At 35.3% G+C, this 118733-nt stretch overlaps 12 protein-coding genes and 1 long non-coding RNA gene across 21 annotated transcripts; 7 read left to right on the forward strand and 6 right to left on the reverse strand.

Annotated features, from left to right (window-relative positions):
* The first annotated feature begins 4628 nt into the window (after positions 1–4628).
* LOC104892594 (probable serine/threonine-protein kinase WNK10) lies at positions 4629–8151 on the forward strand. Of its 2 annotated transcripts, XM_010678572.4 has the most exons (8): positions 4629–5221; positions 5583–5620; positions 5823–6050; positions 6155–6375; positions 6453–6610; positions 6705–7098; positions 7185–7581; positions 7669–8151. In XM_010678572.4, exons 1-8 carry the CDS (start codon positions 5120–5122, stop codon positions 7850–7852), a joined length of 1722 nt encoding a protein of 573 aa, XP_010676874.1. In that variant the 5' UTR covers positions 4629–5119; the 3' UTR covers positions 7853–8151. The 2 variants fall into 2 exon arrangements, with proteins under 2 accessions (XP_010676874.1, XP_010676875.1); XM_010678573.4 differs by lacking the exon at positions 5583–5620.
* Positions 8152–19986: 11835 nt separating this feature from the next.
* LOC104885427 (uncharacterized) lies at positions 19987–22964 on the forward strand. Its single transcript, XR_788902.4, has 4 exons — positions 19987–20400; positions 21147–21387; positions 21871–21953; positions 22650–22964. It is a non-coding gene; the product is annotated as an uncharacterized LOC104885427 (long non-coding RNA).
* A 9362-nt stretch (positions 22965–32326) lies between these two features.
* Positions 32327–35115, reverse strand: LOC104892595 (protein yippee-like At4g27745). 4 transcript variants are annotated; one of them, XM_048644981.2, is made up of 4 exons: positions 34914–35115; positions 34405–34464; positions 33310–33418; positions 32327–32861 (listed from the first exon to the last, which is right to left on the reverse strand). In XM_048644981.2, exons 1-4 carry the CDS (start codon positions 35048–35050, stop codon positions 32634–32636), a joined length of 534 nt encoding a protein of 177 aa, XP_048500938.1. In that variant the 5' UTR covers positions 35051–35115; the 3' UTR covers positions 32327–32633. The 4 variants fall into 4 exon arrangements, with proteins under 4 accessions (XP_048500938.1, XP_048500939.1, XP_010676876.1 ...); XM_048644982.2 differs by having other exon boundaries at positions 33310–33407; positions 34914–34966; XM_010678574.4 differs by lacking the exon at positions 34405–34464 and having other exon boundaries at positions 34914–35114.
* A 4060-nt stretch (positions 35116–39175) lies between these two features.
* Positions 39176–45560, forward strand: LOC104892597 (oligopeptide transporter 7). Of its 2 annotated transcripts, XM_019249471.3 has the most exons (8): positions 39176–39444; positions 39518–39688; positions 39764–40026; positions 41362–41459; positions 42091–42660; positions 43804–44059; positions 44387–44569; positions 44695–45560. In XM_019249471.3, exons 1-8 carry the CDS (start codon positions 39408–39410, stop codon positions 45304–45306), a joined length of 2190 nt encoding a protein of 729 aa, XP_019105016.1. In that variant the 5' UTR covers positions 39176–39407; the 3' UTR covers positions 45307–45560. The 2 variants fall into 2 exon arrangements, with proteins under 2 accessions (XP_019105016.1, XP_010676881.1); XM_010678579.4 differs by having other exon boundaries at positions 39518–40026.
* A 3636-nt stretch (positions 45561–49196) lies between these two features.
* Positions 49197–55340, forward strand: LOC104892596 (oligopeptide transporter 7). The gene is made up of 7 exons (XM_010678578.3): positions 49197–49404; positions 49498–50036; positions 50131–50228; positions 52600–53169; positions 53526–53781; positions 53920–54102; positions 54566–55340. The coding sequence occupies exons 1-7, from the start codon at positions 49374–49376 to the stop codon at positions 55178–55180; spliced, it is 2292 nt and encodes a 763-aa protein (XP_010676880.1). The 5' UTR covers positions 49197–49373; the 3' UTR covers positions 55181–55340.
* A 2212-nt stretch (positions 55341–57552) lies between these two features.
* On the forward strand, positions 57553–67589 carry LOC104892598 (N6-adenosine-methyltransferase MT-A70-like). The gene is made up of 7 exons (XM_010678580.4): positions 57553–58770; positions 60344–60442; positions 63102–63185; positions 63298–63653; positions 66112–66328; positions 66417–66496; positions 67123–67589. Exons 1-7 carry the CDS (start codon positions 57625–57627, stop codon positions 67400–67402), a joined length of 2262 nt encoding a protein of 753 aa, XP_010676882.1. The 5' UTR covers positions 57553–57624; the 3' UTR covers positions 67403–67589.
* Positions 67590–70560: 2971 nt separating this feature from the next.
* LOC104892599 (mavicyanin) lies at positions 70561–72233 on the reverse strand. The gene is made up of 2 exons (XM_010678581.4): positions 71912–72233; positions 70561–71068 (listed from the first exon to the last, which is right to left on the reverse strand). The coding sequence occupies exons 1-2, from the start codon at positions 72102–72104 to the stop codon at positions 70686–70688; spliced, it is 576 nt and encodes a 191-aa protein (XP_010676883.1). The 5' UTR covers positions 72105–72233; the 3' UTR covers positions 70561–70685.
* A 5098-nt stretch (positions 72234–77331) lies between these two features.
* Positions 77332–83186, reverse strand: LOC104892600 (uncharacterized). The gene is made up of 8 exons (XM_010678582.4): positions 82844–83186; positions 82349–82493; positions 82087–82255; positions 81532–81802; positions 78641–78903; positions 78295–78510; positions 78034–78142; positions 77332–77874 (listed from the first exon to the last, which is right to left on the reverse strand). Exons 1-8 carry the CDS (start codon positions 82992–82994, stop codon positions 77813–77815), a joined length of 1386 nt encoding a protein of 461 aa, XP_010676884.1. The 5' UTR covers positions 82995–83186; the 3' UTR covers positions 77332–77812.
* A 2509-nt stretch (positions 83187–85695) lies between these two features.
* LOC104892602 (hypothetical protein) lies at positions 85696–88068 on the forward strand. 2 transcript variants are annotated; one of them, XM_010678585.4, is made up of 2 exons: positions 85696–86082; positions 87276–88068. In XM_010678585.4, the coding sequence occupies exon 2, from the start codon at positions 87427–87429 to the stop codon at positions 87769–87771; it is 345 nt and encodes a 114-aa protein (XP_010676887.1). In that variant the 5' UTR covers positions 85696–86082; positions 87276–87426; the 3' UTR covers positions 87772–88068. The 2 variants fall into 2 exon arrangements, with proteins under 2 accessions (XP_010676887.1, XP_010676886.1); XM_010678584.4 differs by having other exon boundaries at positions 85700–86082; positions 87421–88068.
* Positions 88069–88282: 214 nt separating this feature from the next.
* LOC104892601 (uncharacterized) lies at positions 88283–89513 on the reverse strand. Its single transcript, XM_010678583.4, has one exon. It carries the CDS (start codon positions 89339–89341, stop codon positions 88385–88387), a length of 957 nt encoding a protein of 318 aa, XP_010676885.1. The 5' UTR covers positions 89342–89513; the 3' UTR covers positions 88283–88384.
* A 955-nt stretch (positions 89514–90468) lies between these two features.
* On the reverse strand, positions 90469–91942 carry LOC104892604 (hypothetical protein). Its single transcript, XM_010678586.4, has one exon. It carries the CDS (start codon positions 91669–91671, stop codon positions 90571–90573), a length of 1101 nt encoding a protein of 366 aa, XP_010676888.1. The 5' UTR covers positions 91672–91942; the 3' UTR covers positions 90469–90570.
* A 7835-nt stretch (positions 91943–99777) lies between these two features.
* Positions 99778–101800, reverse strand: LOC104892605 (hypothetical protein). 3 transcript variants are annotated; one of them, XM_010678587.4, is made up of 2 exons: positions 101485–101800; positions 99778–100545 (listed from the first exon to the last, which is right to left on the reverse strand). In XM_010678587.4, the coding sequence occupies exons 1-2, from the start codon at positions 101576–101578 to the stop codon at positions 99902–99904; spliced, it is 738 nt and encodes a 245-aa protein (XP_010676889.1). In that variant the 5' UTR covers positions 101579–101800; the 3' UTR covers positions 99778–99901. The 3 variants fall into 3 exon arrangements, with proteins under 3 accessions (XP_010676889.1, XP_019105018.1, XP_019105017.1); XM_019249473.2 differs by lacking the exon at positions 101485–101800 and adding an exon at positions 100646–100794; XM_019249472.2 differs by lacking the exon at positions 101485–101800 and adding an exon at positions 100626–100794.
* Positions 101801–112775: 10975 nt separating this feature from the next.
* Positions 112776–114197, forward strand: LOC125497932 (uncharacterized). Its single transcript, XM_048645650.2, has one exon. It carries the CDS (start codon positions 112776–112778, stop codon positions 114195–114197), a length of 1422 nt encoding a protein of 473 aa, XP_048501607.2.
* The last annotated feature ends 4536 nt before the right edge of the window (positions 114198–118733 follow it).

Raw genomic sequence — 118733 nt, forward strand, 5'->3', positions numbered from 1 at the left:
AGCACAAGTAGGTAGTGGGATTTGAACTTGTGATCTTGAAGTTACAAGGTGAGTTCTCCACCACTTCCACCAAGCAAGCTTGATATCTGTAGATATTAAGGAAAATGGATTAAAATACCCCTAATTTTAGCCCGTCCGCTTTTAGTACCCCTAATTATGAGTTATTCCTGTATAATCCCAACTATTGGGGAGGTCCGTCACAAATGCACTCGAGGTCACTTGTAACCTGTTAGTAAGGTATTTTTCTTTTTCCATCCTCTACTTCTTCCTCCATTACAACCACCACCTAGCCACCAGCCAACCAATACCACGACCTCCCACCAAACCCCCCTTACCCAATCCCCAACCCAGTCACCCATCAGAATTCCTGCCACCCCACCACTAGCATCCCCCAACCCCCACCCCCACCCCTCCAGTCTCCAGTAACTAACCCCCACAACCACTGTCGGTCCCCTTTCCAATCCCACCCAATCGAGCCACCCCTACCCACGCTCAGCCCAACCCTCGCACCCCCCCTCCCCGCGCCAGCCCTTCACATCCCCCTCCTATTCAACCCACAAAACCCAGTGCTCAGTCCCCCTCCCCCTCCCCTTGCAAACCATATCACTTGTAACCAAATAACTACTGAGCGCTCCTTGCAACGAGAATGGAGGAGAGAGAATTTTCGAGGGTAAGGATGGTCAAGGGGGCATAAATAGGGGTGGGAAAGGTGGTCAAAGGGGTGGAGGATGGGGGGTACTCGTGGGGGTTGGGGAAGGCGATTGTCGCTGGTACTGTAGGTGGGGGAGGCGATGGTCGAAATGGGGGTGGTGGTAAAGGGGTGAGGAAGGTGGCAGTGGCTTTTAGTGGGGGTGAGGGAGGTGGCAGTGGGTTGTAGTGGGGTTGAGAAGGGTGGGATTAAAATAATGCTAAAATAAAAAAAATAAGTCTATGAAAACACGTAGCCTATTTACCAGTTAAATAGGTTTCCTTCTGGTCACATCGCAATTATGACGGATCTACTCAATAGTTGGGATTATACAGGAATAACTCATAGTTAGGGGTATTAAAAGCGGACGTTCCAGAATTGGGGTATTTTTATCCATTTTTCCTAAATATTACTCCCTCCGTCCCATAATATAGTGCCTATTTCATTTTTGGTGGGTCAAACTTTAAAATCTTTGACCGAATATTCTCATTTGTATATATGAAAAAACATATTCATGTGGGATCTTGTTAGATTCGTCTCAATGTGTAGTTTTATAATATCAACTTTTTATATTTTTTATTAATACGAAATTGAAGATATTAAAGGTCAAAGTTACATCTTGAAGACCGTGTAAAAAAGAAACAAGCACTATATTATGGGACGGAGGGAGTACATGTTTGACTAGTATTGTTGTCCACATACGATTATGCTACCAGATGTGTTCTATGTGGCAATCTGATTGATGACTGGATTTGACTTTAGAGTTGATCAAATGATGCTGGGAATTGGGATAACATAACACATGGAAAGCACATGCGGATATATTGTAACACTATATATATATGCATATATAATATTTATAAGAGATAACTTGTAACCTTATACTCTTGATTCAAAGAAAAATTGATGTTATTCTAATTACGATATCACTTGCATATGAATTTTGAAAGAATTATTAAGAATCACCAAAACAAAAAAGGTGTTGAATTGAATAACTTATTCATTAGATAAAGATCCAACATAATTAGGAAACTTTCAAACCTAACGTAATTAGTAATTACTATTATTTCTGTATTTTTTTAGTTGCATTATTTGGGTTTTGTGGCACTATTCATAAATCAACTTTGTTAAACTATTTCGCATTGTTATATAAGAAAAAACATAGTCAACTGGAGCCTTGTTGAATTCGTCTCAATGCGAGGATTTCAAATATCAAATTTTATAATTTTATTATACCCAATAAGAGATATTAACGTTCAAATCGTCTCATCAAATGTGAAAAAATAAATATTGCAACTAACAAAAATAGAGAGATAAAATTTTCAAGATAGAAGAAAGATTATTACCTATATTGTGCCAAATGACACATACCATAATCATATGCCCTAATAATTTTTAGATTGAAATTATTATATAAATTTCAACTCTTGTTCTACTTATGACTTTGTTTAGGTTCGAGTTTTATCATTTTTCATCAATGTCGAGGTTTTGTAGCACTATTTATAAATCAACTTTGTTAAACTATTTCGCATTATTATATAAGAAAAAACATAGTCAAGTGGAGCCTTGTTGAATTCGTCTCAATGCGAAGATTTCAAATATCAAATTTTATAATTTTATTATATCCAATAAGAGATATTAACGTTCAAATCGTCTCATCAAATGTGAAAAAACAAATATTGCAACTAAAAAAAAAACAGAAATAGTATTACATTTTTCAAGATAGAAGAAAGATTATTACCTATATTGTGCCAAATGACACATACCATAATCATATGCCCTAATAAATTTTAGATTGAAATTATTATATAAATTTCAACTCTTGTTCTACTTATGACTTTGTTTAGGTTCGAGTTTTATCATTTTTTATCATTTTTCATCAATGTCGAGGTACCTTTTCAAATGGAAATCTACACAAATACTATATCAAATGGAAATCTACACAAATACTCCCTCTGTTTTTTTTTATCATTCTCACTTTCTTTATGCGCGTCTTCCAACGTACTTCTTTGAACTTAAATATTTTTCATTATATATTAGTAAAAATTATAACGATTGAATATTAATAATGTATTAATTGAGACGAATCAAACAAGACCCCACATGACTATATTTTTTCTTATAGATTGAAAACAATTGAGAAGATTCTCTCTAAGTATGAATAGTGCCAAGATTTTAAGTGAGAAAGATAAAAAAAAAACAGAGGGAGTAATATATTGAATTAGAAAAAAAAATAGTAGTAATCTAATAAACCTTTAATTTTTTAGATAGATAAACATAATTTGACCCTACAAAATCTAAAGGAGAATATATGAGGTACATATTAGAGATGAGATAAAAGTCTATTTCAAAAGATACAAGAACAAACAATAACCGCAATACTTTTTAAGTAGCACTTGGCATTTTTCCTCTAGTGAACCTATACCACAAGGCATATGTTAAGCTTTCAAGGTTTTATTTATAAAAAAAGATGATATAACAAGATTTTATTTGGTGGTAATAAATAAGGATAGATACTAAGATAGAGAATATCATGTAAGATTACTTAGTTCGATTGGATCTTGAAATGTAAACTTTTTGTAAAATATAATATCTTCTATAGAAATTTTAATACTATTAACCTATGACTTGTGTTATATAGTATGATTTTCACACGCAAAAAAACATAACCAAAACTGTTTAAAAACAAGATTCTTTTAATCAACGTTATTGTTTTCTTAGAGTGTGTGGTTTGAAAATTTAAAGTTATTTACCCATTTTCAGAACTTTGGGAGATTGTGGGTGTTTTAGCAAAGAAATCAATTTCCATCAAAGCAAATACACTTTGAAGAAAAGAGTCAAACCAAATATATTTAACTTCTTCTCTTCAATTATTTTCGCATTCTTGATTTCATATATTTCCTTTACAAATTCTGAGGTGCTATCGGAAGCAACTAGAATCATGTATTCCCAAGTACATTTTCTCATTGATCACATATTTTTCTCAAATTATTTAAAATATAAAGTTTGCAAATATAAAAAGTGCATAAAATGCGAGTAATATTGATAATTTCCTTTATCACAAATTGAGAAAAACCTTAGGATTTGCAAAAGTTACTTAAATTTCATTGAAAGTGTAACAAGTGAACCAAACAACACATAAGAAGTAGATTCATGGAAGGTGCAAATTTCATAGTATCAACCAAATATGTTAAGGCCCTTTCCTAGTAAGGCCTGTTCTCCCCAACTTATTTTCAGTTCAGTTCAGTTCAGCTCTGGACAATACTTTAGGGTCTATTCTCTTCGGCATAAAACAGTTGAACTGAACTGATCTGATCTGAATTGAACTGAACTGAAATGAATAGTGATATGTGAGAGTAAAAGTATTGTCAAGAGCTGAACTGAACTGAAGTTATCTGAACTGAACTGAAAATAAGCTGGGGAGAACATGCCCTCTCTCACATATCATTATTCATTTCAGTTGAGTTCAATTCAGTTCAGGTCAGTTCAATTCAGTTTAGTTCAGTTCATCTGTTTTATGCTGAAGAGAACAGACTCTAAGTCATAAAGAAAAGTAATTTCCCATGAAATAAAACATCCCATAGGAAGTTTTTTTTTTTTGAATAGTAAAATTAATTAGGATGTTAATTCCCATGTGAATTAACGAAACAATGTCTAAAAGCGTGAAAACTGAAAAGGATGAAAAAAACAAATAAACTTGAAGTATATATTTTTTTTGTTCAGGAAATAATATGGAATATGTTCAAAATAGCAACTTAACATAATTAGAATATTCTTCTCTTAGAAAAAATATTATACCTAAAAATCTGTAAAAGAAAAAATTGTTAATAATTTTGTTATCTCAAAGTGCGTAGGTCCAAGGAATTAAGTGACGTGCTACTCAACAAAAACGACAGAAGCTGAGCGCCTCATCAGACTATAAATTTGGAGTCAAAAACAAACAATACCTCACACCTGCCAGGCAACAATTCTTCTTTTTCTTTACGCTCTTGATTTTTCAATTTCACTTTTGGGAAAAAAAAGCCCTAATCCCCAAATTCTAGGGTTTTCATCTCCAGAATCTCCGAAAACACAAGAGATACCAAATCATCGCTTTAATTCAATTGTGTTTTCTCTTTCTCCTCTCGTAATTCACAACTTGAAACATTCAACGTGATATGGTGGTTTTGGGGTTGGTATGACAGAGTTACGAATCTCAGCGTCGTTAATGGAGGTTGAAGCTCTGAAATTACGAATGGATAATTCAAAGATGGATTTAGTCGCTTGTCGACTCGACTTTAAATCGTCGTTTGACTCGTATTTGATCGCTTGCGAAGCATTCTCAGAAGCAACGTCGCTTGTGATTCCTTTTGAAGTTCTTTGATATATCGAGTTTTGTTTTGTGCTTTTTTCGATCTCTTGATTTCGATTTACTTTTTCTTGTCATAATTGATGGATTCGATTAAGTCTTGTTTGAACGCTGCAATGGCGAAGCCACTTTCTGATGATTTTGACGATATCGCTGAGCAAGATCCTTCCGGCCGTTATATTAGGGTACGATTCCTCTTTTTTTTGTTCTCTGAATTTTTTCCGATTTAATTTGGTACGTTAACGAAATATTAGGGTTGAATTATTAATCTTTTGTTCTTTTATCTCTAATTAATTTCCTTGATCTATGTTTCCGCCAATTCGGTAAGCTGTAATTAATTGTTCTGTTTTTGTTCTTTATCCATCATAATCATCGACATTGCCTAATATCTGATTTTCTTTTTGTTTATTTTTGTAATTAAATACTGTATTAAAGGATTTGCAGGCTATGCTTTCTGAGTTTCTGATATTATATTATTTTTTGCTTGTTTTAATTCTATATTATTTGTGATGATGTTTCTTTTTTTCTTTTTGTCTCTCTCTTCAGTATAATGAAATCCTGGGGAGAGGAGCATTCAAGACTGTGTATGATTCTTTCCCCAGTCTTTAGATTTACGTTTTTTATTGTGGTTGCTTTCGCTTTTTTTTTTTTTTTGGCTTTTTTTGTAAATTTTAATTTTTGGGTTAAAGTTAGCTAATAGTGGATCATCTTCACTGTCTCAGGAGTTCAAATATAATCTATTCTGTTTACTAACTTTTTTTTGTTTTGTTTTACTTTCTTTGATAGTTACAAGGCATTTGATGAGGTCAATGGAATAGAGGTTGCTTGGAATCAAGTCGACATTGATGACGTACTGCAGTCACCACTACAATTGGAGAGGTTGTATTCAGAGGTTCACCTGTTGAAGTCATTGAAACATGTAAACATTATCAGGTTTTACCACTCTTGGGTGGACGATAAAAGTAAAACTATCAACATGATCACTGAGCTATTCACCTCCGGAAACCTGAGGCAGTGAGTGCTTCTCTGTTAATTCGTCATTTGCTGACAAAAAACTCCCATGTATATTCACATTTTCAATCCCTTGTGATGTTGTGTTAACAAGTCGAACTATGTAGGTATCGGAAAAAACACAAGTATGTCGATATGAAAGCTATCAAAAACTGGGCGAGGCAGATCCTCAGAGGTTTACAATATCTTCACAGTCAGAGTCCATGCATCATACACAGAGACTTGAAATGTGACAATATCTTTGTCAATGGGAACACTGGAGAAGTCAAGATTGGGGATCTGGGATTGGCAACTGTTATGCAGCAACCTACGGCTCGAAGTGTTATTGGTACTTTTTTAACTCTATTGTAGGCATTTATGTCTATATGTAGTTACAGAATGTAACTGTCAGGGTTCTTGATGCAGGTACACCTGAATTCATGGCCCCGGAGTTGTATGAGGAGGATTACAATGAACTTGTCGACATTTATTCTTTTGGTATGTGCATGCTGGAGATGGTGACTTGCGATTACCCTTATTCTGAGTGCAAAAATCCGGCTCAAATTTATAAGAAAGTTACCTCGGTAAGTGATAAATTACTTGAAAAGCTTGTGCGGCGTGCTTGATAAAAAATATGTCCTATGATTCCCATTAATTTTCTAATTGGTCTTCTTGTAGGGTATCAAACCAGCTAATCTTAGCAAGGTAACTGATCCAGAGATGAAGCAGTTCATAGAAAAGTGTCTGGTTCCAGCTTCCATGAGACCATCAGCAGAGGAGTTGTTGAAGGACCCATTTCTTGAATCAAAAAATCCAGCTGGGCGAACTCCTCTTCACGTGATGCTGAACATGGGAGAATCAATCTATTTGTCTGGACCTGAACCTCACTCTATGGATATAGACCTTGATGCCAAGAAGAATGGTTCTAGTTTATGCTTGAAAAGCAGCTGTGAAGCTCCTCACCGTTTAATTCTAGAAGTAAGATATAATGATGTCAAAACCTTCAAGTTAATAGGTGATTTGGAAGATGAGAATTCTGTCTCAATGACGCTCCTGTTTACTGGTTTAGATGGTATGCCAAACTATCAATCAAGCTGGCCTTTTCTGAGATGTCTGTCTATCTGCTGATGGAAACTAAGTTTATATTTTGCTCTTCAGGTCATATGAAGAACGTTCACTTTATATTTTACCTTGAAACTGATACCACCGTTTCGATTGCGTGTGAGATGGTTGAAGCAGTCGACGACTTATCCGGAGAAGATTTGGTGCCAATAGTTCAGTTGATGGAGCAGCTGATTGGAGACCTGTTGCTTCACTATAGGCCACCTTCTAATTTTAGTCTTGCTGAATTCATCAGTTCATATGAGAAATCATCTGGTTCAAGCCGTTCCCTGGATTCACTCAGGCATCTTCTAAAATCTGGTATGTTTAATGGCACCACAGATCTAGTTGGGGTTGGAGAAGACCATGGTGCCCGAGAATCTCTTGCTTCAGGGATATCTGTTGAACTTAATCTGATGAATGGCCTTCATGATACTGGTTCAAAGTCAAACAGGTATTGATGGTTGCATCTGAGAGCCTTATTTTTAATGGTGTTTGTGTATTACTGTTTCTCAAAACATATATTCGTTACCTGATGCAGTATCACATTTGATGGTTTGAGCATGTCATGTTTGCCACCGATGGAGAAAGATGTGTACAATGAGGAACTGAAGCAGGAGCTCAACGCAATTGATTCTCAGTACAATGAATGTCTTCGTGAGCTCTCGAGGAAGAGGGAGGAGGCGATAGAGTATGCCAAGAAGAGGTGGGCTTTGAAAGTTTAGTTGCTTGGGAGCTTCTAGGAAGTTTTAGTTGCTTGGCTGAATTAGGCTTTCACCATAGGAGAGAGAGTTCACTTTTTTTCCCTATTATTTTGATTGTAGAGTTTTTTTTTTCACTAGTGATTTCTGCTCCCTGCCAAGCAGTGATTTGTACATTCATTTTAGTTGCAAATGTGATGGTATTTTTCTCTAGTGGTCTATATAATCTTTTTTGAACTTGTCTGCGCCGAAGGTAGTCAGGCAAAGAACTGAGAAGTAGAAAAAATAGCTTCAGTGCAATAAAAAGTTCTGTTTGTGCTTGATTTATTGCTTCGAGTTTTTCTTTTTCTGAAAACCTAGATAACTGGAATATGATGAAAGAAAGTAGTTTTAAAATTTTTAGTTGTCAGTTCTTAAGATCAATATGAATATGAATATATTACATACTACCACACAATATAAATGTTAACTCTTTAAACCAAAAATAAAAAGTATTTTGATAGTGATAACAAATAGTAATGCTAAATAGATCTCAGTGAATGGGCATACATTGTAGAATAACAATTCATGACCATTATATCCTAAAACTTTAGAGCAATGTCAATCATGACTGATGACACAATTGTTAATGATATTGCAATTTTTTTGAGTGAACAAAAAAAACACCTCTACCATCATATATAATATTAAAGCAAGAAAAAATTGTCCTACGTGGCAAGACCTCAACCTTCCTCTGTTCTCCTTCACCCTCAACTTTTCGACCTAATGCTTGCTTATGCCACGTGGCATTGCTAAAAATAATTTTAACAATAATCAATTAATTCCTCCGATTGTGTAACAATGAAGGAAATAATATCAACTACAATAACTAAAGGAATCAATCAACCAATTATCAATTAAGGAAACAAATCAAATATTATCTTTTTTTTATATACGAAAATCATATATTATCTAAGCGGTCATTCTTATTATTTTCACAAAAACCAGTTATGGAATTATTTTCAAGCTAAATACCAATTTAGAGGAGAGAGAAAATATACAATGAAAAAGATGAATTGATATAACAACTTTAAGTTTTTCACTAATACAAGATACTCAAAAAGTCAAAATATGAAATTTCAAATATAAAACAAATATTAGCTAAGTACAAGCCAATGGGTGCGTTAGTATAACAACTTTAAGTTTTTCATCACACCTATCAAACTTATATAATATAATTAATTTAAAAATTACCTAATTTCAAGCCAATGGGTACATTGGTCTAATAAGTTTTTTTTAAAATATTATTCACTTTTGGTAATGAATACCACACCATTATCATGAGATGCTAGCCCCTTCAAGAAAATATGCAAATGTAATAATAATAGTAATGCAATCAGTTTATTTTATTACCAAACAAGAAATAAAAAGATGATTTTGTTGAAAAAAATATAACACACCATGATTATGACTAGAGATTACATATAACAAAAACAATAACAACTCGAATATTCAATTTTTAGATCCAAAGTGGTTTAGGTAAGCTAATATGATAATCATAAAAAAATCATATCCATGACCAATACATACTAAAAGTATTTTTTTTAAAAAAACAAAGTTAAAGTGAGAGAGGTAAAATAAGAGTTCATCTATATATATGTTCAAGAAATTGAATTAGGTAAAAAAAAAAATGAAAACCAATATATAAGCATCTGTCTACTTTAACTAATTTTGACATAACTATGATAATATAAGTTTGGAAAATTTAGATAAGATTAAACAAATTTAGATATAATAATTAAGTGTTTTTCAGACAACTTAAGGGAGAATTAAGAAAATGTCAGACAAGATAAGTTGTTTAAAGATAAAAATGGATATTCTTCTCACTACTAAAAAGTTAAGGTTAAGAGTACATTAAAACATTAATCTATGGCAATTCTCTCTCCAATTTATTGGATATATATTAATATATTATTCTATTATTGCGACTAAGAAGGTTACCTTAGGCTTAGGGACTAGGGTCACTCAAATATTTTCCCACATTCTACATTCAAATGAAACAAACGATATAAGTACACACACTTATGAACTTACGCTTGATACTAATATCATTTTTAAAGAAAATAGCTTCAGTGCAATACCTGTTTGTGCTTGATTTATTGCTTCGAGTTTTTCTTTTTCTGAAAACCTAGATATAAACTGGAATATGAAGATGAAAGAAAGTAGTTTTAAAATTTTTAGTTGTCAGTTCTTAAGATCAATATGAATATGAATATGAATATATTACATACTACCATACAATATAAATGTTAACTCTTTAAACCAAAAATAAAAAATATTATGATAGTGATAACGAATAGTAATGCTAAATTTTTTTTTTTTTTTTTTTTTAAATAGAAAACAACCACTAGGGAGGATCCCAGGAAATGGGCCACCCTAAAGCATCCTTTCGGATGATTACAGAGAAATTGAGATCAGGACACTCAAACCAATAAGTTAAATTAGAACAAACATGACCACGATGAGCCATCCAATCTACTGCAGCATTCCCTTCCCGAACTCCATGGTTGATACTAACCTCCGCAAAATTCTTCAAATCTTCCCCTGCATCCATAATAAGAGAATGAATAGACCAAGGAATTTTCCAAACACGCTTAATAGCTTGAATCACACTAAGATTGTCCCCTTCAACCACCAGCTTATTAATCCCTAGCATTCGAGCACCAATAATGCCTTCTCTGAGAGCCCAAGCTTCAGCCACCAAAATAGAAGAGTCAGCACTTAAAGATCTAGCACCACAAAGCTTGATCACGCCTTCTTCATTTCTAATAACAAAACCTAAGGCCGCTGAGCCATCCTTCAACTTTGACCCATCAAAATTGAGCTTAAAAAACCCTACCGGGGGAGCAACCCAACTAACATTCAGCCTTGAAAGCTTAGCGGGCCTACGAAGCAAACCACTACCAGGGTGCGAAGGATCCACCACTAGAGGATCATCCCCACACCGATCCACATAATTTTTGATCATCCAGCAAACTTTAACAATCGGAAAAGCCTCATCTCTAAAGGAGATACCATTCCTCGCATACCAAACAAACCACCAAGTTGTGGCAATCTTCACTAACTCAGTCAAAGACCTACTCTTAATTAAAGCACAAAACCAATCGATGAAAGCAAGGCCCTCTGGATTACCAGGAAGAGAAGGCCAACCAAACCTGGTCCCTAACATATCAAAAACATCGATACAAAAAGGACACTCCACAACAAGATGAAGAAGATGTTCAGAATGGTGATTACAAAAAACACACTCAAGCGGAAGGAAGACATGACTCACCTCCAGCCTCTTTTTGGTAGGAAGCCCGTTATTACAGATTTTCCAAAGGAAGAACTTAATCTTAGGAGGAACCTGGAGACTCCAAATCCAAAAGAAAGGAACACTAGGCAAAGAACCATGAACCTTAGGCCCTGAACCTTGAAGTAACTGGACACCCGATTTTACGGAATAGCACCCATCAGGCGAAAGAGCCCACACACACTTGTCCTCCAAAGGATGCCTAGGAATGAAGATGCTGCAGATGGCGAGACAAACCTCCTCCGTGACAAACTCCCTAAGCCTCACTGCATCCCATTGACAATCCTGGGTGAAAAAACTCTCAACAACCAAGGACTCAGAACCCCTGAGGACCGGACAAACTGAGCAAATGGGATACTGAAACACCCAATTGTCGAACCAAAAAGAGATCTTATCCCCCCTACCCACAACCCACCGCAGACCAGGCTTAAACTTATTCCTTAAAGACATGAGTTTACGCCACTGCCACGAAACATTAGCTTTAACTCTATAGTCAAACAAGCCATCAGTTTTCATATACTTTTTAGACACCAAATTAACCCATAAGTTGTCAGGACAAACTAAGATTTTCCATAGTAATTTAAACTGTAATGCCATATTCATTACTTTGGCCTTTCTCAAACCAAGACCCCCATTCTTCTTTGGTTTGCAGATTCTATCCCAACCTATAAGATTAGGGGATTTAGATTCTGAAGATTTATTCCAGAAAAAATTACGGTAGCTCTTGTCTAGAGATTCCACTATATGAGATGGCAATAAGAAGCATTGCATCTGATAATTAGCCTTGGTTGCTAAATTAGATTGAATGAGGACCGTGCGGCCGGCTTGGGAAAGGGAGTTAGCTTTCCACTTGGAGAGCTGAACTTGAACCTTTTCCTGAATATCCCCAAAGGTGTTATTAGTAACCTTACTATCAATAATAGGGCAACCCAAATACTTACCCAAAGAACAAGCTTCACCCATTCGCAGAATAGAGGCAAAGGAAGTAGCAAGAATAGGATCAGTGTTAGGAGAACACTGATATGCATACTTATTATAATTAACTAATTGACCAGACATCCTACAATAATTATCCAGAATTCCCCTGATTACAGTACAACTATCGACAGAAGCTTTAGCAAAAATCATAGTGTCATCTGCAAATGTTAGGAACGGAATTTTAACACGAGAGTGACCCAACGATACACCAACTAACTTAGCCCCCTCTCTGCTGGCTGAATGAAGCTGCCTAGCAAGAATTTCAGCACACAAAATAAAGATATAAGGAGAAAGAGGATCTCCCTGCCTGATCCCCCTAGAAGGATAGAACACATCACCAGGGATCCCATTAACTAAAACAGAGAATGAAACTGAGGAGATACATTCCTTCATCCAGCCAACCCATCGCTCACAAAAACCTAATTTCTTAAAAACTGCAAAGATAAAGTTCCACTCTAAACGATCATAAGCTTTTTCCATATCTAGCTTAATAGCTAACCACCCTTGATTCCCTGATTTCTTTTTGAAAGAATGAAAGACTTCGTGCGCTATCAACACATTATCTTGAATGAGCCTTTCAGGGACAAAAGCACCCTGCAAGGGGTGAATAATTTTCCCGAGCACATTTTTTCAATCTAGAAGCCATTATCTTTGCAATAACTTTATAGATAGTAGAACAAAGACTAATAGGCCGAAACTGATTCGGGTTAGAAGGAGATTCCACTTTAGGAATTAAAGTGATAAATGTATGATTGACTTCTTTTAACAGAGTTCCTGAAAAGAAAAAAGCTCTTACTGCATGACAGACCGAATTACCGACTAACGACCAATATTTTTGGAAAAAATAAGGTGGGAAACCATCTGGGCCTGGCGCTTTGTCAGGAGCTAACTCAAAAACAGCATTCTTAATTTCCTCAGCACTAACCTCAGAACACAGATGCATATTATCCTCCTCTGAAATGATATTTTCTAATAGAGAGAAATCTAAGTTTTCATCAAAAAAACACTCTTGATTAGACGTAAACCGTTGAACAAATGAATTTGTAAAACAATTTTCAACGTCCTTTGGATCTGCTAAGACAACGCCAGCATCATCCTCAATGGATGATATAAAATTTCGATTTCTTCTAATGGACGCACAGGCATGGTAATACTTAGTATTGGAATCACTAAGCTTTAGATGATTTGATTTCACTAGTAGAAAAAACCCTACTTGTTGCGGTTAAAAAGTGCCCTATTGCTGCGGAATAGGGCGCGCAGCAATTAAGGGCGCAGCAATAGGTATTAATAATATTGCTGCGGTTTTAAACCGCAGCAATATTACGTAATATTGCTGCGGTTTAATGACCAAACCGCAGCAATATAAGGAATTGTGGTGAAATAAGGTGGCCCAAAAAGGTAATATTGTTGCGGTTCCTGGCCCAGAACCGCAGCAATAGGTACTGGTACAGGTAAAAAAAAAATTTTTTTTTTTTTTGAAATTTTGCAATTAAATTTGAAATATTAAAACCATACCACTAACCCATCCACAATCCATCCAATTCACATACAAAATGAAGATGAAATAACATAAATTTCATTAATATATAAAATTAAAAAAACTAATTACATACATAATACAAAAAATCAAAAAGTAAAAACAAAATAAGCAACTATTACAACTTAGACTAATTTAAAAAACTATAATAAAAACAAAAATAAAAATAAGAAACTGATCTCTAAAATAACAAAAAAAAAATCTAAAACCATATCTAAAAAACGACAAAAATAAAATCCTAAAAATAAAAAAATCACAGATCTGGAAACGAAAAAAAAGAAAAAAAAATCCAAAAAAAAGGTTCAGGCTCGCCAACAACACCGGAACCGGATTCATCAACAACACGAAAAAAATCGAACGAAATCTGGTTGAAATTCGCTCGCCTCTCGTCGATTCATCATCACCGGAACCGGATTCATCATCAACAACCGGATCGTCGCTCGCCAACAACACCGGAACCGGATCTCATTTGAGAACCCCTTGCTCGCCACCATTGATCGTCGCTCGCCTATCCGCCAACGATTCATCACCATTGCTCTTCGCTCGCCTCTCGTTCTCAGTTTCTCGTTTTCAAGAAAGAAAAAGATGAGGAGGAAGCAGTCGAAGGTCGAAGCTTGCCAACAAATGAAAAACCGGATCTGGTTCTCAGTTTCTCGTTTCAAGAAAGAAAAAGATAAGAGAAAGAAAAACACCGGCAAAATCAACGTCGAAGGTCGAAGGTTGAAGGTTGAGAGGATGGTGTAGGGTGAATGACGAGGGATGAGAGTGAAGGGTAGAAGATGAAGGGTGGAAGGTTGAGAGAATCAGTAAGAGGGAGAGGAGGGAGATTGAGAGAATCAGTAAGAGGGAGAGGAGGGAGGTTGAGAGAATTATGACGAAAAATAAACCCTAGCTGCGGTTTGCACGCCTTTTATATATTTTTTTTAATATTATTTAATGATATTGCTGCGGTTGTCTTTAAAAACCGCAGCAATATATTAAAATATTATTTTTTAATATTATTTTAATATATTGCTGCGGTTTTTGCTAAAAACCGCAGCAATATGTCTCGGTCAAGTAGTCAAACTTTTTCGAAATATAATCGTTGAAACCATATTGCTGCGGTTTTCTAATGAAACCGCAGCAATATTGTCAATTTCTATTTTTTCTTTTTACGTGATATATTGCTGCGTATGGGTAAAACCGCAGCAATATCACCGCAGCAAATAGCATTTATTCTACTAGAATTTTGCTTTAGTCTTCCAATATAATTCTTGGAATTCTAACAGCCTAACCTGTTTCAAAAGAAACTTATCTAACTTTGCAGCAAGAAAAGGGCAGCTGGGATTAGCCAGAAGGTTTTCTTGAATACACTTTTGTTGAACCCTAGTTTTGATAATGACAAAGAAACAAAGGAACAAACTAAGTAGTGAACTAATGAATTATTTAAGTGTATGGTGTCTAAGGTATCAATGCAAGGAACTGGGAGAATACGAAGTCAATGAAGAAGTCAAGAGAGGATTTCAAAGGCTAAGTAAAGAAGTTTCTATGTTGATACTGGAGCAAGCATTGGATCAAGAATAATAGAAGCTAGGCGTTTTATTTTCTAGTTCCAATGTAAAGGAACAAAGAAAGAATGGTAAGGAACTGTGGCAGAATATTTGAGAATGAAGCGTTTGTTCCTTTGTAAGGAACAAACTAAGTGGCACTTAGCAAATATGTTAAAGGAACTGAACTAATATAAGGAACTAGACTTAGGCGTGTACTTAGTATAACGATTAAAAGATAATGGAGTAAGTCATGCCTAGATTATAGGAAATTAGTTATTTCTAATTTCAAAAGATAAAATCAGTTTTAAAAAGAAAATCTGTTTTGGAAAATATTTTATTTTTCGGAAAATAAGAAAATAAATATCCGGTTGTTAGAAAGATTTTATTTCAAAGATATTATTTTCTTAAAGATTAGAAATTCAGATTTAAAGATAAAAAGAGTTTATAAAAACTGATTTTCGGATGATGCTCAAGGAACTCCTATTATTTAGGAGTAATGGCTGCATTTTATCCACGTTCATTTATAGTTCATGGGATCATGGGACATGATGTAAAACGTGTTCCTTAGGGGAAGGAACATCATGGGTAAATGGATTAAAACGTGTACTCTAACATTAATCCCACGTTCTTCATGATTAACACTATAAATATAGAAGTCTAGATAAGTTCCAAATTGTGTCTGACTAAGTAATTAAGTGAGTTTAACTTATTAAGTGTCAGTGCCTTCATTCTCTCATAATAGCCATTTGTTCTTTGCCTTCTTACTCTAATTCCACTAAGCTTATTTCGATCAATTGTATTTTGGTTTTTGGGGTAAGGGAACTTTGAGTGAAGTTCTGTAAGAGAAAGGCTTTGAGTGAAGCTTGTATGTGTGAGAAAACTTCGAGTGAAGTTGAGAGGAACTGCTGTTAAGGGAACAGTGGTTCAGGAACTTGAGTTTAGGAACTCAAGGTAGGGCTCGAGTTAGAATTAGGTTGTAACAGAGTTGTTTGGCCTAATTAGTGAAAGTGTTGAGTTTAAATCCCTAGTGGTCGAGGTTGTTTCTTCTTGTTGGGCCCAAGAAGTTTTTCCTCGTAAAAATCCCTTGTGTTCCTTTAGCTTGTTTATTCGTTTAAGTTTTAAATTCCGCAAAAAGTTACGTTTATTTCTACACCTAAATTCACCCCCCTCTTGTAGTGTTCCTAGGGAAATAACAATTGGTATCAGAGCTAGAACTCACGTAAGATAGGAAACCCTATTGAGGAAAAGATCCAAGGAACAATGAATACCACCGAGAAACTTGAAGAAGTTATTCCACTCAAAGGCCTCCTATGTTCAATGGGAAGTACTACAACTATTGGAAGAACCGCATGGAGATATTCATCAAGGCTGAAAACTATCAGGTATAGAGAGTCATTGAAGTTGATGATTTCGAAGTCACAACTACAAATGACAAAAAAGAGGTAACTCTTAAACCCCTCTCTGATTATGACAAATCTGATTTTGAAAAAATGGAAGTAAATGCCATGGCTATTAAATTATTGCATTGTGGACTTGGACCCCATGAACATAATAGGATCATGGGATGCAAATCCGCAAAGCAAATATGGGATTCACTAGAAGTAACCCACGAAGGAACTAATGAAGTTAAAAGATCGAAAATTGATTTACTTATGAATCAATATGAACTGTTCTGCATGAAATCCAAAGAAAGCATCCGAGACATGTTTACTCGTTTTACTAACATTATAAAATCAATTGCTCTCAAAGCAGATGATGAAGATGATTCGGACTCTGAAGAAGAAGAAGCAGCCCTCATGGTTCGAAAATTTCGAAAGATGTACAGGAACATGAAGAATGGAAACTTCAAAGGTAAAACTAAGAAATTTTCTAACAAAGCTGCTTGTCATAAATGTGGAAGTACAGATCACTTCATTAAAGAATGTCCTCTTTGGGAAAACGACAAAACCAAAGAAAGGAACAAGGAACGCTTTGCTGAAAGGAACAAAGAATCAAAAGCACCTTTCTCTAAGGCAAATGTGCGCAAAGCTATGATAGCTGCTTGGGGAGACTTAGAGACGGAAGAAGAAGAGGAACAACCAACTGAAGAAACAACAAACCTTTGCCTCATGGCAAACACTGACGAAAAAGAAGATGAAGAAAAAATTGAGGTAAGTCAACATGGACTTGAGTCAGAACTAGATGGTAAAACTAGGACTGAAATATATGATCTTCTTTATGATGCAATTCTTGAATGTAGAGATGAACGTGAAAAACGTGAACAAACAGAACAAGCCTTAAAGGTTTGCAAGAAACACATAGAATGGCTTAAGAAAATGTGAACTGATGTCGAAACTAGATTTTTTGATTTGTTTGATAAAAACTTAAAAATCAAAGAATGTTATGAGAGTTTGAAAAATGAAAATTATCTAATTAATTTAGAGATTTCACACTTGAAGGAATTTGTCCCTGTTCTGAGTTCCTTTGATATAAGATCAACCCCTTTGAAAGGATACAGATCTGAGATTGAAAAAATAAATAAAGAGAAAAATATTTTAAAGGAACAGATCTGTAATCTTAAAAAGGAACTGGTTGTCGCAAGGAACAGAGGCAAAATCATGAAAGTTCCTAAGTGGATTGAGAAACCACAGACCAAAAGGAAGGAAGGTCTTGGTTTTGAAAACTACAAGAAAAGGAACAAGACAAAGAAATATGTTGATCTACCTAGTGATAAGTTCTGTATGTATTGTGGCAAAGTAGGTCATTACATAAATCAATGTCAACTAAAATCTGAGATGATTGGGAAAAATGTGACAATAAGTAAGAAAAAATGGGTTGTCAAAACTAATCCTAGTCAAGAACAAGAACCCACGAAAGATGGGGTTCCTTCAACTAACAACTAGTTGATTTTTTGCAGGTTGGAGTGAGGGGGAACAACACTTGGTATCTCGATAGTGGTTGTTCCAAGCACATGACAGGAGACAAAACGAAGTTTCTCTCACTCACAACCTATGAAGGTGGCAGTGTAACATTTGGTGATAATAAGAAAGGTAACATTGTTGCTATGGGTAAGGTCGGTAAGTCACCATTACACTCCATTGAAAATGTATTTTTAGTTGAAGGTCTAAAACATAATCTATTAAGCATATCTCAATTCTGTGACAAAGGAAATACTGTAAAATTTGATAAAGAAAGATGCTTAATCATCAACATTAAAACTAAGAAGGTTATTTTGGAAGGAACAAGGAAAGGGAACACATACATTGTGGATCTAGACCTTGTTCCTCAAATCAATTTAACTTGTCTTAGTGTTATTGAAAATGATTCACTTCTATGGCACAAGCGTCTAGGACATGCTAGCTTTTCATTGCTTGAGAAACTTAGATCAAAAGACCTTGTTTTGGGATTACCATCTATAAAATTTCATATTGATCAAGTTTGTGATGCATGTGCACGAGGTAAACAAGTAAGATCCTCTTTCAAATCTAAAACGATTGTAAGTACCACTAAACCATTAGAGTTAATTCATATGGACTTATGTGGACCCATGAGAATTCAAAGCAGAAGTGGAACGAGGTATGTACTTGTCATTGTAGATGACTACTCTAGGTACACTTGGGTTATTTTTCTCTCTAGTAAAGATGAAACTTATGATGAGTTCCTTGTCTTTGCTAAAAGAGTTCAAAACCTAAGTGGACATAAAATAAATCACATTAGATCAGATCATGGCAAGGAATTCGAAAATTATAAATTTGATGACCTAAGCAGAGATAATGGCCTAGATCACAATTTTTCTGCCCCTAGAACACCACAACAAAATGGTGTTGTAGAAAGGAAAAATAGAACTTTGGAGGAAATGTCTAGAACCATGTTAATTGCTAGTGAACTTCCAAGGAACTTTTGGGCTGAAGCTGTTAATACTGCTTGTCACATAATTAATCGTGCCATGATGAGACCTATCATTAATAAAACTCCTTATGAACTTTACTTTGGAAAGAAACCAAACATCACCTATTTTAGAACATTTGGATGCAAATGTTATGTGCATAATAATGGAAAAGATAATCTTGGAAAATTTGATGCAAGGAGTGATGAAGCAACATTTTTAGGATACTCCTCACATAGTAAAGCTTATAGAGTATATAACAAAAGAACTATGTGTGTTGAAGAAAGCATTCATGTAATCTTTGATGAATCTGACAAACATAATCCAAGCATACAGGTTGATGACTATGAGATAGGGTTAACACAACCTAGTACAAGGAACACAGATTCACAAGAAGAAGAAGAAGTGAAAGAGGAAAGGAACGAGGAATTCGAAAATAATGATATCAATGATGTTCCTGTTCCTCAAGGAGGAGAAGATGCTCCTGTTCCTCTAAATGAAGGAACTGAGTCCACCGAGGCTAACAAAGGAACAACAGAGCAGAGCTCCTCATCCACTCAAGGAACTCATGAGGAACAACATGTCCCTATAAGAGAGTTTCAACCAAAACCTTGGAGATTACAAAAGTCACATCCTGTGGAACTCATAATCAGCGACATATCCATTACTACCAAAAAGGCCAAGGAGACCATATATAGGAGACCTGTTATGGTTACTAACACATTTCTTACACTTAGCAACCCATTGATTATAAAAAACCAGTCTCTTAGGTTTAACTATTTGACTTATTGAAAAAGTTTTTGTGAGAATGGAGACTGTTTCTCACAAAACTGGTTTCCTTGGAATATTTTAATTTTTTTTCCATTTAAAAAAAGAAAAGAAAAAGAAACACATTACCACGTAACAGGCTAGTCTATAACGTGCTTTTAGAAGATAATTTTTTTCTCAATCCCACCACTTGTGATGCCGCCACCAACAAAACCTCAAATCTTAATCCAATTCCCAATCGAAAAATGTAAATTCGTCGTTCCCAATTTGTAACAATTCCTGTTAACTGATTCACCATTCGGAATCTCAATCCAGTTTCATCGTCGGTGACCACTAGCTTTCCGTCCTTTTTCTGCTTGCTTTTGGTCTAGATTGGGTTTTTTAAAATATCAAAAGGAGCCCAACACAATTGGTTTCTTCTACCTCTCCTCTCATCAATCTCTTGTAGATTTAGTTCAAAGCATCAGTTTCTGCTCTGCCGTAACTTTTTTAATTATGGCAGGTGCTGAGGTGGGTGGCGACTGGAGGTCAGTGGCGAGGCTAGCGTTCGAGTTCGGCGGCAAGGTTGGTAATTTTTATTATTTGCCCTAACTCACGAATCAAACTCAATTTTTTACCTATGTTTGATTGATTTTTGTGTTCCTATGCATTGGATTGATGTGGTGTGAAAGAATGTGTTCCTAATCTCGAAATATAGTTACATTACTCGTATATTGTGCATGCTTTTGTGGTAAATTATAATCTTTTTCAGTTGCTTTCAATAGCTAGGCTTGCGTTACTGGCTTTAATATATCAAATTCGAATTCTAACATATCCCAATATGTAGTAGCATGAGGCCTTTGGTGCATGAATTTCTCTCTAGATTTTAGTTAGGGTGCCTCTAATGTATAAGATTACGTGGAAAGCGTTGTGTGATTAGGAGTTCCATGCATTGGATTGAGGATGTGGTGTGAAAGTACGCTTTCTTAATGTCACAATATAGTTGCATCACTTGTATATTTGTGCATGTTCTTGAAGCAAATTCCTAAATGAAGTAATAGTATGAAAATGGGAAGGCAAGGGTGAAACGGTGAAAGGATGTTTTGGTCTTATGGATAGAGAGAAAGGAACCCACTTTTATCTATATTGTTATTTTTGAGAAATTTTATATTACTTAAATGTTTGCATATGAAAGGTTAAATTGTCACGGAGTTGCATTTGATAATTTTTGAGAAAGAGATCAGCTTGTCTTGAATCTCAATGTTGTTATTGTTATTATATCTGATAATTGCTAATGTTTGCGGTTCTGTTTGCTGTCATATTTATTGTAGGTCGGGACTAAAGTTTCTGCTGTTTCTCGCAAGACAAATACAACTACACATGAAGTATTAGGGGTGATGACTAAATGAGGCAGCTGAATCCTTTTTTCAGAGTGAGAGATTCACCGTAGGTTGTTTGTTACCGCTGCTTTGCTAGTCATCAGTCGTGTTGGGTATTTCATCATCCCTATGCTTGGGTGTGATTGACGATTGCTACCTCAAGATTACTTGAGTTTTATTTCTGGAGCGGCTGGTATGTGTACTGACTAGCAACACTCTCTTGTATTCCTGACAAATGCATCTTTCATGGTTGTATCATGGCTTTTCTGAACTAATAGCTGAAATATCTGATTAAAGGGGTTAATAGAGATTTGCAGAAGAATCTATGTTTGTCTAATTCTCTTTTGTAGTGACATATTGATTTATTTAAAATCGATCATGTATGTTTTGCTTCACCGCAAGACATTGTGGATATATGGTCTACGAGACTATGCCATAGGTTTAATGTGGATCAAATTTGCTGCTTTTGAGAGAAACTGGTGTCCATCGTTTTTTTTTTCCACATGAATTGACTATTGACTTTGCCCTTTGAGCTTCATGTGGCAGGAAAATGACAATAGTATTGATATTGATGAGTGGCTTAAGTTGCGATGGAGCTATTAATAAATTGTTGGTGCAATGGCCATCCTATTTTTATTTTGAGTTAATTTGTGCTGATTCATGGTGCACTTTTCAGATGAACTTGGTGACTTTGCTCCAGAAATCAAGATGTTTTAGTTAGGGATTAGACCACAGATAGTAGTATCAATTCTTATGCAGGTTAGTTTTCCCTATATCATGCATGAATATGTGTTCGGACTCCTTTCTCTGCATGAGGAATCTTTCGATGGCATAGTTTTTTATTATGCATAAATAGTGATGCATGACGAGAAATATGTAGTGATAGTAGAAATTTGTTGTACATAGTTCAAACAAGAAATTTTTATCATCTGGTGGTGTAGGTAAGATCTTGAATATGTAATGCAAAAGAATGATTGAATGTTCATGTTGTAGCTTAGACTAAAATGAAGATTAGCTAAATATCCCTTGTAGTGAAGTAGTCTGCTTGATTTCCTTGAAATTTGGTACAATATTGAATAACAAAACAAAACCTTTGATTGCATAAATACACGCAAAGAGAAGATATCAAGAATATCTATGGCAATAATTTTTACTTCATATCACTTGTACAATATCATGACTTTCCTCCAAAACTTTATGTTTATTTTAATGTCGTCAAAAAAGCTCAAGAACATTTATTTGTTTACATCAATATTTTGTTGAGATGATCAAGGAGTATGATATTTATTGAGTTGATCAGGAAGTATGATATATGAAAGGAACTCGTTTTGTTCCATGAAAGTTCTAGAAACTATAAGTGAAGTTTTAACTATTGTATTGTAGATAATTGTTGTACACTCTTGCTTTATTAATTGATGAGCACTCTAAGTATAATTATCTTAAATTATTTTGTAGGACTCTTCTGGAAATCCTAACACTATCCGTAAGAGATGATTGACGACCTAAGAGATATGTGGGCGGCGTATTTAAACAACCAAAATGGAGATTGAAGACAACTACGATCATGTTTGAATTGTACATTTTAGATGATTTTTTGTTTTTAATAATTTTAGTTTTAGTAGATAGCATTAGATTATAGAAACCTTATATTTAAGACATTATTGGAAGAAATTGATGCTTTTAGAGAAATTATTTTTGGATATAAATTAAATGTAACTAATAATTTTTGACAAGATGAATAGAGAAAGTAAACAAATCCTGTTTATAGTATTGTTTTAGTTATTTATATATTGTTCTATAGGAAAAGGAAAGTATATATACAAGGAGCCGCAAATACATTAAATGTTACAGGAAAGTTACAGGATAATGTATGTATAAAGTATTTTATTCTAATTTTAAAAAAAACGTGTAGTAAATCTAAGAAACCGGTTGTGATAAATAACTGATTTCAAAAGGTAAGGCAAGGAGACTGGTCTGAAATATTAACTGGTCTCCTAACCTCTTTGTCATATGATATATATGCTTACCTAAGAGACTGATTTTAGCTGTCAACTGGTCTCCCAAATAAACAAGGAGACCACGCATCATAACCGGTCTCCTAACCTAGGACACCTATGAGATGGAGACTGTTGGAGTCTGGTTTCCTAGGTCATTTTCAACCGGTTTCCTAGGCCTTTTTTGTAGTAGTGATCCAAAGGTACGCAAACTAGATCTCAGTTAAGGAACTTTTGTGCATTTCATGCGTTCCTATCAATGATGGAACCAAGAAATCATGAAGAAGCCTTAACTGACTCTGATTGGATTATTGCAATGCAAGCTGAATTAAATGAGTTTGAAAGAAACAAGGTATGGCATCTAGTTCCTTCATCTAAACAACAAAAAGTAATTGGCTTAAAATGGGTGTTTAGAAACAAACTAGATGAATATGGAACCATTGTAAGAAACAAAGCTAGACTTGTAGTAAAAGGTTATAACCAACAAGAAGGAATTGATTATGAAGAAACCTTTGCTCCTGTAGCTAGATTAGAAGCCATTAGAATCTTAATTGCATTTGCTGCTTACATGGGATTCAAATTATATCAAATGGATGTTAAGTGTGCATTTTTAAATGGCTATCTAAACGAAGATGTATATGTTGAACAACCCCCTGGTTTCGAAAATAACAATCTCCCAAATCATGTCTACAAGCTTGATAAAGCTCTTTAGAAAACAAGCATCATATTCGGAGATCATGGTATGAGAGATTATCTAAGTTCCTTTTAGAAAACAACTTTAAAAGAGGAAAGGTTGATAAAACCTTGTTCCTAAAATCTAAAGGAACTGATATTTTGCTTGTTCAAATATATGTTGATGACATCATATTCGGAGCTACTAATGAAACATTGTGCAAAGAATTCTCAATCTCATGAGCAATGAATTTGAAATGAGTATGATGGTGAAGTTAAATTTCTTTCTTGGACTACAAATCAAACAAACTGAAAAAGGTATAATTGTTCACCAACAAAAATACATAAAGGAACTATTAAAGAAATATGGCCTCGAAAATTCAAAGATAAATCACACTCCTATGGGAACTTCAACTAGATTAGATGAAGACTCCATAGGAACAAGTGTTGATCAAACAAAATTAGAGGAATGATTGGTTCACTTTTGTATCTAACTGCTAGTCGTCCAGACATAGCTTTCAGTGTTGGTTTGTGTGCTAGATTTCAAGCAAATCCAAAGGAGTCTCACCTCACTGCTGTGAAGAGAATTCTTAGATACCTTAAAGGAACAGATGATCTTGGACTCTACTATCCAAGAAGTGATACATTCGAACTAAAAGGATATGCAGATGCAGATTATGCTGGAGATCTTGTTAATAGGAAAAGCACCTCAGGTATGGCACAATTCCTTGGTCATAGTTTAGTTTCTTGGAGTACCAAGAAACAAAACACAGTTGCTTTATCCACTGCTGAAGCAGAATATGTAGCTGCTGCTGCATGTTGCTCTCAAATGCTTTGGATAAAACAACAACTTAGTGACTATGGAATAAACTTTGAATGTGTTCCTATTTATTGTGACAATACAAGTGCTATAAGTATATCTAAAGATCCAGTGCATCATTCTAGAGTAAAGCATATACATATTAGACATCACTTTTTAAGAGAAAATTCGAAAAAGGTTTGATCAAACTTGAGTTTTGTCAAACTGATTATCAGATTGCTGATCTTCCTAACTAAGCCTTTGCAAAGAGATAGATATGAAAAATTAAGGCTTGAGTTAGGCTTAATAAAAATTAAGTGATTGTTCCTATGTCAATTCCCCCATGTTTGAATCAATTTGAGTGACTTTGTGTGCTAAAAATAATTGTGTTTAATTGCCTAAGACCATTGCAAATTGGAATGTTGAAAACATAACCATGAAGTCAAAGAAACTAAACAACTCACAAATGTCACATAATACTCCCCTTACTGTTCCTAAGGTCAAGAAACATGCATAGTATGAAGGATATTGATATGTAGCATTAGTTGTTCCTATAGCACAAGTTCCTTAGCATTTATTTTCTTTCAAAAATTAAAATTCATAAAAATCCGAAAAATCCGATAAAATCCCAAAAATTAAGGGGAACCAGTTTAATTAAATCTTGGTTCTTTTTATCTTTTCGTTTTCTTCCTTTTTATTTTTATTTTTATTATTTCTTTTGCTTTATTTCTTTCCCGCGTGTCATAATTACTATTACATGCAAAACTTCCTTCTTCAATTCATCTAAAGAAACCGTGTTCCTCTCAAACGCTTCATCTTCACCAAATCCGAAACCTCATCACACCCTTTGATACTCCATAAAAACCTCCAAACCTTCGAAAATCATGGCAAAAACTTCAAGAAACTCACCTTTTCCAACACCAAAAACAACCGACACTTCAAAAATGGAAATTTCTTCATCTCCAACTAAAACCCTTGAAACCGACATAATTCAAGAAAACCCCATAGAGGAACAGCAATTAGAATCTCCTAGAAGGAGCATGAGAAGAAGAAAATTGATTGGGGAAGACGATGAAGAAGAAACCCCGGAACAATCTCAGGGGGAAGAAGAAGAAACTGCACCTGTTCCTTCCAAAGGAACTGTTTCTTCGTCTTCCAAGAAAAGGGTCGAACGAAGTGAATCTAGGTATGTCTTGGGCTTTTGCGTCGATTTAGAATGGGCAAATAAAATTGAATTTCTAGAATTAACCTCCATTCTAAAGGAACAAGGCATGGAATTCTTGTTTGAATTCGCCTTTAATAATGCTCTTGTTCCTCTAGCTATGGATGATTTTGTGCAAATTTTGTTAATACTAATGGAACTTGCACAACTGAAGTTAGAGGCAAGAAAATAAGGTTTAATCAAGCAACTTTAAGCAAAGTATGGGAAGTTCCTTGCAAAGGAACTGATTTGTATTTTAAAAGGAAAGGAACTGTTTCCTTTCCAATTTTCCTCAAGACAAAATCTTAGAATATTTTGGAGGAACAGCTGGCCAAAACAAACTTAACCATAATCTATCTCTCCCCTTCACAAAGTACTGTTTAACTTGGTTTGGAGAGCACTCATTCCTCGAACTGAAAAGAGGAATGAAGTGGGTCTCTTGGATATGTGTTACATGTTTTGCTTGGACCAACACATACAAATTAATTTCCCTTCCCTCTTCATTCAACACTTAACCCATGCATTGAAAATCATTGTGTTATTGGCTACGGGCCTTGATAACTTCCTTACTTCATCATTTTGAAGTAAGACTTACTGGTTGGACCACCATAGGGTCAAACAAGGGAACATATTGAATGAGAAGACCCTAAATGGACTTGGATTGTCCGTCCAAGAAGGTGTTCTCATTCAAGGAAGAATGGCTTCCAGTTCCTCAGGAAAAAAGAAAATGCCCAAACTGACTTAGAAGAAGATGATGATGTAATTTGGATAACCCTGTTCCTAAGCCGGAGGAACCAAACCTAAGAGGCGCAAACACATTGCCACTAAGCCAAAACCCTCTGTTCCTTTGAGAGTGAGAAAGAGCACTCGTCGAAAAATTGCTCCTGTTCCTGTTCCTTCCAAGAGGACTCTCCTTTAGTCCTTTCGGATAATGAGGAACAGGTACCCTCTACTCTCAAGGAACCAATACCCCACCATCTCCCAAACCCTTCTGTTCCTTCACAAAAATACCCTCCATTTCACCTTCGTCCTTCTCTGTTCCTTCAAGTTTTGAGCAGTTGAAGGATGAAATAAAAGGACCAAATCCTTTTGCTTCCACCTCCACAACTCTTCCACCCACACCACCATTTCTTCCTCCCATTTATCACCCTTCACCTTCTGTTTCCATTCCTGGAACAGATGAGCCTTCCACTCAAACCTCCCCAGTTCCTTCACAACATCCCCCATCTGCCTCTAGTTCCAAGGGTAAGGAACAGGAAAATCCGGATGACACTAACTGGGTTAATGAAGTCTGCCTTCCTGCACAACATATGATAAAATTCTACAATCATCTTCATTGGACTTTGGATGCCAAAACTGATACTATGCTAAGTCTTATGAAGAAATTGAGTGATACCGTGGTTGCGCAGCAACAGAAGATGGAACTATGGCTCGTACCTTGGAGGAGCTGAAGGAACAGGTTGAACTACATCATGGGGTGGTGATGAAAAGTTGGAGGATGTGGTTGAAGAAGAAGTTGGAGGAACACCATTCCCCTTCCCTTTCTTAGTTTCTTTTATTGTTTTGTTGTTCCTGTTTCTTTCAAAGGAACACAACTTTTGTTTCTTCTTTTTCTTTTCTTCTTTGTTTTGTTATGGAACAAGTGCTATATAATCAATGACTTTTGCTATATTGTCTATGTTTCTAAATGCTTTGCATAATTTCTTCCTTGGAATGGCTAGTATTATTGATGTGTTTGAGCAAGTTTACTCTTTGATTTTCTAACTTAACCACTAATGGTGCTTGCATATTGGTCTTAAGGTGTTAAATCAATTCATCAATTCATGCAGAGTCTATTCTTTTTGAGGATGACAAAGGGGGAAAAGGATTTAAGGAACAAACTGTACATAAACTTAAAAAAATGGAAATTGAAAAAAAATTAAAAATTGGATAAGGTAAATGAAAAATCAAAAATAGGTTAAGGTAAATGAAAAATCAAAACTTCAGTTACTCATATAATTGTGTTTTATTTTTCATTTTCTTCTTTATGTTTTTATTTTCATTCACTTATATTATTTGTTATTTTCCTTAGTTTGTACCTTTGTTGTCATCATCAAAAAGGGGGAAATTGTTGAACCCTAGTTTTGATAATGACAAAGAAACAAAGGAACAAACTAAGTAGTGAACTAATGAATTATTTAAGTGTATGGTGTCTAAGGTATCAATGCAAGGAACTGGGAGAATACAAGTCAATGAAGAAGTCAAGAGAGGATTTCAAAGGCTAAGTAAAGAAGTTTCTATGTTGATACTGGAGCAAGCATTGGATCAAGAATAATAGAAGCTAGGCGTTTTATTTTCTAGTTCCAATGTAAAGGAACAAAGAAAGAATGGTAAGGAACTGTGGCAGAATATTTGAGAATGAAGCGTTTGTTCCTCTGTAAGGAACAAACTCAGTGGCACTTAGCAAATATGTTAAAGGAACTGAACTAATATAAGGAACTAGACTTAGGCGTGTACTTAGTATAACGATTAAAAGATAATGGAGTAAGTCATGCCTAGATTATAGGAAATTAGTTATTTCTAATTTCAAATGATAAAATCATTTTAAAAAGAAAATCTGTTTTGGAAAATATTTTATTTTTCGGAAAATAAGAAAATAAATATCCGGTTGTTAGAAAGATTTTATTTCAAAGATATTATTTTCTTAAAGATTAGAAATTCAGATTTAAAGATAAAAAGAGTTTATAAAAACTGATTTTCGGATAATGTAAGGAACTCCTATTATTTAGGAGTAATGGCTGCATTTTATCCACGTTCATTTATAGTTCATGGATCATGGGACATGATGTAAAACGTGTTCCTTAGGGGAAGGAACATCATGGGTAAATGGATTAAAACGTGTACTCTAACATTAATCCCACGTTCTTCATGATTAACACTATAAATATAGAAGTCTAGATAAGTTCCAAATTGTGTCTGACTAAGTAATTAAGTGAGTTTAACTTATTAAGTGTCAGTGCCTTCATTCTCTCATAATAGCCATTTGTTCTTTGCCTTCTTACTCTAATTCCACTAAGCTTATTTCGATCAATTGTATTTTGGTTTTTGGGGTAAGGGAACTTTGAGTGAAGTTCTGTAAGAGAAAGGCTTTGAGTGAAGCTTGTATGTGTGAGAAAACTTCGAGTGAAGTTGAGAGGAACTGCTGTTAAGGGAACAGTGGTTCAGGAACTTGAGTTTAGGAACTCAAGGTAGGGCTCGAGTTAGAATTAGGTTGTAACAGAGTTGTTTGGCCTAATTAGTGAAAGTGTTGAGTTTAAAATCCCTAGTGGTCGAGGTTGTTTCTTCTTGTTGGGCCCAAGAAGTTTTTCCTCGTAAAAATCCCTTGTGTTCCTTTAGCTTGTTTATTCGTTTAAGTTTTAATTTCCGCAAAAAGTTACGTTTATTTCTACACCTACAATTCACCCCCCCTCTTGTAGTGTTCCTAGGGAAATAACAACTTTAGTTTGCTTTCAACCACTTTTAATTGACGGAGATAAAGTGTCCTCGACAATTACAGATAGGACACCTTCCTCAGCATATAAATCATTCTCATCATCCATGAAACCATCAGCATCAGAGATAAAACCACATTCTAACAGCTCAGTAGGGTAAATTACCCTCAAAGGAACTGGGGACTTAATAGAATCATCATGGACTAAGGGAGGGAGGAGGGTCATAGCAGCAGAAGACACCATGGCAACATTCTCATTCTGATTACCAGCATTACTGACTAGACAGCTAGAGAAAGGAGGGATAGCAGAAGGCATCACAGACTCACAGTCATCATCAGAGGAATCCACTTCTATCACAGGGTGGGCAATCATCACCCCCTTACCTTTCCCAACCTGAGAAGGCAATGATAAGGCAGCAACTGTAGGATGGGACTGAACAACAGGTTCTCTAATAGAGATACCAGCCCAGCAGCAACATTTTTCTTTCCTGTAAATGACTTTCCAGGGAACTTTTTCTTTGGAACAAACTTTTTGGGAGGAGTAGCAGTAGAAGAGAGAGGTCTAACAATGTGTCAGGCCTAGCCTCAACCACTAAAGCTTGCTCAGCAGTGGTAAGAGGCTTAGCTAGCCTAGTAGCACCTTGAATAAACTCTGCAAGCCATTGCTTTTTTGGATGTTTCATTAACATCACTTTGACTTGTTTGGGAGGAGGGGACAGAATCAAACAATCATCAATACTGTGACATCACAACCACAAAATGAACAGCCTACAGAAAAGTCCTCATACCATATAACATAACCACATGTCACACCACCAGCTCTAGTAACTTCAGCATATTCCAACAGGGGTTCAGTAATATCTACCCTAACACATGCTCGGGCAAACCTTATCTTATGCTTTAACACTGAACGAGTATCCAATCTAATCAAAGCACCAATATTATTAGCAGCTAACAGGTTAGCTATGGAATCAAAGTCAAAGAATTCAGCAGGAAATCTAGGGATCCTTACCCACAAATCCACATATTTAATTTCTTCCACATAAGGATCAAAATGTGGCTTCCAGGGATAAATGACAAATAACTCACCTTGAACGTGCCAAGGTCTTTCAGACCAAACAAGAAACAAATCACCAGGATTAGCAAACTTAATCATAACCCAATTATTACCCATATCTAGGTACTCAATATCACCCTTACAGAACTGCCAATCAGCTTTTGTTCTAAACATAATAGTCCTCAAATCAACAACAGCACCCAACATTTTACCAACTAAACAAGTTTTTGATAAATCAGCAATGTCTTGCTCAACTTGAGATAAATCATCTAATATAATAGCTTCAGGGAAAGTTGGGGGACCCGGAGGGTCACTTACAGACAGGGAAGCAGGACTAGAAGATGGAACACCAACCATCTCATCAGGATCCACAACACCTTTAGCAGCATTCTGAAACTGGCCATTTCCTTCGGAAAGCAAAGCTTCTTTGAACGAGTTCATCCTCACACAAAACCACAACAGAGAAGTTAAGCTATTACCACACTTTTTTGAAGTTAGATAAAGAAAAAACAACAAGACAAATAACAATTGACAGAGGGAGAAAGAGTGAGTACCACCTAAACCAAAGACTTGGCTTTTATAGACCCAAATTTCTCCGGAAAGCCAAAAAAAAGAGCTATGAATCCATACCTGAGTAGGGACTTTTCCAATCGCATTAAATGCGAGAACTAAATTGATGGATAAAAATCCAACATCACCAAGAAATCTAACTGGAAAGATACAAAAATCACCCCGGAAACCCCAAATAATGATGACAATAGAAACAAGGACATTAAGAATAGCATTCAACACACTAGCAGAGAACTGAACCATCACTTCACTCATCTGACAAAACCAACACCTCAGCCCTAATTTGAACTTAAAACCCCTAAAAATGAGCCACCTCAGCCAGAGAAACTGGCAATTAAGGATGAAGTTAAGCAAACAAGCAAAAAACCCTGCATTTACTGCTTCAATAACACGCCAGTTAGCTAATTTAGGTAATCGCAAACCTAAATCAGCCGCAGACCTATCCCTAAGATGAATAGGGGTAGTCTGAACTTCACCCACTCTCAATTGAATACAGAGGATATTAACTGAGTGAAGAAAAGTAATGATTACTCTGAAGATTAAACCCCAATCAAAGGCTAAGAGATGAAGCGAAAATTTTCGCGGAACTACAATCGGGTTTCTAGGGTTTCTAATGGAACTAAGGGGCTGAGGCTGTTGGTTAGAGCTTATCTCTCTAACTTTCTCTCTCATCTTTTTTTTACTAACTCCTATCTAAAATAGTAATGCTAAATAGATCTCAGTGAATGGGCATACATTGTAGAATAACAATTCATGACCATTATATCCTAAAACTTTAGAGCAATGTCAATCATGACTGATGACACAATTGTTAATGATATTGCAATTTTTTTGAGTGAACAAAAAAAACACCTCTACCATTGGTGATAACAATTTGTTCATGACATAAACAAATTGTTCATTGTTCACCATGTTAACAAATTGTTCATCCTACACTACACAAAACAAGCTAATGACAAGTTGCCACATGTACTGGATAACTTTGGAAAATTTTGTGGAAATTTCCGTGGAATTTCCCGAAAAATCCCTTTATCAAAAAAATATATATTTATATACCAAAATTCGTAATTTATTTCCCTATATAAAATGATACCCATATTAACATATTTCGAAATATTTTTTTTTTAAATGAAATAAGGTATAGTGATGATTTATTTGTTCATGAGTGGAATGGAGGTGATATTTTTGTTCATGAAATGAACAAAACATGAGTAAGGAGGGAAATGTGGTAAACTTTTTGTTCACCATTGACAATGCTCTTATAATTCCTGAATTTCAAATTGCAAATTAAATCACGTCTAAAGGACACAGCCCACAAGCGTCTACCCCATTAGACGGAGAGTGAGAATAATTTATTATACACAAGCAGATCAACGAGATCTCTCCTTGTATAAACCACAAAGAAATCTGATATTTTGACGCATTTAGTACCAACAATGACATATTAAGAATAGAGAACAATCAACAAACTTAATCCACCCCCACCCACCCAAACAAACAAAGGAAAAAAAACACAAGAAAATGCGGACGAGAGTAAAAGGGAAGCTTCACAATAATTTACTTTTGACAAATCCTATATTCCTGTATTTATGCAATTCTTCATAAGGTCATTCATACTTCCAACCGATGACTTCATGCAGGACAGTATAAAGAAGAAGAGGGTGACTTGTACAACAGCTACCAATTATCCTTGACAATCTTGGACTTTTCCAGTATGTATTTGCCTTCTTTGTACTTCTGAGATTCTTCATAAGCTCGTTCATACTTCCAACCAAGCACCTCACGGCAGTCTGAGCAAGAGACATCCGCAACTGTGTGGAGACCCGTCATGAGATTTCTGTCCTCCTTTGGTCCCACATCAATGTTCATGGCATGGGAAAAGAGAAAGGCTCTACTATTTCTTCCCTGATTTATGATACAGAAGAGGAGCAGTCAGTAGAAGAAAATATAGATGCAACTCGTTATGCATTTAAACATATAGAGTCACAGAAGTAATAGGATTCATGACATCTATTCTGAAACACAAACAAAACTCTAACTGATCATGAAATCTTTCAGACCGCATTAAAGAGGCAAATGCTGCAGAAATTGGAACAATTTTTATGTGCTCAACATCGATTATAGTATGTGCCAAAAGCTATGAAGATTGCATTATTTGTTTCTTGAAAGCACAACAAACTTAGAATTGAGAGGGCGAGCTAAGAGGCTCGGAATGGAAACTCAACAAACAGGATAATAAGTACCAATACAACCTTCCAAACATATTGATGCCCGCATCCTACAACTGCACCAAGAAATACTTTTAAACAAGAAAGGTAACTGAGTATACATAACAATGTATAAACTTCTTCACCTGAAAAGCTTTAGAAATGATATCATCATGAAGAGCAACATTAGTTCGACAATTGCTGCAACTGTACACCCTAGGGCCGATCAATCCTGCCATCAAAGCTACAAGAGACCTTCAAATTTTTTACAAGTACGTTAATATACAAAAGAATAACAATGAATCGTCAACTAATTTATTGTATCACATGCCCGTCAAAACATGAAACAAATCAATAGTTACCAAAATTAGACAAAAAAGTTAGTGATTCACAAAAAAAGTAGTAATTCAAAAGACTTAAGCCCTTAAAGTAAAGCAATATACATGAGAAGTTCAAATTAATTAAGTTAAGTAATTGTCAAGTGTGACTACTAATTTGCCGCCTCCCTTCACCTTTTTTTCTCTCTTCTCTCTCCTCTCCCACAAAACCCTAATTTTCAATCTAGGGGCTACCACCACCCTTTTGGGCGGTGGTAAGCCCCCTTCTCTCTTTTTGTTACTAGTTTTTTATGTTTACGTTTCTAATAAATTTTAGTCTCTCTCTAATGGAGAGTTTTTCTACCCATATATTGGGTTATATCTACTCATATATTGGGTTTTATCTCTCTCCATGTGAGAGTTTGGAGACGTTGTTTTTGGGTTTTTGTGTAATTCTAGATGTTAATTTGTTGATCGAAATTTGTGCGGAGTCGCAACAGATGTCAAGACTTCATTTACAATCAATTGAATTCAATCCAGTTCTGCTTCAAAACTACAAAAGATCGACAGACCCCCTTGCAGAAGGGGGAATCAGACAACAATGTAAAAGACGAGGCTGTTCAGAAGTGTTAGATCTACTCAACGATCGTGGTTTTATCATATTAGAATTGTATTTATTTTATTTTGATATGTATTTGTTTAGTTTCTACTTCTATTGTAAATGTCGTATGACTTTAAATCAATGAATTCATGTTATTTTCAAAAAAAAAAAAAGCCCTTAAAGTAAAGCAACATATATATGAAATTTAGTGGTCTGACTGATCAAATAGTATGACTAGGCACCAGATGATCTAAGATAAATTTCGACGCTTTATAGTAGTAATCCTTAAGAAAATGCACATCATTGACATTCTTAGTACTTACTTCTCACTTAGACCTAAAGATGCTTCTGTTCTGATGAATCTTCCTTTGATCAAATGACAACTATTGGAGATAAAAACAAGTTATAAACGTACATCTTTTTGCACAGAAAGGCCTAATTTAGCTTGGAAGCGTCAATATTACACATTTCAAACATCAGCAAACATGTGAAATTGTACTAATTAGACATCAAATTCACAAATTACAGTATACAATATAAAGGAATGCACATGAATTCTTTCAAAGAATCTTTCTTTGATTATACATCAATATCAACACAAAAAGGCCTAATTAACTTAAAATTGTCAAAATTATAGATTTCAGGCATCGATAACCAAAGAAATTGTACTACATAGATATCAAATTGTCAGTTACGATGTACTAATTTCTTGATTTCACTCCTAAGAATTAGCTGATCAACTTGATGTAGAGAATAATAATGAATTAGGTGCTGTAACAAAATAAGGAAATTTGAAGCACATGAACAGATAATTAGTAAATTGGAGACATACCTTATAAAACGAAAATAAATAGGAGAGAAAGGGGAAAAAATTAGGGATTTGAGAATCGTTGAAATGTGAGTTGCGTAGAAGGAAGAACAACTCCGGGGAGAAACGAGCAAGTTGCCGACAGACGCTTCTTCATGCATTAGAATTTAGAATGCTGCGGCCCGACCCAATTAAAATACAACATTACCGGGCCCGTTATTATTGATCTCCAAATAAGTGCTTACTAAAAAGTCTTGTGAATGGACCACTCTTGTTACAAAAAATGCCTAAATCAGAATTGATTTGAATATTTTTTGTTCAGAACAATTTTGATGGTGTTCTTAACAACAATAATTTATATTTATTATAAAAGGTAGTATATTTAGAAAATAATATATATATATATATATATATATATATATATAACATGATTATAGGTATATTATCACAGTGATGTTTTTCGTTTCACTATACTACTTTATTGCTTCAATATACTAACTTTTTTCCCCCAAATATACTATTTTTGTTGATGCACTAAAAAAAATGTATAGAACGCTTATGAATTGGAAAAAGCTCCTCATGTATTATTAATGATTTTCAAGCTCATGTTTGATGACTTCGCAATGTCTCATTCTCTTACGTACGGGATCGTTTGGGGATAGTTATGTGTGTCTAGGGGAAAAATAAAACAAAAAGTTATAACTGAAAATAAGTATCATAATAAGTGAAACACTTACTATTTTAAAAAGTTTCGAAATAAGTGAAACATACGTGAGATAATAAAAAGAAGTGAAAGTATTGTGTCAGACCGTCTAACATAATACATTTGGTCGGACCAGAGCAAATTGTGAAAGTATTGTGCCATCGTCGAAACTGTGATTTCTCTCTCCTCCTGCTCTTCCGCCATAGCCGAAGAAATTAAGGATATTTATGTAAATTATGTAACACCAGCCACATCATTTGAAGATATACTAATGGGCAGTGGCACAAACTGACTTACCGATGCAAAGTGATTAACATCGCGATGGTGAGCCTCATATGCCCGAACAACTAGTGATGGCCACTGGTGCGGGATGGGCAGGCCAGACTGTGGGCCGTAGTGGGCTGGGTTGAGATTTCACGGCCCAGGACCGGACCGTGGAATTCATGGGTTGGGTGGGCTGGTCCGCGTGCTGAAAAATCTTGGCCCACACCGGTTTGTTACCGATTTTCACGGTTCGGGAAGCGATTCTGGCGGTTCATGGGTCTAGTCGGCTGGACCGGGCTGGTGGGCCGGCATAAGTTTTTTTAAAAAAATTATTTAATTATTGAAATTATTCATTATTGGTATATAAAATCTTTAAAATGAATAAAAATATATACAATGATTAGAATTAATGAATAATTTCATTATTTTAAAATTTGATTGAATTATAATATATGCAATTTGATTAAATATATACAATTTGATTAAAATATACACAATTTGGTTCAATAATAACTTGGATTGGGTTGGTCCGGTTCATGGGTTGGGCTGGACCGGTTTTGTGGTCGGGGTTGGGCGGTTTTAGTAGAGGACATTAGTGGGCTGGGCTCAAGAAATCTAGCCCACGACCCATCCACCAATTTCACGGTTCAAACTGGGCGGACCGGGATTTTTGCGAGCCAGACCCACACGGCCCACGAGGTGGGATGGGCTGGATTGGCCCGCACTGTTGGCCATCTCTACGAACAACCATGACAACATCCCTAAGAGTAGAGTCAGGGGACAACCTCCAATAGTCAATAGCAATGGCAGGAGCAGGAACGTTCTTGATGTTGCCATTATCAATCTCCTTAAGGAACTCAGTGTAAGAGTGGATAGCTTCGCCAGAAGGTATCGATGAGAGAGAAAGTTGAAGAACAAAAATGGCGGTTGAATGAATTTCTTTCAAGTTCAATAGTTTTTCTTTTAGTCGAATTTTTCTTTTCAGTTAGTCGAATTATTCTTTCAGTTCGTTGGTCTATTCTTTCAGTTGGTTGGTTTATCCTTTCATTTGATTACTTTATTCTTTCAGTTGGTTATTTTATTCTTTCAGTTGGTTCCTTTATTTTTTCAGTTGGTTCCTTTATTCTTTCAGTTCGTTCCTTAATTCTTTCCATTTGGTTGTTGGTCAGGCTGGTCCGACCACTTCCATCTGACACAATACCTTCTCTAAAAAGAAAGTGACAAAATGCCAAGAGTACTCATCACAAACTTGTGTGATTTGCTTTTTTCTCTACTTCTCTTGATAATGAAAGGGTATTTCTTGACTTTTTAACTTTTAAAAGTAATATTTATTAAATCTCATGCTCAATTCCTATATTTCACCTAATATGAAACGGAGAAAGTATAAAATTAGTAAATCACAAAGTCTTATAAAAACGGTCTCACGTTAGTCTTAACGTGAGATCGTCCAAGTTCAACATTGAGCTGGGGAAAAAAGATGGAGGCCGGTGCAACGCCGAGGTGGAGGAAAGAGATGGAGGCGCGGCTCGGGGTTGTCGGTTCCCTGGAAAAACTATTCATCTTTCCATCTTCACTTCATCTTCTACACTCCATAACAGCTCTTCATATTTTTCAAAAAACTTCATTTTTGATCAAATTGAATTAAATTGGAAGATGAGAAATGAGGAGAAACAGACAACTAGTAGAAGAGTAAAAATGAAGATGAAAAGATGGGGAGCTAAGTCAAATGAATTCATCCCTTAAAATTTCTTTTGGCACGAAAAAACTTCGACGATTAAGTGTCAGATTTTTGGAGAAGAAGGAAAGAGAAAGAGAGAACGTTAATGGATGAACTCGTTGAGAATTTGAAATTAAGGTTTGTTTAATGTTTTCTCTAAATTGATTCACGATTAGGGTTTCATAAGCGGTTGGAGGTTGTTTTATTGGTTAGAAATAGCAAATTAGAGTTTCAATTTGTTGTTTTCTTCAATTGTTGCAGACTTTTATGGCGCTTTGGCATGAATTAATTTCATGATGATTACTGACATGTGTGATCTGTATTTTGGCATGATTAAAGGTCACTATGCTACCAATTTAGTTACTATATGTAAATTGGCATGATTATAGTTATTATTAGGGTCACTATGAAAAAAAATATTGCGAGCATGTAGTTGTTTGTTCATAACTATGTATTTTGGTATTGTGGCGTGATTTCTAGTTATAGTTATAATTTTTCAATTAGTTAAGGAATTTTAATAATTAGTTATATTTTTTGGCTCTTAATTATGGTTTTCTGATTGACAATTAGCTTTTGCTTAATAGTTATGAAATTCGGATATATAGTTATGATTTTTAGGTTATTAGTTATTAGTTGTGGTTAATAGTTATGGTTAATAGTTGTGATTCTGGCTATTTAGTTATTGTTTTATGATAACTAGTTATGATATTTGGGTGTTTAGTTATTATTGTTTTTTACATTAGTTTTGACTTTTTGTTTTTTAGTTCCGATTTTATGGGTAATAGTTTTAGTCTAGAAAATAACTGAAAGATTATAATTATAGCATATGAATAATTATTTATTTATTTCATGAGTAACAATGATGCATGGTTTTATGGTTATAGTTTTGATATTTGGTTAACAATTATACTTGGAGGGTTGATAATATGGGCAGTCTATAGTTATGCATTAGTAAACATTGTTTTTGCATTGGTTATTTGAGGTTGGCGTAACTAATGCAAAAATGCGATAGTTATTTAAGAAAGAGAGAATTAGTGCGTTAATTTTTTTTGAAAAAGAGAGAATTATTTATGCGTGATACTGAAATTATGGGTAATAAAATGCATTATAATATGACTTTTATGATATTACTAATATACTTGAACGCTTAACTAAAATACTTTAGCGTGTAACTAATATACTTCAGCGCTTAACTAATTCAACCAGAAGCAATTTAATGCTAAGCGCTTAACTAATTCTACTGCTGGTTTGATGCACGCGCGTGATGTCAGCATGCCATCAGCGGTCTCACGTTAACACGAACGTGAGACCGTCTCTCCAAAAACGGACTGTAAATTACATTATACTAAGTTACTAACTATTAACAATTTAAATGTTAAATTGATATTACCATCAGGCATCAGCAATTAATATTAATCCGCATGTTGTGCTCTCCTCGTTTAAAGCCTTAAGGTTAAGTCCCCGTCAAGTAGATGTCTCTGGTTAGAAAACGCAGTCATATTCTTTATCTGCGTTACAACTTACAACACGTCACTCTATCTCTAGCAACCTGCCCTTATTTTATCGTTTCTCGGTTATTTCATACCCGTTTCGAAACTTAAAACTACCCCTATTGTCGAAACGGATTGAAGAAAACGTTTCGCCACTAATTATAAGTGGATCATATATATTAGAACTTACTTCATATAGATAAATGAATCTTGGCTGACAACACAAGTCAAAATTTCCAATTAGCAAAAAAATTGATTTCATTTCATTTTCTCCAATGTACAATAATTACTAGTAGTCAAGCTACTATATCACATTTTTGCATTTTGAGCTCCTCAATCAAAGAATGGAAAATGAAATTGAAAATTTACATTCCCCCTTCAGTAAGTATTATTTTGGTTTATCAAGCTCACATAATTTAGATCATACATTAATTTGTTGACTTTAACTGTGCAGTTCCTAGAGATGAGCATCATCAAGATGAGAAAAATGAAGAAAGTCAAAGGCTGATTTCATCAAGTTCTACAAAGTCAACAGAAAATTCACCGGTAAAACAGGTGGCATTGACGGTGCCAATAACAGATGACCCAGAACTGCCGGTTCTGACATTCAGAACATGGGTCTTAGGTATGGTGTCATGTATAGTGTTATCGTTTCTAAACCAGTTTTTCTGGTACAGGACTGAGCCACTAAGTGTAACAGGCATAGCTGCTCAGATTGCAGTTGTGCCACTAGGCCATTGGATGGCTTCGAACCTTCCGAATGGTTCGTTGTTCCGAGGAACACGATGGGAGTTTTCGATGAACCCGGGTCCGTTTAATGTTAAGGAGCATGTACTTATTACCATCTTTGCTAATGCTGGAGCTGGAACAGTTTATGCAATACATGTTGTTACTGCTGTGAAGATCTTTTACAAGAAAAATATCACCTTCTTTGTGTCGTTGCTTGTTGTTTTAACTACACAGGTAAGCTTTTTCCTTATTCCCTCTGTCCTAGAATACTTGTGACAGTCTATTTTTCGTATAATTGGCAAGGAAACTTAGATATGATAGTGAAAAATAGTGGCCGTGGTGTGTTGCAGGGGCGGGGCGGGGCAAATAGGAGCAAAAATAATGGGAGTTGTGTACAAATTCCTTAATAAGGCCCTTTATTTGTAGTTCAAAAAAGATAAAAGTATAAGATTCATATTTATAGCGAGCTAATGACGACTATCTTCAAAATTAACAAAACTTTGATGAATTTCATGCCTACACGTTTACTACTGATCCAAATGTTTTCTTTTGTTTAATATTCAAACAATTAAAAATAAATATATTTTGGAGCCCTTATATTTTGAAACCCTATTCTATTGCCGTGATTGCATAGACTAAAAACCACCCTGATGTGTTAGGTATGTTTTTCATCAATTAATTGTCATTCTACTTTTGGTTCTTTGTTACAGCTTTGGTATTATAGAGACACGAATAAACGCTTGAAAAAAGAAAGATGAAACTGATTTTTGCTTATGATAGTGCTCCCAAGAATTTACCTACGGCTCCTTTCTTATTTAATTATATGAGTTGTTACTTCATTAGTTTAATTTATAGAGCTACTAGTTGCAACTTATAATAACTGAATTGTTTTGGTGTTCTTTGTTCAAGTAAAAAATGAAGTATATTGTATGTACGTCTGTTTTTTTTAATAGTATAGTCACTTGACATATTCATATTGATTATTGGGCTTATTCTGTCTTCTACCAATGCCAACAACATCCTTAATTACCCCCTCTTGCATGTGGACTTAGCTTAAAAATCTTGCAACTGTCCAAGCCTCTAGGAGATGGAGTGCCCCACCACTTAGCTACTTCCTTTACCTGATATTTTCTCCGTTGATTCTACTATATATATATTTATTTTCAACACAAATAATGACTATAATATAATACAAATTTTAGCATATGAGATATTGGATTCATCTCAATATATCTTTAAAAGATTTGAACATTTCTATAATTTCTACGAAATAGATTATTAGATATATTATTAATGGTCAAATTTGTGTATTAGCAAAGACAAAAAGTCGTAAAAAGAATGGAAGAATTATATACATGCGGCCAGATTGTATTTTTTTAATTAATATCATAAGCTTCTATATCTCTAAGTATATCTTCTATGGAGTACACACTATTACATAAACTTCCTTTCTTATCCAAAAAAAAAAAAAAAGAAAAACACACACAAGCTTTCAGTAATTGGTGATCAATTTTCATTATATTCTTTTTTTTTTTACGGGGTATTTTGCATTATGTTCGGAAATGGCAGGTTTTGGGGTTTGGATGGGCGGGCGTTTTTCGGCGTTACTTGGTGGAGCCAGCGGAAATGTGGTGGCCGGCTAATCTTGTTCAGGTTTCATTGTTCAGGTTATTTTTCGACGTTACTTAAAACTTAATTAAATCATTATGTACACTTGATGCATACACTCCAAGTCTTAGGTCTGTTCTATTCAACTTATTTTGTCTTATCTTATCTTTTCTTATTTTTTTTCTAAAATAAGTGAAAATAAGTTAACAGTCAATAGAACATCTTATCTGATCTGATCTTATAAAATTTTATATAAGTTAAAATAAGTTGAAGAGAACGGACCCTTAAAGGTTTCCGTGCTACACAGGGCCGTCTTAGAGGGTGTGCAAAGAGTACAACCGCACATGACCCCAATTTGAAAAGGGCCCAAAATTTAAATTTTCTAATATTTTCATATAAAAAATGCTTATTTCTTCCTCATTGTGTAACAAAAAATCAACATTTTAGAATATTTGCTTATCATAATTGTATATTATTGTCTAATATGTACAACCTATTAATTTTAATAATATAAGGGCCTCATTTTCATTTTTAAAACAGGGCTCCTAAAATTTTCAAAACGGTCCTGGTGCTACATAGTTTGTTTGTAATAATCTGAATTGAGATATGAGAATGAGAGTGTGATTGATACTTGGTAAGAATGTGTTTTCCTCTTTACAAGATCATGATATTAATCCTTGAAATGCACAGGGCTTTGCACGAGAAAGAAGAACGGCCCAAAGGCGGACTTACTCGCACTCAATTCTTCCTAATTGCCTTCACTTGCAGTTTTGCCTACTATGTTTTCCCAGGCTACATTTTCCAAATGTTAACTTCCCTTTCTTGGATATGTTGGGCTTGGCCCAAATCCATACTAGCCCAACAGGTTGGTTCTGGGCTACATGGGATTGGAATTGGTGCTTTTGGTATGGACTGGTCCACCATTTCATCTTATCTTGGAAGCCCATTAGCAAGCCCATGGTTTGCCACTGCTAATGTAGCTGCTGGATATGTGCTTCTAATGTATGTGGTTGTTCCAATTACATACTGGCTAAATATTTACAAAGCCAAAACATTTCCCATATTCTCAAACCACCTCTTCACATCAACAGGCTCAATTTACAATGTCTCTGCTATTGTTGACTCAAATTTTCATTTCAATCAGGAGGCTTATGATAAACAAGGTCCTCTTTATCTTAGCACCTTTTTTACCATGACTTATGGTGTTGGATTTGCGGCACTAAGTGCTACCATTGTGCATGTAGCACTCTTTCATGGCAGGTACGTTATATGTTTACTACTCCTTCGCGAATTCAATTGTCATGGTTTTTTTAATTCATATGAGTCACGAAGACAATACAAAAAAGGGGTGGGGGATTCGAACATGTGACCTATCATTTACAATATCTCAATCTTAACAACTAGACCAAGACATCCTTGGTAATTTAATTGTCATGTTGATAGTAACTTAAATTAGTTAGAATGATAACATTCCAAATTAGTGTAGACACTTGTTACGATATTAGCATACGAAACGTTAGGATATAAGTTGTTAGATTATCTATTGTACGTTCTTTTTTCACTATCACTATATATTTCATTATCTGTGATTGCTGATTGTACTAATTTATACACAATATTATTGTACTTGAAAGTTGAAAAGAACAAATAGGGACAAAGGTAGTAGGAAACATATTTAGGATCCATTTGATAGGATGCAAAATATTTTCCTTCAAACTATTTTCTTCTATTTTCAATTTTACATTGTTTGGCTTGCAAAGGAGTGTAAAATCATTTTCCTTCAAACTATTTTCTTCTATTTTCAATTTTACATTGTTTGGCTTGCAAAGGAGTGTAAAATCATTTTCCTTTGGAGTAAATTGCTCTTCCAATTATGGAAAACTATTTTCCTTTCCAAATGAAGGGAAAATTATTTTTACTATTTTTCTTCCTTTTCCTTATCTCTCTTGTACACTCCTCTCACTACCTCCTTACTTTCCCTTTCATTTTCCTTTCATGTCAATGTCATCATTTTTTCTTACATGAAACCAAACAACGGAAAACTAAGGGGCCGTTCGTTGTCGTTTTTTCTTTTCAGTTTTCAGCTTTTTTGAAAACTAAAAATCAAAAACAGGAAACCAGAAAAATTGGTTTTCACTTTTTAGATGTCAGTTTTCAAAATCATCATGTTTCCAATAAATTTGACTAGTTTTTTTATTCATTATATGACATATATCATGACTTTGAAAATCAAAAAACCAAAAACCAGAAAACCACAGTAATACCAAATGGGCCCTAATTTTAGAACTGTATTTTCCATGAAAATCATTTTATACTGAAAATGTTTAACACCCAACTAAACAGAGCCTTAAATCAAAACAGAGATAAATTAACATTATCATTGTACTCCCCTTCAACATATAGGGAAATATGGGACCAAAGCAAGGCAAGTTTGAAAGAAAAGAAAATGGACATACATACCAAGCTTATGAGAAGGTACAAGGAAGCCCCTGATTGGTGGTTTTGGGTCATCCTTGTGGTAAACATTGCGGTCGCCATCTTTGCCTGCGAGTACTACAAAGAACAGCTGCAGTTACCATGGTGGGGAGTTTTGCTTGCTTGTGCCATTGCCTTCATCTTCACACTTCCTATTGGGGTTATCACTGCTATTGCAAATCAGGTAAAGAATCTCTCATATAATTAAACTTTGGGTGTGGTCGCCTGGTTGGTAAATAGTTTTAGGTCGCTTTTCAATATTTAGCTTTTTCATGTGGTCAAACAGCTAAAAAAAAGTATTTTGGAAACGGCTTTTTAAATAGCTAAAAAGTCAATTTTTAACCAAAAAGAAACAAAAACTAGTCCTACTATCTTTTTGTATTGGCTTTTGCATTAAACAACTAACATCAACACAAGAATATAACATCAGGCCTCTTAGTATAATGCATGACATTTGTAATTTTGTAAAGTTATGTTTGAACCTGTCTTCTTCCTCTATGATCCACAACAGGCACCACATTTAAACGTTATTACTGAGTACATAATCGGATACATCTACCCTGGATATCCAGTTGCAAATATGTGCTTCAAGGTTTATGGAAACATTAGCATGAAGCAAGCAGTTACCTTCTTACAAGATTTTAAACTTGGCCATTATATGAAAATTCCACCAAGATCAATGTTCATAGCACAGGTTAGTTGATGAACTTTGATTTCGAAAAAGTATGAAATAGATTCAGTATTTCAGGACAGTGCAAGTAATAATAAACAACTCCAAAAAATTTCAACCTTAGCTTGTTGCTGATGCTTGTTCATCAGGTAGTAGGAACCCTCATATCTAGCTTGGTGTACCTAAGCACGGCATGGTGGCTAATGGAAACCATTCCGGATATTTGTGAGAGACATAACTCGAGCAGCGTGTGGACTTGCCCAGGCGACACTGTCTTCTATGATGCCTCAGTTATCTGGGGTTTGATCGGACCTCGAAAAATCTTTGGAGGTGAAGGCATATATGGAGCTGTCAATTGGTTTTTCTTAGTGGGAGCTATTGGACCAATATTTGTTTGGTTGGCTACAAAATCATTTCCTAACCAAGAATGGATTAGGCTTATCAACATGCCTATTTTAATAGGTGCTACATCGTCAATGCCACCAGCAACTGCAGTGAATTACACAACATGGATTCTTGTAGGATTTCTCTCTGGGTATGTAGCATTTAGGTATGCTCCTGAATGGTGGAAGCGCCATAACTATTTGCTTTCTGGGGCACTTGATGCTGGTTTAGCGTTTATGGGCGTAGCATTGTATCTTTGCTTGGGGTCAGAACAACTTAGTCTTAATTGGTGGGGAAATGAGCTTGATGGATGCCCTTATGCATCTTGCCCAACTGAGAAAGGTGTTGTGGTTTTAGGTTGCCCTGTTGTAGACTAGTCTAGATATATACCGATATACGTGATTTGTAGTGCAAATGTACAAGCACAATACATTCTTTTTGCTAAACAACGTGTAAAATTATACAAAGAGGTTGAGGCGTGGTGGCATAGTGGCATCACTCCTCATCTCGTATCCTGAGGTTTAAGGATCCAACCTCATGAAACTCGTTTGAGGAATTCCCCTTACCCTATTAAGTGAGTCCCTTCAGGGAAAAAAATTGAAAAATTATACAAAATATGTTAGATTCTTTATGTATGTTTTTTTAGAGGGAATTCTTTATATGTTATTACACAAATTGCCATACTTCTTTCCTTCAAGTGCTAGTCAATGCATTATTTTCAAAGAACATTTTACGATTCGTACCTATACTATAACTATACATGTTACAACTTATGTAATTTTGATATGTTAAATGTGCACATTGATACAAATCTAAAAATAAATTATTGTCGAGAAACTATGTTCAAGACTTAGAAATTCTATACTAAAAAAGAAAACCTTTCTACGGTGCTCATAACTCATAATAATAAATGTAAACACGAAGATCTAAATTGATTAGAATAATTATAGGGTTTAAATTTAAATGCCACAATGACTTTTCTTAAATTTACATGGTCATACTTATTTATGACTGCCATAAAAATGTACTTAGAAAAGTATATACTTCCTCCAGTTGTTTTTATATGCAACTTTTTCTACTTTTGGCAATTCTCTATTACTTGTAACGTTTCTATTTTTAGCAATATGTTCTCTTTTATCTATCCTATAGCACATGAGGTTCTTTTTAAGTCCTTGTACAAACCCACACATTGCAAGTAAGAAAAGTATTAAATTTATATAGAAAACTTATATGGACCTGGTCCACACTAAATTAGTGTAGACCTAATGCTAATACTTGTGATTTATGAAAAAAAGGGTCATTATGTTTAAAATACTAATAGATATAAAACAAAAGTCGCTATAGATCATAAAAATTAAAGGTGACTATGTGAGAAAAATATTACTATGTTATAAAGTTTAATTTCTATTGTTGAACCCTAATTTCGATGATGATAGAGGAACAAAGATGCAAACTAAGTATTGGACTAACAAGTTGTTAAGTGAATGAATTTTCAAGGTATCAATGAAAGGAGCAAAGAGAATACTAAGTCAAAGAATAAATCAAATTGGATTTTGAAGATTAGGTGAGCTCAAAGAATTGGTACGTACACTGGAGAAGCATTGAAGCAAGAAGGCCAAAGTGAGACTTTTTGTTTTTAGTTCCAATGTAAAGGAACGAGTAAGAATGCTAAGAAACTATGACAATTTAGAATTAGATTGAGCGTATGTTCCTTTAATTTGTAAGGAACAAATGAACTGGCATTGCCATAAGTTAAAGGAATTAACTTCTAAAAGGAACTTAGACATAGGATGAAGCAGTACAACGGTAAATAACGTCGTTTGAGTGATTTATGCCTAGATTCTAGAAATCTGTTTTCAAAGTGATAATCTGATTTTAAGAAAAATCTTTTTAAGTAAAAGATTTTATTTTTTATAAGATAATAAATATCTTTTTCGGTTTTTATGGAAAATATTTTAAAGATAATATTTTTGGTAAAAGGATTTTATTTTGGTTTTATTAATTAAAATACTTTTTAATTACATCAAAATTTTGATTTACTGCATTTGAGTGAAGTTCTGTAAGAGAGAAGCTTTAAGTGAAGCGAGTTAAAGTGAAAAAACTTTAAGTAAAGTTGAGATGAACAACTGCTAAGGGGACAGTTGTTCAGGAACTTGAGTTTAGGAACTCAAGGTGTGGCTCGTGAGGAAAAAGAATTTACTATTTATAAATTTGCCTATACATAACTTTCACCACTAATATATCTAATAGTCTTGTTTTGATTTCATGAAGCACTAGAAAATCAAAAGCTGATTAACATTTATTGCTAACAAGTGAGAAATTGGCACATATATAAAATTTATGACTAAAGATGAATTGCAATATACTGTAATTATAATGATTATTATTGTTAACCTTATTTGACCATGAGTATAATATTTTTTTAATAATAATATAATCAGCTAATAGTAATATGAATAATCAAATAATAAACAATAATACAAGTATAATACTATACATTGTGGTACTTTAATAAAATATTCTAATAATAACATAATTAGCTAATAGTAATATGAATAATAAAATCATAGATACTAATACAAATATGTAATAAAATAATAGACAATAATACAAGTATAATACTATATAAGCATTGTGGTACTTTAATTAAAATTCTAATAATAACATAATAAGCTAATAGTGATATGAATAATAAAATAATGGACAATAATACAAATATTTATTGAACATTGACTATTTGGACTTTATTGGACCTGATTGAAACTTATTGCACCTAATTAGAACTTATTGGAACTTATTAGACCTGATTGAAACTTATTGCACCTAATTGGAACTTATTAGACCTGAACTTATTGGACTTTATTAGACCTGATTGGAACTTATTGCCCTGATTGGACCTAATTGTAACTTATCTGAACTTATTAGACCTGAAACTTAATTTTTTGGTTATTTCACCAACAAATCAAGAAATTCATAATATACCCTCAATATTTCAGAAATGCATCGTATACCCTTGAGTTTTCGAAAACGTGCACCAGATACCCTTTTGCCTAACTGTCGTTAACCCACAGTTAGCTTTATTTACAATTTTGCCATCATTAACCATAATCCTAATTAAACCTAACCTAATCTAACCCTAATCCTACCCTTAAACCCTCCCCCTTACCCTAACCCTACCCCTTGGCAGCCCCCACCCCTCCCCTCCACCACCCCAGCCTTCACCCCTCCCTCTCCCCCACCGTCGATGTTTGGCCGGCCTCCCCCACCCCCACCGCACCGACGCTGCGCGTGCCGGCCACCTCCTCCCCTCCCTACGCGTCTGTTCGCCACCCCTCACCCTCCCTTTCGAACACAAAACCCCACCACTCCCCCTCCCTTCCCCCGCCGCAGCCCCCACCCCTCCCCCTCCCTCGCCGCAACCCCCACCCTCTCCCCTCTCTGTTTTCATTGCGGCAAACCCCCGTCTGTTTTGTCGCGGAAACCCCTCCCCCTGCTCGAAATCACCACGCACCATGCACCACACACTTCTGCTCGACGGAGCTGCACGTCGCACTCGCTTTCTCTCTCCTCTGTTCGTGGTTGAAATCTGATTAGCATCACACTCGCAGGGAGCCGGTGTTCGAAGAGTGTGGGGTTTGGTGTTCGAAGGACGGGGAGGGTGGTCGGCGATGAACGGACGCGCAGGGTGGCGACGATGCGTCGGTGGGGTGGGGAGGCCGGCAAAAGTAGCCGCGGTGGGGTGGGGGAGGCAACAAACACATCGGCGGGGAGGGGAGGGAGTGCGGCTGGGGTAGGGGTTGGGCCTGGGGTGGAGGGTGGTGGGCTGGGTAGGTTAGGGTTTGGGGTGAGGGTTTAGGTTTAAGGGTTAGATTAGAGTTAGGGTTAGATTAGAATTAGGGTTTAGGATTGATAATGGCAAAATCGTAAATAAAGCTAACGGAGAAATAACGAACGTTAAAAAAAGGGTATTTGGTGCGCAAAAATGAAATGTCAGGGGTATATGATGAATTGTTGAAACATTGAGGGTATATTGTGAATTTCTTGATTTGTCGGGAGTATTTGGTGAAATAACCTTTTATTTTTTTAAGTTGTAGAGAACGCAACCCAATTGAGACTAATATTTATGTGGAACAAGTCCACCCAAGTTTTAAAACCAGGAACTTAGGAAGGGACAATTGAAGATGTCGTCGCCATGTGGGACAACATGCAGTAATGCAGACAGGCTTATACATCCCCAGCTAGCTAATTCTTGTACTATCTTGACAAGCTCACGCATCTTTTTTCTCAAATTTTCAATTCTATTTGTAATCATTAATATCAACTTGCACCAATCAATATTCCTACCCTTCCTACTCTTTAAACCATCCTCTCCACATATGTCATTTCTAGCTCTATCAACAACAAAGGAATAAACAAAAACAAATAAGCTTTACACAGTGCACAAATGGAAGATCCAAATCAACACACCCCCTTAAGTATAATTACTAAATCACTTTTATCTTTCTAATTTATTTTTATCAATCAATCAATTTGATTCATATATAATCCATATTTTCATTTATATACAGTATCAACAGCAACAGAAGAAGAAGAGAAAATTGAAGAAAATGATCAAGAAGAAGAAGAAAGTCAAACACTACTTAAAAATCCCAAAAAAACATGGGATTTAGACAATAAAGAAAACTCGCCAGTTAAACAAGTGGCGATGACAGTCCCAACTATAGACGATCCAGAACTTCCAGTGTTGACTTTCAGAATGTGGGCCTTAGGAACATTATCTTGTGTAGTATTATCATTTTTAAACCAGTTTTTCTGGTACAGAACTGAGCCACTCAGCATAACAGCTATATCAGCTCAGATCGCCGTCGTACCACTAGGCCAATTGATGGCGGCGAAACTTCCTAGCCGACCATTTCTACGAGGAACAAGATGGGAATTTACGCTAAATCCAGGACCTTTTAATATCAAAGAACATGTTCTTATTACTATCTTTGCTAATGCTGGTGCTGGAAGTGTTTATGCTATTCATGTTGTTACTGTTGTCAAGATTTTTTACAAGAAACAGATTACATTCTTTGTTTCTTTGATTGTTGTTCTTACAACTCAGGTAATCTTTTACTATATTTTTGGAGGTAATTTTGAGTTGTGTGTTTGATTGTTTTTGGATTTGAAATGATGATTTTTGTATGTATGTATGGTAGGTGTTGGGGTTTGGATGGGCTGGAATTTTCAGGCGTTATCTGGTTGAGCCGGCTGAAATGTGGTGGCCTGCCAATCTTGTTCAAGTTTCTCTTTTCAGGTAATTGTTTGTTACTTCCTCCGTTCCAAAATAAGTGAAACACTTATCTCAAAAAGCTCTCACATAAATGATCTTGAGTTTTGCATGCCAATCTTGAGCCGGCTGAAGTATTACTTTCTCTTTCCTGTAATATTTTGACTTTTGCATGATTTTGAGTTTTCTGACGTTTGTTTTTTATTGAATTTTTACTAACATATAAAAATAAAAATGATAATATAAAATGTTGTTGGATTTAATCTAATAAATAATTTTATAATACTTTTTTTATAACTTTTACAAATACAAAATTAGAGTTATTAATAATCAAAATTGTGTGTTAGCAAGTGTGAAAATCAAACTATTGCACTTACTAGAATGGAAGTTAATATGTTTTTTTTTTTACCATATACTCGGGTATTTATTCTTTTAGGATACTTGAAGAAATGATCAAATTCTAGATAATATATGTTTAGTAACTAATTTTAATGGTCAAAATTCTGAACTAAGTTAGATTCTTGTTTTAAAACATACATTAAAATGAATCATATTTCAATTTTAGATATTTAATTTTATATTGTTACAACATACTTCCTTCGATTCATAATAAGAGAAACACTTCTCTGGAAAAACTCTCACATAAAAGAGAGAAGTATTTCACTTATTATGGAACGGAGGAAGTACATATTTTGATACATGAATTCCTTCTCCATCTATCTTCATTACCTAAACACTACTTTTTTCATCTCTTTCTACCTATTTTATTATCATATAGGTCTGCTAATATTTCATTCATCCCTTTATATTGTAACTAAAAAAAGAGAGTTCAGATATGTATAATGTGACAAAGCATAAGATTTGATAGTACTAATCCTTGAAATATTATGCAATTAAGGAACAAAGAATAGATAATCTACACTATAAGGAGAACGTTTTTTAATACTACTTGGGTCTTGGTGACGTAGTCTTGTAAATGGAGTAATGCTCACTACTTGGCTCCCGTGACCCGTGGTAATAATGGCCTGGTCCATGTGTATCACATGATTCACATGGTCATTATTACTCGGCCCTTATGATACCTATTCTCTGACATATGTGCGATTTGTCTCATCAATCTATTTAGTATTTATCACTTTATGCTTTTAGTACTCCCTTCCATAAGCTCATTTAATTTCACCCATGGGCTTTGGCCCGAACGTCCAGGCCATGAGTGAAACGTCTAGATACGACTTTTGTTCTCCTAACAAGCACATTTAATTTCATTCTTATCCAACACAATCCTTTGACATCTCGGACCAATTTATTCGTTCCTTCTCTTCTACTTCCTTTATTTCCTTTTGAATCTCGAATAACAACATATAATTTTTAGAAATAATTCGACTGTCTTAACTGTTATGAATGGATCAAACTAATCACTAAATGGATTAAACTAGTCACAAGATGAATTAAGAAATGTGATTACTGAATTGATGAAACTCATCATTAAATAGATGAAACTAGTCACTATATATGTTTAGCAGCGTTGATTAACATATCAGGTCGGGTCATGTTTGGGTTCGGATTAAAAATAAACGGGTTGATATGTCCTAATCCAAACCGAACCCGTCTATTAAACGGGTGGAAAAACTCAACCTTGAACCGACTTCTTTATTAAACCGACTGCCCATATGACCCGTTTAACTCATTTATATATCTCTATTATATAAGCCAAGAAAGAAGGTGTGGCGTCCTCTTTTGAAGTGACTAAAATACCCTTAATGATCTAATTAATGGAATAAAAAAAATTACAAAAGCAAATCATTTAAAAATTCTCATTCCAACTTGCCATTTAAAACAAGTTTAAAATGGTATATGCATAAAATATTTCAATCAAAAATTAAATGGACAAAATATTTATACCTTATAAAAAAAGATGGCATACATAACGTGAACATGAAAAGTCTGAACATTCACTGCCTTTGATACTCTTTAATTCAGTTAAACCAACTCATTATTTTTGTTCTTTCTGTTCAATATTCATTCACAAAAAATTAATGTGAACAATCACTCACAGCCTTTTTATTTTTTTACATTAGCGAATTAATATATCTAAATTCATCTAACTGTTGAAATTTTCACATTTAAGTTTAATCATAAATAAAGTACGAATGGAGTATCTAATAAAATAACAAATTTTGAAATTAACGCACACATCGCGTGCATATGAAGGCTAGTTTATTACTATTAAAAGGATTAGTGTATTACATACTTAAATAAACTTTTCCATTTAAACATTGCTGAAATAGGTAAAATTAGAAAAATAGATTTGAAGTTATATTTGAATATCATCTTTGTTAATTGTCTCATTGCAAAATGTCTCATTAGCTACTAATATTTTTCTGGTGCACACAAACAGGGCTTTACACGAGAAGGAAGAACGTGCAAAAGGCGGTCTTACTCGCACCCAATTCTTCCTAATTTCCTTCATTTGCAGCTTTGCATATTATGTCTTTCCAGGCTACCTCTTCCAAATGTTAACTTCCCTTTCTTGGATATGTTGGCTTTGGCCCAAATCAATCCTAGCCCAACAGCTAGGATCTGGGTTATATGGGCTTGGAATTACAGCATTTGGGCTAGACTGGTCCACTATCTCATCTTACCTTGGTAGCCCACTAGCAAGCCCATGGTTTGCCACAGCCAATGTGGCTGCTGGATTTGTGTTTGTCATGTATGTACTTACCCCTATAAGTTATTGGCTGAATGTTTACAAAGCCAAAACTTTCCCTATATTTTCAGATGATCTCTTTACTTCAAATGGCTCAATTTACAATATATCAGCTATAGTAGACTCTAATTTCCATATAAACCAAGAAGCTTATGAGAAACAAGGCCCTCTTTATCTTAGCACCTTCTTCTCTATGACTTATGGAGTTGGCTTTGCAGCATTGAGTGCCACTGTTGTCCATGTAGCTCTCTTTCATGGCAGGTATGTACTTACCGAATTTTCGGACATTCGAAATTATTTGTGATACATATTGTTCCAACCTGGCCTTTGTAACTAAGCAAATGTAAATTAAGATATATGTTAGAGGACCAACTCAACCAAAAGGTTAAGCTGATGGTTGGAGTCTCAGGAATAGTTTAATACTCTATCAATATCTTATCATAATCTTGTTTTAATTTAAGAAGGGAAAATGGGACAAGTAGTCTTGATTGTTTTAATATTAAGATATCTAATCCTAATCTTGTTTTAATATTAAGAAGGGGGTTTGATAGTGAAGCAATGAAAGTATTATTGGAATGAGCTAGATTTTTGTGTGTTTTTGCTTTTTAAACATATAGGGAGATATGGGAGCAAAGCAAAGCAAGTTTTAAAGATAAGAAAATGGACATTCACACAAAGCTGATGACAAGATACAAGGAAGCCCCTGAATGGTGGTTTTGGGTGATTTTGGTAATCAACATTGCAGCTACCATCTTCGCCTGCGAGTACTACAAAGAACAGCTTCAGTTACCATGGTGGGGTGTTTTGCTTGCGTGTGCCATTGCCTTCATCTTCACACTTCCTATTGGAATCATAACTGCCATTACAAATCAGGTATATATATATTTATAGATTCTTTCATTAGTGTAACTGATTGACTTGCTTAATCAAGAAAACGGCCTATTATTTTGGACTGCCTCAACTTAAAATGTGCACTAAGTTTTTTATTCTTGATGATCATACAATGTACAGTCTCCTGGTTTGAACATCATTACAGAGTACATAATCGGATACATCTACCCTGGATATCCAGTTGCAAATATGTGCTTCAAGGTTTATGGCTATATCAGTATGACACAAGCTATTGCTTTCCTGCAAGACTTCAAACTTGGCCATTATATGAAAATTCCTCCTAGAACAATGTTCATGGCACAGGTAAATTTTCTTCTTACAGGATAGTGAGTAGCAGTGGCGGTTCTTAAAAGATTTGCGACAGGGCCAGATTTTTCCACAATAACATATTATGATGTCGTGTAACTTGTTTTTTTATGATGGGTTTTAGGCTCTAAACTACAAGGCTTAATTTTTTTAAAAAAAAAAACCTACGGGGTATAAATTAAACTATGGACTATCATATAAAGATAGTCCAAAGTAATAAGAAGCAATATTTCAGTGTTTTAGATGGCTGAAAGTTCAACTTTGAGATCATTAATACTAATTTTTGTTAGCATGGCTCATAATTTGATCTGATTTTTAGAGTTCCATCTATATTTGTTTAATGACTTGTTGTCCTTGTCCAGTCTATGTTTTCCAAAATTTTCTTATATATATCACTTGGTAGTAATTCTTAATTCAAGTAGTACTCTAGCTAATAATATGTAGGTTCACTCTTATTCAGGTAGTAGGAACTCTTATCTCCGCCTTCGTGTACCTTGGCACAGCATGGTGGTTGATGGAAAGCATTCCAGATATGTGTGAAAAAACTGCAAGGAATACAGTGTGGACATGTCCTAGTGACACTGTATTCTACGATGCCTCAGTGATTTGGGGTTTAATTGGACCTCGCAGAATATTTGGGAATGAAGGTGTTTATGAGACCATCAATTGGTTTTTCTTAGGAGGAGCAATCGCTCCAATCCTCGTTTGGTTGGCTACAAAGACATTCCCAAACCAAGAATGGATTAGGCTTATCAACATGCCTGTCTTGATCGCGGCGACAGGGATGATGCCACCAGCAACTGCAGTGAATTACACTACATGGATTCTTGTTGGTTTCCTCTCTGGATATGTGGCGTTTAGGTATGCGCCTGAGTGGTGGGAACGTCATAACTATTTACTTTCTGGTGCACTTGATGCTGGTTTAGCTTTCATGGGAGTGGCATTGTATCTTTGCTTGGGGTTGGAGGAAGTGAGTCTTAGTTGGTGGGGAAATGATCTTGATGGCTGCCCTTATGCATCTTGTCCTACTGAGAAAGGTATTATGGTTCAAGGTTGTCCAGTTGTATATAGCTAGTAACATACAAATTGTATTGTTATGTAAGCATTGATTCTTTACAATTCTCAATCAAAATTGATGTTGGGCATTGATTTTATTTCTTTCATATACCATCCAAGTAAATGTGTATAATACAAAAGTTTGGGAGTTCGAGCTAAGGGGTGAATTTATTTGCAGACATACCATGTACGAATTTGTTTATTTTTGTTTATTCTAAAGAAGGTATCGGTATCTTTAAAATCAACATAAATTATAAGACCTTGAAAAAATTCGTTCAAAAATTTATTTCTCTATAAATGTTTGTTATCTTTAAATATATTCTACATAATACTATCCTATAATGTGACATTGAAAAAATCAAGATAGGAATAACCAATCTTTTTTATATAATAGTAATAGATAAGCATTGACGTAGACGTTCGTAGAAGAATTACATGCAAAATCACATATCAATAATTCCCATTTTTGTTGTTTTTTACAAAGCAACAAAGAGTTGTTTAAGTTTTTAAGACTAATCTTATATGCATGCGATACATGCAAAAGCATATAAAATTTTGCATGAAAATAATAGAGAAGGTAACATTTATTATAAAGGAGATGTGGAAGAAGATTGTCGAAGTTGATTTTAGAAGTTACACTTCCACGTAAATGATCAAGTGTTAATGTATTCTTTTAATATTTTTTAAAAAATAAAATATTTCATTTATTGGTATTTTTGTGTCTCTTACACCTATTTCCTTATGAATAGAGATAGAGATAGAGATAGAGATAGAGATAGAGATAATGAAATCTATCATAACATGCATTTTACATACCATTTTTTACGAGAAGTAATAAAAACTAGTTTTAAGGCCCGGAGTACGGGCTTGTTCTCCCCAATTTATACTCAATTCAGTCATTTTATGCCGAATAGAATAGGCCATATGCCATGAATAATTATATTTTTCGTTTATTAATATTAAACTTTAAGATGATACTATCATATATTACTTGATTTAGTGGTTAAGACGTTATATGTTTGTGATCACGGGGTCGAATTAGGGTGTTTGGCTGTATGGATCTCTTGGGGTTCATAGGTAGAAGTTTGTTAATTATCTCCCCAAAATTACTTAAAATCGCCACAAATTCATTTTTTCGGACTATTTTACCCTTCCCTCTTTTCCACACCACCCACCACCCACCACCCCCACCACCGCCCCTACCTCTCCACTGTCACCTGTGACCCTCCACCGCCGTCACCTGTGACCCACCACCGACGTCACCCACAAACGATTTTTGCGAAATTTTTTTAGGCTTGGACGAACATCCGCGGTGGACGTTCTCCCCATGGCCGGAACGTTTGGCCTGGACGTTCCGGCCATGGGGAGGTCGTCTGGGGTGGACGTTCCACCCATGGCCGGAACGTCCAGGCCAGACGTTCCGGCCATGGGGTGAACGTCCATCGCGGACGTTCGCCCAAGCCTAAAAAAAATTCGCAAAAATCGTATGTGGGTCGAGGGAGAGCGGTCTTGGTCTCAGATCGTCGGGAGTGGTGGACCGCGAGGCCGTCGGAAGTCCGAGTACAGCGCCACAGCAGGAGGTGGCCGGTAATTGAGAAGGAGAAAGAGAACTCAGGGGTTAAGGGCTTGAGAAGGAGAGAGAGAACTTAGAGTTAAGGGTCTGTCGTGGCAGGATCTGAGGTGGGTGGTGGTGGTGGTGGTGGCAGCGGCAATCTGTTAGGAGGTGGGTGGTGATGATCTAAGGAAAAAAGAGAGAGAAGGTTATAGAGGTAATTTCAACTATTTTTTAGGCGATTTTAAGTAATTGTTGGGCGATGTATTAGAGGTGATCATGGGCCGGGCCGCGGCCAAAAAATTTTTGGCCATTGGCCGGGCCGGGCCTAAAATTCGGACCGAATTTGTGTGTCCAAAGCCCGCTATTTCGGGCCTAAATTAGCAGGCCAAAACGGGTCGGGCCAAAAAATAAATTAAAAATTCGTTTTTGGCTTGCCCAAAGCCCGTCCAAAGCCAAAAAAATCCGAGCGGGCCGAAAAATTCTGCCCAAAATCGATCGAAAAACGGGCCGGGCCAAAATGATCACCTCTACGATGTACTCCCTCCGTTTCATTTTAATCTACACACTTACACTTTTTACGCATGCCAATGTAAAACTTTAAGGACATGTATCTTTAATTTTGTATTTGTAAAAATTATAAAAAGTACATATTAATAAAATACATACTAATACGAATCTAACAAGATCCCACATGACTATGTTTTTATTCACGTATATATCACAAACGAGGGTCAAAGTGCAATTTGTGAATAGTGTAAAATGTCAAAGTGTGTAGATTAATATGAAACGGAGGGAGTATAAGCATAGGTAGGGCCAATAATGTGTAATAACAAGCCCAAATAAAAAATGAATACAACGAACGAACACCAGAAATTGGTGAAGGAACATTGCACAGTAGAGAAAGAAAGATGGAAACGCAGGCAGAGAGCACTACCGGCGACGACATATCCGCCATTAAGGAGATGCGACAACAGCTTGAAGCTCGCATTGAAGCTCGCCACAAAGAACAACAAGACCTCATTGCTTCTCTCCAAACCCTAGTTCCCGACCTCGTCTCTTCCCTAAATCTCTCTCTTCAAGTTATCTCCACCTTCAATGGCCGCCCTTTCACCCCCCTCTCTCCTCCTCCTAACCCTAATCCTAACCCTAACCCTACCACTCCTCGTTCCCTCCACCACAAGAAACATCCTCTCGAAAATCGCGCCAAACAACAACCTCCTCTTCCGCCTTCCAAGCGAGTCTCGAAACCTGAACCTCAAACTCTCCGAAAACACGACACTTCGGGAACTCCGATGTCGGTAGTTCGCTCAATGTTGGCGCGTTTTTTGTGTGATAGGGATCCTTGGACGGAAATTGACTCTTCGACTGTGCTTCTGAAGTTGGAGAAAGGTCAGACAATGTCGGCGCCGGAAAAAGCGGCGCTACTTGATGTCGGTGGTGAGTCAGGAGCGATATCCGCTGTTGAAATGGCGTTGCGATCATTAGCGGAGGATGATAGAGGTGTTGAGTTAGGGGAGTTTGGGGTGAGTGGAAAATCTAGGGTTATGGTAATCAGTGTTGATAGTAGGAGGCTTGCCAGAGAGTTGCCTGACAGAATTGACACTCCTGATGTGCATAAGCCGTCGATTAGTACCGGTCCTAGTGACGGAGTTGAGGCGAATGGGAATGTTTTTAGGGCTGGAATGCCGGAAATGTGGCCCATTGGGCCGGGTGATCCTCATATGCAGGGTATGCCGCCATTGTTTCCTGGACCGATGATGGGTCATAGAGGTGGTGGTCCTAGGGGGATGGGGATGGGAATGGGAATGATGGGGATGCCTAGAGGGATGGGTGTGCCACCACAGCATAGGCCGCCTTTTGGGTCGAATGCACCAATGGGTGGGCCTAATGTGGGCGTACCTGCGAAGCAGTCATCGGAGGAGGATTTAATGAAGGATCTTGAGGAGTTGTTGAATAAGAAGTCTTTTAAGGAGTTGCAGAAGTCTAAGACTGGAGAGGAGCTCTTAGACCTCATTCACCGTCCTACTGCTAAAGAAACCGCTGTGGCAGCAAAGGTTTTTTTTGTGGTTGAATTGTTTGTTTTGCATTATGGTTTAAGTTTGCATATTTCTTATGTGCTTTCATGTGGAAATTTTCATTGCATTTTGATGCCAGACTAGTAGAATTATATTATAGACTAGAGGAACTTCTGTATTTTACTAGTGATATCATTACAAGTTAGAGCTTCAAATGTTTGTCATTGTTGTCCAAAGAAGATATTAAGGATTGCTGCCGTTGTTCTAACTGATTTTTATATCATAACTGTATTTGTTCCCACGTGCGTAATTGTTATCCTTAGAGTTCCATGAAATTCATTGTGACTAGTATAATAATCATGGTTATTATGTCATATAGTTGCTAGATAGTTGAAGTTCCATCTTACGCTTTTTGATGGGTGTGAAGTGAAAATATGCCAATTTCAATCACTTAAGCTTCGAGTGTATCATTCTTACTACCTCAAATAGATTTTGTCTGGGTCGGGCAGGTGTCAATTAATGTACTAAAACAGTAATATAATTGGAGTAAGCAGAGTAATAGATAATATATTGAAATGAGGTTCCTGAACAATTCTTTTTGTACAAATTGGACATTTGACTGAAGTTGAAACAATGCTGTAATATGGAAGTCATTGCAAGATTAAAGAAATTTCATTTACTTTTTGATAAGTGTACTTGACTTGTATGGAAAGTTTCATAGGCATGAACTTTTAAATGTTGATGGAAGTGGAACTGAATGGTTGGTGGCCTCTAAATGTTGATGGAAGGTAGCACTTGAATGTAGGACTATCTTACTTCCATATGTGATGTCATTTCCAGGCTTTGTCAAACTGTGTACCTCTAGGTCAATAGTCAGCTATTTAGCACAGACACTTACATTTAGCACCCCTGTTATCTTCTATATATACTTTTCCAGATACTTCTGTGTAGGCATAAAATGTGTTGTGTCCAATGCTGCAAGCCTCCTATGCCCAAAAGTCCGTTATATTTGTAAATTATAAAATCAGCTGTAAAATATTTGACTTTAAGGACTATAAACTGAGTGTGTCAAAACTGCTTTTGCCTCTTTGCTATTGGATAAAAAAAGCCACAGAGGTAACTGTATGAGTGTTTATAATTTTGCAAGCTAAGTGTCATGCCAATACTCTTGGAAATGCATCTCCAATCCCTTTCCCATTTGCACACTCTTTCCCTATATTATTAGTCACACAAATTTGTGTATTATCATGTATTAAACATGCCTTTGGCCTGTTAGTGCATTGCTACATCAGATTAGAAAAAGTTCACTATAATCTTACTTTTTTTCACTATATTCTTTTATATTTTGGTAAGTTGTCAATGCCCTACTTCTAAAAGCACTCTGTATGGGCTGTATATCAAGTTTTCTGTTTCTGCTCTGACAGTAAGATATCTGAGATCTACGTAAGCCTCAAAATCTATGTGCTTTATGTAATTGTATGCAACATTTTCTATTGATTATGTTCTTTTTGGGTCTCGATTCCTGACATTTTTCTTCTGAAAAGTTGATTTGCTGGTGACACATGAATTTGTCTCTGTTACACTAACTGTGGCTTTTGATATTTCATTTCAGTTCAAGACAAAAGGGGGGCCTCAACTGAAGGAATATTGTGCAGCTTTGACAAAAGAGGACTGTCGACAAAAATCCGGGTCATACCTTGCATGTGAGAAGGTACATCCACTAGCCTGTCTGTGTCTATATGAAAAGGTTACCCCCACCCTGCCTCCTTTCAGATATGTAACTCTACCCGCCTCGCATTGGTGGAACTGTGGAAGCACTTAGCTTGAAGCTAGGCCAATGTCGCACAATAAATAATACACACAAACATAACGATTAACATACAAAGGAGAAAGGGTAGGAACATTCCAAAGAGAGAGAGAGAACTAAATGACTTGTATTGCATGATGCACTAGCACAACACTAGACTCTTGACATTGAGCGGTTTTCACTCCTTATATGGACGACTGGTGTGGGACTTAGTGCTATATAACAAGTTAACAACCTTGGAATAAATACTTGGAATGTACTCAATTAATTGGTGGGTGACTTGCTAAATTTTTGAGAGTGAAGAGAGATACGAGTCAAGGGGTTATGATTTTGTATATCACCTGCTCAATGATGCTAAATTTGTAATGTACTCACTTAATCTCATTCTTCACGGCTCATGTTACTTCTAGTCTTCCACTTTTAATATATCTTGAATACTCATGTTGGACACTCAATTCTCTAACACCTAACTGATCTTGTTCAACGTATTGATAGAAAAATCCTATAAAAAAACCAGGAAATCAAAGAGATTTTCTTGCAATATATATATGCTCAAAAAAGGCTTTGGGGATAAGAATTTAATCAGAACTAGCAAACAAGTAGCTTTGAAGCGCTAGATTCGCAGAAGTAGGGATTGCAGTAGAGTTCCTGTGCATTTTCCCCTTGTAAACCTTATTAGAAGTATATGTGTTATGAATGCCAAGCCCGGCACTTGTGTTTAGTTCCAGGACAAAGTCCCTGTCCCAATTTTCTGATCCTTAGATGTGTATCTGACATTTGTAATTGTATACATGTTTGAGTTACATAGCTCGTGATTGATCTTAATGTCTAGGCAAATTCTCCAAGTTCAGCACCTCCTTTACCACTGAGATACTTGTGAGTTTGTGGAGATGTGGGCTCTTGTCCACGTCCTCCCTTGTAGCCCACATCTACTCAGGCTTTCCAAGCTCATATTGTGTCCAACTGCAGCTTCTATTTTTAGGCGTAGGTAACAGAATGGAGGTGGGCGCCTGTAACCCTGAAGGTTGCCATGTAATAATATATTTTCTCGCCTGATATGCTGAACTCAGACCTTGCTAAATATAGTCTTAATCGTTGCACCAATGACCCATCTTATGGGCTCAACACTTGTTTTGGACCTATAACTAAGCCTTCAAGGCATGGTATCAAGGTTAGTTGGTAAACTTATGGGGCATTGAAGTTCTCACAAGTGTGTCTTGACAATGTCGCTGCCAAGTTTGTGGTTAGTGCCTTAGTCAGCATCCAGTCCCAGCAATGTCTTGTTTAAAGTTTGGGACATTGTGAGTGTCCAGCTATGCCCCTAGAATGCCTAAGATTTTTTCCGTCAAACGTATGACAATAGATCTATAGGCTTGTCGCAAATAGATTAGTGTAGTCTGCACTATGACTTGCCAAGGTCTTGAACATTTTTCATCTGTTGCTTTGCAGTGTGCATGGATTTTTTTATCTTTAGTGTTGTACTGTTGTCTTTGGCTGTGGGAATGGTGAGGCCTCAAGGTGATGGTAGTTAAATTTGTTATGCACTTGTTTCCTAATTGGGTCTGGCTGTTTCAATGAAACGTGATTAATTGTCCTATCTCTAAAGGACAACAACAGCCAACTGGAGATCCCACATAGTTCGACTTCGGGAAATGCTAATTGATCCAGCCATACACTGCCTTAAATTAGTTCAGTGTTGATTAGTTTCCGAAATTCTATGAAAAGTTTCTAAGTCTAATAAGGTTAGATATGCTCATTTAAGGGCTGAACAGCTCAGATAAGTCACTTCAATGTTAAATAAGTTTCGTATGTTCAACTCAGGGTTTATAAGTAATTCATAGATCACAACCAGGTAGGATAAGGTCAACTGAGGGCTAATAAATTCAGGTTTTATATGTGGAGATTCCAAGTGATAGGAAGTAAGAACACTTCCTTATTGTAGAGATACGTTTCCAAGATCCCTTTATTAAATCAATATAAAAGGAGGTGGAAGGGGATTAGTGAAGGTAGGAGTTAGGACTGCGCAACTTTGTTTTTCGAAGTTGGGTTAATGGAAGAAAAGAAAGATTAGGGAAGTGAAGAAGATGATTAAGAAAAGAAACAAATGAAGATATGATTGAATCGATGATTAAATCACAAATTACAACCTAGCCAATCTTTCTAGAGGAATGGCACTCTCCCAATTAATTAACTGACCACTTTACCAATACTTCATATGCTTTCTTTCTCCCTACTCTCCTCCATTTATAGAATATTTTTTTCTACTCTCTCCTCTAACTAACTTAGTTCCTTATTCCTCAAGCTAAATCATAACCAACTAAATTGCATTACCAAAAGTGCCCCTTCCCTAGGCCAACTATTACAACATAATATATATTTTTGTGTTACTCAAGAATATACTTGTTCTATTTTGAACTATAATATTCTGTTCTTATAGTCTTATCTGATGAGGTTCTCTGTTCTCTCTCAGTGATATCGCTACAAATTTGGTTTGTCTGGTGACATTTGTTATGAACCCATACTTACAGTTTCTGATCCTTGACTTTTATTGAGTCTTTCCCAGGTTCATTTCAGGCGAATAATTGCCCCGCATACAGATATCAATTTAGGAGACTGTTCTTTTCTTGATACTTGCCGTCACATGAAGGTGATTCTTTTCACTCTTTAAATTTCTCATGCCTACCATGTTGCCTCAAAGTTTGGTTTAGTCGATTTTGTAGTTTAGCACTCACGTGGGTTGTTTGTGGTATCTGTTGCAGACATGCAAATATGTTCACTATGAGCTTGACCCAACTCCAGACATGTCACCAATGATGATGGGGACTTCAGCTCTTCCTCTGTCCAAACCATTAAAAGCTCAGCGAGCACACTATTGTTCAGAAGTAGAACTTGGTCAATCACAGTGGATTAATTGTGACATCCGGAATTTCAGAATGGACATCTTGGGACAATTTGGAGTTATAATGGCTGATCCACCTTGGGATATTCATATGGAATTGCCATATGGGACAATGGCTGATGATGAGATGCGTACTCTTAATGTTCCTGCATTGCAGACTGATGGTCTGATTTTCCTGTGGGTCACTGGACGTGCAATGGAGCTCGGTCGTGAATGGTGAGTACCTGTTTCTTTTTTCAGCACGTCCATCATACTGATAGTTGCTCACTTGGTGTTGCTTCATGCTGCTCCCTATGATGTGCTTTTGGCAGTATTAAATGATTAGTTCCTCATTATGACTTATGTGAGATGAGCTTTTTGCTATCCATGGAGTGATTTAATAGTCTTCTGAGGCATTGTCCATCCTAATTAGCTGGATGCACTAACAACCACAATATTAAAGCCTTTATCCCTAAGGATCGGGTTGGCTGTATGAACCGAGAGTATATCTCCTGTGATAGTCTATGACTCCAGGAATATTGTCTTTCTCGGTTCACTTCTATTTAGTGCTATATACTCGTGCAATCCCTTTCTGCTCATATATTTGTTAACCCCCTCCATCCTAGTCATCTTTGTCCTCCCCCAACAGTTGGGTTCACTTGAATTTTGTAAAGTAAATATGATACTTTGAGTGGATAAAGGCACTATTTGACCAAACATTTCAACTACTTATTACTTGAAACAGTTTGGCAAGTTAGATTCTTGAATTTAAGGTGGAGTGAACAAAAAGCACGAGAATAAGATTCTCAAATTATATTCAGCATAATTTGTTTCTGTGATGAACTGACATCTTTAAACAGAATATAGAAGAAGATTAATAATTAAAATGGACTCGAGTGATAATTTTCTGGAAAACAATAAATATAAAATGATAACTACGAGCTTTCGAGAGGCTTGTTCTCTCCCATTGAGCTCTTAATAGTTCACCCAAAATACTATATATTCGACATAATTTCTCTCCCTATTCCATTCTATTTATAGAGATATTTTCTCCCGAACTCCCTAACTTATTCTTCAAGCTACTATTAAACAAACTAATTTTATAATACCAAAAGTGCCCCTCTCCATAGGCTAGTCTATTACAATTTCTTGCTCTCCAAAACTACGGGTCATGTGTATGTCTGAACTTCTTATTCATTGTGGAGTTCTAGACAACCACTGCGCATTGGACTAACAGTGTGTTCGGATAGGAAATTAGGAAGGAAGGGAAGGGGAAGTCAGTAGAAGGGGAAGTCGGTGGAAGGGGAGAAAAGCTCCTTTCTCTTATTTGGATAACAGAGAGGAGGCAAGGGGGGTAAAAATTAATTATACCAACGTATCATGCTGAATATCAGTTTCGATTATAGATTTTTTTCTTTGAACTCATATCATAGCTGCTCATTAATTATTTGGTTGATTGATCTTCGAATATGCTTGTTTCAACATTGGTTTACTTTCAACCAATCTGTAGTTGATATACAAGGTCTTCCTTGCTCCTTTCTTTTTCTTTTCTCTTTTTCTAAATTAAGCTTGCTACTGATGCATTGAAGAAACATTTTATGTTGATTTCCTAATCCTACTGCTTGTGCATCCATGATCAGTACTTTTTTTTATTAAAAAGAAATACCCTTTCTATTCACCTGCATAAGAGACAAAAGGTGTTAGAAGTAGATACAGGATAGAGAAAGAGTTTCAATAAAAAAAGAAAATACAAGAGAGAGGTTTCCAGGAAAGAAAGTTACAGGAAAAAGAAAGGGTGGGGAGAGAGAATATAGTGATGGTAGAGAGGGGAGAGAGAATCGGGTCAATTTTGTGAAAAGTATGAGTCACGAGTAGGTGTATGACTGACAACGGTACCTTAAGCCCTGTTCTTCTGGGCATAGCTTTAGTCACTTCAGTTCAGTTTCCTCTCACTGTTTAGTTTATCTCACTTTAGTTCAGCCCAAAAGAACAGAGCCTTAATTATCTTTCTGTTATTATGATCCTACATTCTTTCCGGGCCTTCTCAAACCTGAGAAGGTTGGCTTATTAAATCCCTCCTAATTCCTCCCTTTTCCCTCACCCCCTTCCTATGCTATCGAAACATGGTAAAATGCATCCCTCCCTTTCCCTTCGAATCCCCCTATCTGAACAATATGTAAGGGTCAATTTGCTTGTTATCACTGAGGTAAGGCTGCTCCCGCCTCCCGCCAACTCCCCCTTACTCTGCTGACTGTTGAGAGTAGGAGCTTCATTAGAAGCATTGGGGTAATAATGTTGCTGTATATCTATTTAGATTTATAAACATGTCTTTCATGTTTTGTTTAATATGCATTTCATTTTGTCAAAAAACTAGTTTTGCCAAACAGTTTCCAGGTAGCTTTATGCCTATCAGTTAAGAAGATGTTGGCTACAATTTTATCCGTCAGCTACTACAACTAGTTTGGCAAAACAGACGCTAGAAGAGTGAGTCTCATTATTCATACGGGTCAGTGTAATAGTTGAATCCTTAAGAAGGAATAATGAGAAGGCTAGGAAGCTTTTGTGTGTACATCCCTCAAATCAGTCCAACCGACATTTGTTGGGAGCTTTTTTAGAAATCTTCAGCTATACGCTTGTTTTCTTTCACTGGTTTACAACATGTGACTGGACTAAGATCCTAGTCATCATTGTGCAGTTTGGAATTGTGGGGTTACAAACGTGTTGAAGAAATCATCTGGGTGAAGACTAATCAACTTCAGAGAATTATTAGAACGGGACGGACAGGTCATTGGCTTAACCACAGCAAAGAACATTGCCTTGTAGGCATAAAAGGAAATCCTGAGGTCAACAGGAACATTGACACTGACGTAATTGTGGCAGAGGTTCGGGAGACTAGTCGAAAACCAGATGAGGTAATGTGAAGTGGCGGAAATATGTAATAAACTTTTTGGGTTCTGATTCAGAGTTTGCTTTTAATGTGGTGATGTCTTATTTCTGCAGATGTATCCGTTGCTTGAGAGGATTAGTCCGAGGACAAGGAAACTGGAACTCTTTGCTCGCATGCATAATACACATTCTGGGTATATTTTTTTGCCTACTGAGCTAAGTTTTATGTTGAAAACTACAGTTTTGTCTATCGTAGTCATTTAGTGTGCTGTATGCAGTGGGATGTAGTCATCATTTACTTTTCCCAAGCATGTCAAAGGAACAAAGAATTTTTGGTATGCTTAAAAAGAAAGCTGTTTTTCCCCTTTTTCTTCTTTCAACTTTCCCCTTGTCTTCCCATCTTTCAAGTCTTGTTTTTCGTTGCTTTCTCTATTTCCACGTATGTAATGATAGACAATCAAACCTACCTGCTATCAGATTTGGGATTGCGTAAGTAACTTAAAGTTTCGCATGAAGCGGGATTATATCAGATGATAGGGTATAATAAGATATGTCCCAACATTACAACTGTTTTCTTTGCTCTTTTCCTTTGTAAGGCTACAAAGTGAATCAACTGCTTAGAAATCGACAGTGTTTTCTTATATGCTTTCTTACAAAGCATTATCAAAGAATGATTTTTGGTGTGTGCTTGTTGTCACTATGTAAAGCTTATAATAGCATATACTTCAGTTAACTACCTCTATTGATTTCTTATAATAGCATATACTTCAGTTAACTATCTCTATTGATTTTTGATAAATTATTTCCTTTTATGAAATAGGTGGTTGTCACTTGGAAATCAGCTCAGTGGAGCCCGCTTGGTAGATGAAGGACTAAGGGCCAGGTTTAAGGCTGCATATCCAGATGTTGCGATTGAACCACCATCACCTCCAAGGAGTTCAGAAATGGATGTCGACCCCATTGACAACCAAGTAAGAACTCCATTCTCAGGGTTAGATACTAAATCCGTGCCACAGTCATTCACTCAGGCTGCAGTTGTAGAAGCAGCTTATGTTTCAGAAGAGAAGTCTCTGGATGTTGAGATGGTAAAAGCTGATTAGTCCATCCATTCATCTTGCTGGTGTTTTTCTATCATAAGAATGAGTTATATAAATGTAGGGTTTAGGAATTGCAGCAACGCGGTCATGTGATCCCTAGATTTCTGGGTTTCTTTCTTTTTTGAAACATCTTGCGGAGATCCCATATTCTGTAAAATTGAAAACACAATAATCTTAATTTAGATGGTAATTAATTGTCTCACATATAACATTTTATCTGCAATTCTCTTAAACATTTAACCATCCAAATGTTATTGTTGGTTAACTATCAGGGAACGTCATATCTCCCGTTCTTAACAAAGGGGGATAGGATGTTAACTCAACCTTTTCCAAAATCTCTCTTCTTGCTAATGTGTTTACTTTGTGTAATCTGGTAGAACTGAACTAACTTATATTCATTCTGAGAGTAAAATTATACATCAGTTAAATAAGTTTCACTATAATACAAAGAGTTAATAATTTAATCGCATCTAGTAACGGCTAAGGCGTAGTACATTTTTTTTTTTCCCCCCTCAAAAAAAAAATGTAGAATGTTAAGAAGGAAACAACTTAGAAATTGAAAAGATACAGGGGGTATAATATAGAAAACACAGGTTTCTTACTTATTGCTCTTTTGTTAAAAAGGTTGGAAATAAATAAATAATGTAGAAATTGAAAAGACATAGGAGACTATTAGGAGTTAGGATCTTGCAGTTTAGGTTAGATTGGTTGCTTTATAGAATCTTTTTTTTGTCATGTCCTTCAAGTAGTGGTCCGGACTTTTGTTAATGGATTGGCATTAGGCAGTGTTAATGTTGACAATAGCCAAGGATTGTTATTCAATATCAATTGGGTCAATTCCCTCAAAAAAAAAATATCAATTGGGTCAAATTTGTCAATTAAATATTGAATAATTGGAAATGAAATCTTAAAATGGTCAATAAAATTAGGCAATCAAATATTTCCAAATATGGATTGATCCCTTGAAGCTAGGGGTGTAAATGATTCAATTTGAGTTCGAGTTTGAGCTATCTCGACTCCGATTCGAAAGTCGAGTTTTGACGGAGTAGATCTTAAGTAACTTGCAAGTGTCTTGGGTTTAAAATCAATCATAAAGCAAAAAATATGTTGAGTTTAGGTATTTTGTTAAGCTTTTCACGAGTTTTTGAGTCGGGTATCGAGTTGCTCAGCTCGACTCGCCAACATCTCGAGTCGAGCTCGAGTTGATACGAGCTTACTCGAGGATTTTTTACATAATTTTGACCGAGTTGATCTCGAATAGATCGCGACTTGTCTCGTCTCATTTACACCACTACTTGAAGCTATAAAAACTTGTCTAAAGCAATTGTAATTTCTCAATTGGATACTATGTAATCCCACCCCATTGAATTATTTTTAATATGGATCATTAATTATATTTTGGCATTGTAGTCTGTGTTATTCGACTATAAGTTAATCGTAGCTCTATCGCTTGATTCTTAGATCTGCCATAAGGCCCACAAGATAGGGTTCAACATTGACTAAATTCTGGAAAACCGTATCATAGTTGAAAACGGAATACATATATATTGTTTTCATTTGTTAATCTTTCGTTTGTAGTATAAGTGATCGAAGGCCGTGCTAGGCTTTGGCCGAAAAAAAGTGTCCCATTTCGAGCCAAGATCGAAATTTCGGTGCCAAACCCTCTATTTTCAGCGGGGCAAGGAGGTTTTTGGACGAGGGCAAATTTTGGCATAAATTTTCCATTTTTAGGGTTGCTTGTGGCTCATTTCTTTTTTGCCCAAAAATCGAGTCAGGCTCCAAGGTACATGCCAAAAATTCATGTCTAGAACATGCCCACCGGCCCGATGTTGATCATCCCTAGTTTGTAGCCGTGTAGGCTTGTAGCATGGGATTCAAAATAACTTGCAGAAAAATTGCAAATACTAGGAAGGGAAGTAGGAACCTAACTGATAAGGATCTCCCGCCAATTTATCTCAAGAGTAAATCACATAGATATATTACCAAGAGTTTCTCCCTTGGCAATTTGCAGATGAGGATTGTTAAACATCGTCCATAAATTACTTAAAATCGCCCAAAATATATTTTTATAGCCCAATTTATCCTTTTCTCTTTTCTACACTACCCACCATCCCCACCACCACCAACCTACTGCCATTTCACCTTCTCTTTTCCCCACCACCACCTACCTTCCCACTACCACCATCGACCTCCACCGCAGCCACCTTCTATTTCACCTTCTATTTTTATTAGCTCGAATAATTATGGCATGGCAAAAGTTGAAGTAATCACAATGAAATCCTTGTAGCTCTAAATATGATTTTGGAAATTACAGAGCCTGAATAATCATCTAAAATGTACATAAAGTAGCCTACAACAAGCCATCTGATAATCCCCATGAAGTGTTTATCACCACGCCAAGCTCCACAAATAGATTAGCATATTTAATGTTGCTCATATTCTAATCACAATCCCACCATATTTTGATCTGAAGCATGGTCCTAAACCAACCATTCAGAAAACTACTAAACTCGCAAAACCTCGTATGCCAGCATCTAATCTCCAAAAGCAAGATAGACAATATAACATACTGATAATCTCCAAAAGCATGATAGACCATATGACATACTTATCTTTCCTGCCAAAAGAACCAACAGGCGAAATTTTTTTACACCGTAGAACGTCCCGCCAGGACGTTCAGCCCATGGGGCGATCGTCCGGCGAGGACGTTCAGCCCATGGGCTGAACGTCCTGGCTGGACGATCGCCCCATGGGCTGAACGTCCTGGCGGGACGTTCTACGCTGTAAAAAAATTTCGCCGTGGTGTGCGACGTCACGCGAAGTGGAGGTAAGGGTGAGGGTGAGGGGAGGAAGATGGTGGTGGAAGGCAGGAGGTGAGGGAGATGGTGGTGGTGGCGGCAGCCAGGCAAGCAAGAGGTGAGGTGGATGGTGTTGATTTAAGAAGAAAATGGGAAAGGTTATAAATGTAATTACATTATTTTTTTGGGCGATTTTAAGTAATTGTTGGGCGATATATAGAAGTTCAGTTTGCGGATACATCTAAGCAATAAACCGACACACACAGAACCAACACATGATGCACTTCTATTCCTAAAAAAATTATACAAATAATCAAACGTAGGCCCCAAAACAAAAACTAATCAAAACATGGGAACCAAAAATTATACCAATATACCCTTTTTATATCGTGGTGATTGGATCTCATCTGAAATTTAAAATCTTGTCACCGACAAAAATAAATAAATAAACAAATTATGAACTTCATTACAAATCTGATTGCAGCAAATTAGGCAAGTACCCAGGTAGCAAAAACAATGAAGAATCCCAAAAATGGTGAAAATTTAAGAATTGGAGATGAAGTAGATGGAGTTGGAATAGACCCAAAATTTGGACGAGAAGGTGTTGCATCAGCAGTGTCTGACATTGCACTTGGTGCTTCTGAAGGTGGATACACAACTGCTCCATCTCCTGAAAGAGAGATATGAAGTTTCTGTCCTTTTTGACAATGCCCTTCTTCTCCACTTGTGAAGTAAAATTCTCCAGGTTGAGTTATGTTGAACAATGAATTTCCATCATTCATGAACAAGATTGGATCTTTAAGGTTGCATGATTTGTAGGCTTGTGGTGTTACTTGTATTACTGAATCCTGGCTTGGTGGGTACAAAAACACTGCAGTTCGAAATCATATTGATTTAGTTAATCTCATAACATCATGTGTATATTCATGTTACTAGTGAAATGATTGTTTTATTTCCTAACCATGACTCGAGTCTTATTACATGAACTTTTTTGTGTGTGAATTAATGTTTTTGGGTATATTAACGGCAAATGTTGTACTTCCTTCGTAACATAAAAAATGCAACAATTGAATATTTTATGTCTTACAAATAATACCCAATTGTTGCATTTTGTTACGGAGGAAGTACATTGAATCGTGAAATGAGAGTATATTCTTGGTGCATCAGATCCATCATATAGCAATTCCATTAGGAAATAGAAGCATTTGTGTTAATAGTATGTTGACTGTTTTGGAAAATGTTAGGCGAGAAAATTGTTTCTATCAATTAGGAATTGTACACTCCTCCTCACGGGAATAATATATACATTGACGGGTAAATATATACTATTTCATTGCAATGATTTACTTTTAGTAAGAAAATATAGTCATGAGTTCACGACAATGTGGATTTTCTTAGTTACGTGTACATTGGCAAACATGAAAATCAAAATGTTGTGACTTAAAGAAAAGATACGAACAATTTTGTAAAACCGTCCTCTCTAATTTCCACAATAACTAGACCGTCTAGTTTAGTTACTGAAGATTGAAGAAGATCCCGCCGCAATAAACAGAAGTGATTAATACCAAAACGAAATGACATTTTGTCATGATTAGTTGAAACAACTTGTTATTATATAATGACATGGATGGAATGATGGTGTATTGCATTGACAAATCTGTGTTAAGAAATAAGAAGAACAAAAGGAAAAGAGAAGAGTATATTAAGAACTTACAGAGAGAATCTTTAACTCTGAAAATGTTATTTTTGGACCATTTGTCGTAGACACCTTGATTTGCTGCAGTTGGAACTGTCCATGAATTCAAGTCTCCAACTTTGTGTTGAAAACACAAGACTTTAGCTTGTAAAACAAATAGAAGCTGGAGCGTATAGAAGAACAGGCATCTTGGACTGCTAAGATTCAACATATTTTCTCTCTTTTGCACTTATGACTTGCCCAATGTATTTCACTCGATTCTTACAACCCTTTTAGTTTTAGAGTGCATATGTTTTCTGATGATTTTATTATTATAAGACTGATTTAGGAGGGAGGAATTTTGCTGTGCGTGCCAGCGATTGGACAGATTGGTGCCTCAAAAGAAGACAGTGTCGGGACCTGATTTACCTAATTACCGCTTAGGCTATGTTTAATTCACCTTATTTTTACTAATATGAACTAGACCTGGCAATCGGACCAATCGGATCGGATCGGATTCGGACCGGACCAATTCAGATCAGACCGTTTTCGGATCAAGTTACATTCGGACTGGGATCGGATCGGACCGTTTCGGATTGGGTCATCGTTCGGACTATTATTTCGGATCGGAATCGGACCGGACCAATTCAGATCGGACCGTTTTCGGATCAAGTTACATTCGGACCGGAATCGGACCGGATCGGATTGTTTCGGATTGGGTCATCGTTCGGACTATTATTTCGGATCGGAATCAGACTATGGTGGAATGAATGGAATACTTATGCCAATGATATTTTTTTATATAAAAAAACGGGTAAGTTTCGGGTATTTCGGATCAAAGCCTAATCGAAACCAATAATTTCGGATCGGTTTACCTTCGGGTAGGATCGGTTTCGGATCAGTTAAGATTGTATCGGATCATTCGGATTTAGGATGAGTTTTGGATCAAGATTATTTCGGATCGGGATTCGGACCGGATCGGGACCGTTTTGGATTCGGATCAAGGTTCGGACCGTCTCGTTCGGACCCATATCGGACCACGGATCGGATATTTCGGACCGGATTTTCAGATCAGGACCAACTTTGCCAGGTCTAATATGAACTTATTTTTTCTAATCTAATCTAAACTTATCTAATCTGATCTTTAATATTATAATTATCACTTTGTATTTCATTACTAGTGATACTATTAGTCTATTACTATCATGTTATTACTATGCACAACTTTTTATAATAATAACTAGTTATTAGGCTTGGGCTATGTCCCGGGTAAGAAAATTTTCATTTATTAATATTGTACTTTGATATGATAGCACTAAATACAATTTGGTCTAGTGGTTAAAACTTTAGTACATGAACTTGAGGTCACGGGATCAAAACCTATACTATACAATTTCTAATTTTTTTTATTGTACATGGATTAGTTTAGGGAGAGCGCCACGTGGCACCGTTCCTGGTTTAAGCACGCCTTTTAATATATTAGTATAGATAATTATAATAATTATTATTATTAGTTTTTTTTTTTGAAAAGAACACGTTAGTATATGAACATACAAAAACTAAAAATAAAAGAACACATATTTTAGGTATAAAAAAAAAACATATTGTTCATGGTAAAGAGAACATATTGCTCATATCTAATGTTCGTTTATAATAAAAATTTAGGTAGTAATTATAATAACATATAATGATGGGAAAAAATAGATACGAAAAAATAAAAGATACATGTTATTTATATATTGATGACATATTTGGATTTAACTAAGATCATGTTTTTTGTTATATCAATAAATTATTCTTTTTTATTATATTTAAACCTATAAATATATATAATCATATGATCTTGAACAAAATTGTTAAATATTCTTCTTATATCGTTGTCATGTCTCTATAAACTTTGTTTTTAAAGATAAGTTTAAATCCCTTGTAGGAAAATTTTTGAATGTGATGCCAACACCATTGTTAAATATTCTTCTTATATCGTTGTCATACTTTACACTATTATGCCGAGATTATTTAAAAAAAATATACATCATATACTATTGTCAAGTTCATTAAATGTACATCAAAAAGAACATTGCATATCAAAATTGTTAATTAGAAGAAATATAAGCATAATTTGAACTTATCTGATATGATCTGAACTTATTTTTTCTGATATGATCTGATCTGATCTGAAATAAGTAAAAATAAGGTGAAATGAACATAGCCTTAATATTTTAATAATGCTTCCTTGCTTTGTATCGATGCTGGTTTTACAAAAAATGTGTGTGGGTTGTGTGGTTGTGCTCACTGCGAACCTGATGTGTGTGTCTGATTTAGGAGTAAGGCACGGTTGATGGGTCGTACCTATACCGTGTCGTGCTGTGTCGGCTAGTCACAAAATCAGGGCCTAGGTGCGGTATGTTTCACAGACTTTTTTGTCATGTTGTCAAGCCTAAACTTTTAAGCACGTGATTTTGTTGTGTCTTTTCGTGCTGAAATTCTTGTCTCATGTTTTGTTGTGTTTTCCAATCTAAAATCACATCACAAGCAACGACCCAACATGAAAGATCCTGTTTGGCAAATAGAGTTTAGAGTTTAGCTGTTAGAGTTTAGAGTTTGCTGTTAGAGTTTTAACTTTGTGTTTAGCAGATTTGACAGCTAATTTAACAACTTTTTTTTATAAATATGTTTGGTGAAAATTAACTGATTACTAAAAGCTTATTGTCATTTGTTTGTGTAAAATGATATTTATAGACATTTTAATACATATGTGTAGTATTATTATCAGAGGCAAAAAAGTCATTAAACATAGTTCTACCTAATCCTCTAAAGAAAAAGCTCCTAATATGAGCTTTTTCATTTTGAGAGTTTTCATTCCAAAACTCTCTCTAAAACTCTCTTTTACCAAACACCCCTTTTAGAGTTTTTGACTAGTCAAAACTCTAAAAGTAGTCCAAACTTCTCTTTTTGCTCCAAAACTCTAATTGCCAAACACCCCCTATGTCTTTTCATGTTGTGCTTCTTATATGATGCATCATGTCGTGGTTAAGTCGTTCAGGTCCACATTCTTATGATTATCTAAACTTTATCTAATCAATAATTTTTGGCTTTTAAAAACAAACATATTGATATAATCAAACAATCAAATATTTATATGATAATGATTTTTTAGTGACTTTACATTTCGACCAAACAAATAATTATGATGAGAGACTTTTTGACTTGCCTTTTCCATTAAGTGGTTATTTTATCTACCCTCCCCTGGTCACTCACAATTGCTACATAAATTCTTATGAATTACAATTTTCTTTATAATTACTAAACAACTTCCCTTATGATTACTAAACAACTTCCCTTATGATTACTAATTTCTAGGATTTCATAAGGGAATTAAATTCCCACAAATTGTAAATTCCTATGGGAAAATAATTCTCATTGCAACTAAACAAGCACCAAATATAAAAACTTGGGCCTATATACATATCAGTAATAGCTAACGAAATTACTTATTAAATTCTAATAATTACTCCTGTAAAAATTAGCTATATAAACAGCTAAATACGAATACTATAAGTCCGACAATGAATTGATGAAGTAATCCTTAGGGGTTAGGCTCCACCATAATTTGCAATTAGGCCTTGGAAAAGGAGGGCTATAGTGGAGATTAGGGGAATGGTCGACATATATCGCAATGTGGGCTTTTTATTTCTTTTACATAGGAAGACCAGATCTAGTAACTACTAAAAGTAGTAAGAAGGCATGGACATCAGTTGATACTGCTTACTACTCCCTCCGTCTCATAATATAGTGCTTGTTTCTTTTTTATACGGTCTTCAAGATGTAACTTTGACCTTTAATATTACAATTCCGTATTAATAAAAAAATATAAAAATTTAATATTATGAAACTACACATCGAGACGAATCTAACAAGATCCCACATGAATATGTTTTTTATATATACAAATGAGAATATTCGATCAAAGATTTTAAAATTTAACCCACCAAAAATGAAGTAGACATTATATTATGAGACGGAGGGAGTAGTAGAATAGAAGAAATGACTTTCTTCAATTGCAAAGCCTAAGTTTGGAAAAACAATCAATTTATTACGCTAAATAATAGCACATGGGCCAGTTGTGCAACCACCCCTTCGAAGATAACAAGCTAACATGGGATGTGCATTATTAAATCATAATTAGACTATCAGAGAGAGGATGCCCAAATTTGTGCCATTTCAACTTTCAAGTTGACAAGAATGCATTGAATTTATTAAGGCTGGAGTTTGACTTTTTATTCTACATAGTTTGATTCAACCGTATCGATGCAGGTTTGACCATTAATATTTCTAATTACAAACAAATAAAAATTATAAAAAGTTGATATTTGAAAACTTTTATATTGAGACAAATCTTGTAAGATCCTACATTACTACTCAAAGAGTCAAAGTGAAGTAAATGTGCAAAGAAATGACACTATTAAAGATCCTACATTACATATGTTTATTTTAGGTATACATCACTAATGCTGGTCAAAGTGAAGTAAATATGTGAATAGTGCCAAAAATACGAAGTGAGTAGATAAACAAGAAATGCAAGTAGTATATTGCAATAGGAATAGATAGATAATGGGGGTGTTTGGCAATTAGAATTTTAGAGTAAAAAGAGAGTTTTGAACCACTTTTAGAGTTTTGACTAGTCAAAAACTCTAAAAGATGTGTTTGGTACAATAGAATTTTAGACAGAGTTTTGGAATGAAAACTCTCAAAAATAAGAGTTTTTTCTTTAGAGGATAAGGTACAAATATTTTTAATGATTTTTTTGCCTCTACTATACTATTACACATTCACACATGTCATTTTTAACTCGAATATATGACAATAAGCTTTTAGCAATCAGCTAATTGTTACCAAATACATTTATAGAAAAAAATTGTCAAATTAGCAGTCAAATCTGCTGAACAAAAAGTTAAAACTCTAACAGCTAAATTCTAAACTCTATTTACCAAACAAGATCAATGTTTATAAAAAAGTTGGTCACGGGGTTTGCCGTTCGTACATGACACCACATTCACAACAAATTGTTATTAGCCCCGACTTAAAACGGGAAGTCTGTAATAGACTCCAGTTATCAGTTATGTTAAAGCCATGCTTCTCCGTCTAATTTCTTGTCTAATCCACCAATCGGTCAATCCTACTCATCCTCCATTTATATTTTACATCAAGAAAGCAAGGAGCAAACCTGTACATATGAATATATTTGGGGAGGGAGAAATTCTCAGAAAACCAGTGTAACAGCTGATGAGCAGAAATAATGGTAAAATACAGATGAGCAGCAGCAACAGAAAAAACATAATTAACTAGCTAAATGACTTGCTCAAAACATTTCCACAACTAAAGCATGTCGCTGTTTCATTTCAAAGATCATAAAATTGTAACAGTCTAAATCTCACTCTCAATAATCATAATGTGCATCCTTAAAACTCAAAATGAAATGCTTTGTATATATCAACTGTAAGAAAGTATGAATCATGGAGGCATAGTCAGATAATGAGATCTATGAAGGGTTTCATCAACATTTTGTGCTTCCATCTAGCTACTAGGAAAATAATATGAAAAATATTAATGAAGAATAGGAGAACTACTAGCTGAAATTTCATCCTAATTCAACATACTCAAATATTTAAAGCTACTCAAAAAAAAGATGAGATCCATGCCCCAGTTATCAGCTGTGCCGGCTATATCTGTGATGAGAACGCAGCACTAGCAGCAGTAAGGGAAAGTTTCTGCGTTGTCTGCAGCAACCAGTAAGCTGCCATGACGACCATCAAGTAATTCCCAACTCATAGTCATCTTTGAAGAAATAATCCGTATAAGATAATCTTATTTGTAACAAATAATACTCTGAACGTCGAATCACTAGTGTATATAAGCCCAAACTTCATAACTACCCATAAATCAAGCATTTAGTGGCTCATCTTCTGGATCCCTCTCCTTCATTGCTGTCCATTCTTGCGGCTCTGCAGCAAAAATACATTCTTAATTACTAAGAACTGAAAATAGTTCTAAAATTTCAATTCTGACTTAAATATCACATTTAGAACCAGTATGTCAAGAACAACTATCAACCTTTGCGAACAATAAAAGGCAAATGAAAAAGCAATCAAGTAAAAACTCACTAGGTCTTTGACTTTCAGCAATGCCCAAAAGCCGCCTCTGCAATAAGGATGCCACAAAGAGGAATATGGAACACATGCCAAACATGACTGTTATGGGGAATGCCTCAACCTGTTCAAAACAGGAATTTTTTAGAACTTTCAGTTGTGAGCTAGTGTCTACTACAAAAGGAGTCGACAAATATTAGCTTCCTACACCTTTTTACAAATTACACAATCCTCTCTCTCAATAAAGTCAAAATAGGAAACCAAGGCTCAACTTACGTTGTACAGAACAATGCATACGAAGATATTCAGAGGTATGCGGAAGAAGTTCATGATTGTACTTCGTGCCTCTTCAGGAATGTACTGTGACCTCATTTTCATGATTGATGGCCAGAAGATCCCCACACAAGCCTCGAATACACAGAAACCAAGGAGCTGAATACATCCGGCAAATGTGATACCTCCACCCTTTACCTTGGATGCCGGCACCAGGAACTTTTTGACATGTCAGAATATAATATGGCAAGGTTAGATGTATGCAAATATATTGAAAAAAGACCGGCAGAGAAGACCGACGACAAAGAAATAAAAAATCCAGATACATAACATATCAAAACCAACATACACTGGTCACAATTGGGAGCATGAGCGAGGCCGAAGAGATGGTAAAGACAATCTGCATATAGCTCTCAACTTTTGCGGAACGGGCCAGCAGTCGCGAAGCGAAGGAACTTCCCAACATTGAGGCCAACATGAATGTTGCAAAGATGAAACCATGAGGAATTTCTTCATCATTTGGGCTCAAAGCAGGAGTCCATAGAAACACAAACGTATACATGGAACCTTCAAACAAGGACTGTATGGCTCCTAGCAGAGCAATTTTCTCATCTGTTACCACATTATAGAGAAATTTAAGACAGCTTCCAAGCTGGTAAATATTAGGGGAGACAGGGATTTGAATATAGCAAAAACGACAAAGGATGAGCCTGCAATAAGAGAATGGAGGACAACTCGGGTAGCAGAGGAAAAGGCAAAGAGGAGCAGAACAGAAAACACAAGTGTTCCAATGTCCATTGTTCCTTTTATATACATTAATATTAGACACCAATCACAACAAGTCCTTCAATTAGTTAAGAAAATACACGATAATTCCTTCATGAGTGAACATGAAAAGAACATATGGACAATATAACCATATGTGCAAGAATTTGTTTTGTTATAAAAAAACCTGGTATATCTTGTTCAGTTAATGACTGGATTTACATTTTATAAGACGGAGTCAATTGGAAGTAAATTGAACCTAATGTAAGTCCTAAGGATGATGAGATTCCGGAGATTATGTACATAACCAAGCCTATACAGGCAAAAGGGTCCTTTCCGAAAGGCATAACAAGATACCTGAGTCGTTTTGCATATGATAAGTAGTTGGGAACACTAGTAGAATGCAGAACATAGAATCACAAGCAAATTACATCCCTCATTCACTTGTACAATAGTCAAGCCTCAAGATTCAGTCTGGCAATCCGGTGAAAGAAAGAAGTTCCATTTAGTGAGGTAATTTAATAACTGTCAAGCATCATTACATTATTTTATAAGTATATATATGTAGACAGGAGTAGTAGACACTAGACACACATTCAGACTGTATATGGATATGTTCACATAAAAAATGTTCAAAAGGGTAAAGGACATTGTTTAATTTAAGTGGTCAATCTACATGGAAAAGTTTCCTTTCTCCTGTCCACAAACTTTCTCATTGAGGGCACCTAGATGCTTAAAGGCGTACATGTATGAAGCTTCGGCAGTCTTTTGCTACTATAAAGTCCATACACATGAGTCCATAACCAGTGGTGGAGCCACTAACAAGGGGTAGCACGTGCTACCCCTGTTTTTTTAAAAAAAAAAAAAATCGAAAAACAAAACCTAAGCTAACCTAAACGTGTCTTGACTCTTGCGCCGTTCTTCCTTCTCCTTCTCACTCTCTTAGACGGTCAGACCCTCTACTTGTTGTCTCTCTCAGTCTCTCGTGTACCTCGTCTCTCCTTTTCGCTTCACTTACCAGCAAGTGGTGAAGGCTTTGTGGCACCTCGTCTTTGCCTCTTCGACTTCGATCTTCGTCTTGGTGAGTGGTGAAGGATTTGCACCATTCTTCGACTTTGCGTCCTTCGCTGCATAATGTGAAGTCATTCTTCGCTGCTGATTAGCCATGGTGAGCCACCACGCCGAAGCCTTCCTCCGCCACTGCCGTCCGTGTGATTGTGGATCTGAGGTTGTTTTTCTTTTTCGATGACTATTTAGTTGGACCTCTGGATTTTAATTGAATCCCAATTTTAATTGTTCCACCCAAATCCTCCCAAAAAAACTCTCATGATTTTACAATTTTAATTGAATCCCAATTTTAGTTGTTGTCTGCTTTGGTTTTCGGGTTACAAGTCTACAACAATCATACACAATCTTGAAAATTGGGATTAATGAATTTTTAGTTGATAGATTGTTAATATTATGGAAATGAGTTATTAATGGATTGTTAGGGATGAATTATTAGTTAATGAATGGTTTATTGTAAATTTGGGAATGATATGTTATTGAATTTATTGGTGAGTGATTGTTAGTGAGCAAGTTCTTAGAGAATTGTTGTTGTAATTGTGGGAATGGATTGTCAGTGAATAATGAGAATTTTTAGATGATAGATTGTTAATGAATTGTTTTTTTTAATCAAGGAAAAGAGAAACTAGGGAGGTTTCCACGAAGTGGACCACCCTAAAGCATCTTTGCGGATGATTACTGAGAAAGGGAAATCAGAAACTTCAAACCAGTAGGTAAGATTCGCCGTTGATTAGAGGTGAGATTGTTAATGAATTGTGGAAACGAGTTATTAATAAATTGTTAGGAATGAATTATTAGTAAATAAATGGTTCATTGTAAATTTAGGAATGATATGTTACTGAATTTATTAGTGAAAAGGTTGCTAGTGAATAACTACCTAATCGTTTTGCATCATATAACAAAGAAAAATTGTTTCGGCTTACTGAGTTTTAGCCAAATGAATTTTCAAGTGGTAACATGTTTCTTTTTTTAACATTCATTGGATAATATAATTGATGTTGTTCCAAATGATGAGAGGTTTGAAATGTGAACACTCTCAATGAGAAAACTTTCTATAAAGCTTGTTAAGACAAAGAAATATGAAGCTCATTCAAAAGTTTATTTGCTTAGCTAAAAACTACGGTAGTATTGTGAAATTATGCTACCTCTTTTCGCGAATCTTGGATCCCCCCCTGCCCATAACGAATCTGTTCATACGCCAGTCACAACTGCCACAGAAAAAATTAGCAACTCGAGTTGTGCAACAATACCAATAAGATGTCCTCCATACACAAACTCTTGCACACTAAAATGACCAAAGCTGACTACTGATGCAGTAAATGTGCAGAGAAAATGACACTATTAAAGAATACTAAAGTACGAATATTGAAAACCAGAGATTCAGATTGGCAAAAGTGGATAGCACTTTACCAGAAGCAATAGCGACGGCAGCATTCCTGAACTGTGTAAGCAAATCTTTATTGTCCGAATTATCCCCAAAGTTTTCACCCCACGAAGTTACTATGATTACCATACCAATTGCAAGAAAGCAGGAAGCAGCATCAAATGGAGCAACAGCACCAAACCCGAAAGTATCAACAAGCAGATTCCCCAACAATCCAGCCACAATGGCAACTAGACCATTGCCAAGGAAAATGGCCTTGGAGAAAGTCACAGATAGCCATTGCTGTTCAAATCCTTTCTGCATAAACCAGACCAGGACAATAGAAGATATTAATATATGTTATACAGGCACATGAACTAGTTCATTGATCTTTTAATGTAGATGCCAAACACAATTGAATAACCACCTCCCACTGGCCATCACAGCTGAGTACCTCTTTTAATGTGAATAATTAACAATATTATAGTTTGAAAGTTACTAAAGATCTCCCCCTAGAAAATATAACTTTGCACTACTTATAAGTTATAACAAGCTGCTTGAGTGTAAATGACGGTCCATTAGACGAAAGTTTCATTCGTCACCTTATTGTGCTCTGCAACAAGCCATGACTCAAAGGCCGAAAACAGAAGAGACGTGGCAATGCCACCCAAAATACGCCCCACCATCAAAATTTTGTATTGTGGGGAGTGCTTGGTGATGCAGCTCATGATATAGGTAAGACAGTAAGTGACACATGCCCTCTTACGACCCCTGAAACGAAACCCCGGTTGAATCAGCCAAAGCATTAACAAGACTTAACAAATAGTATAACACAGCATCATCAACAGGGTAAGAGATATATACTGTTTATCAGCAAGGGATCCGACAATCGTCCCGAACAACATGGAGGATCCGAACCCGGCAATAAACAGCTGCCCAATTTCTCCCTTGCTAAAACCATAGGTAGTGTAAAGGTAATACACATATGGGCCTTGTAGCCAATCCCCAGCTGTTGCCATTTATTAAAAATCACTTCAATTATTACTCTAAAACATCACTACAAACAATTTTCAATATAATCACTCCTACTAAATGACAACAACAGTTATAATTCAGCGAATGTCTGACTGATTTAAATCATAAAAAAAATGATAGCAAACAATAATTGGATCAGATTATAACTATATATAAACCAGCTACTAAACCCATTATAAATACAAACATTCCAAAATTCATACAATTACAAAATCAACGAACAACAAATTCAAGATCTGAAACTTATGATGAGAATTCCAGAAACAAAATGGTGATGCAATAAAAATGGGAGCAGATCTAAAAAGAGGAGAGAGAAAGAGATACCCATCATGAGAGAGTAAACAAGGACATAATTGTTCTTGAAAGAATTGAAAGCAGATGAAGTATTGATGCGATCTTTGCTAGTTTTGGTTAGCTCTAATGCTGCAACCACAGCAGCTAGTGCACCAAACACAAGAATGTAGAAAACCTCCATTGTTGTTTTCTCACTCGATCTACTTAAGCTTTTCTGCCGCCAGTTTTAGAGAGAGATAATGAATGATGCAGAGAGGAGAGAGAATTAATGGGAGAAAGATGAACAGAGATGGGTGCTTGTTAACAAATTTAAATGCGATTATAAGGATTAGAAAGTGAGATATTTGGCGTCGTGTATACTCTACACGTCCACTCCGAACATTTATTTATGTCCTTAATACATTACTATTGTTGTAAATCTAGAGGTACTACTTAACTACTACTAGTCTACTACTACTAGCCACTAGGTGATGGAAGCCATGTATATTGTGACTAGGTTGAGTGCATTTTCATGTTTTATGATCCTTTTTGACAATAAATTCAATGAGAGCATAATATTTATTTATGAAAGCTTGTTTCTAGAATGGCTAGGGAGTTTAATTGTTTTTCTATTTCGCATGTTAAACAAGCGGGTAATACTGTTGCCCATTTATTAGCTCGTTGGGAGATTTCATGTAATTCTGAACGTGTGTGGTTACATTCTTTTCCCCAAAGTATCTGCACTTTGGCGGACATTGACCTAATATAATCTCCCCCTCCCAACTTTTCCTCTCAAAAAAAATCTTAATTTATGAAAAGTGCTTCTTTTATAGGGTGTGTTTTGCTTTTGAATTTTGTTGCATTTTTCTGATCTTAATATACTCGAATTATTCGAATTAGTATCAATTTATTAGAATTTATTTAAATCGTGTTTAAAATTATTTTGGAACTTATCTAGTATGAATATAAGAGAAATCTTTTTGTAATTTGTTAAAGCTCACGTCAAATATGTTGAAACTCATCTGATTTGTCTTTAATGGAGCTTAGTTAAACACGTGTTTTATGAAACTTACTTTCACATAGTGAAGAGATTGCGATTTTAGAAGTATATTAATAAATAGGCAAGTAGGTAGGCCGAGTTTATCCATGTCGGATTTCACTCCATTATGACATTTATTTTTACGTTGTATTTATTTTTCAAAAGAAAATCCCCATCATACATTTGAGAACTTGAAATTGTTTTGTCTAGTTGAATGTTTTTCAGATGCTCATTTGCTCAATTGAGCTATGAAACTAACAGTGGTTTTGCAATTTTTTTTAGAAAGATAAGAGATGTTTTAGGAAGTTTTTTTCACCAACAGTTACAAAAAAAAGATATTATGCACTATTTACATATATTTAGGGCCTGTTCTCCCCAGCTTATTTTCAGTTCAGTTCAGTTCAATTCAGTTCAGATCAGTTCAGTTCAGACCAGTTCAATTCAGTTCAGATCAGTTCAGCTCTTGACAATACTTTTACTCTCACATATCACTATTCAGTTCAATTCAGTTCAGTTCAGATCGGTTCGGTTCGGTTCGGTTCATTTCAATTCAGTTCAGCTGTTTTATGCCGAAGAGAACAGGCCCTTAATACATATTGATTGATACACTTCTTAATGATCTAGTCACATCTCTCTCCCTCTCTTTTCTTCCCAGATAATGGTAATTGTTTGTTGTCCATCTCGGAGTTGACACCATCCTTATTTATGGCGATATACACCATAATTATATCATTTTTTCATGTCATTTGATTTATTTTTTTTACAAAAGAAGTGGTGGTTTGTGGATCGTTATACCATAAATTGGTAAGAAAAAAAACATTAGGAAATCATCTGATGTATCCTTTTGTAACTTGTGCTAAGTTGGAGTATATCTAAATAAGAAATTAGGAGCCGCCCCATCCTCTTTCTTTTCATTCTAAAACCCTAGCCTCCTCTACCCCTTCTTCGTCAGTTTAGGAGCCATCATGGATGATTTCATCAATGGTAACCCCTTTTTCCTTTTATATTCAGTTTTTAGTTCATTTTCTTGTTTTGTTGAATAAATTAGTATCTCTTTATGAGATTTCTTCAAACCCTGTTATGAGAATTTTAGTCTCTGTTGTGAAGATCTCGTTTTCCCTTATGTAAGTTGTGAGTAGGTTTTTTTATTTTCAGATTTGAGAAATTGTTTTCATTGGTTGAAATTTGAGACTCACTATGAAGGTATTAAAATATCGAAAGCGGTTAACATGCATGATAAAAAATGTTTTTCCAAAACTATGTCAGAATGATAGACTTCTTCCTCATCAATAGCTGCTTGATTCAGCAAATATAGGAGGACTGCGCGATATTGTTCGATCTGATTCATTGTAATTTCTTTGAAGACGAATTTCATTTAATCTTGTTTAATTGTATCTTGTTTTTCTTTAATATTTATTGTAAATGTCTTTTGACCTTCAATTAATGAAATTTCTCTTTAAAAAAAAAAAGGAAACCATCCGGTCCCACTCGAGCCAAATAAACTTATAATGAATTTGTGTTTTAAGACTTGAATCTATTACATCTCATTTGACATATAAATACATTAACCAACTACTCCCTCCGTCCCAAAATATAGTTCCCATTTTATTTTGCACAGTCTCCAAGACGTATCTTTGACCTACGATATCTTCTATTTATTGTTAGTAAAAAATATAAAAAGTTGATATTATAAATTTACACATTGAGATGAATCTAACAAGATCCCTCATGAATATGTTTTTTTTGTATACATTAGTAAGAATTTTTGGTCAAAGTTTTTAAAATTTGACTCCCAAAATAAAAATGAGAACTATATTTTGAGACGGAGGGAATAATATACAATCTCATATTCCGTAATATATTAAGGGTAAATATTATATGTAGCACTTAGGGCTATATATAAGCCTTAAATACATTTCTTTAAGTGGAAACAGTTTTAAGAATTCAAGACACATTTTCACATCAACTGCGATAATAAATGCTTAATTTCAATATTTTGTTTCCATTTTAACCACTTTATACATAGATTTTCCATATATTAATACATAAATAGTCTAAATGAAAATACATTAATCAACTACTCAACCATCGTCCACCTATCCCCTAAAAAAAAAAAAAAAAAAAAAAAACTACTCTACAGTCCAATACTAGGGCTTTCTCAGTCAAAAACTCCACACATTTTTCGTTTCTCTCTTCCTCTTCCTCTTCCTCTTCCTCTTCCTCGTGCTCGAATTGCAGAATCTCGTTCCAGGTTCTTCTTTTGTTCCTTAGATTAATCTACTTGTTCAGATGATTTTTGTTATTGTTGCGAATTTTGGTGTCATATTGCGATTTTTAGCTCTACTTCATGTGATTACTCATGCCATTGTTTTTATGCGGTTGTTATTGTTTGTTTCATGAATTCAACCTATTTTTTTCTTTATCTCAGATACTTGGTTATTTCATGTTATGATTCGAATTTCTGGGTATAACTTGTTAATTCATGTTTGTTTGTCTGTTTCATGGAACTAAATGATAACAAAATTTATGATACAATTTGTAGATGGGCATATTGTTCACTTGTTGTTGATTATTTCATCAGATTAATTTTTCAAGTGTTGTCATCCCTGGGCCTGGGCGGCCGCCCCTCTTTCCCTCGCTGCCTAAGACTATGAAATGAAATGTGACTAATGATACAAGGATTAGTACTAGAGACACAAATATTAGAGAAGCATAGGAATGTACAACATGGTCTGAGAATCTGAAGAATCTGATCTGATTCGAATATTTCGTAAATTATATTTCATACGGGTTTCAAGGTATTGGTTAATTGAAGTCTAATCTGCTTATTCTAGACTTGGATATTTGCTATTTATGAAGAATAGGAGTAAAACAATGGTATTTTTATAGCATGCTTGGATTAGGGGGTGATGTATTGAGGATATTAAAGAAGAAAAGAGTGCTTGGAATTGGGTTGGATACTTGGATTTGTGAATATATGTCTAATTTAGTCTGCAGAGCTGCCAGAAGTGGTTGAGGCCGTTATTTTTATGATTTAAATGGGGTTGATTTTGGTTCTAAATTATAAAAATTGATGGTTTTCTTGCATCGCAAGATCAGGACTCCATGGCCAATTTATAGTGGTTTGTCCTAGTTTATCTCTGAAACCCTTTTCAATTTGGGAAGCTTTGATGTTTTGCTGATAATCTCTTTTACAATCAAGATGTGATATCTGTTATTGTTTTGGGTCTGATGCAATTAGTGAAAATTGCATTTGGATGTAGAATCCGAAGTATGTTTTTGGATCTGATAACCAATCCATCCCCAAAGTGCAGCGAGGTATATGGGTGCCATGATATATCTGATGTTCCTGATTCTGAAATTGCAACTCAGTTTAGTCTTCTAGACTATGAGTATTAAATAGTATTGTTAAAAGTTGAGGTTTGATGGTTGAGAGTTCTGCAGGATATGAAGCTAATTATTCTATCTTGTTGCTGCACAAATTCGACTAGCAGATACCTTTTCTATTCATTGAAAGCCATATCTTCTTTTCCCAGAAAGTTTATTCTGTGAATTTCATACTGGTAACTAAGAGCAAAAGTCCTCACAGGATAAGATGGTGATCCGGCCACCGGCCAGAGCTCCAAGGATCACTGAGTTTCTGAAGCCATATGTGCTAAAAATGCACTTCACAAACAAATACGTTCACGCACAAGTCATCCACTCTCCAACAGCCACAGTGGCTGCTTCTGCAAGCTCACAGGAAAAGGCCTTGAGATCAAACATGGGCATTACAAGGGATGTTGCTGCTGCTGCAAAAATTGGAAAAATTCTTGGTGAGCGCTTGCTAATTAAGAACATTCCTGCTGTTTCCATTTTCTTGAAGAGAGAACAGAAGTATCACGGTAAGATCAAAGCTGTGGTTGATTCTATGAGAGAAGTTGGTGTGAAATTACTTTAAGTTGGGGCATCAAAACTTTAGTTACGGGTGATCTAAAGTTACTAGAAGTTTAGCATCATGTTTCTAGCTGCTGTTTTACTTCTTTTTTTTTATGTTGGAAAAGAACGTATCTCAATCCCCATTAATGAAGTCTAGGAATTTGATTCAAAGCATGCTTCATCTTTTTTGATATTGTGGGAGAGAATTGAAAAGGTGGTGTATCAGCCTATGTGCTCTGAGTTGTCGAGTTTGAACTCTCTTGTGTGTTTCCTTTGTCGAAGTATGAATTTTTGAAACTTGTTGACTGATCTTGGTAAATAGTAGTAATGAACTTGTGTCAAAATTTCACTGATTTCTTAAAAGCAGCACAAATGCATATACACTCCAGAAAAGGGTTAAATGCCAAACATAGAGGGGGAGGTGTTGGGATTGGCGGAGCGCTCCTAGCCCTAGGTGGAATTACTGAAGTACCCCCCTCTATGTTTGGTAATAGGTACCAAGCATGTTCGGTATCGACCAACACATAACACTATTGAACACAAAATTGCTGGTAGTTCATTATTATATCACTTGTTATTTTCTAGAAATTACAGCCTGAGGGTCACGCATACCATATTCACTATTCACTAAGCTGTTACATTTGCTTGACAGAAGTCTTGAACTTGAGAACATCCTTAACAGCGGCCTCCCTGTAGAGTACAATATCAACAGCACCACAAACCATCTGATACCCACGCTTCTTTAGCTCACTAGGTTCATCATGTGGCATTGCAAAGCCAGCTAGAAAAACCCTTTTATCACCTTTGGGCTTCATGCTCAACACTGCATTTTCCACAGTCTGCACCATCTTCACAGCATTCTCATTACCTGGGTCTCTGATGTATCCCATGTTAGCACTCAGATCAGTCGGTCCAACCATGACGCAGTCCAGCCCGTCCACCATCGTGATCTCCTGGATCTTCTCCACAGCCTCCTCTGACTCAACTTGGCACATGATGAGCAGTTCCTCCTCACACCAGTCCAAGTATCCTGGATCAAGACCATACTTAGAAGCCCTAGTAATAGAATGGGCCACACCACAAATACCAGCTTGTGGATAGCGGCAGTAAGAGGCGGCCTCTTGGGCCAACTGTGGGGTATGGATCATGGGAAACATGAGCCCTTGTGGGCCCAAATCCAGGGCCTTCTTAGCCCACATGGCAGAGCACTCGGGCAATCGAAGAATTACCGGAGTTTGAGATGCAGCAAGGGCGTGGAGGCAAGAGAGAGCCTCGGATATTCCACCATAGCCATGCTCCATGTCAACAATGACAAAATCATAGCCAGCATGACCAGATATCTCAGCGATTGTCGGAGAGAAGCTGTCAAAGAAGAGACCATACAAGCAATCCCCCTTTCGAAGACGTGATTTGAGTGAGGGATATGGTTGAGAAATTGAAGTAGCCATGCTTATTGCAATTTGTTTTCTGGATGCAATCCTGGTGGTAACCCTTATAGCGTCGCTCAAAAAGAAATTTAAAGGTGAAGTCCATTTTAGGGCATGCATTTTGGCATAGTTTAATTTGAGGTAGTAGTCTGTATATTTTATCATATGCAATTACAATTCACAAGGAGACAATTTTATTTTGGCACTTGGTAGTTGTTGCCTCACTACCTGGATGAGGTAGGAAAGAGTTGTTTTCAATTGCTTTGAAGATGACACATTTCAGTTATCTTTCAAAACGTGAGATACAATAACACTATACAACCTCTATTTCGCTTCAAAACAGTATAGACTTTTAGTTTTCGTTTTACACTTGCCAACAGATACAGAACAGGGTTAATTTTAAACATCCATCATAAATCAAAGTGTGGTATTTGCCTATTTGGTGTCATTGCAATTGAAATTTGAAGTTACCTTTCATCCCACCGCCCATTATACCATTTCAAGCTACATTTGTATTTTTGTAAAAAATTCTGAACTTTAGGGCTTGTTCGTCATTGTTTTTTGTTTCCAATTTTCAGTTTTTTTTGAAAACCAAAAACAAAAATATGAAAATTAGAAAAAGTAGTTTTCAAACTTTACATGTTTGGTATAAATATGACTAATTTTAAGTTTATTATACCTTATATCATATTACTTTTACATTCATAAAACAAAAAACTGATAGTTATATCGAACAAACCTTTAGATAATACTCCCTCTATGTTGTTTGGTAACACACAATTTCAACCAGTGACAGTGGCAAATCCAAGAATCAATATAACTCGATTCAATATACACATGTTAAGTTTTGTTTTGGACAATTAGTCAAATTTCATTAGAAAAATCTGAATAATTTCACTTTTTTAGTCTTTAAGTTAGATCAAAAAAACCCTAAATTACTTCAATGTGACTTCACCACTAATTTCAACCATTAACATATTTTAAAATCTTATTACTAGATACTAAAAAGGTATACATGTAAAATAGTATAAAAGTTAAAACGTTGAACCTTTAAAGAGGACAGTGATTTATAACGTAACCATTGAACACCTTAAACTACAGAAGGCAGAATGCGGCTTTGTTATTTTTATTTTTTGATGGCAAATGCAGCTTATTATCTAGGTACGTAGTAGAACAGCTTCCTCGTTAATAATAATTGCATACCATAGCAGCATTTTACTATTTCAGGCATTTTGCAATTAACAGGGAATGTTTTAGGACGTTCATCGAAAACTTTACTATTAAACTAATAATTTCACAATGGATAAACTCAATTTTTACTCCACATAGTAAAAAAGAAATAAAGAGAGATGATAACAACGATAGGAGAAGTAAATCCAATTTTGCTAACATCACTACTCACTCCAGTACTTATCATCAGCATCTTTACCCTGAACCATCTGATTATGATGATGATCATCATCATCAGAATCATCTTTCTTCTCCAAACTCATCTTAAACTTCTTAACATCTTCTACCACAGCATTCCTAAACAACGCTATATCCACTGCACCAGATACCATGTGATACCCACGTGACTTCAGTTCCAATGGACTATCATGCGGCATAGCAAATCCAGACAAGTAGGCCCCACTTTTTTCATTCCCCATTTTACCCTCCAAAACTTCTTTCTCTGCTTTCCTTAATTTCTCTCTCACCTTCTTATTCCCTGGGTCCCACAAATACCCCATACTCGCACTCAAATCCAACGGTCCCATCTGAATACAATCCACCCCATCAACGGCTGCAATCTTCTCGATTTTCTCAATCGCATCCTCGCATTCCACCTGGCACATGATGAGCAAATCCTCTTCACAATGACTTAAATACCCCGGGTCAATACCATACCCGGAAGCCCGAACAATAGTATGGGCCGCCCCACGGACTCCATTGGGCGGGTAGCGACAGTAGGAAACAGCCTTTTGGGCTTCCTTTGGGGTTTCAATCATGGGAAACATAATACCTTGGGGGCCCAAATCCAAGGCCTTTTTGGCCCAAACTGCGGTACTCTCCGGTAATCGGATAATAGCAGGAGTTGATGTGGCGGCGAGAGCGCGGAGACAAGTGAGAGCCTCGGGAATGGTGCCGAAGCCGTGCTCCATGTCGATGACGACGAAATCGTACCCGGAAAGTCCGGCGATTTCGGCGAGGGTGGGAGAGAAGGAGCAGAGGAAAATACCGTAGAGAGTGTCCCCATTTTTGAGGCGGGTTTTTAGGGTTTCGGGTTTTGTGGCGTCGGTGGTTGAGACGGCGCAGGGTTGAATTCGGGTTCGTGTTCGGGTAAAGGGGTTGAGAATGGGGGTGATTTGGGATTGGTTAATGGAGGTGATTGAGGAGGGAGTTGAGGAGAAATTGGAGAAAGTGGTGGAATTGAAAGTGAGGGATTGAGGTTGAGATTTGGGGTTGGAGGGGTGGAGGATTAGGAGAGATGAATTGAGGGAGATTAGGGTTGACATTTTTGTAAGTTTTTCAAGAGTAAGACTAGTAGAATTCGAGAGTGGTTCAGTAGTAGTTCATGTTTGTGTGACTGGAGTGACTAGTGAGTAGTGTACTAGTGTACTGTATTGAGTAGGGAAATGAAAGTGCACAAACAGATCGGCTTTTTTTTTTTTTTTTTTTATAATTGGTAAGCTGGATTGCTCTATAAGACTGGAACTCGTATAGGTCGATTCATGGGTGCACCCGCATCCGATCCATTCCGATTCGATATAATTATGTTTTCTAATTGATCCATTGCAATCAATTCAGCCCAGTTATACTCGAACATATTAGAAATCAGCCCAATTTGTTACTGACCCAAAATGAATCCGAATTCAGGTAGATTTGAAGATAAAAATTCGATAACATTGACCAAATTTATTAAGTTGTTCATTTATGTATTTCTCCTATTGTCGCGCACACATATATGCGTGTGAGCTGTGACGACCCGAACTTCGATCGATATAGATAATGACTAGAAACTAGAAATGACAATGGGTCCTGGATCATACTCAGACTCGCTAGAACCCGACCCATTCATAAGGGTTTGAGTCTAGAAATTTTATGCCCAATGGGTCTGGGTCCTAGAGAGCATGGGTCGAGTCTAGGTCCGGGTCTACATATGCTAGACCTAGATACGACCGCATACCTATTTACATATTAGAAATTTTTTTTTTACCTAAATTATAGGTTTTATGAGTTGTGTCGTTGACAAATTTTCAGTTGATTCTTCATGTAATATCATCATTGTATGTTATAGTTCAAAACTATATGTTTGTAATTTTAATTTTATATAAATCAATTTTTAAAAATATGATTTGAACGGCATAATTGCTATTGTTATATATAATACGCTAATTTTATTATTAATTTTATATGTCCTTAAAATAAATAATAAATATTAAGTTATTGTTCATCTAAATAAATATATTTTCATAATCTGTAAAATATATAGTATATAACACTTATTTCGAAACATATTTCAAACACTCTCGACTGTAACAAATCTATATAATATTTGCGAAATATGTAGCAAAAGCTATAGTCAATTTACATAGTTGAATAATTTAGGTTGTTATTCAAAATCAGAGTGTAATCTTCACTTATTAAAAACACTTTATATGTATTTATATCAATGTTAAACATTATTTTTTTTAAAAAAAATTTAAAAGAATGACATGTCATGATTAGGTGAATCTCTCTATAATATTCTAAGATTTTTTTCTAAAATCATACTCAAATTTTTTTCATGATATCGCTATAGATTTTCAACTAGTTTTGAAGCCTGTACTTTGCACATGTACGATTTTTGTTTATATTTGTTTTTTGCAAATTTTTTGTTAATATTGTTGATTTTGTGTTGCTTTAAAATGAGTTTTTTCAACACCATTTTATTTACATACTTCCTCAATATGTTCTTTTTCTATTGCAATAATCACCACTTTAGGTAGTTTAATCTATTTGGACCACTCTACTTTTAGTAAAAAAAATAACTATAATTGACAATATTACCTTTACTTTATGTTAATAAAATCATCAGTAATTACTCATCAAATTGCCTCATAAAGTTGGGGTTACTTTATTAAGGATTTACTTATCCTCTACACTTGTTAATTAAAGGGGTACGTCTATGCTAAATTACCCATTTTTTCATTTCCTTAAATATCATGCCCAAACCCATTGTTGCAGTAGAAAAAAAACGGATAAAGTATTTGTCATTATACTGTTATTTATAGTTTTTTTTTGTGATATATAAATTTTATATTTTTTAATATCAAACTAAATATTGTAGCTAAGTCTATTACTAAATAGTATCCTGATAATTGATATGACTAACATAGTTACCACAATTTTAACATGAAGAACACCTCAATGATACTTGAAGAAAGTAGAGTGTACTTATTTAATAGATGCATGACAGAAAAATTATAGAAAACATGAGTGTCAGCCACAACTTCAACTTTTAATGGTACATAAATACTAACGCATATAGAATGGAAGACGAGAAAGTGAAAAAAAAGATCATAATGACGATATCATAAGTATAATTAATTAAATATAAAACTAATCTCTACTAATAATCGAAAATAATAAAGAAAAATATACCTCTTCATCCATCATGACCATATCAAGACTTATCAAACTTCCTCTTTTTTTTATGATTCGTGACCTCAAATAGTCTAAAAACACGAACCTTGATTTTCAATTACTTTAGTAGAATCAAGTTCATGGAGAAAAGAATAAGATCTAACATATAGATAAATGTGAAAAAACAAACATGGATAATTATGTATACAATACTTAATTTATGAATAAAATAATTAGTGAATTGCATAATACCTTTGCAATGTCGTTGACAAACTTTCATTTGATTCATGTAATGCCGCCATTGTATGCTATAGGTCCAAAATTGTAAATATGTATTTTTATCTTTATATAATTCAATTCCTAAAAGTATGATTTTTAAAGATATAATTGATATTTTCCAACATATAATACGCTATTTTTATAGTTATTTTTACATGTAATTAAAATAAGGAATTAGTAATACATTAGTTTTCATCAAAACAAATAAATTTATATAAGTTGTAAAACTATATTGTATATGGAACTTTTTTTGAAACATATTGCGAGCACTCTCCGGTGGTAAAAAAAATTATAATATTATGAATTTGTAACAAAAGTACAGTTATATTCAATTTACATAGTATAATAAGTTAGATTGTTCATCTAAATTAGAATATAATGTTCACTTATGCACAATATCTTATATCTATTTATATGTATATTGAATACTAATTTTTTTTAGAAAAAATTAGTAATTAAAAACAATGACATGACATGCTTAGATGAAGCTCTCTATAATATTCCAAGTTTGTTTTTTAAAATCAAACTCTAATTTTTTCATCACCCAAAATTCTAATATATATGTAAATTTATCGCTATAGATTTTAGTTTTTGTTGAAAATGCTATGGTCACATGTTGTACACTATACTTATAGCTTAATTATTATTATTATATTATCAAAAAGAAAGACTAAAAATTTAATGGAACCCATACGTGGGATCAAACGAAGAGATGAAATGGAATTAGGAAGTAGAAAAAGAAAAGAAAACAAGGGTTAGAATTGAATGAAATGGAATTACGAAGGAAAAACGAAAAGAAAAAAAGGGTCGAAATTGAAATTCAAAGAGCAATTGACTGTAGAAGAAAGTCTAAATCGAAAATGGAGGATTTACATGCATTGAAATTCAAAGAGCAATTGACTGTAGAAGAGCAATTTCGGTAACGTTTTTTGTTTCCAGTTTTCAATTTTTTGGAAAACTAAAAACAAAAAATAGAGAACCACAAAAGGTGGTTTCCACTTTTTAGTTGTCAGTTTTCAAAAGCAACATGGTTCCAATAAGTAGAGCTAATTTTTGATTCATTACATGACATATACCATATGACTTTGAAAAATAAAAAACTTAAAAACTGAAAATCACAGTGATACCGAACAAGCCCATGTGAATATACAATTTCTTTTACTACTTAGTACTATGTAGTATACTACTCCACTTTGTATTATAAACCGTTATATTGTAGTAATATACTTCATCTGTCTCCTTTTAATAGCTACATTTTGACCAAAAAGCTATCACAGTTTTGATCAAAGTGTAGCTATTAATTAGAGACGGAGGAACTATATCAAAGGGTTACGATGGTTGACTCTGGCACAGATATAGATAACCACCTGAGAAGATACCAATCATTAGTACAACCTAAGCAATAGCATAAATAACTACATAAAACATGAGAAAGTATTGCCCAATTACATGATTTACAAATCATGACAAAATATATTGATATAATAATACAATGAGTCTTATACTTTTGACTCAAAAATTTACCCCATGTGCATGAACAGTATCAGTGTTAGACAATAAATTTTACATTACTAACACATGAAAATACATTACTAGTACTCCTACATGAAAATACATTATCAACATATGAAAATAAATTATCAACATAAGAAAATACATTGCAATTGAAAACAGTAAAAAAAGAGAGGACATATACAAATCTCAGAGATTTGTTTATCAGCCCTCCATAAAACATAAGGAAAATAGAAGCCGATGAAAGCATAGAAAAACCTAAGTAGAAAACTAAGGAACAGTGGCATTCAGAGCTGCACCCCTAGTATTTTCATGTGTTAGTAAGTACTTTATATATTGACTATTGAATGGAAAACAACAGTTGTTCAAAGATTCTTGCCAACCTCATTTGTGTAGATAACATTAGCCGAGCACTAACACCAATAGCTCAGGCTATCCTCCATTATTTGTATAGAATATGCCAAAGCGACTGCAGTCTGCAAATGCAAATAAAATAAAATTAATTTAAATTAAAACGAATAATAAAGAAGCATACGATTATGCTGAAGTTATAAAGGTTCTTACATACAGCAGGAACAAACTCAAGATGAGGAGAGAAATCAGATACCTATAAGAGGCGGCTTTCATCTCTTTAATTTGTCCACTACCTTAATTCTTCGGATACAAATCATACTAACTGAAACATAATGAATTGGACAATGCAATGGCGAATTGGCGATGCATGTAAATCAAAAGGCATAATATATAGAAGACAGAAGTAGGAGTCAGTTTTAAGGTCTCTCTAATGTTTGCTTTACTATTAGCCTTTTAATATTCACAATTTGGGCCTTAATTTCTATTGTTTAAACGATTTTCTTGTGCTTTACTATTGTGGTTGAATGCATAACTAATCAACTGATTGCCATTGGGGATTAAACCATCATAGCTTGAAACACATATAGGGCACTTTAATGTTGCTATTCTTGTCTTCAATTAGTGGTAGATATGGCCTTTTCTTTTCCTGTTCTTGGAACCATTATCTTCAAATGAGAATGCAGTGTAAGAACCTTCATATCTAAGTGATACATAGAATGCTTGGGATTCTCCACTCCAGACATACTGCATCTTTTAATAAGTGTAGTTGTCTACTGTACATTGATAGCAGCTATCTCATTTGTAATGTTCAACAGGAAATTAAGGTTATGAATATCACCATATCGACTTTGTCTCTTCATTTATATCACAATGCAAACTATGATTCCTTCCACTAAAAGTAAAAGCCTTTATGTGTACAATTTTGCTACATCATAGAGGCTACAAAGCTGCTTGTCTTGAACAGATCAGACTTTACATTTGGGTACATCAAGAAACCTAACATCCTTATTCAGTGCTAGGTAATATGATGAAATGAAAGATCTATCAAATATTATATGATCTGCCACTACATATTACTTGCTTGCCAGCTTCTCAGTAGTTTTCTTATTATTTCCTTTATCAATTTTCTCCTCCTATATATTAAAATAATCAGATAAGACTATATGAAGAGTTCATTGCAACCTAGAAGATCAAATTTAAAAGATCCCAATTGCAAATATTTTAGTTTTTTCGTTTGGATTTCATGGCTTCGTTTTTTCCAAAAAGATTAAAAAGAAGAAGAAATAAATGTATGTTAGTCTCCAAGCAATTATATCCAAATCAAATGAGCACATAGAATCCAATAAAACTTTGTAAGTACTGAGTTGTGCATGACACGTAACAGACTAGCAGCAATAATTGGTAAAGACACCTTTAGCATCCTTGCAAAATATATTCCATCCATGAAACTTGGAGTAACAGCAGCATCAAATCTCCCTAGTGTCATCATCGATCGCTCGTAAATTTTGAACCCTGCAGCAACAACGATCATCTTGTTAACATTATCCGATTTTGAGTTTATTCTTCATACTACAGTCTACACACATCAAATGATCAAACTATGTAGTCTGTACATTCCAATTGGGAATTGGGTTGTTGGCGAGATTGGGGTTTCATGAGTCATAATTGAAGATTTTGAAGTTCCTCCAAGATCTTACATATCTCACAAGAATTTGAGACAAAAACATATAATCAGTCTGAGGAATGATAAATCCGAACACCAGTCTTAATAACAAGTGAACTCAATTCTATCCGTGATTTAAACTGTAGTATGTACCCTACAATCTACATTCATTGTCAACTTGTCATGATGTTCTGCGTTCCAGGTGGCATAAATTTCAGCTATTTACCAAAATTTTGATGTAATTCTGAAGAAGACTGATAAGTTTTGACAGGAATGTTCCAAAAGTATATCTAGGCATGGTGGCCTGTTCATAAAACCCACAGATACATGAAACCCCAATCAAAGAAAATGGCGAGAGAGAATCATGATTTCAAGTTTGAACAGCAAGAAGTAAATAAATGAATGAAGATACAAGTCAGGGAGTCAAAAGAGAGAAAAAAAAATGCATCCAGATTGTGGTTTCCACATTATTTGCTTGCACCATTCCTTTATCTTCCAGTCTTTCTGATACTTTTGCAGCTAATTCCACTCCAGAGTAACGGCACTTAACAACCACTACTCAGATAGGAGATCCAGCGCCAGAATATTTCCTCTTTAATGCTTTTAATTTATTGTTAACTTTCTGCAGATATAATGAAGACATGTAATCAGGACCATATAAGATCATGCCGGAGAGTGAATATATAACCAGATGGTAAACTATCCAATACTGTAAACTTCTATCACAAAGAGCAGACAAGTTTGAACCAACAATTGTATACTATCGCAATTCGCAGGTCAAGTGATCATTAGACAGAATAAACATAATACAGTTTACTCACTTTAAACAGAAACCTATAAATCTAGAATTCCTGTTACATTGCAGGTATTCCAAGGAACACTTACAGGCAAAGTGATACTGAGGTATTACAGATTAGTTACAGCCAGCTCTGTCCAATATTTAAAGTCGAATGAGTGCTGTGTATTGGCCACGCCAGTTACCAAATAAAGCAAACAAATCAAATACCTCAGATAAATACACATGCATCCTCAAAAGTGGAAAATGGCTAATACATGAAAATAGTCAGTGATCTTAACTATACACATGAAAAAGACAATCATTTGTGACATTTGTATTAGAAAGAAAAATCCATGATTAAAAAAAAAAACTCAAGTGCAAATTCTGCTTATACCACAACTTGATAGTGTTGATAGTCAATAGTGTAAGAAAAAATAAACCCTTTTCCGATCACACATGGTGAAAATGCTAATACGCAAGGTCAAGTTTCAAAGTATAGATCAAAAATCATATAAAGGTTAACAAAGACAATAAGAATACCAGTCATATTCTATAAAAAGATTGCTTTCAAGTTGCACAGTTTCAGCACAAGTGTAGCTCTGAGCACCACTAGTGGACAAATCACTGGGATGAAGTAGTTTCACTCTGTCCTGGATAAACTGGACATTGGTATTTGCCAATCAATCTGAAAATCGACGAGCTATCTCCTATCCATCCACTTCTGCAATAGAATCCCTATATGTATTAGTAAACCAAACACACAGAGAGGCAGAAGTGTGCAAGTAAATTCTTGCAGAAATATTCACAAGTTCTCAAAAGCAAAACAAACCTCCGGATAGAATCTCATAAAGCCTAAGCTTGAAAACAAAACGATCAAACTGATCGATAAGAGCGACCTGGGTTCCACATGAAAGAATCTGAACAGTAATAGAGCCAGATAATTACCACTAAATTCACATTTAGCAAACAGATTCTAGTGACTCCACCTTCAGCATCTTAAACAAAATCTGAGGGTATAATAATGAATGTCATCTTTACCTTGATGGCAATGAGAAATGAAAAATAAGGCGTCTTATATGACAGGTAAAAGCATTTTAATGGTTAAAATTGCAGTATTCAAGTTTATTCCACAGGAGATGACAGATAGATCACACAAAGTCCAGAACATATCCCTGAGGGGGGGAATCACTAGGCAAACTAATGCTGATTGGCTCTAAATCTTCCCTTAAAAAAGTATAATTAGGGTGGATTCTTTCATATCTTACAAGATTTGATGTGACATTAAAAAAATTTAGATCCAAAATAAATTGAAGAGAAGGCACCCTTAGACATCGTGTTGCTCTGGTATACACCTCATTATTGAGGTCAGAATAGTTCAAATCAGAGGATTTTGGTAAAGAGTACATAGTATGCAAAGCCAGCACAAAATCATCAGAGATATTTTTATTTTTCCCAGTTTAATACAAAAGAGAAATGGAAATAGAAACGGAAGTGTTGACATTTCTTGCCACATCAAAAAAAAAATTATGCCCCTCTACTTGTCTCGCTTTAAATAAAGCAAGACCCTATTGCCTTCTCTAATAGCCTTGGACAGTAGCTCAAGATTATCTGGAAGTGCCGGAATTATCAAGAAATCTGGATTTGCTAAGCCTTGACTATCAATCTCAAATTCCACCCTGTCATACTCCTCTTCATCCCTCACCATCACCAACTTCTTACCCCCTCCTATCTGATCATGTGCTGTGAACTGTGCAGCAAATGTTGCTCGGAACTCTTTAGCAAGATTCTGGTGAAGTTTTTGAGCTTTCTCCAACCTCCTCTTATGAGCCACATATGGAGCCGTATGTTGTAGCATGCTCTTGGGAGATAAAAAGTACTCCAAAATGTCATCCCGATCTTTCCTGTATCTATCACTCATAGTTAGTATAGGAATCCCTTTGATCAATTCCAAATGACTTTCTTCATTGAGAATTTTCTGGATGCTTTCTGCAATAGACTTGGCTTCATCTACCAGCTTGAGCCTTGATATAGCAATAACTCCTTCACTGGCTTCTAATTCTGTAGCCCACTCAAACTGACACAACCTCGATTCTGTGAACTCATTATTTACCATTAATTTCATAGCTCTCACCCTTTGCATAAGCAACCTATACTTGTCCTCCAAAGCCGCAAAAGTAACTGCAGCCAAAAATCAACAAAGTTGGATTTATGATACAGTATACTGTGAATTTTAGAGAAAAGAAAGATTGGAGAGGTACCATGATGAGAAAAATCTTACAGAGGAAGACAGAATTTAGAAATGACTAAGTCTCTAACCAGAATTATTACAAAGAAAGATTGGAGAGGTAGCATGATGAGAGAATTTTACAGAGAGAAAATTCTCACGGAGGAAGAGAGAATTTAGAAATGACCAACTCTCTAACCAGAATTATTACAAGGATATTTATACTAATAGACCTGTTCATTGGGGCAGTCAGGGCTGGGCTGGGTCAATATGTTATCGGGCCGGGTCAATATGTAACGGGCCGGGCTGGGTCGGGTCAAAGGTGTTAATCCATGGGTCGGGTCGGGGCCGACCCATTACAACCCGGCCCGTTTAACTCAGAACCATGCATGTAGCCACTGAAAATTTTCCTCAATTATTAAACGCATATTCTCTTCTCCACACCAAAATAAAATAATCCTCCATTTTCATAAACTTCTTCCCAAATTGCAGAACCAACACATTAGGGCTCAAAGCATTCAAATATTCTATAAATAGAGAAATTACAAATAACTTCCATGATTTGAACAACCAGATTCAATTGAATTCAAAAGCATACTACATAAAGCAAGTAAAAAAAAATAAAAAAATAGTAAGAGAGAGAAATATAACATGTCGCCACTATTAGCAGAATCTCCATCTTGAGAGGTGTTTATAAATTTTATACTAATAACAGATTAGTAACTAATTAAATGAAGTTTGTTAGCTGAGCTTTTATAAGGTGATACGCAGATATCAATCTTGAGATATATTGTTATCTTCATCTGCATCAGCAGCTATATTAGGAGTAGATAAACTTATCATTATTGAACGTTTCCAGTCAGTGTAAGTTTCGCCATTAACAAGTTTAATACCTGGATTATCAGAAGGATGAAGGTAGAATGGAGATGTAGGATCCTGAGAAGGATCAATTGTTTGTTCAAATCTAGTTTCACTGTTTTTTGCCATTTTTGTGAGAAATTCTTGAAAAATTTCAGAAACTAAATTTTGAGAAAAGAAGGTGCAGAGTAATTCCGAGAAAGAAAACCTGGCTTCTCTGATACATGTGAATTTTAGAGAAACAGAAAGATGGGAGACGTAGCTTTATTCATGATGAGAGAATTTTACAGAGAGAAAATTCTTATAGAGGAAGAGAGAATTTAGAAATGACTAACTCTCTAACCAGAATTATTACAAGGATATTTATACTAATAACAGATTAGTAACAAACAAAATGAAGTTTGTTAGCTGAGCTTTTATCAGGTGATACGCAGATATCAACAAGGACCCGAAAATGAAGTTTGTTAGCTGAGATATATTCAGGTTTGGGTAGATATCAGCTGAAGTAGATTCAGGTTCGAGTCATATTCGGGTCGGGTTAATTCGGGTTTTAGATCGTATTCGGATCTTTATTTTTTCGAGTGAAAAACGGCAAGTTGGGTATTTCGGATCGGATCAACGAGTACGGGTCACTTTTGCCGGCTATTGTTAATGTATGTTAATCGGATGAATAAATCGAATGGTACCAAGCAGTGCCACGTCCTAGTTAACATGACGGTAAGTCGATAAATAAGAACTTATTTGGTGAGGCAAGAAATCGTAAAAAAAAAGTTGCAAAAAATATACGGAGTAATTATAAGGATTTTTTGTTCAAAACCACCTTAATTGTTCACGTTTCTAGAAACTCCCACCTTAATGAATTTTTTTTATAAATTTCCACCTACCATTTCCAATTTTATTAAAAACTCCCACCACTTAACGATTTTTGTTAAATTTCGTTAACAAAACCGTTAAGTAGACCTCACATATGCATTTTATTATTAATTTACGCTGAAATCGAAGTCAATTTCACCAATTTAAGGGCAAAATCTCAACAATTTTGGAGCAAGTTTGGAACGAATTATAACTATTTGTAGAGACTTGCAACTATTTCAAGTTCGATTTTGTTAACAAAATATATATGAGGGACCCACTTAACGGTTTTGCTAACAGAATTTAACAAAAATCGTTATGTGCTGGGAGTTTTTAATAAAACTGAAAATAGTAGGTGGAAATTTATAAAAAAAATTCACTAAGGTGGGAGTTTCTAAAAACGTAAAAAGTCTAGGTGGTAAGATGCGATTTATCCTAATTATAATAAATTTACTTTGCTCCATATTGAAACTTATTTTGTCCACTTGGAATCAAATGCTTATGGTTTTTGTTTAACAACTACGAAGTACTTTAAAATTGTGTGATGCACGATTTATAAATTGTTATGTATTCTTTTACAAAAATCTAAATCAATATTTTGTGGAAAATACCAGTCAACAAAATTTGGTGGAAAAATTAGTTTCAGTGTTATTCTTCCATATTTTTTTTGCAAGGGTTATTCAAAAATCTTAGACCTTCTAAAAGTGGGAGTTGGAGACATTATTTCTTTCAATAGTGTTATGGGTGACAAAAGGTTGAAATTCACTATTCATTTTTCACAGCATTTTTATCAATGAACCCAAATAAATGGTTCATCCTTCTCTCTCCTCTTTTCTCTCTCCTCCACATCATTCTCACAAACCATTTTCAATTTCACTCTTAACCATGAACCCAAAAATAATGGTTCATCATTCTTTTTTCTTACCCCACCTCATTTTCTCTCCCTTTAAATACTTCTAATCTTCTATGTCGTATTAATTAATGTAAAATCATTTTATGCTAATTAATTATAATTGAGTATTATAGTTATTAATTTATAGATACTAATTTTTATTATATATAAATTATCGAAGACTAATTAATTATCATAATCTAATTGGTGTACATTTATAGAGAATAAAAAAAATAATGTGATGAAAGAAATAATAATAGAAAAAAGAAGAGAAAATTAAAATTGTGAATAAAGTATAGCAAATTCATGTCCATTTATAGAGAATAAAAAATACAATGAATTTTGGTACTTTTTTCAATTTTTTTTAATTGTATTTTTTGAAAGATTAACATTACAAAAATTGAAACTTTAAGAATAAATATGACCAATGGAAATTAAATACTTGTCAGAATTTAATAGGCCCATAGGCGTAGGAGAGAGAAAGTCACGCCAGCTGGCGCGCGTCAGAAAGCTGCTGGCAGTTTTTTTTATTTTTCGTCTTTTTGTGAGTTGTTTCACGAATTAGTGAACGACATGTGGCGTTGAGCAATTTTTTTTTTTGGTTTCTTCTCCTCCCAACTGCCAGCGTGTAAGGTTCACCTTACTTCACGAACCATTCGGATTTCCGAATAGTTGGACGTCGATCCGCGCGTGAACAATTTTTCAATTCATTATTAAGAAAAAAAAATAATGATTCAACCTTATGAACCATTTTTGGATTCATTATTAAGAATGCTCGAGTTTAATCTAATAACTATTAAGAGACCGTCAATTAATATTTAATAGGAAGAGGTGTATACATGATGTAGTAATTAGGTTGAGCAATAGAACTAGAACTACATACAGCCATACAGGCATACATTACAGCACCAAAAGTTTGATATCTTTAGCCTTTTAGCTTTAGTGTGACATCAACTATGTAGTAACTGTAGTAGAGTAGCTTGCGTTGGAAATATAGGGCATATAAAAGGCTACAAAAAAAAAAAGAACATGAATAGAAGTTGGAAGAAAATTTTTGGAATTTTTGTGCCTTACAAGGAATTTTTGGGTGTGATTGAGGTATTAAATCATAGTCATTGAATTGTTGCTCGAGTTTAATCTAATAACTAGTATTTCGGTCCGGGCATTGTTTTGAGTTGGTACTGTTTTACAAATTTGATATATATTTTTTTCATTCTCATTAAAATATATTAAGGAAAACTCAACATTTAAAAGGTACACATATAATAATCTGGACATTTAAAACATGATTAAAAGTTGGTTGAGATAGTAATTGTATCTTATATATAATTGCAAGAGGTCACGGGTTCAAATCTTGTTGCAAGCTAATTTTACTTTGTTATTGACATGATTTGTCACTTGTGCACACATTGGACAATTCTAGTAGAGTAACAGATGTGTCACGTCTCACGTGGCGTGTATACATTGCGTGAAGGTGCCATGTAGTGTATATACATTGTCACGCACGCCTATTAATATATTTGTATAGATTATACTTATAAGCACTTACAAGTGTGCGTTTGGAGCTCAAACTACCATGCTTAATATTAGAGTAACAGATGTGTCACGTGGCGTGTATACATTGCGTGAAGGTGTCATATAGTGTATATATATTGTCACACACGCCTATTAATATAGTTGTATAGATTATACTTATTAGCACTTACAAGTGTGCGTTTGGAGCTCAAACTACCATGTTTAATATTAGAAAGAAAAAGAAAAAGTTTAAGAGATGTGTTTGTATAAGGGTGTCTTAAAATATTGGTGGCCTAGTGCTAGGGCCTATAGTCAGGCCCACATAAATGAGAGATGGAAAAAAATAATAATCTAATTACAATGCATAATGTAATTCAGTGTACTTTTTAATTTTTACATACTCACTTTAGACTTATTCCAATTTTATATTTTATTATCTCCAGACTAAGCTTAAACAAAAAAAAAAAAAAGAAAAGAGAAAGTGGCAGGTTTCCTTTACAAGTTGAGTCTTTAGGTGAGCCTATGATTTCAAAACTCAACCTCAGACTCCCTCCAAAATTTTGATGAATAGCCCTGAGTCTTGTACAAGACTCTTGTTAAGACTTTGCTCAAGGCCCAGGGATATTCATACCCTAATAATCTCAATCAAGGACAATGCTACATCTACCCAGTGGATAGTTAACCCTCTAGAAATACATAATTAAAAATTTATTAAAACTGATGAGTTGGATTCTACCATCTATTTGTTTTTATTTATAGTGAATTATTGACCCACTGGGTAGATAAAGTTTTTTCCAATCAAAAGGTTAGATGAAAACTAAGCAGACCTCATGATACGGGATTTAGAAGTAGTGAGATTGTTCCTTTGTTTGAACTCCTCTCAATTGGGGATCTTTGTTTTTAAGGCCTTCTACAATATGTGACATTTTTAAGACCCTATTAAACGGTTGTATTTGTGTATGAGAATGAGGAATACTATCAAGAATAAATGAAAAACGTATATATCAAAATAGAGAAAATTATAATATGTCTTCTTATTAAAGTCGTAAGCCTTTAGGGTTGCATATAAGACATAATACACAACTTAAAATGAAAATAAATTGTGAATTTATGAAAAAAAATTGCATCAACCGATGTAATAAATGATCAATTAATGCAATTTATTTCCATTTTTAGCTTCTTATATACAACCCTTAGGACTACATATAGTTTTTCTCAAGAAAATAAAAGACGGAAGACATTAAACAAAAAAATTTATTACACAAGTCTGAGTACAAATATAGTGACTTATAGATGCCATGGAAAAATTTGAACACAACCGAAGTTGATCAATAGGTTGCCAGGGACTTGAAGTCACTAACACGAGCAACTCATGTCACCTTGGCTTCTCTTCTTTTCTAGTCTAACTTTTATCAACTGATCAACAAATATTGATGTTGATTAGGATAGTCAATGATGCGAGTCGAATTCGAGTTTGAGCTACCTTGACTCGACTTGACTCGTTAGCATTTTGAGTCGAGTTTGAATTGAGTTGAGTCGAGTTTGAATTGAGTTGAGTCGAGTTTGAGTTGAGTTGAGTCGAGTTTGAATTGAGTTGAGTCGAGTTTGAGTTGAGTCGAGTCTAGCTCACTCGAGTCGAGTTTTGACCGAGTAGATTTCTAGTATATTGCAATCGTCTCATGTTAAAAGCAACAATAAGGTTACAAAAATGTTGAATTTAGATAATTTGGGTATGCGAGCTTTCACGAGTTTTTGCGTTGCTCAACTCGACTCACCAACATCTCGAGTCGAGCTCTAGTTCGATTCGAGTTCACTCAGGTCGAGTTTTGACTAAATCGATCTCGAATAACTCGCAAGTTGTCTCGTCTCATTTACACTCATAATGTCGATCAAACACATGAATGGAAGAAAATGACTTTTGAAGCTATTATTCCAAGAGCTAATACTCATACATTCACTAAACTAACCAAGCCTTTCAACAATATCCTTACAATTGAGCAGAGCTGATCATTTTGACTCGATCCGAGGGCCCACCCGCTTTTTTGGGCGGGATTTGGGCATATTTTTTTGGCCCGCAGTCGGGTCCGACGCAGATTTTCAGTTGCTTTGGGCGGGCTTTGGACAAGCCAAAAATATTTTTTTGTCTATTTTTTTTACCCGGTCCGATTTAGGCCAGAATTAGCGGGCTTTGGACACGAAATTTGTCCCGATCCGATCGATGGGCAATTTTTTTAAGGCGCGACCCGCGCCGAACCATGATCACCCTTACAATTGAGGATGCCTTACCTTATAAATTTTGAAGAAAAATAAATTTAGGTAAGTTTTTAATAAATTCAAAATAAATTTAAATAATTTCAAATATGTTTATTTCATTTAATAAAACTCAAATAAAGAGAACACATGAGTATCTGTACATTTTGCCTTTCACTTTATAGGGAACGGTTAGTAACTAGCTTATTTCAAAATTATACTTAATCTATTTTTTTTATTGCTATATTTTTCTTAAATGGTTGTTTCATTTCAATTGTTATATTGGTTAATTTTTTTATTTATTTGGAGTGCTTGGTCCATAAAAAAAGGTAATAATTTTTTTGGCTTTTTACTTTTTCTACCAAATACTACTATTTTTTCACTTTTCCACCTTATTTTACATAAAATGGGTCAAAAATTATCTTCCAAAAAGTTTAAAAGTGACATTGTCTAAAATCTTGTGCAAAGCACAATGTAATAATTGAAAGAAAACGGGGAGAGAGTAGTATACTACGGGCTGATTATAGTAATGAATGATATATAATTTTGTAGGAAAAATCACATGTTAATGTACATAGTAATATTTGTCCTTCCTAAATATCTATATTCTCATAAATTTCTATTCCTATTCATTATATTATTACCATTGAGTGGTAATGAAAATCTTATGAAGGAAAACACATGTTAGGGGTTAGAGTTATGTTACTATGAATAACGACATGACCTATTATCACTCTCTCATAAAAAAATTCCCGTCTAAATCTTTTGTGAGTTAGGAAATAAAAGATTCTATATATTTAAAATAAGCTATTTTCTTTTATCAAGATATCTTATAACACTTTTTTTTTTTTACTTTTTTTCTTATATCACTTTTCTACATTATATTTCTACGAGCTATTTTAATTAAGATGATAATTGATTATGAAGTTTTAACATTGAAATATTCAAAATTAATCTATAAGAAAACATATTATATATACGGAGTCAAGCTCGTCTTTGGATCTTATAGAGTTCTAAAAAAACTCTACAAAAGTAGAGCGTGAGCAATATCAACCAGTGAATAAAAAATCAATGACTCCTATATTATCTTTTCAAAATCCCCCTATTTTTCTCATCAAAATCCATCCCCTTTTTTTCCCTTCCCAACAATATGAGCCCCTGATCTAAAAATGTATGGTTTAGATACAACTCTATTTTATCTCTATTATATAAGGAAAGGGGTGAGCAATGGTGTCCTCTTTTGAAATGCCTATTTTGCCCCCCCTCCCCTTTCTAAATTACAAAAGGAATGCCAAAATCAAAATCGACACTCAAAGAAAACTATTGAAAATTAATTTACAACACTCACTCACATATCACTTAAAAGAAGAAACTTTACAAATCACTCATAAAATTGAGAAAATCACGTTATAAAAATCACGCAAATCACTCAAATAATCAGGAAACTTATTAAAACTAAAATTAACATACAAACTAAAACTAATAACCTAGAACGTCAATACATACAAAAACATTTACAAAAATTTACTTACAAACCACTATTCTCAAGAACCATTCACAATTAATGGTGGGTCATGATAAAAAAAATAGAGGTGTATTTGTAGTGAAATCAAAATTTAGAAGTTAGACAAGGGAAAAAATTATTTACTTTTTTATTATGTTTCCTATATATAATGAAACTTTTACATATATTTGGACCTATTTTTTTTATTATATAATAGAGATTAAATCAAGGTAAAAAGGTTTATGTAAATATCATTCAAGAATTAAAGTAACAATATATCTCTATTATATAAGGAAAGGGGAAGCTATGGTGTCCCGAATGAAGAGACTATGTTACCCCTTCCCATTAAATTACAAATTCACTTACAAATCAAAGGGGCTTCAAACAAAAATATCAAAAATATAATTATAACAATCACTCACAAGTCAACTAAAAAAATTACATAATTTACGTTATGCAAATCACTAAAATGATGAGAAAACTTTACAAAAACTTAAAAATTCACTTACAAACTACAACCTATGAAAAAATTGACTTGAAATCAAAGTGTCCACTTTCTTTACAATTTATGAAGTATTGTACTTAATTCAAAAATCAACTAAAAAATTATATATTAAATAAATAAATTCAATAAATTTCTATTTTGTTCATAGAATTTAACTTTGAAAAGTAAAAACAAAAAGATTGGTGAAAGACTTAAGTGATAGAAACTAAACCAATCAAATTTCGCAACTAAAAACAATTATACTTCATATGTGTAATGTTCAAAATTTGACTCTTATGCCGAAAAAATCAAGTTTCTGTTTCGAAAAAAATTCAAGCACGCATCGCGTGCAAAAAAATTCTAGTAGAGTTTTATTAAAACTCTAGAGGATCTGGAAGTTTGGACTAATAACTAGTACGTACATGAACACATGTAAATTAATTATAAATAATTCTATTTGATTTATCACCATCTGCTAAAGGAGACGTGACGATTTTCACTTTAGCTAATCCAAAAATAATAAACAGATTAGGACATAAATGAGATGAAATCACAAAGATTCATTTCAAATTGTTATCACAATCTTAACAATTTATTTCCTTACTGATCCATCATAGAATCACATCCAAAGTGATATGGATAATTATTATTATGATAACAAATATACCAACATTAAACAATTAGAGGTAAACTTAGGACTATAAATATATCCGGAAGCTAAGACATCTACCACAAACAAAACAAAAAATCAAGAAACAAAAATTTGGAAAAAAGATGGAGATGGGAAAGAAATTGGTGAATTTGATGATTTTAATTAGCATAATAATGGTAGTTGGAGCCTTGGAGGGGAGCTGATGCAAAGGGCAGATGCTCAGACCGAGGTATGTGGGATACCCGTAACATCATTGTTGTCTTGCCTACCATCAGTGAAGCAGCCCAATCCACCTGCTCCAAGCGCGCAATGTTGCGCCACACTTAAGCAAGCTGAAGCTGATGAGAAGTGCCTTTGTTCTTATGCTTCTTCCCCTCTTTTGCCTAAATATGGTATTGATAAAGGCCTTTTCTTGGCTCTTCCTGCCAAATGTGGCCTTCCAAATTGTCCTTAAAAGCTTGATTTATTGTATTAATAAAAAATGCAACACATTTATGTTTTGGGATTAATAATAATAATATATTTATTGTTTTATGAGTTTTTATTTTGATACAATCTCATTCATTTCAATTTTGTATTTTGAAATTGCTTATTGATTATTCTTTTTGCACATGTAGCTTAGTGGTTGTATGATAAATACTTCTGTTTTTTTAGTTTACTTATTTTCTTTGAACACACTTGTTGAATCACTATTTCGAACCTTTATATCTTTAATTATCAATAAACAAACATAAATGAAAACTTGATATTTGAAAAATATACATACAGACGAATTTAACAAGATCTCACATGACTATATATTTCTTTAAGTACAAATTACAAGAGACAATCAAAGTCATTTATGTAATTGCAAAAAGCCAAAATGAGTCATCTAAAAAAACCAATGGAAGTATCAATTAAGGGTGAGTAAGACTAATATAAGGTCAAGTTTTTAAAGACCGATTCTAAACTTTATGGACGAGGTGACAAAAAATAATTTATTGATAATGCTCCCATGATATTGATCCCTTCTAGTGGAGGTGGCCATTAGACGGACTTAACGGGACCAACCCTAAACCGTTCCGTAAAAAAGTTGGGCCAGACCGAATCGCTAGATGACCGAGCCTGAATGGACCGACCCAAAACCAGACAACTAAATGGGTTCGTGGGTCAAATTGATATTGGCACGACCCTAGTCCTGAACTGGATCGTGAACCACATCCAACCCCGAACAAAATCGTAAACAATACTCAAGCCTAAACCGGCTCATCAAACCAGTCGAGAAAATGCATAAAATACTTCATCAGTTCATCCTCGACCCAGCTATCAAAAATAGTAGTTTATGGATGGTATCGAAAACTATTTATTGTAAATGATAGCGCATATACAATTAAAATTTAAAAATCAAAATGCATTTTCACTTACTCAAAAAGAAAAACAGCGAACCGGCAGGCCAAACCTGAATCGGACCAGCCCGAACCAGGACCGAATCGGTTCATGTTTGAGAATATCCAACCCTAAACCCGAACCTAAATCGGCCCAGCTCGACCAATGACTATGTCAAACTTCCCAGTGTAGTTGCAGTCTTGCGGATATATTGGACTAGGCCCTTCTTATCGAAGTAGAACAAGAAATCATGTGAGACATTTGGATTTGGGCCCTTTCCATGATTAGGGCCCATATTTTACGCCTAGTACGATAATGAAATTCTAAATGGTTCAAGGACAAAGATAAAACCAGCAGTAATAGATACATAGAACATTTAGATACTAATTATGTCATTATGAAATAGTATAAAATTGATTATACGTACGTTTTTAATTGAAAGCTACTTTCTATTTCGACATTCGCTGATAAAAGCCTTAGAAGATTTTGGTTTTCCATGTAGTACTTGCTCCAGAGTCCAAATGTAAACCTTTGCATTTTACATGTACAAAAGACGTGAGCTTGTCTTGGCAACCAACCGTTTGAGTCTCTTAGGGGACTCAAACGGGGGTAATTTGGTCATTTTATGCGTTGGAAGATTTCACGCGCGTGTGGCTGACATTTGCTTGGTACCAATGCTAGGTTATAATGGTACCATTCTCCGAAAATATTGATACCTTGGTACCAGTCCTGATAACAATTTGATACCAATGTCAGGTTATAATGATACCATTGTGTTTTATTTTGGGTGTTTGAGTCTTTTTTGGATTCAAACCGTTGGTTACCAAACCTTTCTCCAAAAGACGTATAACTATTAATAATACATAACTCAATTCACGTGTTCCGCAACCTTCTTACAAGTTACACCATCAAAAGAGTAGGCGAAACAAGATTCATGAATTTTTTTAAAACTTTTGAGATTTGTTTCCTTATAAAATACCCAATGATGTTACTAGAGATGTAAATGGATCGGGTTCGGGGCGGGTGAAGCGTCACCCGCATCCATCACCCGCATCCACCCACTTCACATTCCATCATCCCACCGCATCCATCTCCACCCGAATCCATCCATCCATTTGTAACCGGGTTAACGGATGGATCGGGTGATTAACGGGTGAAATCAAATATTAGGAGAAGAAAGAAAAATTACTAACAAGAATCACTAATCCATTTATATAATTCTACTTACTATTGAAAATCGTCTCCAAATTAACTCTAATCCACATTATTAAAATAAAAATATGTTTAAAAGCCAAAAATTAAAAAAATTATACTTCCTCCGTTTCAAAATAGATGGGACATTGTGATTAAAACGGACTCCTAGGCAAAAATTCATAAGTATGTTTAAGGGAGGTAGATTAAAGGAAGTGGTCCCATGTGAAAAGGAGGGAGAAAATATTTAGTTGGGGACCACAGCTGTTTGCCGCCAGCTCTTTTGAACAAAGGGGACCACTTTTTTTTTCCCTCCATTTTTTTGGAACTACATTAAGCTTTTACACAATACACTACAACCAAAACAGAAAATTTAAAGTTCCCTCTAAAATTTCAAACCACTTCAAATTTAAGTTAAGTACCAGATTTTTGTTTTCCCTATTTAAGGGTTACAAACATTCCCACAAAAATTAAGTGTTCCTACCAACCAAAATGTAATTAAGGAGAACATTCTCTCCTACACATTCACTGCACACACGCAGCACTAGATTAAGCAACAGAATTCTAAGGCAAAAAAAGTCAGTTTGTTAATCTCTTCATCATTTGCTGCATCTGGACAAAATGGATGCAGCACAAGAAATGTACAATGCTGTTGTTGATGAAGAGGACTTGGATGAGTACTATCTACAACTACTTGATGAGATTGTGCCCAACTTCAACAGTCAAATCTCCTCTGAACCAGAATCTGCTGCACAATACCAAAACAGAAAAATTAAACCTGAGATGAAGCAAGAAAAGAGAAGGAGAGCTGTAGATGAATTGTTAATTATGGAAGAGAACGGAGTATTACCATATGGTGCATTGAAGAAGACAGCAGATAAGTATGGTGTTACAAGACACACAATAGAGAGATTATGGAAAAGAGCATGCAATCAAAGAGTTACGGGTGATGTCATTGATGTCAGGTCAAGGAAAAAGGGAACTGTGGGGAGGAAATCAGTGGAATATAGTGAGGAGTTTCTCCAATCAGTGCCACTGAATTTACGCACTTCAGTTAGATGCTTTGCTGGGGCACTCAAAGTGTCTCCTTCAACAATTTATAGACTGCTCAAGAAGGGGAAGCTCAGAAGCCATACAAGTAGCAACCATCCAAGTTTGACAGAGACTCACAAATTGGAGAGGATGAAGTGGGTTCTATCCCACATTCTACCTGGCACACCCACTGTACAAGCAGAGTTTATACACATGGAGAACATCATACACATTGATGAGAAATGGTTCTATTTGAACCCAGATACAAGGAGATTTTATTTATTGCCAAGAGAAGATGATCCATATAGATGTTGCCAATCAAAGAGATTCAAAATTAAAGCTATGTTTATGGGGGTAGTATCAAAACCAATGTATGATGCTCAAGGTAATCTCATTCATGATGGCAAGTTTGGCATCTTTCCTTTTGTAGAGAGGGTGGCAGCAAAATACACTACCAAAAACAGAGATAAGGGCACTATTGAAACAAAGGCTGTTGAGAGGATCACTCAGAAGGTCATCAGAGACATGATTATACAGAATGTACTGCCATCTATAATGAGTAAGTGGCCTGCTGGTATGTCCAAGGATATATGCATCCAACAGGACAATGCTAGGCCTCACATACAAGGAAATGATGAGGCATTCAAGGCAGCAGCAACTCAAAATGGGTTCAACATCAGGCTCATTCAACAGCCACCTCAGTCCCCAGATTTAAATGTTCTTGATTTGGGTTTTTTTAGAGCCATACAAGCTTTAATGTATCAAACATTTCCTAAGAACATAGATGAGCTCATAACAAATGTGCAAGATGCATATGACAGATTTGATCCTAGTGTTATGAAATACACATGGTTACAATTACAGTGGATTATGGTTGAGATTCTACAGGTTAGAGGAGGTAATAATTACAAGAACCCTCATCATGGGAAGGCAAGATTAGAAAGGTTGGGTCTTCTCCCAAAAACTGTCAAATGTGATCAATTATTGTGGATGAAGCTGTGCACTATTTGAATGAGAAGTTACCAAATGAAAGTGAACAAGTTGAGTACTTTGACAGTGAGGGGGTCATTGATGAAGACTAAAATGAATGGTATGTGAGCATTTTTTTGTGAAGAATATAATTTTTTGGAAGTACATTAAAAGTGGGTGAATTTTGGGAAGAATATAGTTTTTGCAAAGAACATGTTTTATTTGGTAAATACATAACAATGCCATTGAAGTAGGAACTTTTGTTAAACTGCACACCAAACCTAAATTATGTACATGTAGTGGAGGAATGTAGGTTTGTAAATGCAGTTTATATCAATGATTATGCTTATTCTATTTACAGTTATGTTTCTTATTTACACCATTGTTATTGTTTTTTTTAGTTATAGGGACCGAGGCATAACTATAATTAGCAAAGAACCACAATCACAATACTCATGTAAAGACATCATTTGACCTTCTATAATCCATCAGGGAGACTTTTAACTTATGAAGGAGTTCAAATCATTAACACCTCAAGGCACAATGCCGAGCAAATCATTGACTCACTTCAAGTTTTTGGTGAGTCCTTCATCATATGGATTAGGGAGTGATTTTAAAAACAGGGGGACTCAATATACAACAACAAACCAATCCCACAACAAAGGCACTTTCTATATTCATAACTCATCATTCATCAATTTGACATCACCCTTAAACTCTAGGTCAAGCTCAACATAACCAATAATCAGCCAACACAACCAACAGCTCCCAAGAACACAAGTATCAAACACAATCCAAGCTTATCCAACAGCATCACCAATCAGATTCAAGATCACCAACACAAGGCAAATATACATAACCATTAAAACAGAATAACACAAACCAACAACAGAAAATATTAACATGCAATTCAAAAAACGCAAGTAAATAAGGATAACAATGGGACAGTAGTCAAACCTCCCTTACTGTAATTTTTGTTCAAATCTGTACCACGAATCACTATCCCCTTCCTCTTTAAACCAGATTTCATGACCGATTTACTCCCACTACCACCACTTTCTTTAAACGAACCCACCTTAGCCTTTCCTTTTCGGTTGTATGAATAGTAATTCATCTCAGAACCCATACAAGGAAGAGCACAAACAGTAACGCGTTCAGAATTAGGTTTTTTGGAGACAGAAAGTGGGGGTAAAGTGGGAGTTTTGAAAACCATTTTTTCTTTCACATCTTCCTCGGAACTCACCAGATCTATAATTACTTCTTCTTCAGAGGACTCACTAAATGAATCATCAGGAAACCATGGTTCCTTCATGTCCTTAATTTCCTCAAGAAAACACCCAGAGCTTTGCAAGCAGTTGGACCCATACACTTTGAAGCAGCCCCTGAATCGTATAGTCTACGGGGCCAAGGAGAACCATTTTCAATTGATCGAATGACGTCAATTATGAACGTCGCCTCTCCCTCATCCGTAGTTTCAAAATGCGCATCAATCAAAGGTTCCAAATTGATATCACAAACCATTTTTTAGGAGAGAGAAATTGATTTTCAAGCAAAATTGCGAAGAACAGAAAGAAAAACGAAGATAGAGTAGAGAGAAAAGAAGATCTGAAGACGAAGTTATGAGGGGAGAGAGAGTAGATCTGAAAAAGTTATAGAGAGATGAGCAGTAATGAGGGAGAGAGAGTAGATCTGAAAAATTATAGAGAGATGAGCAGTAATGAGGGTGAGGGAGATGAGCAGTAATGAGGGTGAGGGAGATGAGCAGTTATGAGGGAGATGAGAAGTTACGAGGGAGATGAAGAACCCTAGGTGAGATGAACAGGTGGGGTGGGAATTCAATTGGGGTAGTTGGTGGGTCACTAAAAATGGTGGGAATCATTAGTTTTAGTTAGGATTAATCAGATTATTAGATGTAGATTAAAGAACATAACACAAGTTAGTAAGGGTAAAATGGTAAAATTAGAAGGCAAAAGTTACTAAATAAGGAAAAAAATAACAATGTCCCATCTATTTTGAAACACCCCAAAATGGACAATGTCCCATCTATTTTGAAACGGAGGAAGTATACTTTTTACTTTAAACGGGTGGCGGGTCGGGTGGTAAACGGATGATGGATCGGGTGATGGATGAAAAAATATCACCCGAACCCGACCCGCATCCAGCACCCGATTATCCGTCACCCGGCTATCATCCATTTAAACCGGGTTTTTCACCCACTTAATAAACCGGGTGGAGCGGGTGGTCGGGTGATCCACTGGATATTGCCATCTCTAGATGTTACTCTTAAGGTGAAAAAAGCCAAATTTGCTAACAAGAATCAGTTTCGGTTCTAAAGTGATTAGTAGGACTAAAATCTTTTTTTTTTTTTTTTTAACACTAACAGTGTGTTTGGTTCATTTTTAGTAAAGGAAAGAAAGGGAAGAGAAAGGAAGGGAAGAGAAAAGAAAAAAACCTTAATTTCTCATGTTTGGTATAAATTTTCTCTTTCCTTCCGAATTCCCCCGCTTTTGGGAGGAAAAGAAAGTGAAATTTTATTAAAGAGTTTTTCCTTTCAATTCCTCCCATTTCCTTTCACTTATTTATTTTTAATGAACCAAATATTGAAAAGTAATAACTTTCCTTCCACTTTCTTTCTTTTCCTTCCGAATTCCTTCTACCAAACAAACTGTAATATATTTAATGCTAGAATCCAAATTCTAGTTTTGCATATATATATTGGTGAGCAATGCTAAGGGATTGTAATTAATCAGTCTCCAACCTTTCTACTCTAAAACATAAGAAAAGAGAAAGAAAACCTAAGAATTATTATTTAGGAGAAGAAAAGATGGGAAAGAAGGTAGTGAGCTTAATGGTTGTAATAAGCATGATAATGGTAGTTAGTGAAGTAATGCAAGGGACCAACGGGCAGACAGAAATTTGTGGAATACCCGCAGTTAAATTTGCACCTTGCTTGCCCGCTTTGAGGCCACCCAGTCCACAACCTCCAATTAAAGAAGGGCTTTGCTAAACGACGCCCTATAATTTCCTACTAACGCCCTAAATATAGTATTTTTGTATTGTATTTATATACTTTGTAATTTTTTTTCTCTCTCCTCCCCTTAACTCACCTCCCTAACCCTCCTCCAATCTCAAAAGTTTACTTCCACCACCACCATCAGCACCACCACCACACCAGCAGCACCAGCACCACCACCACACCATCCGCACCACCACCACGTCCACCACCTTACCCCGACAGACCACCACCTTCTTCCCTGTGTTCTTTTTTTCCTTTTTTTTTGAAATTTTTTTTTAAAAAAATAAGGGGGCGTCGGCGTCCTTGGCAGGCGCTCCACCACATGGTGAGGCGCCTGCCAAGGACGCCTCCACCGGTGGTGGGCGCCTCCCTTTTTTCCAAAAAAAAAATTCAGAAAATAAAGGGGCGCCCACCAAGGACGCCCACTATCGGTGGAGGCGTCCTTGGCATGCGCTCCACCACATGGTGAGGCGCCTGCCAAGGACGCCTCCACCGATGGTGGGGCGTCCTTGGTAGGCGCCCCTTTATTTTCTGAAATTTTTTTTTTTAAAACGAAGATGGTGGTTTGACAGGGCATTCATTTCTTTGATGATTCTTACAGAGGTTTGTTCACGCAAGTTCTATGAATCAAAGAGATTCTTTATGAGTTAGTAGAGGTGAAAGCAACTAAGCCAAATCTTGCGGCATATACTGCAGAGTTGATAGCCAGTGATGGTCCTTTCTCAACTTAAAAAAAGATGCTAATGCTAAAAGTATAATGACTACAATTTGATTGATCTTCCCACATTCACGGACTGCTTCACAGCTTTTTAATTGAAGGTTGATGATGCCTTTGGGAAGTGATTTAGAGTGCTGGAAATATTTGTAATCTTGTGGGAGATGGGTTTTGGAGAGATATGGAATGTGGTAACTGTGGATCTTCTTCCATAATGGGATTGCATTTCTTTATTCTGTTTGCCGGCGCCGGTGGGGTGTGTCGGAGGCAGTGGTGGAGTGGAAGATGATAGGGAAGGGAAGTGAATAAGGAATGGGAAAAATGAGAAAATAGATGAAGTATACTATACTGTATTTGTATACATATATTTAGGACGTAAATAGGAAATTTTAGGGCGTAATTTAGCAAACTAGTTAAAGAATGCTGCTCAGTGCTCACATAACTTCCCTTAGTTCCACAATCCTAGCCCTCCATCTCTAACCTAATATGAGCCGCAAGATTTTCTGGATCCTCTTGATCTTCTCCCTCTTCTTCACTTCGTCTCTCTCCTCTCTCATCTTCTTCACGTCTCTCTTCTCTCTCCTCTCTCCTCTCTCCTCTCTCATCTTCTTCACGATTCTCTTGATCTGCATCAATTTGCCTCCCAATTTTTCACTGCTAATTTCGTTAATGTTATATTGATTTCTTTGATGATATTTTGGTAAAGTTGATCTGAAATTGAGTCATTTTAGGGTTGATATGTGAAATTAGGGTTTCGTTTTTGATTTTTTGCAGTGAACTGTGTAATTGGCGAGTTTAGAATCGGATTTTGCTTCTTTTTTCGCTGTTGATGAATCTGCTGTTTTTG

Source organism: Beta vulgaris, chromosome 5 (genome assembly GCF_026745355.1).
Source record: "Beta vulgaris subsp. vulgaris cultivar EL10 chromosome 5, EL10.2, whole genome shotgun sequence".
In the NCBI taxonomy this organism is placed as follows: domain Eukaryota; kingdom Viridiplantae; phylum Streptophyta; class Magnoliopsida; order Caryophyllales; family Amaranthaceae; genus Beta; species Beta vulgaris.

Coding starts and splice junctions, on each gene's coding strand:
- LOC104892594 (XM_010678572.4), top strand. CDS start 5,120: ATGGATTCGATTAAGTCTTGTTTGAACGCTGCAATGGCGAAGCCACTT. Junction 5,621..5,822: donor AGAGGAGCATTCAAGACTGT/GTATGATTCTTT, acceptor TTTCTTTGATAG/TTACAAGGCATTTGATGAGG. Junction 7,582..7,668: donor ACTGGTTCAAAGTCAAACAG/GTATTGATGGTT, acceptor TACCTGATGCAG/TATCACATTTGATGGTTTGA.
- LOC104892595 (XM_048644981.2), bottom strand. CDS start 35,050: ATGCATGAAGAAGCGTCTGTCGGCAACTTGCTCGTTTCTCCCCGGAGT. Junction 34,465..34,913: donor ATTTATTTTCGTTTTATAAG/GTATGTCTCCAA, acceptor TATCTCCAATAG/TTGTCATTTGATCAAAGGAA. Junction 33,419..34,404: donor TCTTTAGGTCTAAGTGAGAA/GTAAGTACTAAG, acceptor AAAAATTTGAAG/GTCTCTTGTAGCTTTGATGG.
- LOC104892597 (XM_010678579.4), top strand. CDS start 39,408: ATGGAAAATGAAATTGAAAATTTACATTCCCCCTTCA. Junction 40,027..41,361: donor TTGTTGTTTTAACTACACAG/GTAAGCTTTTTC, acceptor CGGAAATGGCAG/GTTTTGGGGTTTGGATGGGC. Junction 44,060..44,386: donor TCACTGCTATTGCAAATCAG/GTAAAGAATCTC, acceptor GATCCACAACAG/GCACCACATTTAAACGTTAT.
- LOC104892596 (XM_010678578.3), top strand. CDS start 49,374: ATGGAAGATCCAAATCAACACACCCCCTTAA. Junction 49,405..49,497: donor AAATCAACACACCCCCTTAA/GTATAATTACTA, acceptor ATTTATATACAG/TATCAACAGCAACAGAAGAA. Junction 50,229..52,599: donor GTTCAAGTTTCTCTTTTCAG/GTAATTGTTTGT, acceptor GCACACAAACAG/GGCTTTACACGAGAAGGAAG.
- LOC104892598 (XM_010678580.4), top strand. CDS start 57,625: ATGGAAACGCAGGCAGAGAGCACTACCGGCGACGACATATCCGCCATT. Junction 58,771..60,343: donor AAACCGCTGTGGCAGCAAAG/GTTTTTTTTGTG, acceptor ATTTCATTTCAG/TTCAAGACAAAAGGGGGGCC. Junction 60,443..63,101: donor CATACCTTGCATGTGAGAAG/GTACATCCACTA, acceptor AGTCTTTCCCAG/GTTCATTTCAGGCGAATAAT.
- LOC104892599 (XM_010678581.4), bottom strand. CDS start 72,104: ATGTTGAATCTTAGCAGTCCAAGATGCCTGTTCTTCTATACGCTCCAG. Junction 71,069..71,911: donor CAGAGTTAAAGATTCTCTCT/GTAAGTTCTTAA, acceptor TTCGAACTGCAG/TGTTTTTGTACCCACCAAGC.
- LOC104892600 (XM_010678582.4), bottom strand. CDS start 82,994: ATGGAGGTTTTCTACATTCTTGTGTTTGGTGCACTAGCTGCTGTGGTT. Junction 78,143..78,294: donor TATGCATTGTTCTGTACAAC/GTAAGTTGAGCC, acceptor TGTTTTGAACAG/GTTGAGGCATTCCCCATAAC. Junction 77,875..78,033: donor TGCTGAAAGTCAAAGACCTA/GTGAGTTTTTAC, acceptor TTTTTGCTGCAG/AGCCGCAAGAATGGACAGCA.
- LOC104892602 (XM_010678585.4), top strand. CDS start 87,427: ATGGTGATCCGGCCACCGGCCAGAGCTCCAAGGATCACTGAGTTTCTG.
- LOC104892601 (XM_010678583.4), bottom strand. CDS start 89,341: ATGATAAAATATACAGACTACTACCTCAAATTAAACTATGCCAAAATG.
- LOC104892604 (XM_010678586.4), bottom strand. CDS start 91,671: ATGTCAACCCTAATCTCCCTCAATTCATCTCTCCTAATCCTCCACCCC.
- LOC104892605 (XM_010678587.4), bottom strand. CDS start 101,578: ATGGCAAAAAACAGTGAAACTAGATTTGAACAAACAATTGATCCTTCT. Junction 100,546..101,484: donor TCATCCTTCTGATAATCCAG/GTATTAAACTTG, acceptor TTTTGGCTGCAG/TTACTTTTGCGGCTTTGGAG.
- LOC125497932 (XM_048645650.2), top strand. CDS start 112,776: ATGGATGCAGCACAAGAAATGTACAATGCTGTTGTTGATGAAGAGGAC.